This window comes from Typha latifolia, chromosome 13 (assembly GCF_019914945.1).
Source record: "Typha latifolia isolate L0001 chromosome 13, TyphaL0001v2, whole genome shotgun sequence".
NCBI classification, from domain to species: domain Eukaryota; kingdom Viridiplantae; phylum Streptophyta; class Magnoliopsida; order Poales; family Typhaceae; genus Typha; species Typha latifolia.
The window spans coordinates 3,172,522-3,291,556 of NC_133098.1; the positions used below are offsets into that span (position 1 = coordinate 3,172,522).

The 119,035-nt window shown below is 35.9% G+C and overlaps 15 protein-coding genes across 19 annotated transcripts; 10 read left to right on the forward strand and 5 right to left on the reverse strand.

Moving 5' to 3' along the window:
• The first annotated feature begins 652 nt into the window (after positions 1–652).
• Positions 653–13,209, forward strand: LOC140799795 (aldehyde dehydrogenase family 7 member A1). The gene is made up of 15 exons (XM_073154261.1): positions 653–984; positions 1,351–1,437; positions 1,875–2,006; positions 2,864–2,936; positions 4,151–4,173; positions 4,258–4,321; positions 4,925–4,970; positions 5,737–5,917; positions 7,679–7,855; positions 7,948–8,112; positions 10,203–10,343; positions 10,479–10,576; positions 11,787–11,936; positions 12,756–12,823; positions 12,983–13,209. The coding sequence occupies exons 1-14, from the start codon at positions 847–849 to the stop codon at positions 12,808–12,810; spliced, it is 1,530 nt and encodes a 509-aa protein (XP_073010362.1). The 5' UTR covers positions 653–846; the 3' UTR covers positions 12,811–12,823; positions 12,983–13,209.
• Positions 13,210–16,729: 3,520 nt separating this feature from the next.
• LOC140800153 (uncharacterized) lies at positions 16,730–17,128 on the forward strand. The gene has a single exon (XM_073154816.1). It carries the CDS (start codon positions 16,730–16,732, stop codon positions 17,126–17,128), a length of 399 nt encoding a protein of 132 aa, XP_073010917.1.
• A 3,612-nt stretch (positions 17,129–20,740) lies between these two features.
• Positions 20,741–28,817, forward strand: LOC140799707 (polyadenylate-binding protein-interacting protein 7-like). The gene is made up of 6 exons (XM_073154148.1): positions 20,741–21,144; positions 21,660–22,495; positions 23,075–23,480; positions 23,598–23,668; positions 27,079–27,203; positions 28,224–28,817. Exons 2-6 carry the CDS (start codon positions 21,743–21,745, stop codon positions 28,519–28,521), a joined length of 1,653 nt encoding a protein of 550 aa, XP_073010249.1. The 5' UTR covers positions 20,741–21,144; positions 21,660–21,742; the 3' UTR covers positions 28,522–28,817.
• A 1,580-nt stretch (positions 28,818–30,397) lies between these two features.
• On the forward strand, positions 30,398–39,914 carry LOC140799739 (uncharacterized). Of its 2 annotated transcripts, none has more exons than XM_073154198.1 (8): positions 30,398–30,699; positions 30,835–31,193; positions 32,210–32,407; positions 32,543–32,815; positions 33,193–33,295; positions 34,898–35,016; positions 38,405–38,581; positions 38,888–39,914. In XM_073154198.1, the coding sequence occupies exons 2-8, from the start codon at positions 30,888–30,890 to the stop codon at positions 39,695–39,697; spliced, it is 1,986 nt and encodes a 661-aa protein (XP_073010299.1). In that variant the 5' UTR covers positions 30,398–30,699; positions 30,835–30,887; the 3' UTR covers positions 39,698–39,914. The 2 variants fall into 2 exon arrangements, with proteins under 2 accessions (XP_073010299.1, XP_073010298.1); XM_073154197.1 differs by having other exon boundaries at positions 30,398–30,685.
• A 366-nt stretch (positions 39,915–40,280) lies between these two features.
• Positions 40,281–62,894, reverse strand: LOC140799741 (ATP-dependent DNA helicase Q-like 3). Its single transcript, XM_073154200.1, has 20 exons — positions 62,803–62,894; positions 61,576–61,731; positions 61,285–61,392; positions 61,154–61,161; positions 60,986–61,069; positions 59,574–59,714; positions 59,433–59,467; positions 59,215–59,298; positions 58,226–58,314; positions 57,528–57,680; positions 57,331–57,427; positions 47,845–47,848; positions 47,581–47,730; positions 47,415–47,507; positions 47,275–47,340; positions 47,032–47,162; positions 46,541–46,635; positions 44,962–45,089; positions 42,498–42,607; positions 40,281–41,075 (listed from the first exon to the last, which is right to left on the reverse strand). The coding sequence occupies exons 2-20, from the start codon at positions 61,724–61,726 to the stop codon at positions 40,574–40,576; spliced, it is 2,229 nt and encodes a 742-aa protein (XP_073010301.1). The 5' UTR covers positions 61,727–61,731; positions 62,803–62,894; the 3' UTR covers positions 40,281–40,573.
• On the forward strand, positions 49,910–51,491 carry LOC140799740 (uncharacterized). Its single transcript, XM_073154199.1, has 2 exons — positions 49,910–51,290; positions 51,395–51,491. The coding sequence occupies exons 1-2, from the start codon at positions 50,840–50,842 to the stop codon at positions 51,460–51,462; spliced, it is 519 nt and encodes a 172-aa protein (XP_073010300.1). The 5' UTR covers positions 49,910–50,839; the 3' UTR covers positions 51,463–51,491.
• Positions 62,895–70,797: 7,903 nt separating the features above from the next.
• LOC140800000 (protein DEEPER ROOTING 1-like) lies at positions 70,798–74,590 on the forward strand. Its single transcript, XM_073154613.1, has 6 exons — positions 70,798–71,135; positions 71,253–71,331; positions 72,962–73,488; positions 73,618–73,780; positions 73,867–73,928; positions 74,234–74,590. The coding sequence occupies exons 1-5, from the start codon at positions 71,130–71,132 to the stop codon at positions 73,884–73,886; spliced, it is 795 nt and encodes a 264-aa protein (XP_073010714.1). The 5' UTR covers positions 70,798–71,129; the 3' UTR covers positions 73,887–73,928; positions 74,234–74,590.
• Positions 74,591–75,013: 423 nt separating this feature from the next.
• LOC140800363 (uncharacterized) lies at positions 75,014–77,940 on the reverse strand. Of its 2 annotated transcripts, none has more exons than XM_073155105.1 (4): positions 77,768–77,940; positions 77,557–77,689; positions 75,603–75,724; positions 75,014–75,505 (listed from the first exon to the last, which is right to left on the reverse strand). In XM_073155105.1, exons 2-4 carry the CDS (start codon positions 77,687–77,689, stop codon positions 75,176–75,178), a joined length of 585 nt encoding a protein of 194 aa, XP_073011206.1. In that variant the 5' UTR covers positions 77,768–77,940; the 3' UTR covers positions 75,014–75,175. The 2 variants fall into 2 exon arrangements, with proteins under 2 accessions (XP_073011206.1, XP_073011205.1); XM_073155104.1 differs by having other exon boundaries at positions 77,758–77,854.
• Positions 77,941–79,587: 1,647 nt separating this feature from the next.
• On the forward strand, positions 79,588–86,892 carry LOC140800014 (pentatricopeptide repeat-containing protein At3g18110, chloroplastic). Of its 3 annotated transcripts, none has more exons than XM_073154637.1 (6): positions 79,588–83,257; positions 83,373–83,573; positions 84,218–84,308; positions 84,989–85,852; positions 85,943–86,101; positions 86,564–86,892. In XM_073154637.1, the coding sequence occupies exons 1-4, from the start codon at positions 79,659–79,661 to the stop codon at positions 85,523–85,525; spliced, it is 4,428 nt and encodes a 1,475-aa protein (XP_073010738.1). In that variant the 5' UTR covers positions 79,588–79,658; the 3' UTR covers positions 85,526–85,852; positions 85,943–86,101; positions 86,564–86,892. The 3 variants fall into 3 exon arrangements, with proteins under 3 accessions (XP_073010738.1, XP_073010739.1, XP_073010740.1); XM_073154638.1 differs by having other exon boundaries at positions 84,989–85,834; XM_073154639.1 differs by lacking the exons at positions 84,989–85,852; positions 85,943–86,101; positions 86,564–86,892 and having other exon boundaries at positions 84,226–84,308.
• Positions 86,893–87,625: 733 nt separating this feature from the next.
• Positions 87,626–89,389, forward strand: LOC140800154 (putative pentatricopeptide repeat-containing protein At3g15130). Its single transcript, XM_073154817.1, has one exon. The coding sequence runs from the start codon at positions 87,626–87,628 to the stop codon at positions 89,387–89,389; it is 1,764 nt and encodes a 587-aa protein (XP_073010918.1).
• A 967-nt stretch (positions 89,390–90,356) lies between these two features.
• Positions 90,357–96,131, reverse strand: LOC140799591 (probable nucleoredoxin 1). Its single transcript, XM_073153969.1, is given in 5 exon segments — positions 90,357–91,205; positions 91,774–91,959; positions 91,961–92,254; positions 92,332–92,814; positions 95,999–96,131. Coding segments are annotated over 5 exon segments (1,752 nt in total). The 5' UTR covers positions 96,104–96,131; the 3' UTR covers positions 90,357–90,521.
• A 1,287-nt stretch (positions 96,132–97,418) lies between these two features.
• On the reverse strand, positions 97,419–99,879 carry LOC140800061 (photosystem I chlorophyll a/b-binding protein 6, chloroplastic). Its single transcript, XM_073154701.1, has 5 exons — positions 99,762–99,879; positions 99,483–99,656; positions 99,363–99,400; positions 98,635–99,149; positions 97,419–97,747 (listed from the first exon to the last, which is right to left on the reverse strand). The coding sequence occupies exons 1-5, from the start codon at positions 99,806–99,808 to the stop codon at positions 97,730–97,732; spliced, it is 792 nt and encodes a 263-aa protein (XP_073010802.1). The 5' UTR covers positions 99,809–99,879; the 3' UTR covers positions 97,419–97,729.
• Positions 99,880–101,341: 1,462 nt separating this feature from the next.
• Positions 101,342–106,423, forward strand: LOC140800060 (probable polygalacturonase). The gene is made up of 5 exons (XM_073154700.1): positions 101,342–102,033; positions 102,627–102,747; positions 104,296–104,544; positions 104,950–105,103; positions 105,656–106,423. Exons 1-5 carry the CDS (start codon positions 101,602–101,604, stop codon positions 106,179–106,181), a joined length of 1,482 nt encoding a protein of 493 aa, XP_073010801.1. The 5' UTR covers positions 101,342–101,601; the 3' UTR covers positions 106,182–106,423.
• A 328-nt stretch (positions 106,424–106,751) lies between these two features.
• Positions 106,752–109,376, forward strand: LOC140800059 (pentatricopeptide repeat-containing protein At5g48910). The gene has a single exon (XM_073154699.1). The coding sequence runs from the start codon at positions 106,825–106,827 to the stop codon at positions 108,730–108,732; it is 1,908 nt and encodes a 635-aa protein (XP_073010800.1). The 5' UTR covers positions 106,752–106,824; the 3' UTR covers positions 108,733–109,376.
• Positions 109,377–110,791: 1,415 nt separating this feature from the next.
• On the reverse strand, positions 110,792–111,830 carry LOC140800010 (ethylene-responsive transcription factor ERF012-like). The gene is made up of 2 exons (XM_073154630.1): positions 111,122–111,830; positions 110,792–111,019 (listed from the first exon to the last, which is right to left on the reverse strand). The coding sequence occupies exons 1-2, from the start codon at positions 111,705–111,707 to the stop codon at positions 111,015–111,017; spliced, it is 591 nt and encodes a 196-aa protein (XP_073010731.1). The 5' UTR covers positions 111,708–111,830; the 3' UTR covers positions 110,792–111,014.
• Positions 111,831–119,035: the final 7,205 nt, after the last annotated feature.

Consider the following 119,035-nt stretch of genomic DNA (forward strand, 5'->3'; position numbering starts at 1 on the left):
GGGGAAAATTTAAATATAATAAAATAAAATTAACTCAGTGAAATTTAATTAAATATCTTATTTAAATAAAAATAACTATCTTCTTTTAAGAAAAAAAAAATTTGACTGAACTACTACTACTCTCCTGATAATATGAAGCAAATAATTTTTTATTTTTATTATTTAATAGTTAGAAAGTCGTGTTTAATAAAATAATTTTATCTTTGAAAATAAGTTAAAATAAATAAGTGGAGCTGCTTTAGACGAGAAAAGAATTTAGAAGAGTGGAGATTTGATATTTGGGACTCAGGTTAGACATAAAAATTATTTATGTAATTATTTTTTTATAAAATATGAGAAAAATTATTATATAATACTAATTAGATTATTACATTCTTACCTCATGCACAAAATCCTCCTAGCAATAAAAAGGCCGTGCGTGGCTTAAAATGCATGTGAGAAAAATCTCCTTTGACTTTGGGAACATCTTACTCCTCTTATTATATCTTGGCCAATATTTAGTATTTAAAAATATTTTTAAACAATTTTAACGTCGAATTCATTACTGCAACTTTGTAATATTTCTTATAAATTTCTGGACAAATATTAACTGGAAAAATATATGCCATTATATCTTAATCCGGTTAATAAGTCTCACTCGCCATTTCCACGTGGTGCGAGCCTGCGACTACGAAGTACACTAAACCAAGCGCTTTCTTTCTCCTCTTGCTTCGTCTCGCCACGTACGGCTATAAAAAGCCCCCACATCGTCGCTCTCGATCACTCCCCTTCCAATCGCTCCTCTTCTCCCATCTCCTCGCCAAATCGATATATACCGGAAGTCAATCGAGCCCTCAGTTTCGATCCATGGGGAGCTTCGCGAGGAAGGAGTACCAATTCCTCTCCGAGCTCGGCCTCCGCCCTCGGAACCCTGGGTGCTTCGTCAATGGCTCGTGGAGGGGAAGCGGCCCCGTCGTCTCCTCCCAAAACCCTGCCAACAACCAGGCTTGCTCTCCTCGATCCCTTCCTCTACCTCTCTGATCTTCCGATCTTTGTGATATCTTATGAATTCTCGCATCGTGTTGTTTGCTCCGATCCTAGTGGTTGTTCTTAGAGCGCGCTTGATCTGAGATAGCGTTTTCGAAGTCATTGATTTTATTTTACTTTTCCCGTTTGTTTGAAACGATCTTGTGATATTTATCTCGTCTTGCTGTGATCGGTGATATCTGATGATTCTCGTCTTCAAATGCTTGTTCTGTTAGATTTTCTGGATCTGTTGGATGATTGGAGTTGTTCTTATCTTACTGATCGTTCTTAATGTGACCTTGATCTGGAATAGCATACTGAAGGTGAGACTGGGTTCTTGATTAGGTTATTGCGGAGGTGGCGGAAGCGTCAATTCAGGACTATGAGGAGGGGATGCAAGCTTGCGTCGAGGCGTCAAAGATTTGGATGCAGGTTAGGGTTTAATTTCTGCTTGTAGTGTTTTTTTCGAAATGATTTGCCACCAAACTGCTTACGTTGAAGAACCTATGAGACATATGTTTATTTGAGAATTTAAATGGCGAATTTTGCACTAGAGATTTTGAAACTAACACAACACAAACTGAATTGAGTTGCTTTGGACTTTTTTGGGCCATACATATATGTACACTAGTAATAAAATATGCATCGTTAAAATTGTTGAATTTGGGTAATGCCCTTTGATTGAGGGTTGAGACTAGCTCACTCTTATATTTATAGCTTTGTAGGTTCTTCTATTCTAACATTAGATCTTTATTAATTTTTAATTTCATCCTTTCCATTAGCATTGAACTGAATCATATATGTTAAAGAGAACTAATCACATAGTGCATGTTGTCTATGATTATGTACCTTTCACCTTTTGTCCACAGGTTCCAGCACCAAAGAGGGGAGAAATCGTCAGGCAGATAGGAGAAGCACTGAGAGCCAAACTCCAACATCTTGGTAGGCTCGTTTCACTTGAGATGGGAAAGATACTTCCTGAGGGGATTGGGGAGGTTCAAGTAAGAATCTTACGATTCATGATTTGTACATTATCAGCATTTGGCATAGTACATAGTACCCATCTCTTTAGGATTACTTTATGTGCCTTTTCTTACAGTATAAATTTTCTATCTAGTGGTCCAGTTGAATTAAGTTTGAAATACTGAGAGCTACTACTGTGACAATCTCTAAAAAAAATTGGCATCTTTATTTGTTAGAGAAGTCATCACAGTTTATTAGTGTAAATATCTCGACATGCATCTAAAGTTTTTCACCATCCAGCTGAATACATGATTATAGAATAATGTTCTAAGCAAATATAAAGAACATTAAGAATTAGAGATACAAGAAGAAAATTGATGTTAAGCTAAGAATTATGATTAATTACATGCTTTTAGTATTGTTCCTGCATCTGATAGTTTTCGTTGACAAGTGTGTTTGCAAATTTCTTATGGATTCGATGATGAGGTTGATGAAAATTTGGGCGAGCAGTTGTACCAGGTTACTTGGGCTAACAAAAAGAGTAAATAAATAGTAGGCTTGTGAAGTACAAGGCAGTGCCTGCTGAAGAGACAATACTGTGTGCACACATAGGTTTACCAATTTTAAACTTATAAAGTGGTTGCTGGTTGATAGCTATGTGGAAGCATGCTTTATCATGATGAGGCTGCATAGACTATAGAGAGCGTGTACTGTATAACATTGTTTTCTGATAACCTCATATACTGAATGCAGCAGTATTGATTAGAAAATATCATGTTGATTTATTGCTGAATGCAAAGAAAATTTGAGTAGCCAACACAACTGGGGCACAGTTCTCTGTTATTTACAAGGTTGACCTTTTTTTTTAAATATCTGTTAAACTTATCTTGTGTAGGAAATTATCGACATGTGCGACTATGCTGTTGGGTTAAGCCGACAGCTAAATGGATCAATCATACCATCTGAACGTGAGATTATACTCCTCATTTTCTCTTTCTTTTTCAACTTTTCTATAAAGAAAAAATTTCTCCTTGCGCAGAAGAATGTATCAGCAATGATCACATTTTGTTCCGGTATTGATGAAACTAGATCAAACATATTTATAATTTGGAAAGCTGCAACTATTATTGTCATCGGCTAGTCACCAATCTTAACTTTCTGATCTACATATCTATCATGAGATTTCCAAGTAGGGTGCTATTATTTTGCACAAATTTCCTCTTCTTGGGAGCACTAGTCCAAAGGATTCACCATCAATCATTGATGTTCGCTATTTGATCCCTAACAATCTTGTATAATCATTATACCTTCACCTCTTCATTCACAACCATGAACAAAAGACAATATAAAAATTTTATACTCATTCTGAAGGCTGAAACTATTTATTTTCCACTCCTAATGAGTCATTTTAAAGAATCATCGTGAAATAATGAATCTTAAATTTCTATGTGAATATTCAATATTAATGATAGCTATCCCTGAATTTTTTTTTATTATGTTTGCCATCATGTGATGATGTTATTCAGATGTGGGCATAAAAAAAACTTTTGAAGCAACTTGTTGCCATTTTTTGGTGTTAATATTCTGAATGATGCTATAATCCTTATTCCTTGGTATTATAGAAGCAAATTTTGAGCTACTGCAGGAACACGTCAAACCAATGATGGGTGTTAGAGCTTCATTAGTAAGGGATTGAAGGGAAAAACTGTACTAGTATATAAGGGATGAGAATATTCAACTGTGATGACAATGATGAATTGATGATAGTTATATATAATTTATGTATATACATATTTGGTTGAGATAAGTACTCATAATACTTTCTTTGATTAACATAAAATTTTTACTCCTACTTGTAGCTATATGGTTGTACTAGCAATAATTCAGCCAGAAAAGGTTCTCCCAAACTATTTATGAAGTGAAAGTTCATTCTTTGTTGTCCTTTACTGGTTGTGGGATTAACTGAAGAGAATGTGGCACTGTCTATTTGGCAAGTTGCACTGGAATTGAGTTTATCCATTATCCTCACCTATTCTATTTTTCAAGAATGACATTGAAGCTAACCTGAATGAAAAGCATAAATATGGTATTATGGTTAGCTGAATTTTTTTTTTTCAATACTTTTACATCCTCCTTGGACATCTCTTTTACATAGTTTTCATTTTCTCTGTCATGTCTGCAGGTCCAAATCATATGATGATGGAGGTGGGAAACAACTTATCCTATTCTGATTTACATTATTAAATTTTCTGATCATCAGATGGCATCGTCTGACTATATACATCTCAGGTGTGGAATCCTCTTGGAGTTGTTGGTGTCATTACAGCGTTCAATTTTCCGTGTGCTGTACTTGGTAAGCCTGTTCACCTTGATTATGTATCATGTCCCCAATTAAAAACATTGTATTTATCATGTTTCCATTAGTAGAGGTTGCTTTGTCTAACTTTACTGTATAATATCGAGGCATTGAACTGATTAAAAAAAAATTCATGAATAAACCTCCACAAGATTGCATCTACCCAGTTGTGGTAGATTTCATTTTTTAATACTAAAATTCTAGTTTTTCAATACGACCGGTGCACCCTGGATTCTTGGCATAGCATGAAGAGTTGATCATTTCAACAATATTTAGAACTGATCTAGCTTTCTGATTAGTTTCTGATATGCTCATCCTTTCCTGTTTACCAGTTAGGAAATTACAGATCTTCCTTTTTCTAAACCCTTTATATAAACGTAAAAATTTGGTGACAGGAAAATTTTAATGTGTTTCATTCCTTATTGACTTAATCTATATCAAAAGTAGATCAATCAAGTTTTTGCCATTACTAATGGATCAAATTTTTGTGACTTAAGCGATCCTCATTGTAGGTGATATATTGAAATCAGAACTTTCAGCATGTAGGTGCTTTTGTAAATTTTAATCACTCTTAATCTCTTCTCTCTTTTTGTTGAGTAGGATGGAATGCCTGCATTGCATTGGCCTGTGGTAATTGTGTTGTTTGGTAAGTATTTGGAGCTTTAATCATATGTTCTTGAAATTATATTGCTTTCTACCTGGTTCTTTGGGCATAAATGAAGAGTTCCTTTCTACCTGGTTCTTTGGGCATAAATGAAGAGTTCCTTTCTACCTAGTTCTTTGGCTATAAGTGAAGAGTAATTTCTTCTGAATTTGAACACATACTATCTCTAGAGGATAACTGTATTTACACTAGTTCGTTTTCCCCCTTTTCCCCCTTCTCCCCCTTATTGTTGCTCTGTTCAATCATTAGATGGGTCAGACATCAAACTTACTCTACCGTTTCATTTCATTATTCAGTAATAACTATTCGTTCTGACATGAATGTTCAAAATAAGTGAGTCTCTAACTAGTTGTTTAATGAATAATTTATTTTCTGGCTGTCAGAACTTATTTATCCTAATCTAGCCTCAATGGACACATTGTAACTAAAGTTAACCTTAAGTGATATTTAAGTCTTACTTCACTGGCAGAAACTTTATTTTTGTCTAGCTTCTAACTAAAATCATCCAAGGAAAAATTGAAATGGACAATATACTCTTTTAACCAGGATCAATATCAGAGTGTTTATTAACTAATGTAGAGTTGAATGTTCTAAGATGTAGTATACCAGGCTATTTGAATAAGACAGTAATAAAACTGATGAACTTAATTTGTTTCACCAAATTTTGGGGGCACTGCTGTTTCTTAAGGTTTTCTAGAATAGCGTGTCCTGCATCTATCAGCTAAGGTTGCCTCCAAAACTCATCCAGGAAAGGTGCACCTACAACTCCATTAATCACAATTGCGATGACTGAGCTAATTGCTGGAGTTTTGGAAAAGAACAATCTACCGGGAGCAATTTTCACAGCATTTTGTGGGGGTGCTGAGGTTGGTCAAGCAATGGCTTGTGACACACGGATTCCATTAGTCTCATTCACTGGAAGTACCAAGGTAATGCAATGTCTAGCAATTCTCAATTTTCTTTTCTGCAGAAGGATACTTATAATACTTTCTTTTAAATACCATACTCTAATCAAGTACCTTTATGTACTTTAATGCTTTAATGTTCTTGTGAAGCTTCTTTAAGTACATGCATTTTTGTTAGACTAAAATTTCATCATTAACAGATGAATGATGGAGGGCAAAAATGAAAATGTAGTAGATTTTATATAGTTTTAGACTTAAGGTTATTAGTGTTATTTTATTAATTATCCAAAATACTGTAGCGAAAAGTATCGTAGCAAAAAATACGTCGCACATAGTATTGTGGTACTATAGCGTCATTACTGTAGTAGTGAATAGTGCTGCCGAATATCTTATTATTATTGTTGAATGAATCAAAATACTAAAACAAAGTAGGGATCCTATGATATGAATCATATGATGATGGACCTTCTAATAGAGATGAATAAAAAGATGAGAAAAGGTAGAAGATGGAGAGAACAAGAGAGAGTAATATTTTAAAGAGAAAGATAACATATATATATATATATATATAGAGAGAGAGAGAGAGAGAGAGAGAGAGAGAGAGAGAGAGAGAGAGAGGGCGGGTATAAACTATTATAGTGTTCAGTTTTATACTAATATAGTGTAATTATTACACTTGATGTGATGAAAAGTTGAAATGATAATTTGGCAAATGACTAAAGTACTCTATACAATTTTGATAGATGGGAAGGAGAGAAGAGGAAAAGGACAGAGAGAGTGAAAGTAATGGAATAATAATTGATTGAAGTGATGTATTCGCAATGGTGAAATAGTAATGAGTAAATATAAAAATATTAAATGGAAAATGAGAGAAGAGAAAAGTAAGTATTACGATACTAGTATAGACCTAACTCATAAGTTGTTTACTACTTTACTTGTTATACTAATATAAGGGGGCTTATACAGTTATACCAGAATAAACTTATTCTTATTTCATAAGAGAACGGAGGCTTAAAATTTATAATTCACAGTCTTGTATCATGAAATTTTTGTCTATTATGATTAGCATGATGTCTTGTTTATGATAAGACTATAAGATGGACCTTTTCTACATGGAATGTCTAAATAATCTGATATTCATGAAGTAGCACAAACCTTCCAAAGGGGAATTAGCCAATCCATGGGTGTACCATGAAGTTATTTTCAAATGCCACCTTTATTAGTAACCTTGATGTTGAAAGATCATTTCATGTCTGGTTCGAAGTTTTAATTTCAGTTTTGGTTGGTTTCGGTTTTGACCGCTAGAAAAAATGAGGCCGAAATAGAATGATTTTAGCCTATTAAGGTCCAAAATAAGTGTCACAACTAGAAATCTTGATAGTTTCAGCCCTAACCAATGAGTTTTTGCATTAGTTTTCATCAAGTTTTGGTTGTTACTGTTTCATCTCGGTTGAAACTTCAGACCATTTTTCATCTTCTTGCCTCAACTATTGAATAGGTATATAAGTATTATATAATAAATGTTCCCTACTAGTGATCTGATTCATTCTCGAAGCATACTAGATTAGTAGTCCCTGTATTTGACACAGGTATCAATGTAATACTTGGGTATGCATCTGCTATTAATCTGGGGGATTCAGATTAATGCAATGTGCCTAGATGAAGATGATCCATTTGAGTTCTTCCTTCTGATTCAACAAATATTCTTCTTTCCTTATGCATTATGTACCCGTCGTTATTGTGGAATCATTCCTTTTCGTAATATGTGATTCTTCTTATAAACAGGTTGGTCTCGCAGTTCAACAGAGAGTTACTGACAGATTTGGTAAATGTCTGCTTGAACTCAGCGGGAATAATGCAATAATTGTCATGGATGATGCTGACATCCAGCTTGCTGTCCGCTCTGTTCTGTTTGCTGCTGTCGGTACAGCTGGACAACGCTGCACCACATGCCGTAGACTGGTCAGACAATATTATGATTTTGTATTTTTTTCATTCAGAATCTGTATTTGTAAACTGTGACTAGATTGAGTCTTTTTTTAATCTGGATACAGCTTCTTCACGAAACTATATATCAAACTGTACTGGATCAACTAGTCGAAGTCTATAAGCAAGTTAAAATTGGGGATCCATTAGAAAAGGGCACCTTATTGGGCCCATTGCACACTCCATCTTCAAAGGAGAGCTTTGAGAAAGGCATCAAAATCATTAGATCGCAGGTTAGTCATCTCTCTTTCTACACTGATGGTTCTATCATTCTCTATCTCTAACTGTTATGTTCCTCCCTTCCTCTACCCAAATGTTGCATATGTGATATAGTTTCTAACATAATAACATTTCGCCACTCTTTATGTATTCTCTATAAAAGCTTACCACTATCAGTTTTTAGATGATACGGTGGCTCAAAATCACATCTGGCATCATTTTTGAGCCATCTGGCAGAGTATTGTGGAGCCATATGTGGCTGAATTTCACATCTGGTACCAGAACTTCCTTAAGTATTGTCATTTTTTGCTTCACCAAAGATTATTGGGTAGGTTAAATTTTAAGAGTATTACTCATAGTTCCCAGTTTCGGCCGATCCCCCGCCGAAACCAGCTAGTTGGCTGGTTTTGGCCCTACTGCAGCAGTTGCTGTTACTGCCTGCTGCAATTGCTGCTAACAGCAGCCAAGGGAAAGAGGAAGAGAGAGTCAGGGAGAGAGAGAGAGAGAGAGAGAGAGAGCGAGGGGGGGGGGGGGGAAGATAAAAAGAAAAAGAGAGAGGGAGATAGTGGGATAGCTCAGATTATCAGTTAAAGGGATATGAAAGAAGAGAGAGAGGAAGAGAGATTTTTACTTTTTAGGCTTTATATGTGAGTAATTATTATTTCTTATTTTCTTATAATTTTTTCTAAATGTTTAAAAATTTTTTAACATTTTTAAATAATATTTAGAATTTTATTTAATTAAAATAGTCCGATTCGATACAGGCGGCCGATACGTATCATTTTTCCGGACAACCGATCCCGATACTGAATTTTGGAACCTTGGTATTACTTATTAGCTGAATTTCACATATGGTACCAGAACTTCCTTAAGTATTGTCATTTTTGCTTCACCAAATACTATTGGGTAGGTTAAATTTTAAGAGTATTACATATTGGTTGTCACATACTCTCACACATGTTCCAGGTGTTTGAAATCATCATTTTAGCTTGAACGGCTGTTCCTTTAAGATAACAAGTTAAATATAGGGTTAGAAACATAGTAAGATAAGGCAAAGTTCTTAATGACAAAAATTAAAGAGCCTGTGGTTCTCATAAATCTAACCAGCCAAATAAATATAGCTCATTATGAATGCCCATATTCATGTAAATAACACACACACACACAATTTCCTAGTACCACATTTTATGATCAAGGGTGCAAATTCATCCAAGTTTGTCTCTACCGGATTCATATAGCGTGCACGTTTTATGATCAAGGGTGCACATTTTATGATCAAGGGTGCACATTTTATGTCCTATAGTGTACTCATGGATTCATGTTACATAGTATGTATCTAGATCATCTTTTCGAAGTTCCTGACACATCAGAAATACAGAGTTATGTAGTGCTTCTGTGAATTATGAATCTGAGCTTCACTTTCTGTATTACAAAATAGACTCATTCAATTGATGGAAGATGATAGTATGTTGCTTTCCTAACTTTCTATTTTTGGTGGTTGGAATACTTCTCCAGTAGTCATGACTAATGCAGTATATAAATGACGTCACAACCAAAGAAGGGTCCACAATTCAAACTATTAGCTTTATAAAACAAAGACAAAAAGGACATTAGCAGTAGCGAAATAGACCTTCTCTTATAGATATAATGATCTAACTTGTCAGGTCTGTGCTGCCTTTTAGGGTTGATTTGATCTATAATATCTTCGTGAGAATCAGGACACACTTAGTTCATGCCATTTACTTCTTCCATTTCTTAGCACCTAGGTCTGATGTACAGCTTGCTTTCCATATTTCTCTTTTAAAATTGTAGAGAACTATGCACCGCCTACTTTTCACTCACTTTCATCTGAGCATGAAATGGAATATCTTGTAATACTTTACTTGACTACTAAACCATGATGTTGGACTTTCAAACATACAAATAAGGTTGCTCCTCTGTTAATCTGAAACTATGTACGGTGAACTTCTGAAGGTGTGAACTTTCTTATCTTTCTATTTTCTATCAATCCAATAAACATCAGTGTTCAATGTCAAACAATTTCAGTATTCAGTTATATTGTTTTCCTTTCATATTCTGTCTTTTCACCCTCAGACCTGTGCAGGGAGGAAAGATTCTTACCGGAGGATCTGTCATAGAATCTGAGGGAAATTATGTGCAACCGACTATTGTTGAGATCTCTTCAAATGCACCAGTTGTTAAAGAAGAGTTGTTTGGTCCTGTCCTCTACGTGATGAAATTTCAGGTAACTAATTTTGTATTCTAACTCTCATTGCTGTCCTTTCCTTATATTTCTTCAACCTCTTACCACCATCAATGAGCTATTCACATGAAGATAGTTCTGGAGAATAAATCTGAGTTCCCTTTGCTCACTTTCCAGACTCTAAAAGAAGCAATTGAGATAAACAACTCTGTGCCTCAAGGGTTAAGCAGTTCTATATTCACTCGCAGACCAGAAGTAATTTTCAAGTGGATTGGGTAAGTTTTAGTATCAATTGCTGGGCTACTTTTTTGAGGCTGTATTTTTCTAGCTTTAGGATGATGGTCATACGTAGTAACTGCAATCCAACAATATGCATCCCTTTATAAAGTTTTGCTTCTAGTCATTTGTTATGACAATGGACATTCTTCAGATCTGGGGCTGAACTTAGAAATTTATAATAATTTATGTGCCTATACACTAGTGACTGTTTCAGTTTGCTAGTTCGTTCTTAGACGAATTCATGGTTAGTACTAGTACTACTGTGGCATATAAGAAAAGGCAAGAATATTATGAGAAAATGGTGTCATCTAATTGTACTTGCAAATCAAATAGATGAAATCTGGTTATTATTAGTTTATCTACAATAATATGCTTAACAACACTATCTACAACTTTTTTTCAGTCATTCTTCACCAGGCTGATATTTGTCAAGAATTTTAAATAGTCTGTCTTCAAATATGTCTATTTTTCTAGCCCCTCTACCCTTTTTCTCCATTTCTTCTATACTTGTTTCACATTGGCTAGATATCTCCACCTCACCTTTTCCTGAATGACTAATCTCTTCAGTCAATTTAAAGTCTATATTTTATCAGGCCCATGCTCCAAAATGAAACCTGTCTTTTGAGTGATCATTTGACATTCCCTCCCAAGACCCTACTTGTGCCAGAGCCTTGTGCATTGGATAATCATATTCGTAGTGATTCATAATTGAATTTATTTTGGTGTTTAAATTTCAGAACTTCAGTTTCCATGTGTCAGATGCTTTTAACATTAGAAGTGTCTTACCTGACATTCACAGTGGTGTTTTAGTTGGCCGTCAGAACTGTTAGCATGACACCAAGTCTGTCGTTTATATCACTACTGCTCACGTGGTATATTGTTACTTAATGTGCCGGTCTTGCTGACCAGCAGTAAAATCCTTCTTATCTGGTCATATTGTTGATATCCATTTGAAATGTCTTGGCTCATGCGTTCTAGTTACATGAAAGTCCATCACATAGATAGGGAAGGAATATATCTGGTGTTTCAACTCTTCTCACATTGGGGGATAAATGTAGAGTTTTCCTTTACTCTGAATGTCTAAAAAGTAATAACTGTTGCAGAAATTATGCCTTATCGTACATTTCCTTATTTGATTGGGTCTGTGTGGCACTAAGAACTTTGAGATAAATTTTGGACCGCGTCTTTAATTTGAAAATTATACAGGCCACATGGCAGTGACTGTGGCATAGTCAATGTAAATATACCTACCAATGGTGCTGAAATTGGTGGAGCTTTTGGTGGTGAGAAGGCTACTGGAGGTGGTAGGGAAGCTGGGAGTGACTCCTGGAAGCAGTACATGAGGCGTGCCACATGGTAAGAAAATTTATTAGAAAAAGAAATTGAGTTCCAGATCTTCATTTTGGTCTTACATAATATGAGTTTATCTTTTTATTTCAAATTGGATCGATGAACATTCTGCCATCTTGCATTTCACTTAGAATTTTGCTGTATAATTTAGAATTCGGACTGTTAAAGTGTAACCAATGGAGTTTTATGCTGTGGATAAAAGATATTTTATTTGGTCAATTAGCTTCATTTTGAGAATTAGTATACTATAGATCATTTCACCTAGTTGCTTTCTTATATTCTCTTCATTGGCCCGGATATGGTTGTTTCTATCTTCACAAAAATGATGCATAGGTGTGTAATATTTGAAGGGCTTTGAGTCCCTATGCATCTGCAAGGTAGCTTCACCCTTTCTTGGGTCAACCGAGATCCTGCAAAGTTAGTAGAAGTAAGGAAGTTTGAATATTAATCTCCTAGTAGTAATGAAAACCTGCACTATAAAATGGGTAAAAGAAGGCCCCTGAGACAATTTGACATGTAAGCTTGATTGGTCATTCCTTTTAGATACTAGATATTATTTCTTTCAAAAGTCAAACTGTCTTTGGGAATTGTATACCATAGTTCTTGTAGGTTTTCATAATAGAAGTGACTCATTGTGTTACTGGTGAGCAATATAGTAGGAACATCATCTATTACCAGAATGGTATTGTTCTATTTCTATTACCTGTAGACAGCCCTGCAATCTTGAAACTTCCAAGAAACAAGAAACAAAAAGAGGAAGAACAAAAATTATCTTATTTTGCTTGACTTGCATATTGATCGGCTAAACATTGTGCTATTTTGCAGTACAATCAACTATGGAAGTGAATTACCTCTGGCACAGGGAATAAATTTTTGTTAATAAAACGTGACTGGTAAGCATATCTCCTTTTTTATTTCCATATCTCCCTTTTCTATGTTTGTAGAAGATGCATTGAAGTAAATTTATTTATCTAGTTCATCTCCTCAAAACATTTGGCTAATAAACTAGAGTCAGATCCAAATATGAACAAGTATCTCCTATTTCTTTTCAGGCCAATAATCCTTATTTCCAAGTGGAACGTCCATGTCCGACTTTGAACAGGTACAACAACTCATTAGTTCTCTCCTTGTAGTAGGCTTAGCTCCATTTGAATGGTACCATTGTATTGGTACTACAACTGTTTGATAGGATAAGGGCCATTGCTCGTTGAGCATGTGCATATATTCTCAAGTTGTTTGCCTTTCTATTATTAATATTTCGCACTATTCTGATTGCCAACTGCCTAAGTGACACCCATCCTTTCTCGTCTGAGTCACTGTTGCCGTGGGATGACTCGGTCCACTGGGTCATCTGAGTTATGTAACACGTTTTTGCGTGCAACTTGGCCATATGATTAGAAAATGGAAAGGGAAAGGAAAAGAATAACGTGCCATTGGATGCCGTTGAGTGCCTTGTCCTTATAAGGTTTTCGTGACCAGTAGTTGTTTCTTATGGAGTTGTATCACAAGTGTGAGACATCATCCTCCAAAACCTACCATATTTAAATTTGGTCCGGGTATTCGTTGGCCAGCTAGGCTAACAGAAATGGAGGCAATCCATTCAATTATTGCCCTTATGATTCATGTGATCCATAGGCCAACTAGTTGGAAGTTTCTTGCATCCTTGAGAAGTCTGTTAACTTAATTGCGATTTTCTCTTGTTTAATTATGTGTTCAACCTAATATTAATGGTACAATTAGGACAAAACAAAACACGCATTTTAACAAACAACGTTGACGTGACAGAATGGATTAGAAACATCTCCATGCAAGTTTTGAAATTCGTTTTCATGATCTTTCACATCAAGTCTGGGCTTCGAAAGGATTAGCGTCTCAATTCTTATCAATTAGTTATAAAACCCGGTCGTTCTTTATGAGGCCTAGTCAAGTCTTTCACTGCCACTTCCAAATTAATCCGCCTCTTATTGGTCGATGGCTTGATTTCTTTATGATCCAATCCCATCCAGTGGCAACGTACATCTGTTAGAACTTCGTTTATCTGTTGGGCAAATGGATTGTGACGAGGGTCTGAAGGGTGTGCATGGCCCACAAAAATGTCATTTCTTGCATATAATTTGATCTTATTAGCACTTCTATCCAAAAAATCAAAGTGGCCAATAAGTCGTTAGGCTCTTAACAATCCACATTAGCTACGCAAGTTGATATGAGCTTTCGATTGAGGATAAAGGACAATCCCACTACGATGTAGCATATCAAGAACAATACACGCGTCCCATATTCTTATTAGAATTTCCCTGGAACTAAACATGCATGGCAGCCCCACTTATAAAGAAATGTGTTTTGTTTATATCTTGTGGCTATTAACTATTAAGTCAGTTCTTTAAAAGATATTGAGGAATTTAGATGAAAGAAAAAACATCATATCTATCAAGCTTACTGTTGGATATTTCCTGCCAGAAAGCTTGCTGAACTTTATGCATTTGCTTTTATTATTATTCACACGCTACTGATATTTATTATTTGATCCCTGCAATTTACTTAAAATGCCTCGAATCATGCAGAGGTATTAGAAACCAAATGTTTTTTGGGATAAGATAAAAATGAATTAAAAAAATAGGTTTTAGAAACCAAATGAGAGGTATTTTAAGTTTTTTATTTTAATTTCCAAAACTAAAGAACTATTATTTATTTTGTTAACTACTGTTAGGGTAAAATAAACACAAATGACTTATGAGGCATTAAAAATAAAATATAGGAGTCAAATGACAAATATTCTGATATCCATATGGTAGGATAATGATAGTAAAAATAAAATATAGGATGTTTTTCTATACATTTTCGTAAAGTTTTTAATACGCCTGTAGCTGTCCAATGGTTCCAACTTCCAATAAAACTCAAGAAATTAAACAGCAAGCAACTGCAAAGGAGATAGGAAACCTGAGGCTCTCTATGAGACAGCAAAGGATTACCAATACCTAACAAATAATCACGTTGGGATATAACATTTGCAAACAAAAATATCCTTAGTCACATAGAGGTCCCTAATGTCAGTATCATATTTTGTGATATGGACCATGATTTCCAACTGCAGAGTCTGCAAATCGAGTGTGAATTATATATCAAATTATCTGGCACGATGTCGAGCTGTTCCTGTCAGCATAGTAATTGGTCGGTGTTATTGAATGTTAGAATATAAGTTATCGTTCTCTAATAGCTTAAATTTTTAGAGCCATCGGTAAGTTAATATAATATCAAAACAGAGATTCTAAATATGAATCATACTACACCTATCTAACATGCACAGTGCAATAACGCATGTGCAATTAATAGACACGATAGAATTATAGAAGTGTTTTATCTTGATTTGGTATAAAGTCGACATCCATGCTTTAAATGACATAAGCCAACATAATGTTTATCTCTTTTATGTAATGATATGTTTTGATTGCTAGAAAGTATGCTTCAATAAGAATACCCGAATTCAGGAAGTAACTCTATTCTTTTGATGGTTAAACAATTCACTTATTTTATTATTTAACTTTTGTAGCTAAAGATTAGAAGAAAAAAAAAGTTTAGAAAATGAGTATTTTTTTCTTCTACTTTTTAGCAATTAAACACTAAAAAATCCGACGACCAACTATTTAAATGTTTAATATTACAGGAGTTAACTCAAAAGTCATATAAAACAGTATGTCCATATCAATTTTCTGCAATTTAGAGAGAGAGAGAGATGCTTGGCAGCTCCTAGTTTGGCTTCCAAATTATCAATCAGTTGAATTAGGAAATCTTTTGGTGGATTAGGAACTGTGAGGGTTCATATTCTCAAACATCAATTCACCAAATTGAACCCAAAACATACCAACAAAGTCCAACCCCATGGATTAGTGGCTGACAGCTGGCAGCCTAGCCAGCTGACGTGGACTTCGGGTCCTACCTGCGGGGCCTACAGATTAACATCAAATGTGGGCCCCGCCATTCCACTATTCTACACCCGAAGTTATCAATCTCCTCCTCCTCCTCGCTTTCTTTCTCCACCAATAAAAACCACGTACAAATTATAGGGAGCACCAGCGGGAGATAAACAAGTAAAAGAATCTTTTACGTGTATATCCTTACAATTTAGTCATTTAATGAAAAAATAAATTTAACTAGAAAAAATTTATGAGCACTAGAAAAATGATATTCTTATCCTTTCATATTAAGGTTTTTTAAATTATAATTTGTAAGAGATAATTACACTTAGACCACTTCAACTATTATTATTTTGCATCACAAAAACATTTTACCCCACCTCACATTAATCATTATAGACAGCAAAGCTAGGCGAAGTAGAATACTAAAAATCTCATCTCAGAAAAAGGTAAAAGATATTTTGGTAAACTAAAATTTATCTCTGTTCTTTATTCTAAAGAATATAATTATAAAAATATGTCATATAGTGTGATTTGCACGTGGTTATATATGGATGAAAAATATAATAAAAATAATAAAATGGAAAGAGTATTTGAGATATACATGCAAAACCAAAACTCTAAAAAATAAAGAAAGTAGAGAGAGCGATACGAGTAGTACTCACGAGATCGAGTCCGAGTGCGATGATACTCGCTGCCGGGGACGCGGATATCGAGAATCCACGCACGGCCGCGATCGACGGAGACGAGCACGAGGAGGCCTCCTACGCCGTATGGGAGAAGGAGAGGTAGAGTAGCGGTACCGTAGCTCCAATCGGCCACTACCTGCTGCTTCGGATCCCGATCCGATAAGCTTCCGAATAGGGTTTTCCTGCGCCTTGGGTGGCGATGTCGGCGAAGGTGCGGAGCTCCGAGGAGACTCCGGCGCCGGATTTGAGCGAGCTTGAGGTGGCAAAGTGCGAGTGCTGCGGCCTGATGGAGGAGTGCACGGCGGCGTACGCCGATGAGATTCGTGCGGAGTATCACGGCCATTGGATCTGCGGCCTCTGCGCCGAGGCCATCAAGGACGAGATCCGCCGCTCCGGGCGGGCGATCTCGACGGAAGATGCCATGGATCGCCACCGGCGCTTCTTCAAGAGCTTCAGATCGGTTTCGCCTCCGGCGAAGTCGGCGGAGCACCTCATCGCCGCCGTAAGCCGGCTCCTTCGTCGGAGCCTTAGCTCGCCGGCGATCCCTCTCCGGAATGTGTCGGCGGACCACGACTGCTTCGCCGCTCTCGATCGATGAGCTGTTGATGCATGGAATTCTACTTGTCTCGTCCTCAAATCAAATTGGTTACGGGAATGGAACAGTATATAGATGAAATAATACTTAAGAAAATTGAGGACTTGTATGAAAAAATTATATATAAAAAAGGAGTTCTCGTAATATATATTAAAATCTTTTTTATCTTTCGTCTCTTTATTTTCTCGTCTTTAGTTTTGTTTTGCTTCACTTGTATACATGCAAATACTTGATGAAAAATTCCCCTTTTTTGCAAGCTTAGTGATATATATTTTCAATAAATAATCTCCCTGATTTTAATTTAGAGTTGCAATTGATGAACAGCTATTTGTGGGTAAAATAGAGAAATTATATTTCAGATGCATGAAGGACGTACGACTTTGCTTGTGTTTATTTTTATATATTACGAGTAGTATATAATAAGAAACTAAGGTTATATAAACAATTATGAAGGGCTAACAGTTTGTGCTGAGGATGATTCCAAATGAAATAAAAATAAAATACGAATCTAAAAAATTTAATATTTTATGTAACATTAGTCTAACTTCTGGAATCTTTTCACATAAAGCCTCTCCTTGCAATGATACGTACTGTTAGTCTAACCTTGCATTAGTCCCTTACAAAGGAATGTTACTACTTACTACATCTCTCTCAATGAGAAAAAAAATAATAAAACTTTTTAGTGTCCTAAATAGTAACTAATTGATGAGGTTTCCTAATCTAACTTTCTTTTACTTTTATTTATCAATCTGATGACATAGAGCGTGGGCCGAGCCTCGAAAGTTTTATATTTTAAATAATAAGTATGTCGAGATTGAATTCAGAACTTCTTGCTCTAATACAACTCGTTAATTACTCTAAAAGTTTAAATTATAAAATAATAGTGACATTTTGAGGCAACTATCGTGGCTTACGTATTTTAAATTATAAATTATAATAATTATAATTTAGTTTAGATCATAGACTGGTTAAATATAAATTAAAATCGAACTAATGGTTGAGCAATTAAACTGTAGGAATAGGACGACTAGTGCTTCACATATCCTGGAGTATTCAACAATTACACTGCACAACTAAGTCTGCTGATGATTTAAATTTGTAGTGGAGGTACAGAAAATGAACTTTTATGTTTTGTTTCTTTCATAAGCAATTATTAGTTGTAAGTTTGTAATGTGTGATGAAGTTGGGAGAGGTACACAATTAGGCCATCATTGGTGATTGCTCTATGCCTATTGCTATCCTTTTAGTACAAGATAATAATGTTTAGAATGACCAAAGATATTGTTATATATCATCATCAATATTGAAGCTTCTTCACTTTCATGAGATTGCCACATATATATGAGCAGGAGTAAGCAATGCAATTTTGCTGTTAAAGTGTAGCATCACAGCCAAAGTCTTGTAATCCAAGGAATAGTTATAATCATCTTATTACGTGAACAAACTATGAGATAGACAATTCTAATTAAGAGAGAGAGAGAGATCTGGGAAAAATTTTAAATAGCACATTATAATTTTGTTATTTGGTGATTAACACCTTTTCTTTGAGCTATTTGTAATCCAATTCTTTCATTAGGTTGACTAATTATTCTTTACCATAGTATATGATTTATTTATTTCGACAAGTGGAGTTACAAAAATAGGTGTAAGAGACTTTCTATCCTAATTGATCCGTACTAACTAAACTAAGTATTAGAATACCTTTGATAAAAATATTCTCAAAGATGATTAAATTTTATAATTATATTTATTTAAGAATCTCTTTAGAAATAAAGAGACATATAATAGATAATAAATCATTCAACGCTTCTGCCTCACATTATGTGGAGCTCGAGGAAGTTTGAACTCATAATATCTAAGTAGAGTCAAATATCATATGTTTTGCCTTTCTTATTACTTACATTATTTCCTATGGATATTTATTATCTCAAAAATACCTTACTGCTAATTTTTTTAGTGACCATTTACTATATAAATGGTTAAGTTAAATATAGATGTAAATTCACCTTAATACTCTTGAATAATTTAAAAAAATATTAAATTGAAGATCTAACCAGCTTTTAGAATAAAATGAGGAGTATTTAGGTAACTTATAACTATTTACATAGTAGGATATAAATAGGGGTGTAAACGAGCCAAGCCTGAGCGAGCCGACTCTGGCATAATTTCGAGCCTCATAATGTTGCTTAGGCTCGGCTCAGCTCAACTCGAGCCGAGCTTGAGTTGAGCTTAATTGAGCCCGAGCAAAGCTCAGGCTTGATTAGAGGATGAGGCGGTGGCGGCGTGGGTGGTGGCAACATAGACGGTGGCTTGCCGAAGGAGTCGGAGACGGATGGAGAAGAAGGTGACGACGAGGAGATGATGAATGAAGGAGGAGGAGAAAGCTGACGGAGGAGGAGGAGGTTGATGGAGTGGAAGGCGTGGCGCCGTGGTGGCGGCTTGCCGTCGTTGCCTATTATGAGGGTGAGGGTGAGAGTGAGGGTGAGGGTGAGGATGGGGTGGGTGAGGGAATTGAGGATGGGGAAGGTGAAGTGATGGATGAGAGTGGGGTAGGTGAGGGTGATGAATATTAAATCTGTTATGGGTGAGGATGGGTTAGTGAGGGACACGTGACAATATTTCTTTATGCCACGTGTACTTAGTTATAGTTAGTTATGCTACCAGCTCGCTCAGGCTCGGCTCGATATTAATTTCGAGCCTATTATGATGGCTCGGGCTCAGCTCAGCTCTGATCGAGCTGAGCCAGACTCGAGCTTCACCCGAGCCGAGCCCGAGCTGCTCGTCAAGCCTGACAGCCCTAGATATAAATGATAATAAAAGTAAAATGTACTGTGTTTTTGATAAAATTCCCTAAAATTAACAACCATAATTATTTTGATTTGTGTGACATGGGCTTGAATTGGGCCATCCTAGGCCCAGACCCAACATATATAACCTATGCAACTTTATTACTGTGTATAGGATCAAAGAAAATAAAATAATAACTTGTACTTATGGATATATGGGCAATATTAGAAGCTTAAAGCAGTTTAATTTCAACCAAGTAAATTGGAACTCTAGCTTTCCTACAGTTCCAAATATTTGTTTAAATTTTTTTGAAAGGTTTCAGTATACAATTCATTCAGATTCTTTACACGAATTAAAACTATCTCAAAATCTTAATAATTTTTTTCCTACTTAATGAAAAGATACTGTTTAGTATGACTATAGTTTGCATAGAGGTTTGAGTTAATATTTAATAAATTTTTCTTTGAAGTGTTAAGTATCATAATTAGGCTGCATGCAGGCTCATAATTATAAAAAGAAATATATCATTAAGAAAAGTCAAGTGAAATATTTCATTTATAAAAACGAGCTAGGATTTGGTTGACGTATACGTGTAGAATAAGAGCTTAATTTATTAACTTAAAAAATAATTCATTTAACTTTGACTTTGAATTAAAATATGAATTATTTATTTTTATCTTTTTACGTGGGGAATATTCCTCTTATGATAATAGATTTCTTTAAATTTACTTCGGAACTTTCTAGAGAAAGGCGACCAATATTCTAAGGACATAGAGGTAATTTCCGTAAATCATACGGTCATTGCTCGTCCCACCGTATCCAAAACTCGTCCTAAATTCCCACTGGCTTTGGGGGTCAACAGATCACCCGAGAAGAGACAAACGGAGAGGGGGAGAGAGAGAGAGAGAGAGAGAGAGAGAGAGAGAGAGAGACCCAAGAAGCAAGTAGAAATCCAGAGGAAGGCGAAAGGTTGGGGTTTTATCTTCGTATGAGACCACTCCTTTTCTGTGGTGGTATTCGTGACAGCGAAGGTGAAGTTAGGGTTTCATCTCCCCTTGTTAGTGATAAGCAGCGAGTCGAAGAGGCGCAGCGAAATCGCTCACAATAGCAGTAGAAAAAGCAGAGACTGAGACGGAAGCGGCCCGAATTCGTCGAATTGTTTCTTTTACTCGGGGCCTTCTTGCCTATGGATCGGTTTCCTTCGATCTATGCTGTAATAGATCGGCAGAAAGGTTAGGAAGTCCTCAGACTTGATTTCGTTCTTTTATCGATTTGTGTGAGTTGTATTATGTAGATCTGTTTATGTTGTTGAAACCTTGAATTATTTCGTTGGGTATTTTGTTTAGATTCTCTAGCTCTGATGCTTCTTTTGTTCTGTAAGTATTCCAAAGGTTCCTTCTTCTTCTTTTTAGATGTGAATCCTTGAATCTTAAAGTGTGACTGTTTAAGGTTCTAATAGTTGGACGAGAGAAAAATCTTTTTTTTTTTGGGTTCCCTCGTGATTATCTTGTACTAAATCTCCCATCTTGTTAACTTGTATTCTTAAGTTATCTACATATATAAAGTTGGCCTACAGTTAAAGCTGTTCTTGGTTCTTCTAGGACTGTAGGGAATCCAGGAGGTTTCTGATGGTTATTCTTGCTCAACTAACTACAGTTTTCTGTCACTATCTATATTATATATTTTTAATATGCATGTTTTCACTTGGATTGTTTTGTTGATCATTGTTTTCCAATTTAATTTGCAGGGCTGGGATAGATCCTAAAAGGAAATTCCTTTCTCGTTGAGGGTTTTTATATATAACATCGCTTAACTGTATTTAAAATAAAGATGAGTTTGTACATTAAAGGTTCCCCAAACAACAATGATTCGAGTCTGCATTCAGAAAATAAGGTTACAAAGTTAAATCCAAATGCAGCAGCATTTGTTCCTTTAACTCAATCTACTGTTGGAAACCTCATGGATGCACATGCTACCAGTTCAAGTATCCTTGGGTCTTCAGCAAACAAAACCCTAGATAGGTCGGATTCATCAAAATCTGACAATTCAGATGATGAAGCACGCCAGTTTTGGCGTAACCAACTACCAGATGATATTACTCCTGACTTTACGATCATGGAGAAAGATGAGCAACCATCTAGACTACTATCACTTGCTGGTTTGTCATTGCATGATGGTGTGGAAGCTTCCCGGTTTTCTGAAACAGCTGTCAGCAGGTTGTCTAGCACATGTCAGGATGTATTTCCACAAGGTACTGATGGTCTAATCTCCAGTGAAAGAATGGGATATACTGGTTCAAGGTACTGTGGAAATAACTCACAAGCTGCTTTTCTGAATATGGTGGATCAACAATTATTTGACAATCTGCTTTCTGGAAATGAGGGAAACAATTATAACGGTCACTACAATGCTGGCTTTTTGGAGAACTCCTCTACCCCTAGTGAGTATTGTGATGATGTTGTTGACCCGCTGGACTATCTGGTATCACAGTTCCCTGGTTTTTCTTCCAAGAGTCTTGCAGATATATACTATGCGAATGGCTGTGACCTCACCTGGACCATCGAAATACTCACTCAACTTGAGGTAATTTGACTAATTTCCAAATCTGGTATATACAGCTAGACTGCAGGTCAACTATGCCGCAGTGGTTTTGTGAGAAAATGATCTCTATTAAAGAAAAGAAATTATCATATTTCTTTTGAGTGACCTTTAAAGTTTAAAGTTCGCACTTCCTCTAGTATGTTGAGAATTTGTAAATTTTCTATTATTTATTCTATTCAAGGAACTTATTCTTTTCAATTAAGTATTGTTTAATGCTTAAGGATTCGAATCATGTAGAGGCGCCCAATTAATTGCAACAAAAGACTGTTGTTTATAAATTGTAATTAGTTAAAGGTTGATGCCTGATTTGTAATGTCACAAGTATCTTCTCTAGTTTTCAGGATCTTTCTTGACTATGAGTTTTGTCTTGCAGCTGTTTTCGTCAATAATATTGGTGCTTGTTTTCATGATGATAGCATTGCCACTTCATGAATCATGATATTGCGAGTTTGCTATGCACTTCATATATTCACATAACTTTTTTTATCACTGTGCATTTTTTTCCTTACATTATGTGACAGTAGACACTTTCGCTTGACATGGTTGTATTTTCTATTGCAGATGCAAGTTGACGGTAGTTTCAATCAGAACTTGAACTCAAGCAATACTGCTCCGAGCTTTAGTGCGGGGGACTTCCCTGCACTTCCCATGGCAGAGGCTCAAAGTGGGTTCCCAAAATACAAGACACAAGATGTTCAAGGGTCTTATAATGGATACAAATCTTCCATCATTTCTACTGGAACTACTGATTATGTTTCAGCTGTCCGTAAGCTTGCTTCCCAGGACATTAGTAGTCGGAAAACCGAGAAGAGGGGTACCGAAGATGGTCGTGTTGGTTCAACTAAAGTTTCACACAATTTAACTAGACAATACAGTACTACTAGCAAAGTTGCTCTTGGAAATAAGTTGCAAAGTTCTGGCAATCTTCGGACAGCTCCCATTTGGCTTGAGACTGGTGAAACAGTGGGTAATACTCTTGTATAAATTTTTAATCTCTCTAGAAGCTTTTAAATTTTCTTTCTAATTTTTCGGTCTAGGAACTGCTTTTTTCTTTATAAAATGTTTTTTTTTTTGTATTTGACAGCAAATATTTATTCGGAATCAAGGGGAGAAGCTCGTGATTTGGCGCGCATTCGAAATGCATGCTTTGAACAAGTAAGCATTTAGCGAGGACATGTGCTTATATGCATACATATACAACATGCATGCACAAACACACACACACACACATACATATATAAATATTTATCCTGCGAACATGAGCTTACATGTGTACATATGAATTATGATCATATTGGACGTTCAAATGGGCGCATGTCGGTTTTTTTACATTAAGTGTTTTGAAAAAGGGAATTTGCTATCACCTTGGTGGGGGCAGCATGTCGGTTGCCTTGCAAATAGTGTATACGACTATAGTTTGTTAGTCCGACTGCCTTGGAGAGGTTAGCGGAGTGCAATGTTGCTTTGTGGACCATGGCAAGCGATGGTGGACTAGGCCTACCATTAGCTCTACCTAGTTTAGTTAAAAATAAAATCCTCACTTTCTCTATCGATTCTTAAATCCTCTCGAGCTCTCTCTTGACCTTTCTTCAATGGTGATTGGTGAGTGACGACGGATGACAGCATGGCAGATGGTGAAGGTAAGCTCCCTTTTTCAATCTCAGTTTTTCTCACTCGGTCACTCCCATTCTCTCTCATCTCGCCATCCCTACTAGCAGCTACTGTCTTTTCACCATATTCCATAGTCCTACTTCCTTTCTCACTCTCACCCTCTCATCGGCTCCCACCCTATCATCAGAGTTATTATTGGTTCTAATAGTTATTGCTATCTCTCACTGTTGAATGGTTCGTCGTGCCCATCCCCCCACCCCCTAATTCTATCCAAGAGTTATTTTCATCATCTAATAATCTGTCATCCACTTCTCTGATCTATGAAGTTAAGGAGTTTTTATAAAAAAATATGATTTAAATCAATCAGCTGATCATTTTTTACATTACTCTGAAATTTTTCTCCGTCCATTTCACACTATAATTGCAGAACACTAACTTCTCCAATCTCTCCATTAGTAATTGATTATGTGTTTTGGTGTGGATTAAAGTGAAAGTAGTTTAATTTCTTTCACATATTGATGAAGACAATTTGACTTAACATAAGTTTTAAAACTATTGCTTTCATACTCCCTTTCTCCATGCATGTGAATTAATCTGAATCGTTGAAAGCTACCACCATTGTTTCTTCTTATATCATACGCCTACTTGTATGTATTTATTGTCCTTATTTGCCTCTCCTTATTATTTTCTCCACTTTGTTCGTTGCTATCATTATTGACGTCTTCTCCTTCAGGGTTATTCATATTTCTTGATGAATTGTTGACTCTTTTTGTTGTGCAGATTGTTTTTTTTTTTTTTTCTATTAGATGAGCTAGTATTTGCTTTTAGACCTCCAAAGCCACTTGAGGGCAAAATGCTATATTTTCTTATCTTCCAATCGAAATTTCTTTCATATGGTTAACTCCGCTACACATTTGCAGTTGACACATTTTTTATTTTACCGAATAGTATTGCCTTGTTGTCATCCAATGTTGGTATTATATGGGTTCTCTTTTAGAGTCCTTTTAATTTAAACCAAATCTAAATAGAGATCAAATTTATAACATAATTAAGAAAATAAAAGATAAAATAATTAAAAAAATTTAAAAATGAAACCATCTCTCTTATCCTCAGCTCCTCCCTCTCTGTTATTGTCGCAGAATACTCTCTCTTTCTAGCCTTTACATCACTCTTAAATAAGTAAAAACATGAAACTCCCTCTCTCTAACAGCTCCCTCTCTTGCGCTCTCCCTTGCTTTGTTACTGCCTCAGAATTAAGAGAGGTGAGAACTTCCTCTCTCTCTCTCTATCTTTTCTTTTCTCCCACTATTACTGCAGAAAAATTGCTGCAGCCTTCTCTTTCTCTGCACTCTCTTCTCTCCCTCTCTCCATCTCTGTTACTGCAGCAACAAAAGAGAAAGAGAGAGAGTGAGAGAAAGAGAGCGAGGAAGAGAGTGGATGAAAGAAAGGCAGAGGAAAAGAGAGTAGGGAGCGGCTGAGAGAGAGAAAGAGAAGGTGGGGAGTTGGAGAGACAAGAAAGGAAAGAAAACAAAAAACACAAAAAATATTTACCCGAGGTCGCTGAAATTCGAGGTTACTAAATCTTGGTCGGAGGAGCTCACTGAATGTTGAATGGTCGGATCTTGCATCGGGTGGCCACCAGAGTTGATGGGTGAGAACGAGTGAGAGAGAGAATAGGCTTGGAGATATCAAATAAATGATGTTCGTAGGTCGGATTCTGGTTAGATCTGACCCATATCGGTCAGTATTGACCGAATTGACCCGATATGGATTGGTTGTCAGCCAATTCCACGCCGAAACCAATCACTATAGTGGTATATAACTGTATATGTTTTCAGCATTGGATGGTGAAAAGGAAAAGTTTCTTGTGGCCTCTTATGTTAGAATTTCATGTAGCTGTGAGTCTGATAAACCCAACTCTTGTCTGATTTTCTTTTCCTTTCTCACTCTCTGTAATTTGATACTAGCTTCTCTAAATGTAAACTGATAATATTAATGCTTGGAATCTTAATTCTTAAGTGGGTTATTGCCTTTTAAGAAAAGAAATGGTGATTTCTGATGACTTCAGAAATGCTATATACAATTGGTCTGGGAATGCATATTCTTGGCATAACATATTATGCTGCATGACTTGTTCTACTCTGTAGCATATGGTCATAGATGACGATTTGAACAATTGGAAAAAAAAAATTGTGTTATTATGGAAGTAGCTACTTACAGGGATCCCCTAATATAAGCAAATTGATACAACAGTAGTTTGTCATGTTTGATGCATAGCATGAAGATGCAGTATTTCCTACCAATTATTGGTAGCTTCTTTTGTTGTTGAAATTTGCCAATCTAGAGTAGGTTTGGAAATAAAGTTTCAAGATGTTTCTAAGATATACGGCACTATTGTAATGGTTAATCAGGGCAAATAGTGGCTATACCAACTACTCATAAATATGGAAATTTGTACTTCTACATTTTAATCAGATGATCAACCTATCCATACAAACTGTGGTGAACATTTTTAAGTTAGAACTCCTTCAATGAGGATTCAAATCATAATATATGTTTTATTGCAAAAGAGAACTATGATTGTCATTGAGGCCCTGACATGTCTTCTTTTTACCTTATTCTTGTGTACGATGAATTATACATTAGTCAAGCTTCTGCTGCGTATATACATGTGAGGAAATTTGGATTTGGTTAAGCATGATAGAAAGTGAGGCTGTTAAGTTTACATTACGAACATAATCTAGCGGCACCAGGCTCTACTGTTAGGGGTTCAAAGTAAATAAGCTCTTCATGACTGTTCCAAGTGGAAGAATTTATCTGGAGTTTCCACTTTGTGTTAATCAAGATAATTTTGCTAACAGCCTAACATAGTTGTTAGGCTGGTTAAATTTCCACCTAATTGAGGTCTTCTTATATTATGTTGGTAAAGAAACTCATAATATGATTCTTGGCAGGCAAGGCAGGCCTATCTTATTGGAAACAAAGCTCTAGCAAAGGAACTAAGTGTAAAAGGGCAGGTATACAACATGCAAATGAAAGCAGCTCATGGGAAAGCAAGGGAAACAATATATCGGCAGAGGTTCATTCTTAACTGTTAATTTGCAGCATCTGTCAGCTTTCTTTCTTGTCTTCTTATTTTGTGAAATCTTAATATCGAAGTTACACAGGCAACTGCCTCTCTTTTGTCAAAGAAGAACAGAGAAGTCTCAAGAAACTGCAGCCAGCTTGTTGCAATTTACATTTGCATTGCCATTTTGTGCTTAACAAGCGAGCTAGTAGAAATTAGGTTTATTCCTTTAGGCCCATGGCCATCACTGCCATAATTTTGATACATAACAAGCATACATGCATTATCAATAAGTTACTCCACTGAAAGGCTAGTGGCTTAAGAGAAATAAAGCATCGAAGTGCATGAGGTACTGTGTTCAGAAGTCCTGTAAGCCTGCCTGCAGCTCCAGTGCTGACAGATAATTTAGTAATCATGAGATAGTACTGAGTAAATGCTTGTTCGACTGCTAATTTGAGTCCTACATTGTAATCTAGGGTTCCTTGTAGTTTTTTGATTTACTATCATCACAATAATATAACTTCAGGACTATGGAGCCTACCTTGCTTATAATAAAGGACTTTGCCACTTCATGTTTGCATTAGACGAGTCCATGCTATCAAAATTGTGATTGGTATCTGTTTAGTTGTTTGAAATTTGAGATATTCTCATGCATATTCTACGCTCATGCATCTTTTAGAAGTATGTGCCTGGTGATATCTACTGACGTTTCAACCAGTGCATATCTTTTTGTTGACTTATCATTACTGATTATGATATTTGAAAACTTTAGCAGAAGTGTGCCTTAAGAATCACAAATGGACTACTCTACTGAAGCTTCAACCAGTGCATATCTTTTTGTTGACTTATCATTACTGATTATGATATTTGAAAACTTTAGCAGAAGTGTGCCTTAAGAATCACAAATGGACTGTTGTGTGTTGCCATGGTTCACTGGATCAATCCTATCGAGACTATTTCTCTTGAGAATATGCACGTAGTTCTTAAATTTCTCTTTATGTTTGGTTTCTTGCCTCGGTATTTGTTTTGCAGGAACCCTGTTGCTTCTGAATTCCAGGGATATGGCCAAGAGCAAGATCGTCTAATTGACTTGCACGGTCTTCATGTAACTGAAGCAATCCATATTCTAAAACATGAACTAGGCATTCTGAGGCGCACTGCAAGGTCTGCTGGCCAACGACTTCAGGTCATGATATGTGTCGGGACAGGGCACCATACTAAAGGTTCACGGACTCCTGCAAGGTTGCCAGTTGCTGTTGAGCAGTTCCTTTTGGAAGAGGGCCTTCGTTACACCCAGCCTCAACCCGGTCTTCTCCAGGTTGTCATATAATAACACTGTCAAAGTATAAGATATGAGAAAAGGGAGCAACATAAAAAAGAAGGTAGGATAAGCACAGCAATTCTTGTATGTGAATATTGAAGGAAGAGAAAAAGAAGCAAAGTCTGGCTAAAGAGCAATGTAATATTATATGTAGGATCCAATTTCACATTTTATTTTCTTCTGGCAGATTATGATGGAACTTTCTTTCCTAAGGTCATTTTAAGGTAAATTATTTTAGGCTCACTCTGTAATGGCAAACACAAACTCGTATGTTATACGTATCTTTTGGGGGAATACTTGTTAAATTTTTTTTTCTTATCATTTTCACCAAGATCTGTCGGGTTCTAACTTTCGCAATTTAGATCATTCTCTGGTAGCTGATCCAGTTGAATTTGTTATTTATCAGGATAGTTTTTGGCTTTCCGTGTCTGCTGCTGCTTAGCTCTTATTTCAACAGTTCAATGATAGGATGGAATTATTCCAGTTACATTGATGCTGCTAGGTTTCAAACTCTGGAAATACACTTTTATCTTGTTCTTTTTCGGTTTTTTTTATCAGAAGTGGGGCATTTGTATATAATATAAGCTCTATATGAAGCTATTCTTAACACAGTTTCCTCATCTTGTAAGCAATAACGTTGGTCCTGCGGCTGATAACTTGTCTGATGCGTTTTGACGGTAAGACTTACAGCGAAACTTCTATATTCTTTTCCTCGGGAATATCAGAAAACTGGACTCAAAAGATGTCAATTGCCTGTGATTTTTTTTAATGCTATGGCCACAATCACTCTATAAACATATATTTTAATGCGGTATTATCTTATTTATTAACAGTGATAGTTATGGCATTATTTTATTCGTTAATAGTGATGGTTATAAGATGAGGAGAGAAGCTATTAATTGACAACTTACGTCATATCATCGTGAAATCTTTGAGGGGGTAGCATGAAAGAAAGGGGGATATTGTCGTTACGGTTTATATCGTGCCATTTTAGATATTTCAATCATTCGATGTGGGCCCTATTATTAAGAAGGGTCGAAGTAAGGGAGTTTTGTTTATTTCAAGTCTGCTTCTAAATTTTTTCAAAACGTTTAATTTATTTTAAAACTTAATTACGGTATATTAGTTGCAGTTGCAGTTGCATTGCAAAGTGGCTTGAGAAGAAATCATCAAATTGGCTCCATATAACTCTCCTCTATATTCCTTGTATTCAAGCGCGCAAATTGAACTGAGGCGAGCTGAGCTCAAAGTAAATATATGATAAAAATTAAATTTCATTCACTTCTTTTTTTAAATTTAAATAAATAAATTTATGACAATAATATACTTTTTAAACTTCTTAATTTTACTATTAATTTATTATTAATAATGTGTGGATTCTACCTAAATTTTAACTCAAATTTAATAAATATTTATATTTCCAACAACGATAACGATAATAAGGTGTTGGTAGAAAGGCGATGCCTACAATTGTCCAAGAGGTGACACATATCCCTGAGATGGCTACTGTGCTGTATATCAAGCCGATATGAATCTTAGGTTAAGATCTTGGGAGATCTTATCCTATCCTCTCTTCTATATCTCTTGTAGATGTCTCTTATAGTTCTTCTATCTTCGCTTGGACTAAGGGGAGATGCATATCCTATCCCTAAGACTTTTGAGCCGCTCATCCCTCGTTAAAACTCTCTTTTGCATCTCGGACTACAAACATCAAAAGTAGCGTGGTGCTAAATATAAAAAAATAAAAAGAATTTTTTATTTTTATTTTTTAAAATCACCACCTACATTGCATATTAATTATCTTCTCCCTGGGCAGCCGACATTTGTTCCTATTTATTGATCTCATAGACAAAAGGGAAACCCACCTGACCAAAGTATCAATTAATAAACAGTAGGACACATCGGTACTGAATCCGGTTCTTTTCCTGGTTGACCGTCAGTTATGGTCGGGTCCACTTAAACGCCTAACCCCGTGTCGAAGGTCGCATCTCTTTTCTTTACTCGTGAAAAAACGCGAGGAGAAAGAAAACAAGACGAGGAACCGCTTCCCGTAAACGGCAAACAAAGTGGGGGAAAGAACCAAGGTTTCCTTATAATTTATTAGATCAGGGAAGGAACGAAGACGAAGATCGAATAGGGACTCCTCTCAGTAAATTCCTCAAACAGGAGATAGGTAAGCGATATCAGGTACCCATGAATCCTCTGCTTATTATTCCATTAGGGTTTGGTCCCAACGAATTCTTTGAAAAGTCGATTGATTCCTTTGGAATTTGGAGATTAGGGCTTCTTGTTAATCGTGGCGAATCGAATTTTTTTTCTCAGGAAAAGAGAAGTTGGAGATTCTCCTAGGTCACGAATTGGATCTTGAAGACAATATGGCGACGGCGACGATGGCGACGGCCGCTGGTGCGGCGGCGCTGCTTTACTACACGCTGAATCGGAAGTTGCAGGCCGCGAGGTCTCAGGATGGTGAGGAGTACGAAAATGGCGGTGGGGATGGGTCGAGAGATACGCGGTCGGGGAGGAGTCGTGTGTCGCAGAGGCTGGTGCGTGCCCCGGCGACGTGGTTGGAGACTATATCGACGTTGTCGGAGACGTTGAGGTTTACTTACTCGGAGACTTTGGGCAAATGGCCTATAGGGGATCTGGCATTTGGGATCAGTTTTCTCCTAAAGAGGCAGGTATTGGCAGTAGAAGATTTCTATTCGTTATGCATGTGAATTGTTTTATGATATTTGAACTTGTAGATTAAGGACCAGCATGATTTTTTATTGTTAGCGTAATACTTTTAAATATACTATGTGACTATGATGATATGAAGTTTGACTGTAAGAATAAACACATTAATATGTAGGACCTAATTTTTAGTTGCACATTTTAGAATTGATAACACATGGAGAATAGTACTTCTGTGAGCTGAAGCTTCATGGATGTAGGATCTTTTAATGGACAACATATTAATTTACCTGATTATTCCTTGTGAATCAAGTATTGCTTATACAGTTTCATGCATTGCACACATGTAACCGGCATTTTACACATAAATCCAGGAATTGCTTATGTAGTTCATGCATTGCACATGCAAGAATCTGATATCTTATAACAGCAGATTGGTGGAGGACATGGGTAATTAATAATTATTATTTTGTTCTTACTCTATCTATCCACCATCTAGAGTAGTATATCCATTCAATACAATACATCCTCAATTCACACTGGTTATTCCATATATAACAACCAACATATTTTCTACTTGTACTTATGCATGCCTACATGGCGGTAATTACAGTTTTACGTGAATAAGCTTATACATATACATAATTCAAATAAATGAATTGCAAATAGTGTTATTCTTGAATTCCCTATCACTAAAAAAATGAGGCCTTAGCAATTTGAATTCTATGTGAAAGAAAATGTTGATTTTCTTTATCATAACAATCATACCATGTAGAGAATTCTCAAAAATACTTTTTTACATTTTGTGCCTTTGCTCCAAAGGAGCAGAAGTATTTAATTCTTCTTAAGATCTGGTGCGAAAGCCAAGTGTGTTACTTATCAACTTTTTTGTTTATGTGTGTCTCTTACATACTACAAGCTTCATACTTGATATCCTTTTGAAATCCTAATGGATGCTTGATAATGAGGGTTCCAAATTATGGTCTTAACTCTTAACTTCCTTGTTCTTCTAACCTTGCAGGGAAACTTACATGTAGCCAGTATATATGCTGGCAAGGATAGCATACAGCTTAAAGGAGACCCAATAGTTGCAGAACTAAAGAATCTTTTGAATTTGTTGACTCTATGTTGGCATTTTTCGAAAAAGCCGTTCCCTTTATTTTTGGAAGCAACTGGCTACTCCAAAGAAGATGTTCTTATTCAGGAACCTAAAGCAGGAGTGAGTAATAAGCTGTCCTGATTGTCAAAGTTTAAACATACTTTCTTAAGAGTTTCTGGATTTTTTTTTCTTAAATTTGGCCAGTAACTTTTCTTCACATCATATTGACATCTTGGTTTTTCTAAAATTCTGCAGATCTTAAAGCCAGCTTTTACCATTCTAATTGACCAAAGCACAAGAAGTATCTTGCTATTAATTAGGGGAACTCATAGCATCAGAGATACCTTGACGGCTGCAACTGGTGCAGTAGTACCATTTCACCATACTGTTATATCTGAGGGTGGTGTTAGTGATTTAGTTCTAGGCTATGCACACTATGGTATGGTTGCAGCTGCTCGGTGGATTGCAAAGCTTGCAACTCCTTGTCTTACAAGAGCATTACATGAATATCCCGATTACAAGATAAAAGTGAGTCATAATGTCATACTTTATAATTTTGTCATAATTGCAATGGTTCTCTATTTTTCACTTCATCTTTCCTGTGGTTTAAAAAGACACCTTGCAGTTTGGTATTTCAGCACATGAGTCATCAATCAGGTTATTGGTGTTGTAGTTACATGGCAATGCGTTTTTAATTTTGGTGTATTTCATGCACCAACCATGTGAAGTGGCATTTCTGCTATCTATTAATCATTAGCTACTTCTGCTGTCACTTTCATGCAGTATTTTGTTGCTTGAATTTCACTTAAGAACTAATAGACTCAGAGACATTGATATATTAATGCTCAATATTTTGGAGTTTAAAACAACTGTTGATTTTCTCTTATCAAAATTTTGCTGTTTAGATTGTGGGACACTCACTTGGTGGAGGCACAGCAGCCCTTTTAACTTATATTTTGCGGGAGCAGCAGGAGTTTGCCACCACTAGTTGTGTAACATTTGCTCCAGGTTTGTTACTTTTTATATTCTTTTTGGTCAGCATGCTTTATATGAGTATTCTCTAGAACTCCATGATAATTATCAAATTATGTCATTCTTGTCCTGGCAGAATGAGATAGTCAAAACTCTAATATATGTGGCTACAAGATTCAGGTTATTAGTCATATTTCTTGAGCTCACACTGTAATGGTGGATACATCTAAGTTCACTTTATTCAACATTGAACAGTTTTTGGCAGGATATTGACACCTTAGCTCTGGAATAGACAATATTATGTTGCCTGAAAGATAATGGTAATTCCATTATGGCAGATTGTATGGATTTTCATCTTCACATGAATTATTTCATTATATTCTACTTCCTGTTGAATTGGAATAATTGTATGAGAAAATTCCTTGTTGTTTATCCCATAATATTGAAAAAGATGTCACTTTTATTGGCTTTGAAATATAATTCAGCATCTAACATCGGGATTGGCCGAAACGGGCTCTCCCTCTCTCTTATCTCTAATTTTTTTCATTTCTTCTCTCTCCATTGCCCCATCTCTTTCATTTCTATTTACTCTCTCTCTAGCCTCCCTCTCTTTTCTTCCTTTCTTTCCTCCGATCTCTTCCCTCTCTCTCTCTCTCTCTCTCTCTCTCTCTCTCTCTCTCTCTCTCTCTCTCTCTCTTAATCCATGTTACTGCAGCAGAAGAGATGAGAAGAGAGTGGAGAGTGAGAGAGAGGGAGGAAGAGAGAAAGAGAAGGGAGAGAGAAGAAATGAAAAAAAAAATCAGAAAAATAAAATTTGCCTTCTGGTAATAAAAGAGGAATAAAAAAGCAAGGGAAAAATAGATTTTTTTTTGCCTTGGCAGTAATAGAGAGGGAAGAAAGGTGAGAGACGGTAAGTTAATGCATTTTTTAGTTTTTAGGCTTTATATATGAGAATTATGACTTTCTTATCATTTTTCTAAAATTTTAGAAAATTTATGCATTTTAAAATAATTTTTTGAATTTTACGTAATTAAAAAATAGTCTGATTCAATATGGTGGTCGATACAGCCGATACGTATTATTTTTAAGGATGGCTAATCTCGATCTAGATACCGAATTTTGAAACCTTGCTAATATTTATGAGTTTAAGGAAAAGCAAGGGTTTAAATTTTCTATTATCGCATTTGTATCTTATTCTAGTAATATTATTATGGTTTATGCATATTTATCATTCATGATAATTCTATACATGTTTACTGAATTGTTGATCATAATAAAAGTGCATGAACCGATGGTTTTGCAACCTTGTACCCTCATATCTTTTCCCTTCTGTACAAAGGCTTGTAGTTTTTGAAATTTGAAAGAGTAAGGCATTCCTAGGAAATAATAGGAAATCTAAGCAATGCCAACCAACAAAGCTCCATTGTGAATTGTATTTACTTTCAATTTTAACAAGTTATGAAACTAATATATTCTATTAGGACCAACCAGTTCTGCCAGTTTAGGAGAAAAAGAATCTAGAGAGATTACAGAATTTTCATTAACATTAGTACTGTATGGTAGTCTGGCAGTAGTCCACTATCTGAATTTTACATTTCATAGGATAATGTTTATTGATGATCCTTATTGCACTTTCAGCTGCTTGTATGACATGGGAGTTGGCAGAATCAGGCATGCAGTTTATTACTTCAGTTATTAATGGAGCTGATTTGGTGCCTACATTTTCAGCTGCTTCCGTAGATGATCTGCGTTCTGAGGTTGTACTTGAATCATATGTTTGTCTTTTACATTTCATAGGAAGTTGTTCTTTTCTGTGAGACATTGGGTCTGAAATCTTTCATTGACAAGTCTTTGATCTCATCTTAATTTTACTTGTGAAATAAGTAGTAAGCAATGCTTAGTGTTTTTTGAATCAAGTGTTGCAGATTGTTATGCTAGTTTTATCATATGAATTACCTGTAATTCTATATTCCTTGCAGATTTTATTGTGCTTGAATATCTTTTTATTGCTTGGTACAACTTTTAAGAGGTTGTGACATAATATCCTATCCTGTCCTAGAAGACTTCTGATGATGCTTATCTAGCACCTTGTAATTTGTCATGCTCAAGATCATAATTATAAATAAGTTGTTTGTCATAGATTGAAATTATTTTGTTGTGTCCATGTATTGAGTACTTGCCACATATGAGCAACAATCTTTTGTGCATGCATTTCTTGGTTGGTCGAAGAACTTCAAGCTTGACACCTCTGGTAGAAGTTTTAACCTACTATATCTGTTGTTTCGGATAGACAAGCTAATATAAGTTACAAACTCATGTTATTAGTAGAAACCTGAGTAATTGTTACTAGGATTGGATCTTAAACATGTAAATGGTTCTATTATCTTATATAATAATGCCATTAGGGAAGGCGAGTCTTTCAGTTATGTGCATGATATGATTGTTAATTGTAAGAAAGTGAAAACATACTAGTGTAAGAATAAGGAAGCGAGGTAAATAAAATATTCTAATAACATCTGGCTGTGTCATAGCTAGAGTTCCATACGTTAATGATCATATCAAGGGACCATAGCTAAAGTCCCATACTATAATGGTTACATCAAGGGACCAATTACTAGAGGCACTTTGAGTTAAGATAAAAATTATTCTATACATTATGATGACTAGTGTGAGAATCTGCATAAAAAATCTCAGTTTTTTTCACATACTAATTAATCTTTGCGGCACATGGTTAAATAAAACTTGATGTTAGTGAACAATTCCTGGAAGTCCATGGCTTCTAGTTGTGCAAGTATATTAAGCATAAGAAACTAAAATTATTTGCTCGTGCTGCTAGTTTGTATTGTTCTTACAGAATTCAGCTAGATTCATAATTGACTGAATCGGATCCTTCCTACATGTAGAATGGAGTCTAGCCAAACATGATTTCAATAGAGAAGTAAGGGTGGATGGGCTCAGATTCCTGATTGATTAAATGTTAGTGGAAGTATCCTAGTTGAAGAAGGATTAGGGGAATGTTGAGATGTGGCCTCAAATACCATATAGATGCCAGGGACTAGAGTAGGTTATAATGCCGAAGTGCTATCGACACAATGGATCTAGTTCTTTCTGAAAAGATTTGTCATATATTTTGCATGCGGATAAGCATGACAATCTTTGATGAAGTGATTTAATGGTACTCTCCCGGATTAGTCATGGTAATGGTGGTTGGTGATGGCAGATAATGGTTTAGCCAAGTGTAAGACATTCATCCATTTATGAGAGGCACTTCTGATTCCAAGTTGAGTTGGAGGTGCAATCAAGGGCAAACTATAGGATGATGGCAATGTACTATCATAAAAGTCGGTGTTTTGAAAGGCGCTAGGCGGCCACCTTGATGGGGTGGAGCACCGGTCGCCTCTCATAGTGGCAATGTGGCGGTGTAATGGCGTTTGAGCTGACTTGGCGTCCTTGGCAGGTTGAGTAGCTCGCTTTGATAAAATAAATAGGTCTAATCAGGCTAGCGGGTCAAGCTAGGTAGGTCGGGTGTGGGTAATATGTTTGATAACTAACCTTTAAAAAAATTCTCAATCCTCCATTTGTTCCTCTTCCCATGATTTAAGCTCTAACCCAAGCTCCTCTCTTGATCGACGGCAAGTGGCGGCGAAGCAGCAATTGCATGAAGAAGATGGGCACGATTTTCTCTCACAATCTCACTCGCTCTCTTTTCACATCCCAACCGGTGGCCACCGGCCTTTGACTTTCTCTCTCTCTCATTATTTCACTCAATCTTCTCTCTCTTCATACTCCCACCAGTGAGGTTGAGAGAAGTGAAGTGGAAAATGGAAAATGAAGAAGAGGGGAAGGATACGAAAGCTCTCTTAGGTGGTTTTTCGTCAAGAGGAACCGAGGAAGAGTTGGACATGTAAGTTAAAAGAAAAATAGAGATGAGAGAGGGTGTTAGACTATCATTGGACTGAGTGGGTATGTCTCACTAGTGCAAGTATTATTTATTATTTTCTATATACTACATTACTATATATTAAAAATTTATATATTATATTGGTAATTTTTATATACTATATTAGTATACTATTGGTGTAGTCCACTGTTAAAATATTTATATATACTATATTAATAATTAGTATATATTCTATATTATATATGATTAATTTTTATTTTTATAAACTAAAAATACTAGATTGCCTTGTCACCCACCTTGTTGCCCGCCTTACGCCTTGGCGGCTAAGTGGTGGGTGGCCCGCCACCCGCAGCTGTCTTTCAAAATATTGATAAAAGTTGAAATAGATTGAAAGAAAGTTTTTATTTTGAAGAATATAATGTGCCAGTAGAATTTTATCATATTCATGATTTGTTAAACATGAGGAAGACAATGTAAATATACATAACCTCAAGTTTATCATGATCCTATGGAAAAATTGCTGCTCGTCTATTTATTTTTCATGATCCTATGAAAAATTGCTTCTTGTATATTTATTTTGAGCTGACAAAATGTTTGCATAATTTCATGGCAATATCTATTTGTTTCTGCATCATGTTCATCAATGTTTTCCATATATCTGCAATTAAAAGTGGGTCAATTTGTGTCCATGCACATTTTGAGCTAATTTGAGACTGAAGTTGATTCTCTTTGAGAGTAGTAGAAGAGGATTAGTCTCTCAACAAAGTAGTATAACAAATTTCTTTAGTCTTGATTTATCAAATGATTAGCCAGTCGAGATTCATTGCCTGCTATTATGTTATGTACAGAAACATGGACATGGTCTTCTTGACTCAAATTAGCATGGTGTAGTGATGCCAGCTTTTATATGTATCCTTTTTCTTTTTGACAACTTATGCACAAATTTGTTGTTATTTTGGAAAAACTATGAGTAGCAAGTTCTCAATGCTTCTTATGGGCTGAAACTATAATAGGATAATCATATTTAATTGGGGAGCTGCTAATAACCAATCAGGATTATTTGGTACAATGACATTTTGTGTCTTAATAATATATGTTAAGTTTGCAAATATTTTAGAGGATATTGATTAGACTCCTTTGAAGATCTTCTCACATAAACTTGATTTTTATCTTTCACTTGTATTCATTATTTCAATCAGTTGTGGATTTACACAATTTAAAACTTTTATTTTCACATTGAACAGGTGACAGCATCAGCCTGGCTAAATGATTTGCGAAATCAAATTGAGCACACAAGAATTTTAAGTACAGTTTATCGTTCTGCATCTGCCTTGGGTTCTCGACTTCCATCTATTGCCAATGCTAAAGCAAGAGTAGCTGGAGCTGGTGCAATCCTTCGTCCAGTCTCTACTGGAACACAGGTGTGCTCCATATACTTTGACCTATATATGTGTTTTCCTGCCGATATGTACAGTCATTTTGACATTTATGATGGATGAAAATCACTAGCTAAAAGATTTAGAAACAATATTGGTTATAGGTAAATGAAGTACCCGTGGCCATTTTTAACAAATTCTCAGGTTTGTTTATATTAGGACTTGGGGCATGGGAATACTCAAATAGTAGTCAAATTTGTGTTACCTTCTATAGTGGGGTGATATTATGAGCAAATTAGTTTTTCCCCTTCCATTACTGAGATTGATATCTTGTTTTTTTTTTCTCCTTAGGTTGTGATGAAAAGTGCGCGGAATGTGGCTCAAGCTGCATGGGCTAGGCCACCACTTAGGCTGTCATCATGGTCATGTATCGGGCCCCGCCAACGTAATAAGCCTTCTGTGTTGAGCATGACATTAGAAGAAGACAATAGAGAAGCATCTACCTCCACAACTGATACCGCTGACCCTCTTCTGACAATAAATGAAAATAGCATCATTGAAACCACCGATATCATTACTTCAGAAGGTGTAGGTTGGACTGCAGAGTGCTCTCGTTGTATAGAAGCATCTCATGCTGCTGAGATGGAGGATGATGAGGGTGGTAGTGATGGTGAGGATCTCATAGGTCATGGTAGAAGTGAGGACAGCATGACTGAGGTAGAGCTGTGGCAGCAACTTGAGAATGAATTATCCAGGCCAAGGGAAAGTGAAGATGCTGACACAGTGAAAGAAATAATTAAGGAGGAGAATGCTGCTATTGAGAAGGCTGAGAGCACATCAGCAGAAGTGATTACTGAAAATAAGGAAATGCATAGATTCTATCCCCCAGGAAAAGTCATGCACATTGTAACATTCCTCCCAGAGGAGATGAGAAATCAAGAAGATGCAATACCAGAACAGGATGATATGAAACAATCAGATCAAAAGATCGGAATCTTTTTGACACCAAGATCATTATATGGCAAGTTGAGGCTTTCTCAAATGATGATCAACGATCATTACATGCCAATTTACAGAAGAAATATTGAGCAGTTAATTAACGAGCTAGAGAAGAACATTTCTATGGACGGATGCCCCAGTGGCGAATCTCTTCATAGTTAATTATTTGTTTTAGTTGCCTAAGATTGACTCTGGCAATAGCTAAATCTATTGCAAGTTAATGGGATACAAGCAGTAGGTCCAAGTATTTGTACATCGTTGATGTATCCATGTCAGATCGGTGGCAGCTTTGATCCACTTCTTTCTTTAGGGTAAACTGTAAAATCTCAGTTCACACAGGGAATATTCAATTGATAATGAAGCAGGAATTGATTTTTCACTGCTTCCTACGGAGAACTGCATGCTGATACTGGAGTTAATTGCAAATACTCTTAGGTTATATACTGTTGTATTTGTACATTTCTGAATAACAGTGAATCTATTTAAAACTCAAGCTGGAGCAAGGGCCTTCAACCTGATCTCTGCTACAGCATGATTCTCTGCTGTTGCAGGAAAAACATTTTAGGGAAATTTTCACAAGCCTGCATTTTCATCATTATTCATTAACACATTCTGATGATTTTGTATTTTTTTTTAAAGAAATAATGGGCAAAGCCCAGCCACGAATTAAAGAGGGAGAATACGCAGAGTTAAAGGCCACAAAAGGAAGAGGAAAAGGAAATGCTACAAGTGGATAGATAGTATATCATGCAAAATTCCCAAATCTTAATTGCTTCCTGTATCAACAGATTCGCTGCGCACATATCTACTTCGATTGTATCCACGAAACTGGCAAGCAAATCTATCAACAGATAGAAGCTTAATTCTCCATTGCCCAACAGGAGAAGCTAATTGTGCTCAGGTCAAAAATCAAAGAGAAGGTGCAAACCTTAAAACAAAAGAAAAAGGAGAAAAAGAAAAGCTAAGTATATGGTGGTATTAAAAATCAGTAAAATTGTCAGCAAAGCTGTCCTAAATAAAAGCATGGCCAAAAGCTCACTACTTAATCTTCTTTTCTGCGTTTTTTCCATCCTCACTTTCAAAATCCATAGCCCTCTTCCTCACAATTGTGGAACGCTCGCTCTGCGCCTCAGAAGAGCTTGCTCGGCGCACCTTCCCTTTCTGATTAACAAACTCCAAAAAAGATGGAATTGGAGGAAGCACTGCCCTCTCACTTGGAGTTTTTGTCTCAGTGAACTCGCTAGAATGATCTAATTGCTCATTGTTCCAGTTTTGTTCACATCTAGAAGTTGTTGGCATTTCATCGACTAGATCAGAGTTAGGAGGTGAAGAATGAACAGAGGGGAGGGAATTTTGCGTACAAGGAACTGTATGTGGAGTAGAATTGGCATGAAGACGGTCATGTATCTGCTCGTAACTTGAAGACGATAGCCATCTAACTGTAGCAGCTATCTGTGAGTTATAGAATGTCTTGCCAACCTTTGAGTACTTATTGAAGCACTCCATTTCAAGGAAAGTTGCAGAAGCCTCCAAATCCGACCTGCAAAACAATAGAATGCATTTTTAGTATGGTGCAGGTGGTGCTCAGGTCTAAACAAGCCATGCCAATATGCATGCGAAACCAACAGTTAATTGTTTTACACTTTAAAATCTAATTTGAGGTTTACAAATAATAGATCAAGCTCCAATTTTATTAGATCTATTATTTTAAAGAGTCCTTCAACATAGATATAGTATTTAGTGCTAGATCTAAAAGATACTCTTTAATATATAGGAATAAAAGAGAATTTGATTTTTTTTTAAAATCTAAAAATAATATGTCAAATATATTTGAATTGGGTCAGAATTGATATATGAACATATCATATTAACTCTATATAAGTTGATTTGAAACTAAATTGTAAAAATTTTAGTTGAAATTTCAGCATGATTAGATTTTTCCTAAATTTTTTAGCTATATTTTAAAAAATCCAAAATTAATAGGACAAATTAATTCAAATTTGGTCAAAATTGATATAGGAACATGTTGATTAACTACGTTCAACTAAGTTTTAATTTTACTTGTTGAGCTATTGTCAATTAATTAATGTATTAAATCATATTACGTTTTGAATCATGTTTCTACTTGATTATTGTTATATTTTTAATAAAATATTTCATTTACAATATTACCTAAGGATAAGCTTTAATATATATATAAAACCAAAAACATGTATAAAGATTCTAAAAAATATATTAGAGGCATGTCAAAGGAGTGTTAGGCCGGCATGGCACGTGCCTTTGGCACAACCATGACCAAGGGTTATAGTTTGTATGCTTGAGGTAAGGCGCATAACTATGTAGTTGTTGGAGCACTTGGTAGTTCCCTCAAAAAGTCCAGAAATGTTAATGATCATGAATTATGCCTAGAAATGGAACTTAAGAGCAGAAATGAGAATTGTGCAGAAACTTAATTATCAAAATATGATGTTTCATTGAATGATCGAAGCACAGAAATGATAACAAGGCATTCTGAAAATAATTGAAAGATATGAGAATTGTGCAGAAACTTAATTATCAAAATATGATGTTTCATTGAATGATTGAAGCACAGAAATGATAACAAGGCATTCTGAAAATAATTGAAAGATCTTCAGTAACTCGGAAAAGTTAAACATATGGGGATTAGTGTATCAAATCATTAATGAAAGAGATCATTCTAGCATTATATACCAAAGAGTAGTTTCTATTCATCCGTCAGAATTAGCACTGAAAAAGTTTAACATTGATCAACTTTTGTCATTTTAATGTTACAATGGATTGATGAATTATATTTTGTTAAAACAACTTATCTGGCACAGTACTTTTATCAGCTACAGAAATTATGAAACAAGGTCTTATATTGTGATCAATCGTAATTTGTAAATTAATCACCAAAAGTGTTTATGCAATTTAGAAAAGGTAAGAACGGATTAATGCTTACAATGAATGACCCAGGCGCCGCAGGGCCTGTTTTAGAGTGTCAAGTAGCCTCTTTTTGCTTGAATCTCTCAACACATCAGATATAGCCTTCTTATCAACAAGACTGCAATCCTATTGATTCATCAATGAGTTCTATTAATTAAAAGTATGAAGAGCAGAAATAAGCAAACATGCATACATATAAAAGTAATAGTTAATTAAGGCTTTGTTTGCTTTGAGATTTAAGGAAAAATCTAGAGTAGCTATTCTAGGTTCTCTTAAATTGTACCTCTAATCTAGATTATGGTACTCTTTATTTGCTTATAATCTAAAATAGTGGTTGTAATAATTAACTTTCATGTGATATAAAATTACACTAAGGAAGGGAACTTTTGCTTTTGTCTTGAATTTACAAGAATTTCCTCTGGTCTAACATAAAGTGGATTGATGAGATAGATGAATTAAATCTATGTATGCAAGAGTACATGTACAAAATTCTCTATGTATGTAATGACAGCAAATAACATTCTATATATGCAATGATTACATATTACTATTGTCTATATATACAATGAGTACATATTACCATTCTCTATGTATGCAATGGGTACATATACGGAACTTTTTATATATGCAATTGGAACATATACGAAATTTTTTTATGCATGCAATGACTACATATTAACAGTCTATGTATGCAAGGACTACATATTAGCATTCTATGTATGTAATAGCTACATATACCTTCTCCAGGTATGAAATGGCTACATATTACTATTCTCTACGTATGAAATGGCTATATATTATTATTCTGTATCTATGCAATGAGTAGTAGGAGAGAAAATACGTGGGAAAATTGAGCAAGAAATTTTAGCCCCGTTCACTTTCTGAACATCTTTTTCTTAATTTCAGAATATGACTCCTTATTCTAGAATAACAGCTTAACATCATAATAGCTCTATTCTATAATGCAAACACTATTCACTAAAATTATATTTTATAACACACACTAACTTAGTTACTAATTTACCATTGATTTGACTATAAATTCTTTCGGATGTCTTATCATAATTCATCACTTCTCTCCCAAACACATATAATACATAATACCACCCCATATAATAATAAAAATAATAATGATGATATTATTATAATTATTATTCAATATTATTTTAATAGTAAAATTCTTAAAATTAAGTATACATTACGAAATTGCTTAATAATATAATATTTAGTTGGACATAATAACAATATATTTATAATCTAATATTAATAATATATTTTTATTTTACACTAAATAAATAAAATTTAACTTAAAAAGTATAAATATCAATAATTTGATATTGCATGAAAATAAGTACATTTTAAAAAATTATTACTATTATTATTAAATATTAAAAATCTTAATAATATAATATTTAATTTGATATAATAAAAATATAATTATAAATTATCTTATTATTAAAATAATTTTTATATGTACTAATAAATTAAAAGTGTAATATTAATAAACCAATATGTTATCCAGTTAAATATTTATTGAAAGATAAAATAATACATTCACTATTTAAACTACGTATTAATCTAACCAAATCTTTCATTCTTTAGATAATAAAATAATAAATTAGGGAAAAAATACATATATGAAAGTGTAAATATTTTATTTTCAATAATCTCATGTTTTAAGATAAAATAAAATACATTTTTCATGTAAAAGAAAAATTTAGTATTATTGACTAAAATATTTTTTTATATAGCCATTGCATATGTATTGATGAAATATAAAGCAATGCATACCTAGCGTCCACACCCTAGCATTGCATATATAGTGCCCGCGCCCTTGCATTTGCATACCTAATAACATTATATAGGTAATGCCACAGCATTGCATAGGTGCATTCATACCTAACACCCCATCCTTGCATTGCATACCTAGCTTCCTACCCTAGCATTACATACATAAAGTATAGTGATTTAATTTTCATCAATCTAATTTATATCAAATCAAAGGGTATTTTAGTCATTTTATATCGCATCAAAGATAATTATTATACCTAAAATAAATCTCCATTTTGATAATAATAAATAATAATTGTTATTCCTAGAATAAATCCCTCATTTTGGTAATAACAAATATAATATATATATCATGATAAAAAAAAAGATTAAAGCCTGTTTTTGTATTTTTTATGTGAATCTCAAATATAATTTTTCTTACATATTTTCTATATATGATACAAATAAGTTTACTATGGCTTTGCAAATCATTTATGGATATTTCTGATACATTAGTGAAGCGTATCAGTAACTGTATCAAACAAACAGTCACTAGATAAAATTTACTATCTGGTAATACAGAAATAGTTACTACCCTTATAAGTATTAATCATTAATAAAAAGTGGATATAAATTATGATTTTGTCACTATCAAATCCAATTTTCCCTAATATAAAGGGATCAATTGAAGGAAATATAGTACACTTTACCTGCTTTTTCTGGCCTTTATTTTGATAATAAGCCTCTTCTGCTCGTTGCAAAGCCTCAAATTTTTCACCTAGTCCTGCTTTCGATGATATCTTTGACATAGTGACACTGCTTAAGACATCTCTTCCATCTACCATTTCAAAAATTATAAATAAGAGAAATGAATCAATTCTGAGCCATAGCCTACACATATTACATATTAGTATATCGCTACCATCAGGCAGGTCAGGCATCAACAAACATTGTCGTATTGTTTGTTCAAGTTGGTATATAATACCAGTAACTTTTTGAAGGCCAGAATCACCAAAAGCAAAACAAAAGAAACTAAAGTTTATAGGGCATTCTTGCTTTGCTCATACAAAATCTCGTACAACTGTATAAAGAGCACCGTTTAGTAGTTCTTAATAATAGATAAGAGCACCGTGCACGAAATCTTAACACCTAATCTGTGACTCTTTTGCAGCCAACTTTTTACCAATAAATATCCCAAGGAACTCTTTCCTCACTCCTTAAATATGATTATCCATCTTATTCCACCTTATATCAGCACCATTTTATCCAAGATTTTATTCGCTTTTTCAACTATGTAGTTTTTAAGTTCTTTTTGTCTTCTGCCCTCTTAAATTTCATTGTCTAATTTTAGAACTACTCTTTCCGTCATCCTCTTCCATTTATGTAAGCATGAGCTAGCATTTTAACATATGTTGTGATTTAAGAAATATATGCCACCATAGTGGAAATTAAAGATCCCTTTGGTGCAGTTAACAATGTGCGTGCATGATGGCATTTCATTCTCAAATTCATCAAAGATCTTCATGGGTAAAATCTCATTATGAGGTTCCACTGATGTACTTGATGAAATGCCTCTTCAACTGAATAGTGATGCTGCACACAGCCAAAAAGTGAACCATCTGAATGTCTGGAAAGGTTGCCTGGGTAGAGAATTTACAGAAAGTACTCTTTTCTACCATCCAGATTAACATAAAGGTTGCTTAGATTGAGAGGTTATATAAATTACTTTTTCTTGGAAGGATCACGAAAATCATCCTTGAGCATTCACCTAGCCAATTAAGTCCTAAAATGGACAATACTAAGAATTTACAATGATGAAATAATATATAGACTAATAGGAGAATATTCCAACAAGAGATATGCATTAATGCATGCTGAAAACTAGCATAATCCAATCATAGAACATGTGAGCCACCAAATAATACCATGACTATGAACTTCAGTTTTATATATCTTTAAATATTCTATTGTCCTCAAAGCTGCAGCTTCTGCAGTTTAACTTCCTTTCTATTAGATCTTTTCCCTCTTTTTTGACCACAGAGTGCCGACAAGATCCACCAAGACTTACTCTAAAGCTTCATCAATTAAACAAAGCAATCTCCTCAAAAAGTTCAGGTTTTATATTCTCTGTTGCATCTTTATATTGTAACATTCTAAGACAGTAAAAAAAGTTGGAGCATCAGGAAATGTCGATAGAAAACATATAAACTCAACAAGCTCCATTATTTGTAGAAATGAAAATGTGGACAAAAAGTACCTATTGAAATAATCAAGAAAATGACCTCTTACCATCAGAATCTGATATTTCATCACCCGATAAACTTTTCTCATCTTCTCGATTCCAGAACTCAGTGTCCTTGGCCTCTGAAGGATTGGTAAGCGAGCTGCCCAACAATATCAGAAATATAAAAAATGAATAAGAAACAAAGATAATTTGAATAAGCTAATGAATGTTTACTTCATAATATTCCAGCGTACACTAGGCACAGCATAACAGTCTATGAACAAACACTAGGCAACAAGGAGAAACCAGGAAAGTTTGTGTAAGAGAAGGCCGATAAAATGGTGAGAGAAGTTTCCATTAACCTAATTCAACTTGTACTCGGATGAAAGGTAAAAGCTTAGCTTATTTAGTATTTCGATTAATTGAATTTTTCATAATGTCTAAAACATAAAGAAGTTATGAGCTATCTATCTTCATACAGACTGATGCACTTATCAGCAACAGCATGTTATAAAGCAAAAACAAGGAAAGGATTCTCTACATGGTCAAGAGGTACCTTGTAATAAAAATAGGAAAGAATCTGTTCTTGTGACTGTTGGGCACACGATGAAGTTCCTCCACACGCATAGATACAAGATTTGTATGTTTGCAGGCATCACACGACCGTTGACATAATGATGCAGGGACCTAGTTTAGTGGAAAATAATAGCTCATGCCATAAAGGTTAGGAAGGATATAGACTAACACTTATCTAGGGCATAGTAAGAAAAACAAATCAGATGGGACTTGCTGGTGGTACCTGTTCTCCAAAGGTTTCAAGGATCTTCTTCCGGCGGCAGCTAGAACCTTCACAGTACTCCACCACCTGCATGAAATGAGGAGTCAAATATAACCTGAATGGACAGCAAATTGTAACATCACATGTAAACAGAAGACTACCTGGTTGAAATCTGCTAGGGACTTCTCTGCATAGCCATCTGAAGAGGATGAAGGTTGTGATTTTTTGCTACCAGCATTTCTCAAAATAAATTCCTGTTAAAGCATAGAAAGATCACTTGACAAATTCAATTATTGTATCAATAAAATTAAATAATATTATAGCCACCATTCTCCTCTGGTCATCCAATCCATAGTACAAAACACTCCTGGCGGGCAACTGATCACGACCAGCTCTTCCGGACTCCTGATAGAAGGATTCCATTGACTTTGGCATGTTAAAGTGACAAACAATCCGAACATCTTTTCTATCTATACCCTGCAAACATTCCAAGGATTTTGGATGAGTACTTTGTAGATTGTAGCAATAAAAGAAAATTGTTGAATGAACAAGCAGTATGAATTAAGATATGTAAAGAAAGTTGTATTTTACCATTCTGTGAAAGCAGCAACAAATAACTCAATATCCATAGATTAATCCATGTAGATCCAGCAGTAGGCAACAATATTTAGACAAAAAATTATGAGTCAGAAATTTTGTATCTCAGCAGGAGTTAGAAGTAGGCGTTCAATTTTTGATGCTTCGTGGAAACAAAGGCAACAGATAATAATTTACATATCAATATAGTTTGGCATACGATCCATAGGATAAAGATCCAAACTGCATACTAGATAAATTACTGCATTCTCATCTGTTATCTAAGCATTCAGAATATTGTCTTGTACTATTCACATATTGTATTTTAAGCACAATACACTGCTCTCTATAGACCAGAAAGCAAATCAGACATATTAGAAACTTGGTCTGTACCCAATATCATGAGCTATTTTACATGGGCACTAGATCTTGAGGTTTTCAAAAGTTGGGCTCTTGGCACTTTATCAGTTTGGCATAACAACAAACTACACGACACTCCATCTTAAAGCGTCAAAGTTCAACACGCCGGGTGGTGTGTCATGTACATGAATTTTTGAGTATTGGAACTTCATTGAACAACTTCCTTGGATTTTCAAGAGATCTAATTTTAGGACACTTCAAGAATTTCCATTACCTTCTATGAAACAAAACAATAGTTTAATACTCAGTTGCAGTGTAATATGTAATGATTGAATCTTGTAAGACCATTCACTAGATAATGTATTGAGTCATTTAGCTAACATATATCTGGGGCATAGAACAACTTCCTACAAATAAGTGGAATGGAGCTTCATTCCATTTTGTATATAATAATGATGAAAAAATGGCCAACATCTCCAAGAAATTCAAGCATGCCTTTTCGAGCTTCCAATTCACCAGCAAAGTAACCATGATAACAAGTAAGCTACATTTAGTCAAAGATGAAACAGATTACTACAGTGAACAAGGCCCCACCAGTGCAGAGTGTAGGAGCAGTAAAATGCATGCACATATACACCGTTGTAGGAGAGGTTTTCTGATTTATCAATGTCTCAAACATGTGACCATTTGTGCAAAAAAGGAAAAGCCTTGCACTAGGAAACATGGATACTCCAAAATGAGTGGAGTATGCATCGGATACGGATATAAGTCAGACATGGCCCGTATACATATTTGATACATTTTTGGAGTATCTAGAGTTTAAATAAATTATCTTAAGGATACATTACAAATTGCCACCTGTAGTTATGACTAAAATCAAATTACTCTTTTAAACTTTCATTTGTATCATTTTGTTGCATGTGGTTTAGACCAAGGATGGCCGTGCCGGTAGAGGCACGACACTTGGCACGGGGTGTGCCACACACCCCCGTGACATGGCCTCGTGCTGGTCATGTGCTACTGTAGAGACTTTTTTTAAAAAAAAAATTTATTTTCATTAATCTTGATCACCTTTACTTATTTTCTTAATAAATATGATAACATGTGGAACCCATTTTTTTTACTTTTTCTTATTTCCATCAATCTTGATCACCTTTACTTATTTTCTTAATAAACATGATGACATGTGGAACCCATTTTTTTTATTTCCATCAATCTTGATCACCTTTACTTATTTTCTTAACAAACAAGATGACATGTGGAACCCATTTTTTGAACTTTTTTTTTCCATCAATCATCATCAATTAACTTTTGTCATTTGTCATTTTTGGAATGACAACTCATTTGTCATTTTTTGAATGACAACTCATTTGTCATTAGTTAAAATTGGAATGACAACTAATGACTAATTTTCGTTTGTCATTTTCTCTAATTTCAATCAAATCATGTTTTGTCATTTAATCTTATTTTTTTTGTCTTTTTCTTATCTTCATCCTTTAAATATTTCTAAAACCCTCATGTATGTTTAACACTTCTTTTTCTCAAGTCTCAACAACTTCAACTGTAGCCATTTTTATTCTGTCTTTCTCTCTTTTGATTTTCTTAACAACTTCTACTTCGGTGATCTTATTTGACGGTGACGAACGTAGTGTAGAGCTCCCGTGGTAATCTTCTTTAAGAATTTTTTTCATAGCTTGTGTGATTGTGAGGTAAGTTTCTCTTTTATTCTCTTAATTAAATTTGGTTAAAATTTGTATATGAATATGTTTAGATTTACTTCAAATGAGTTGATTTGAACTTAAATTTTATAATTTTATCTAAAATTTATGCATAATTAGATTTTATCTAAAATTTCTGCATAATTAGATTTCCTCAAAAATGTTGCCCAAATTTTAAAAATTCAAAATTAATATGTCAAATTAATTAAAATTAGATAACAATTGGTATAAGAGCATGTTAGATTTATTTCATATGAGTTGATTTGAACTCAAAATTTATAATTTTATCTAAAATTTCTGCATAATTAGATTTTCTCAAAAATGTTGCCCAAATTGATTGATCAAACAGAAATTCAGCAACTATTCGCAAGGGCCAACTTGATCCTCTTCCCCAGGGATCCCAGATGAGGTCTGCCCGAGCAGGCCTTTTATTTGGTGGATAACATCGATGACAAGAAGAAGGAAAAGGATTGAATAGAGGAAGTCCCGAGCATTTCTTGATCTCAGATGTGTCCATATCAATGGATTTAAAAATCTGAAATTAATATGTTAAATTAATTGAAATTAGATAACAATTGGTATAAGAGCATGTTAGATTTACTTCATATGAGTTGATTTGAACTCAAAATTTATAATTTTATCTAAAATTTCTGCATAATTAGATTTCCTCAAAAATGTTGCCTAAATTTTAAAAATTCGAAATTAATATGTCAAATTAATTAAAATTAGATAACAATTGGTATAAGAGCATGTTAGATTTATTTCATATGAGTTTATTTGAACTCAAAATTTATAATTTTACCTAAATTTCCTGCATAATTAGAAATGGAAAAATTAACAAAAAATTCTAAAATTCTCAAAAAGGGTGAAATTAGCATAAAGTATTGTCTACTCAAATTTTTTCATTTTAATTTTATTTTATATGTCTTTAGATGGCTGACCCAAAGCCTACTCAAGAACCTGATATTGGGTGGAGACATGGGAAGATGGTGGGAGGGAATAGATTTCATTGGCAGTGTGACTATTGTAAGATGATTGGAAAGGGTGGAGGGGTAAGTCGTTTGAAGAAGCATATAGCCGGTGACTTCCCCGAAGTGTCTAAGTGTAAGAAGGTGTCACAAAAAGTTCACAGGGCAATGAAAACTGATCTAGACAGTGTTTTGGCAGCAAAAAAAGCTGCAAAGCAGAAACAAACTGATATTGATAGACGAACAGCTGAGTACCACACAGTTGATGAGTACGAGGAGGGAGATGAAATGGATCCAAATCTTCAGGCTAGGATACGGGCCTCACGAGACTGTCTCGTCATTATCACCATCACCACCGGACTAAGTCTCATCTCCATCATCGTTGAGTACCACACAGTTTATGCTGCTCATTCTGGTAGGTCCCGTCCAACTATCACACATCAAAGTCACCCCAAATTGGTTCCATTGTTTTTTGAAAGAAGAAATCCATGATTTTATCTTTGCCACTTCCTCATCTAGGTACTTCCCTGCAATCTCTTTTCGTGTTGGGGGCTCACTGCCTGATCTGTGCTTCTGCACTGTACTGATCATACTTCTGAAATAAGTATTTGCTGCAAAGAAATGGTGGTATATGGCTAAAATGAAACCATTTGGATATAGATCGACCAATGTCCTTTTTTTTATCTGCCTTCCATATAGCATCAATCCTTTTTTGCTTAGATTATGGGCCAGGGTATGCTTTAGGGTTTATATCTCTAATGTTTGGTCCTCCTCTCCTTACTCCTATCCTCTTTGTTGAGCCGAACATACCCAAGATAGAGGCTTGTCTACTGTGAACAATATCATGCCTACTGCTACTGCCACTGCCACTGTCGACACCCTCCTTGAAATGAGAAGACCCAAATTGTCTCCTATGCCTATGCACATCCTCTTGCTGCCATTGTTCCTCTCGTGAGGCCCGTATCCTAGCCTGAAGATTTGGATCCATATCATCTCCCTCCTCGCACTCATCAACTATGTGGTACTCAGTTGTTCGTCTATCAATATCAGCTTGTTTTTGCTTTGCAGCTTTTTTGGCTGCCAAAACACTGTCTAGATTAGTTTTCATTGCCCTGTGAACTTTTTGTGACACCTTCTTACACTTAGACACTTCGGGGAAGCCACCGGCTATATGCTTCTTCAAACGACTTACCCCTCCACCCTTTCCAATCATCTTCTCTATTCCCTCCCACCATCTTCCCATGTCTCCACCCAATATCAGGTTCTTGAGTATGCTTTGGGTCAGCCATCTAGAGACATATAAAATAAAATTAAAATGAAAAAATTTGAGTAAACAATACTTTATGCTAATTTCCCCCTTTTTGAGAATTTTAGAATTTTTTTGTTAATTTTTCCATTTCTAATTATGCAGGAAATTAAGGTAAAATTATAAATTTTGAGTTTAAATAAACTCATATGAAATAAATCTAACATGCTCTTATACCAATTGTTATCTAATTTTAATTAATTTGACATTAATTTTGGATTTTTAAAATTTGGGCAATATTTTTGAGAAAATCTAATTATGCAGAAATTTTAGATAAAATTATAAATTTTGAGTTCAAATCAACTCATATGAAGTAAATCTAACATGCTCTTATACTAATTGTTATCTAATTTCAATTAATTTAACATATTAATTTCAGATTTTTAAAATTTGGACAACATTTTTGAGGAAATCTAATTATGCAGAAATTTTAGATAAAATTATAAATTTTGAGTTTAAATAAACTCATATGAAATAAATCTAACATGCTCTTATACCAATTGTTATCTAATTTTAATTAATTTGACATATTAATTTCGGATTTTTAAAATTTGGGCAATATTTTTAAGGAAATCTAATTATACAGAAATTTTAGATAAAATTATAAATTTTGAGTTTAAATCAATTCATATGAAGTAAATCTAGCATGCTCTTATACCAATTGTTATCTAATTTCAATTAATTTAACATATTAATTTCAGATTTTTAAATCCATTGATATGGACAAATTTTAATTAATTTGACATATTAATTTCGGATTTTTAAAAATTGGGCAACATTTTTGGGAAAATCTAATTATGCAGAAATTTTAGATAAAATTATAAAATTTAAGTTCAAATCAACTCATTTGAAGTAAATCTAAACATATTCATATATAAATTTTAACCAAATTTAATTAAGAGAATAAAAGAGAAACTTACCTCACAATCACACAAGCTATGAAAAAATTCTTGAAGAAGATTATTACGGGAGCTCTACACTACGTTCGTCACCGTCAAATAAGATCACCGAAGTAGAAGTTGTTAAGAAAATCAAAAGAGAGAAAGACAGAATAAAAATGGCTACGGTTGAAGTAGTTGAGAGTTGAGAGAAAGAAGTGTTAAACACACATGAGGGTTTTAGAAATATTTTTTAGAAATATTTAAAGGATGAAGATAAGAAAAAGACAAAAAAAAAGATTAAATGACAAAACATGATTTGATTGAAATTAGAGAAAATGACAAACGAAAATTAGTCATTAGTTGTTATTCCAATTTTAACTAATGACAAATGAGTTGTCATTCAAAAAATGACAAATGACAAATGACAAAAGTTAATTGATGATGATTTATGGAAAAAAAAATTAAAAAAATGGGTTCCACATGTCATCTTGTTTGTTAAGAAAATAAGTAAAGGTGATCAAAATTGATGGAAATAAGAAAAAGTTAAAAAATGGGTTCCACATGTCATCTTGTTTGTTAAGAAAATAAGTAAAGGTGATCAAAATTGATGGAAATAAGAAAAAGTTAAAAAATGGGTTCCACATGTCATCTTGTTTGTTAAGAAAATAAGTAAAGGTGATCAAAATTGATGGAAATAAGAAAAAGTTAAAAAATGGGTTCCACATGTCATCATGTTTATTAAGAAAATAAGTAAATGTGATCAAGATTGATGGAAATAAGAAAAAGTTAAAAAATGGGTTCCACATGTCATCATGTTTATTAAGAAAATAAGTAAATATGATCAAAATTGATGGAAATAAGAAAAAGTTAAAAAAATGGGTTCCACATGTTATCATATTTATTAAGAAAATAAGTAAAGGTGATCAAATTAATGAAAATAAAAAAAATTTAAAAAAATGTCTCTCCAGTGGCACATGACCGGCACGAGGCTGTGCCGGACGCACGCAGGCCGTGCCGGACCGGCACGGATCGGCATGGCATGCGTGCCGGTCGACACGGCTCGGCACAGGGGTGTGCCACTGGCATACCCCGTGCCAAGTATCGTGCCTCTACCGACACGGCCATCCTTGAATTGACCGGCACGAGGCGTGTCGACCGGCACGGCCATCCTTGGATTGACATACGAAAGACTCCAAAACATATTCAATCATATTATAGAATGTGCAATCATTAATATTAGTTTTAATAAATGTATTCAATCATATTATGTGTTGATATTTACATTTGACTATTGCTTTATCTTTAATAAAATAAGTCATTTACAAAAATAATTTATAGATAAAACACTATCATGTATGTTTTAATATATATAAACAAAAAATTGAAGATTGACATGCCTAAGACCCAAAAACCAAAGATTGATCAGCACGTGCCACTGGCACGACCATCGTTGTTCGTAACACCTTTATGGTATTAATAATCCTATTATTTAAATAAATATGAATCTTCTATCCATATTTTTAAGACGATTAAATTTTTCTCTTCCATGATCATATATTTAAAGGGAGGTATATTATGATAGTTATTAACTAAGATTTGAGGCTTGCAATCTCAGATTGGAGAAGATAGATAAAGTTGAAAGTACATTTTGTTTTAAATTTGAAGGATAAGATAAAGCAAGTAAATTTAATGGAAGGAGAAAAACAATTGACATTTTAATATTTATTATGGTGGGAAATTCCCTCTAATGATTTTTTTAGATTCTTTTTTGTACTTTATCTATTATTTTAGATGAAAAAATTTACAGTTTCGCATTATTTTGAAATATCAGCATCTTTCACTAAAGAGCGTGCCTCCCTAGTCTTCCCTCTCTCCCCCCTCTTTCTAGTCTCTTCCCCTCTTTGCCCTTTTCCTCCATTTTCTTAATACCTCCCTTGTCCTTTTCTGTTTCTACCCCACCCATCTTTCCCCCCTCCTAAAGATGAGTCCCTCCTAAGTCATCCTTGTATCCTCTTAACTTCTCCTACCAACCACCCTAACACTATGATCTTGTCTAATCATGAGCTCATTAAGCAGTTTGCTGCCTACTCAAGGACAATAATATGGAGGAGGTTATTCCTCTCGCTGAAGAAAACACCATTTTGACAAGTAACCCACACCTTTGTCTTGTTGGAAAATTGATCACTGACTGGGCTTTCCTTTAGGCCTTAAAAGCTCCCTTACTAGAGCCTAGCATCACGAAGGGACGATGGAGTTTCCTAAAGCCCGCAAGAACATATTCCTTGTGGTCTTTGGAAAGGAGAAAGACTGATGGAAGGCTGTGCTAGTCTCTCCATGGTCTTCCAGCCAGGATCTCTTTGTCCTCATCCACTTCCCTCCCAACACATTGGTGGAAAGCTGGTCCTTCAATGTCTGTGACTTCTAGACCAATTCCATGGGCTCCTACTAGAATATCTTTCATTGTCCTCATTTTACTCACTGCTATCATCATCAATGTTTTCACAATTATGCATCAATTTTTGATGAACTATTGACTACATTTATTGTGCATATTATTTATCCTTTTTTTGTCTTATTATATAGGTTGACATTTATCTTATGACTTTCAAACTAACTTAAGTGTAAGCCGCTATATTTCCTTAACTTCTAGTCAAATAATTTTTCAGACGACTGATACCACCACAAATTTTCTTTCCATACCAGTTGCATTTGACACATTTATTATCTTGGCTAATAACGATATAATGTTACCAATCTATATCAGTATATTGTGACTTCTCTTTTGAAGCCATTTTAATTTTAATGTAAACATCTAAACAAAGATCAAATTAAAAATATAATTAAAATTTTTAAACATAAAAATTTTTATATACAAAATATATTTATCTCTAATCTATTCTATTATAATTTTTAGCGAAGAGAAGAGAGTGGAAGTGAAGAACCGAAAAGGAAAAAAAATGTTGCTTATGCAGTGAGAAGGTGGGGGATAGAGAGAGAGAGAGAGAGAGAGAGAGAGGAAGAGATGAAAAGAAAAATAATCTGCTATATTGAAGAAAAAGAGAGTGTAGAAGAAACGAAAAGGAAAAAATCTGTTACAGTGAAGAAGAAAGTGTTGCAGTGAAGAAGAAAGTAGAGAGTGGAAGAAATGAAAAGAAAAAAAAATGCTACAGTGAAGAAGAAGAAAAGAGAGAGAGAGAAAGTGGGAGAAATGAAAAAAAAAAGTTGCTGCAGTGAAGAAGAAAAAAAGAGTAACCGAGAGTGTGGAAGAAACGAAGAGGAAAAAAAGCTGTTGCAATGAAGAAGAAAAGAGAGTGGAAAAAATGAAAAGAAAAAGAAAAGCTGCTGCAGTGAAGAGGAAGAAAAGAGAGTGGAAAAAACGAGAAGAAAGAAAACTGTTGCTGTGAAGAAGAAGAAGAAAAGAGTGTGTAAAAGGAACAAAAAATCTGCTGGATCCAAGAGAGAGAGTGAGTGAGAGAGGAGGAAGACGGGATTGGGGACATCAATTATTAATGTCCACTAGATCCGTTATAGATCTGACTCGGTTGACCTGAACCGGCCGATCCGTCGATCTATGGTTTATTCACTCGATAAAGAGAAACAAGATCACTTAATAATGGGCGAAAAATCTAGGTTTTGTCTATAAAATTTTTTGCCTTCTCTAGGAATCAGTTGAGTATATAAAAGGGGAGACCAAAATATGAAGGCAATAAGGATAATGACTTAGATGGAGATAATGATTAATGCCAATTATACTACTGACTACTCTCATTTTAGTGTTACATAAGTGGATGTAAACTTTAGCTATGAGCCTATGAATTGCTCGTGTAAATTCAATAATATCTACTACTCTCATTTTGGTGCATTAATTGTTAAATATTGATGTACTCTTTGATACCTAGTCATGAAATTTTTGTGCTATTAATTGCTCATGTAGATAATAGATATATTGAATGCAATATAATGTGTTTTTTTTTATTCTATGTGTCTATGTTATCTTTTACTTTTTGCACATATACACCTATAGATTATCATTAGAATATAAATACTTTTTTATTTAATTTATTTATTTCCGTATCTTAGATGTATCTCATCCCCTATTCTTTTAGGATTTGTCATATTCCCGTATCCGTATCCCATATTCATATCCATGCTTCATATTTTCATAGGCCTTACATGACACATCCACATTAAGTAACACCCTCTAGAAGATAACGGTATCTGTAAGCACAAAAATGCAGAATCTTGACACAGAGCAAAAGTGGTGCTACCCGAAAGCCACTGTTGCAACAACAACTTGAATTCTAGAAGAAAGCCAATCATCCAGTACAGCACTCCGCAGCTTGCTGTTTAGGCCAGCATGGTAAGCTAGAAGAGAAAACAAATACAATGAAAAGATCATCACTTTGGAGAAAAAGGAAGAAAGAAAAACTATTAGTGGTTACAATAATGAACTTCAGATTCATACCAGCTGAGGAGATACCCTGCTTTATCAGATGACTGGTTAGGTCATCACAAGAAGATCGTTCAAGACAATAAATAATTGAACAAACATTTCCACTGGACTTAAGAAGATTTGACAGATCAGAATAAGCATCATCAAGAAGATCCTTGTAACGAACTGTATCATTCATCACACAGGTTATATCAAGACTCAAGAGTAATCTCAAGATTTGGACTAATCAAAAGGAAATAGAGAAAATGAATCTTATCACAGACCACTCTGTTGCAAATTGGAATTTATCTATTTAAATAGAGATGAAACAATAAAGTGCTCAACCAAAAACTTATAACAAGGAACCAACATTAGTCAAAAATCATGAACTTTCAAGGGAAAACATGATCCATCAAATAGAAAGCATTAACCTTCTACAGTTTTCAATACTAAAAGATGATTAGTGTATTGACTATATTCTAGAAAAGTAGAAATCATGGAGCATCACAACGGAATCAACATAATCTCCCAGAGCTGCGATGGTGCAGAAAGCGAGACCACCTCAAACAAAATACTATAAATATAAAGAACACAGATTGTTCCTAATGGTACTAAACAAGAATTAATATATTCCAAAGAATAAGAATATATTCAACAAATCTTGAATGGTTTGCAATTTTGGATGATCCAGAAAGCAAGGCCATCGATAATCAACTATATATTGACTTTACCTTCATAGAATATGTTAGGACGATTAAAAGACGCCCTAAGAATAACTGGATTCTGCAGAGACAACGATTCTATAACATCCTTTTGGACTCTGCATCACAACAGAATTAGTTCCTTACTCTGTTAGCTATTCATGCAGAAAACACTAGCATTGGGACAAGGGATTTTTAACAGATGCATATCATTAGAACAAACTGCAGGCACTGTAATGAGGAAAAGTAAGAGAGACTATAAAAAAGGACAGATCCCTGGTTAGAGAGCAAGAAAGAAAGAAGAAGCAGATAAATTGAAGTAAGATCTATCTAGTATGCTGTACAATGTGCCTAGAGCTCTGAGCTTGTGCTAATCTCAGCTAGCTTAAGTTTGGTTCAAAGTAGTTCATGTATATAATGTTTAGATATGCAACATACACAGAACAGGTATAGATAATAAGTAAAAAGAACATCTATTTTGAATTATTAGAAGCTTTTTTATTAATTTTTGCTGGCACAGTTCATAAGGCACTCCTTTATTTCTGTGCAGCAAACTGTTCAATCCATATCAACTGCAATATTGTTATGTATGTTCTTCAAAGATATGTACTTCTTTAGCCTCAGATTAATAATGGTTATATATGATTATATTCTATGGCTTTATATAAGTTAGCATAAAAATACGCGCCGAGTTTGAGAATTCCTGATATACAAGTAAAATCTGATAGACTTAGGATTGTGGAAAACTTACAGCTGCTCAGAATTGCCATTTAATTTGGCTCTTTATAGAAGAAACTTAAGCTTGAGTTGGCACTACACAAGATCTTTAATTGAAGCTAATGGAGATAAATGGTTGATTTCTTGTCTTCATTAAAGTAAAGGTATAGTATAGAAGATGAAGAGTGATAGCAGTCTCTCTTGAAAACAACTGTGTTTATACTCTTAAAAAACTAAAACCAGTTGCAACATTTAATATGAACTTAAAATGAGCCTCGCTGCAAATAGAAATGTATACTTACTTTGGAACAGCAGTTGCTGTCAAAGCTAACAGAGGCACACCTGGCAGTTTCTTCCTTAAAGATGACAGTTTTCGATAGCTAGGTCTGCACTACAATAAAAAAGAATTGACATTTGAAGTAAATGGTGATTTATACATTGCACCCCATTTCTCAAAAATACTTTACAGTGGTCGAGCAAAATTGCTGAAAGAAACCTCACGATCATCTTCTTATCATACCTGAAGTCATGGCCCCACGATGAAATGCAGTGAGCCTGAAATGGAAGTAATAAGAAATACAATAAAAAAATGAGTAGATAGTTACAGGGTAAAGTTATATATTAACAGAAAATAATACTTGAAGGTTCAATCTAACAAGACCTCGTCAATGGCAACTAGACCTAGTAGCCCTCTATTATAAAGCTTTGACAGCTTTGTCATAAATCCAAAGGTTGCGACCAACTCAGGAGTCACATATAGCAACTTAAGAGATGGCTTACCAGAATCAAGGTCTTCATGTATCTGGCAAAGAAAGAAGAAACATCACAATGATCAACTAAATATGAAGCAGCAATTCAGTACACGAGGAAGATTTACAATCATATTGTGTAGACTCATTGTGTAACCAAACTAAGGTAATACTTACAAAAACATCAATAATGAAATACGTGGAACTAGCAAAACTAACTGCCAAATTGGCGACAGATTAAGTTTATGAGAATATGATACTGGATCAAAAGCTATAGTCTCATCTCACACAAATCCCCAATATCTAAGCTATCATAGTGATCATAAAAGTGAATTTTTGCATAGACCGCTCCCGTAAGTTTGAAAAATATAAAGGCACATGTTAAGAACAAATTGTATTTAAAGTTTTTCATAATCCCTAAAAGAGATAACACAACTAAAGCCTTCCAATAGATTTTGTGATGCCGATTCTTTTGATGAACTTTATGAATTATGATGGTTGCCCTCTGATATATTTTGCAATACTTCTCATTCGTTATTTGAGATAGCAAACACTGCTGTCCTGGGAGTAATCATGTTCAAGTTTTACTAACATCTCCATTCTCTTGGAAACAAACTTGATGATAGGTTTACGTACATCTTTCCTTCCCATACCCTGCATAGGCAGGAGCCTTATGCTCTAGGACAAGCATTTCCATTCTACTCTATCCTAGCATGTCTAGGAATCAATGATAGGAATCATAGGACTTATGATCTCAAACAAGTCTAGCAAATAAAGAGTGCCACTGAGAAGCCACTTCCCCACCATACCTTATATTTCTTTTCCCAGATTATGAAGATATGCATGTAACTCTGATATCCATGTCTGAATTTTAGACATTATTGTCTTAACATGTATACATGGTTTTAAAGCTAACGTAGGATTAGTACAAATATTTTAAAAGGAAATAATTGCAATATAAGGAGGTCTGGACATGTAATACAGTGCACAAATTCAAGCAACTAAAATTGATTCAAGCAAACCTTTCTGGTAAAAGAAGGGTGGTGGTTGTAAGGAGATGACTGGCCAGATGAAAGATGGAAGCTACTGTTAGTTTAGAAGTTCAAGTCTACTAGAAGTGCATGCAATAATTCACGATACTTAAGTATGGACTAAAGTGCTTCCAAACCAAGTGTTTCTGCAGTGAATGCTTATAACACCAAGTGCTGATGGTAGTATGTTCAATAACATCACAATTAACTCCAAAGATGACATACCTTAATCTAGCATACAACTGATAAGTAAATACCTTTACAGTCCTCCCATGTTGAATAAAGGTACTTACCTTCTCTTTAGTTTGCACAGTCTGTGTTGAAGAGAGAAACTCAGCAGAAATTCCTTTGCTCTTCAATGTTGCAACTTGATTTTCCTGCAGATGTACAATAAGCTCACATGACCTTCCATAAAGTATCAAAACAACAAATGTTAAAAATTCAGTAGCTTATGATCTTACCATCAGTGCTTCTCAGAAGATTTGGAGGTCAGAACAAAAAATCGTCAGGATAAATCCACATGTAATATATAGCTCCCTTTTCAGCTGCAACTTTTTCATCCTAAAATGTGAAGTATACAAAGAGTATTCACCTATCAATGGAGAGATTACAAGTACAATGCCTGGCTTTGCTAAAGCTGGAATCTGATAACACATAGACTTGCCACCTCCAGTTGGCATCAAACAGAAACAATCTCTTCCTGTCAATGAAGTAAATAATATATTCTTACTTCTTAGATGCCAACCACAAAGCTTATATAGAGAGATATTTCTCAATATTCAAATATCAACAATGGATATATGAGTGTTAAAAGAATGCCAATGATGGAAATAGCCTTATCGATTGTAAATATGTCAGCAAATATTTAGAGCCAGGACAAAACCTGCTAGAACAGCTTCAATGGCCTCCAATTGCTTTCCTCTGAATGCAGGATGCCCAAAAAATTGTTCCAAAATCTTCACTAAATCTTCCTTTTCAATTGCATTACTTCCATAACTGGTCTCATGTTTCATAGGAAGAAGAGGTTTCTTCATCTGGACTGAAAAAGCCAGAAAAGCCATAATGTTTATGAGGAGTGCAGGTATAAAAGTAGTGCAGGCTGATGACAGACATTGAATTTCAATGTCAATTGGAATATCACAATCATCACAAGTGTCAAAAGAAAATAAGAACTTCTAAGAAGTTGACAACCAACATCAAAATTTCATCTTTAAAAAGAAAACCCATCACATGCATGACAAGAGAAACAAAAAGAATGGTAATGCAGTAGAGGAAAAGGGTTTGCCCCAATAGTCTATAAGTTGGTACGAGTATCAAGTGGAGGAAACAAAAAATTATTCAAGTGAAAGAAGAATTTGCCAGAAAACTAAAGGATAACTGGTATAAGCTAAAAATTTTCTTTCAACATCACATAAAGAATAGGTTTTTAATGACCATAAAATCCAACCTTAAGCTTGTAAAAACAGTGATATTAATCGCATATCGCCAGATGGCCTTAGCATAACTCTCCACCACATAATCATTTGGATGCAATCCTTTTCATATGATGCTTATCATCCCATACTAGGAATATCTTTAAGTTAATCTAATTAAGAGAAATATTTCTCTTTTAACAAAAGAACCAAAATTTAGATCTATTTTTTTCCCGTGGCTTTCTTTACTTTAATTGGATGCAATCCTTTTCATATGATGCTTATCATCCACACACGAGCCGATTATTATTCTTCCTTCCTTTTCTACTTTGGGTAAATTTGGGGATTCTCAACCGGCAAGCCCTCTTCCGAGATCTTTAACCAAATTTCAAATTCCTTTTTCCGATTAACTTCAAAAGAATCACTTTTCAAAGTTCTGTCTAATATAAACCCCCTCAAGAAACTTCTATCCAAGACTAAAAATGGTGCACCAATTAATAAAGAAGCATATATATTGAACAGAACAGAGAGTCTTCCGCGCACATTGCAATCGATATTGCCGTGAAGGATCAAGACAAAACCCCAACAGGGAAAAGAAAGATCCAGGATAAAGATTCATACATTTGGAGAACAAATCCAACAAATGCAGATAGAGATAGAGATAGATATAGAGATAGAGATGGAGAAAAAAAGAAAACCTGCGGCCTCGAAGGCGGTGAGGCAAAAAGAGAGCGGGAATGGAGTCCCGATGAGAAGAAAGGAAGCGTCGCAACGACGGGTATTGTGGTCATTTGGGTTCGCTGGTATAAAGAAAAGCGGATCTTTGCATTTCACACCCTATATATGTATTTATTGTGGTTCACACTCTTATCTTTCTGTGTTTAATAGTAATACAGGGTGTAAACCGAAATTGTGGAAAAGTAGGGAGAAAACCCAATAGAAAAAAAATCTAGGGTGTGAAATAAAAAGAATCTCAATAATAGAGAAAAAGAAAATTTTATGTGTGCTTAGTATTGAATCATATATATCATTAGAGCATTGAGGATAATGGATCATGTAATTCATGAAACTTAGGCCTGTTTTTGTTAAAGACAGAGTTCATAGATGGAAGAGGTAGGCTACAACTGTCGAAGCAAGCCTAGCTATTCACTTGATACGGCATCATTACAAATACAAACTCACTATAGATGAGTGGCTACCTCCTTACTAGACATGATCATTAGGCTTGACCTGCCTAAACCCGGCCCGAACCCACCCAGTTTTAACCGGGCTAAGCCCGGCCCGAGCCTAATTTAGGCTCGGCCCGACCCGAGCCCGATATGGTAGTGGGCAGCATAGGCTAAGCCTTTGCCCGCCTGGCCCGGCCCGAAAGCCCAATACACTACTCTCATCTATAGACCAACCAATAATGTATACATATTTATATAATTATTTTAGTCCCACATTGAATATTTAGTAAACTATATATTAATATATATGAATGTTTCCATGCAAGATAACTAAAATATCTTCATATAAGCTCATTAAACTCGACCCATTAAAATATAATAATTTTTATATTTAACGCATTATGTTAAACTATTATACCCAACCCAAGCTCAATATATAATGGGCTAGTGGGCGGTAATGGGCTAGAATATTCTAGCCTGGCCCGAACCCAACCCGACCCGAGTGATTAATGAGTCGGATCGTGAACAAATATTTAAGCTCAAAAGAATAGACAACAAAATAGATCATGCATGGTGGAAAGAGGTGGACCCAATGTTTACACCAGCGTTCAAAGCACATACATGCACATACACATACACGTTGGTGCATACACAAATGAAACAATTCTAGAAATAAGTCCATAGTAATAGATACGGGTATAATAAACAAGTTCTACCTCGCTCAGGCTCGGCATGAAATTAATTTTGAGCTTAATTATTTTATTCATGCTCGGCTCAGCTCGAGCTGAGTCAAACCCGAGCCTAAAATAGATCCCATATTCAAGTTGAACTCAAGCCGAGCCAAACCAAGTCAAATCCAAGCCTAAAACTAAGTTATTTTCAAATCAATTATATCTTTAGATCAAAGATCTAATGGTTATGGATAATTTTAGATATAATATTAATAAAACAAATTGAGTCGAGTCTAGTGAGCTAGCTCTAGCTTAGGCTTCGCTCAAAATTCAATTTGAGCCCACAAATTTATTTAGGCTCATCTTAGTCCAAGTTGAGCCGAGTTGAGCCCGAGTGGCTTGTTTATTTTGAAACCCCTAGTAATGGAGAAGCCCTTGCGACCAAAGTGGATCATCGAGCAAGGTGAGGGTGGCTAGGCTCAAACGATTACAATAAAATGGAGCGAAGGATGATGACAACATCGCACTCGGCCCAAAGTGGAGAGTTGAGATGGATGAGGAGGAGAGACACCATGAATAGACTGTGAAGAGGAAGAGGATGGCGACAAGGTGGGCGGTAATGAAGTGGGATACCACTAAGAGAATAGCAATGGTTGAAAGAGTAATAGTGTGATTAAAGGAGGGAGGAGGAGATTAAAGGAGGGAGGAGGAGGAGAGGAAGAGAGAGAAAAAAAAGAAAAAATAATAAAGCTTTCTTAATTGTCGTTGACAGCTATGGTAAAGTCCATCCAGGCGAATGGAGAAGAAGTTTCAAATCCTAGTAGGATGCTCTTAGCCAACGAGAAAAAAAATGTTGTTTGTCGATGGAAAATCTAGGCTTATTAGGATTCCCTATCGACCAGGTAGATTGACTTCAAAGTGGAAGGTTTTTTCTTCTTTTTTATTTTCTTTTCCTTTTTCTTCGTGGAGACTAAAAAGTGGGACCAAATATTACCTTATATAGGCTAATTTAATTCCATGTCTTGCTTAATTTGTCTATATTTAGTCAATTTACAAATTGCTCAATAACAACGGGTGAGACAAATTTTGAACCATTACGACTTTAAATAAGATTGATTCAAGCTTCTCTTTGAGTTTGAAGTAATTTTAACCCAATTTTGATTTAAGTCAAGCTTGAGTTTACTAAGCTTAAATTGCACCAAATTTAAATAAGATCAAATTTAACTCTAGGTCTAATTCAAATGTGTGGATCCAAATCTCACCAAGTTTATGGTCATTTAAGTAATGCCAATTAAAATTTAGGCCTACTAAAAATTAGAGAATATTAAAATATAAGATATAAAAATATTATTCTCTACTAGTCTAAGTTTTTAGAATTGCTCATGAGTTATAATACTTTTCTAAGTAAGAAACTGAAAATACGCCGAGCTAGTTGATCAAATCCCCATGTGGCTTATTGTAACACTTGCCACCAAATACGCGCGTCTCTTACGTGAGCAAAACTAACGTGATTTCTACGTGATATGTTGATCAATTTTTTAACATAATAAACATGAGCAAAAAGAAGTTTATAACACCATAAGCCACAACAAGCCCTAAAATATATATTCCCATACAATTCGCCACGCAAGGGCTACGAGTCATCTAGCTTAACTTACAAGAATGAGTAATTAAAAGAATTAACTATAAACTAAATATTCACCAACTTCTTCACGAACTTGGGCTCATCTACAAATTTAAAAAATATTTTCACCAAAAGGTGGTGAGCATAAAGCCCAGTAAATATCCACTTCTATAGTCTAAAAGTAATGTAAATAAAAATACAATAACCGATTAATATGAATATGCACATTATGATCAAAATCAATGCATCAATATTACATATACATTAACGATCTATAACATGGCATATATCAATCCAAACTACTTGAGCTCTTTCCATAGGCCATGTCAACACTATACAACAGGATATACATCATTTCAAACTATTAAGTCTTCAACTCAGGCTCATGCAGAGTTATGTTTGTAGGCCACAGCAACACTCACACTCAATTATATAGACACCCTTAAGGGAGGATAGGCCATAGCAGTAGAATCACTTGCTCATTGCTCAATGAACAACATTACTGATTGTTCGCCACCATAGAGTAAAGATCTCAATCATCAGCCCATCACATGAGTCAGTATTGCACTCTTTATTACTCTCCGAGCACTCGGCTCCACATCATTGCACTATTGTGCAAAAAATCATGAATCATCGCTCATGAACATCCTTACCCGGAGTTATCGGGTACCACTTAGTCGACGTCATCTTACCCTTCTCTCTCACTTAAATACTCTAAAAAATATGACCTCTATTAACCGACAATAAATTGTCCATCGTCTAGCAAAACGACTGCCTAATTGCTTGTAATTAACAAACTGAGACCTCAAGAGTGACCCTCATATATAACCCGCCTCTAATCCTAACTAGAAGGTGTCAGGTACTGTCGAGATGTAGAAGTCACTCATTCATCGCAGTGCACATGTGCTAATGTCATGATATTATACCGTACAAATAAACATAATAAAATAAATATTATTATCATATATTATGCCCTATCATATATAATCATGCTAATAGATATGTATAGAAATCATGATATGCATAATCTTATCGAACAACAAATAAAATTAATATGCACCATATGTACTAATAATAGTAAGAAAATATATGCACATGTATGATATGAATACGATGATGCTGTAAGTTAAGAATTGCATTATCTATATTACTCATATATTATAGAAATTTCACTTGCCTCACAACGCTTCCCAGTTATCTAGCTGTAATTATACCACGGGATATCATTGCATGGTACGAAGTCCACCTTAATAATGAAGATAAATAAAATTATGAGCACAATATTCTTTATAATAACAAATTAAATAGTTCTACCGAGGACGCTACAAACTTGGATAGGTCTATCTAACAAATCTTTACATTTAATGAATAAGTAAAGCTGGCAAAGTTGTACCTAAGACTTGATATGTTATTAAAAATAGTTAATATAATTTATCTTAAATTATCACTCCACTAATTATTATCGATTTAAAGTAAGACAAATAAACCACATTTAATTAATCGGCTTTATTAACTAAAATAATTTACTTAATATTATTTTTCTACACTAATCTATATTAATTCTTCACTATACTAATTTGAACGACTCTAAGAAAACAGTTTTTTTATTTATTAAAAATGGCTCTAGTTGGTCCAAATCGTGCCATTTCGAATAAAATGTCTCATATTACGAAATATGTATATTTCATCTCTAAAAATCTTTAAATAAAGAGAAATATAGCACCTAAACATAAGAAAATTAATTATACTTTTGATCCTCCGTTTTTCAACAAAAAAAACCTAATTCTAATTTTATTTTCGTTCTTTAGGTTGGTGATTAATTTTTAAGTTCCTTATAAGTATAGTCCTTGAAAACTTGACTAAGAAGGCATTATACCTTGGAGATAGAATTTTTAAGAGTTCATACGTGCTTTAATAGGAAAATTACTATCTTAAAGAAAGCTTAGCATCTTGCCTTATGAACTCAAATATTTATTTTGGTTTCACTCTACTTTGCAAATTTTTCCAACAAATAAGCCCTTATTTATCAGCGAATAACTATTATAAATTTAAAATAGTTAGAGTGTTAACATAATTACGCTATTCTGACTCGGAAACTGGTATCAAAATCGACAAGCTAGCTGATCTCACTCTCATGTGGCTTGTAAGATGTGAATTTCAATAAATGTGGATAAGATACTTATCAAGTATCCTTATGCATGTTGGTGTGCAACTTGTAATCAAGATTTTGGCCATGCCAGCGTTATCCATGAAGATCGAAGCCCCTATTTATCAGTGAATAGCAACTATAGATATACTTCTCCTCTTTCTTCAATGATAGATCGATCACAATTTTCTCTTTTCCTCTCGTAGTATTGATTTTTGACACCGACAACTAAAAAGAGCCAACTTTTAATCAAAAACAAAACACAAAACAATGCATAGTATTGTTCGAGCTGGTTCGATCAGTTCAAGACATATATTATTCATTGTGCTTATTTAACGATCATGATCCGTCCTAAATGATATAGAGAAAGCCTACTAAGATTACGTCGCACGTGATCATAATCATACAAGCAGCTGATACATTATTATTTATTATTTTAATTAAGACACTATTAAGTTTTCACTTTTTTCTTATTCAGAATAAAAGCACTGCGTGAGCTAAAATTTAGGTTTCCATGAATCATTACATCAAATAGTACTCTAAGAGTAAACACATCTACATAAAATTATCCTGACATGAAGTCCAAAATCAAATGATTCAAAATCCCATTTAGCTTAACTATCCAAAAACAATTGAGCCCTCTACTGTGCACATCCATAATCATAATTTTCGCAAGTATTCATCAAACTATACTTCTTTTTTTCTTGGGTTAAAAAGTATATTTCCAAGAGTGAGTTAAAGTATCTACTACTTCAAAAAAAAAAATTCCCAATTTGGCACTGGCATGGCATTATGCCAATCCCAATCAAAAAGCCACAAAACTTCTTCTTCTTCTTCTTCTTCTTCTTCTTCTTCTTCTTCTTCTTTTTTATAGTGTTTTTAAAGACAATGAAAATTCTATTGTTATTCTTTTCAGAATATTTTCTTCAAAGTATATACAATTTTTTTAATGATTAAAATTAAATATTAAATAAAACCAGGCCATGGGGATGTTGTTGGGTGCCATGCATGATAGCAAAGAATACCATTACCATCACACCACTGCTGCTGCTTCCGTTTTCATGGATTATTGAATATTCTATGCAAGAAACTTGCCATTTTAGGAAGGCAGTCTCGAAGCCATCAAGGCTCCTTGGTCTCCTAAACTTAATACTAATCACTTTTCCTAGCACAGTTTTGTCGACAAAATCACATGACCTCCTCCCATAATACATCTCGTGCTTTGAGGCCTCCCAAGTCTCCCTCGTTCTTATTCCACAGTACTATCCCTTTCTTTGATGGTGGTGTAAATCTCGAGAATAAGTATATAATTATCCACGTTTTCCTGGGATTAAATATAGTTATCCCCAAGATGGAGAGAGCCCGAGCGAGCAAACCACATGGGAGAGCTGTTCATCTCCCTTGTTTTATCGAGGTGTTATTATATCTTTGTAGTAAATTTTATCTACTTTAGTTAGTAATTCTGATCTTCTTGTTACTTAAATGGGGAGTATCTTCCTCTTTTCCTAGCTGATCATGAGTATTAGAACAGTGTAATAAAAAAAAAATTTGAGATAATTACACATAGACTTGCTAAACTATATAACATCTTTCACTCCTAACGGTGTTAAGCGTCTTACTTTTAATTTTTCTTCAAAATAAAAATACACGATCTCGTGAGCATTTAGATGTGACGACGAAGAAAATAAGAAAATTTATATGAAAATATACACTAGTCTAAATTCTAAGCGTAATTATTATTATTATTATTAAATTGTAATAGTAGTTTGCCCGTGTTAGTTGGTTTCCTGGCGATTAATGCATTTGTTTGATGTTTTCTTTGGCTTTTTCTGGGATTTTGTTCCCCATTGTTGTAAGCATCCCATCTGAAAAGAGATCCGCAGTATGTGATTTGCCTTTCGTATTTTGAAAAATCTCTTTAATTTCTTACGTTCAAATGTTTGAGAATAGAAAACATTTTTAATCAAATCCAATTTTCATCTATTTCGGTCATCTTCTCTCATATTGATCTCCGTTTCTTAATATATTTTTTCTCGACTCCAATCTATTATTCTCAATCAATCTTAGATCTAAATTTCTCTTCCACGCACCATATCTATTTTCTTAGCTAAATCTTAGAATTGAAAATAAAGCGTACATTCCATCTTCATAATTAACTAGTTTAGAATCATTTAATCATGGTTGTAATGACTGATTGAATCTAAAAACTTAAGCTACTAAAAAAATATTTATATTAAATACTCTTTTTTATTCAAACTTAGAAGCTCATTAGCTTTAAGCTCTAATAATATCAGATGAGTCAAAAGCCTAAATTATTAGAGCATAGTAATTTTTATATTTTATATTTAATATACACTAGGGGTTAAATCTTGGTTAAATAAGCCTGCTTCGCATGTTCGGAAGTGTAATAATATCTAATTAGCATTGGTATTAGAGGACGCATTTAATTAAAGCATGCCTAAGTAGGAAGGCTAACGCTTAGCCTCGCTAATCAAGACAAATCCTTCTACTCAAACTTCTCTAATCATGTTGGTAGAATGATGGCTGCCGCCTAATGATTCTGTAGCGAGTCAAACCACTTCCGACGCACGTGTCAGCCCGACCAGATGCGATCTGCGGATTCCCATCAATGTCTTGACACTTGTACGGTGGGGCCCGCGGAGTGTTTTAGATCCCACGTGGCGCGGTTCGATCTATCCGATGCGGCAGACCAGCAGACACGTGGAAAAAGTAGGAGTGGAAAAAAAATAGTAGGAAAATGTTTATATACAAAAACAAAAACAAAAAAAGCTATTCATTTTATCCAATTTAGAGGGCTAACAATACATAGTTTTTACCAATAAATCATTTATTCTTGTAAGAATATTTATCCTGCCTTGAAATTATGTTTTAGAAAAAAAAAATTCTAATTATCTGAAATTCTTGAGCCTATAACCTAGGAACTTTTAAAACAACTCTTTTTTTCTTTTCTTTTCTTTTTTTCTTTTCTTTTCTTTTTTTCTTTGAAGATTTAGAGTTAGCACTAGTAGTATAGCTCGTTTGATAATATATATATATATATATATATATGGGTTTGTCCGCATATGACTAATGGTAGACAGCTGAGTAATGAATGAAAAGGCTTCAGAAAAAAAGAAGAAAGTTTTGAGAAGGCAGCCAGGAAAGAACTCAAGCGGCAGAAACCTCTTTGGAACTTGGACCTCCTGGATCACTCCTGGCCTACTACCCAATTAGTCGTAGCTTTTATCACTAATCTCCACCATTCTATATATAAACCTCCTCTACTTCACAACCTCTGATACCTGATAGATTTTTGTATTGGATTATTTCTTTCATTCATTCTTTCATCCCTCTTTCTCTGTCTCTAGAGAGAGAGACACACACACATTGGGAGCTTCCTAGCTTAGCAGGAGAAATGAGGGTAAGGAGTGAATCCAATGTTGTTTGATAGAAAAAGAAGGAAGTCTATCTTGGGATTGTTTCTAACATATTTTAGCATCATAAAGTTGATAGGTTTTTATGATCTGTTGGTTTGCAGATTTTTAGTTGGGTACTAAACAAGATTAGTGGGAGACAAGAGACACAGAAAATTGATGCAGATGGTGGTCCATCTTGTAGTAAGTATCTATTGCATATTTGGTTTGTTTGTGTTGTGGGTTTTCTTCTTTTGCTTTTTCATTTTGATTTTTTTTTTTTTTTTTTTTTTTGCTTGATATTTTTCTGCAAGAGGCTTAAAATGGTGGTATCATAGTTTATACTTCAGAGTTAATTTGTTACAAGGCTAGTCCAATAAAGTGTGCATGCATCTCATTTCCTTGGATTTCATTAGTAATAGAAGTTATTTAATATTGCAAGTTTTTATATGCATTTTACCCTCCTATCAAAATAGGAAGATGGTGAACCAAGGATTATAACCGTTTTGGTTTTTTGAGAAATTAACCATGGATGATAAGTTCTTAATGAAGGTCACAACTGTACCAGCCCATGGTAGGAGTTCATAGCTTTGATTCCCCTCTAGACACATTGTGGTTGATATTTGGTGGATTTGCCACTCCAATTGCAAGTGTGTATGATTTGAGCTCGTTCCTTGAGAGGGTTTATATAGTTATCCGGTTAGCATGGGCTCATGCTATCAACAGCAACAAAAAAGTGAATTTATTTATGAGCTTCGGATTCTGATAGCATTCATAAATAGAATGCAAAAGCTCAAACTAATTACTTATGCACACTTATTCTCTACCTTTTATCAAATTTTGCCCATCTTGTTTGCTTAGATTGTAAAACAGGTGATTCATTTTCTTTTTATTTGATACATCTGTAAAGTTCATCTATTCTTTCTACTTTTTATCTTGTAGATAAACGCTCTATATTCTAGTTCTCCTTCTTCTAAGCCACTGCAATAATGAATGGCCTCATGACTGAAAGTGGTAGTGGGCCATGTCACCTTAAAAGTTCATTCTCTGTATTTTATATGAACATTGGCAAGAGTGTCACTTAGTGTGACGATATCTTCTTACATCAGAGTGGTATTAAGTTTGAACCTTTACAAACAACATCTCTAATAATGAGGGTAATGCTACATTTTACTTCATGTCTTTATTTTGTTTGAATGAATATTTTTCTCTTGAGAAATTTCTGTTTGCAAGAATGTTAGCAGACACGAAAATTGAGAATTCATAAATTATCATAGTGGGAACATAAGATGGATATAAAGGTTAAAATATGTGTCTATATTTTAACAATTATACTGGTACATGAGAAAGGAAGATCTTTAAGTACATTTTAATTAAGCAGTCATAGGACATTTTCTCTATGCAGCTTGTTAGCCAGTGTAACTGATTACATCATACAAACAAATCCTTGAAAGAAGAACGAAAGAATTAGAACAATTATTGGTTTCCAGCAACTTTTATGTCCTTAGGGATGGCTCCATCTCTGCCGCTTCAGATTTATGCAGGCGTTTGAATGAAGTAAAAGAAATAGTTCATAAAGTGATTAACCCACTTTTGTCTAGCATATACTGGTCAGCTAGATTAAAGTATGGTTTTAGTAGATATACATTGTCAACATTCCTCAAAGGACATTATATATAGAATAAAAGAATGTTCATGTGGCCTAGAAACCAGCGCATGCCCAATTGTATATAATAATGAGAGGCTCGTGAGTGTAAATTAACAATATACTTATCCTTTTCATTTCTTTAGACTTCGATATGATTTGCATACTGACTGTATGTAATTCTAATAGATGCCACCATACCTGATGCCCCAAAGGATGAATTCAGTGATTGGCCTCAATCTTTTCTGGCAATTGGGACATTTGGTAATAGTGAGTTGAAGGAAGTTATACAAAAAGTTGATTCGCCAGGAAAAGCATTGTCATCACCGGACAGATCAAACTTCACGCTAGAGGAAGTAATCAAGTTACAGAAAGAACTCAATAAGCTGTTGACACCGAAGCACAAGTCTTCTAGCGATGGATCGCAGACCTTGGAGCAGGATAATGCACCACTGGATAGATTGCTGCAGTGCCAATCTAGCTCGAATGATAGCCGGAAAGTTGATAATGAATCGCGGAAAGAGAACAGTTGCGATCAGTCACCATCCCATAGCAAGATCATCTTAAACAAAGCTGGAGATTTTCTAGCAGATAATCACAACGCACTTAAGCAAAGATCGATCTCATTTCTCCTCAAGAAGATGTTTGTTTGCAAGGGTGGCTTCACACCAGTTTCTGAGTTTAGGGATCCACTACCTGAATCAAGAATGGAGAAGGTAAATTGTTTAACTCTTAATTATGGATATTAACAAGTTAATGCAATCTTTGACGGTAATGGTCTATTGTTCTTTTTCTGTTTTCTTTCTTTTATATTGCTCTTAACTTCCGTGTGGAACTTTCCATAGTTATTCAAGGCAATACTTCACAAGAAAATATACCCTCAAAGTTCTACATCAACAAGGGCAAAGAAGTACTTGGAGACGAAACCACAGGAGAAAGCACATTCGGAGGAAACAATGAAAGAAATAGGAGAGGATGGAGTCAAATGGGTCAAAACTGATTCAGAATGTAAGTTTTAGGGATTAGCTTTAGAATGTAACGATCTTATGTAGGTCTAGTTACACAACTAATCAATGCTTCTCCTTGACTTACAGATATTGTCCTTGAAATGTAGATGACATACAATGTTCCACGAGGTCTGGTGACCAAATAAAAGGTAAGCAGTCCTTTTTTGTTTGTTAAGCTAGCATTTTGATCTTTGAAGGTTCCGTCCATTTTCTTTTTTGCTTACTGGAGTTCATTTAAATAATTTTGAGGAAAGAGGTCTTTTGAGTGTTTCAGTTATGATGTAACTACTAACGGTAGACTAGGACCATTGGGATTGGCAGTATCATGTGTCATAAATGCCACAAAAGATATCTCGGATTTATTTTAATTAGGTTATGTTGTGAAGGATCCGAATTAGTTTTCTCCTTTTTTTTCTTGAATTCAGAAACTGACATCATTCTAATATTTCTTCAGGTAACATTATGTTCTTTGGTTCAAATGTTCTCAACTGGCGAAGAAACCATTCAGAAAGAGGACCGAAATAGTTTCATGGAATAAATAGTCATCAATTCATCTCTGGAACTTGAATATTGAAAGGAAGAGCTCCTCTGCTTTCAGGCAGATCTTATGCACAGACACTAGAGAATATCCTGAGCTGCCATAAGAACTTGTGGGGTCTTTGTTTTGGGATATCTTTGTATAGAATTTTGTTCTAGCAAATGACTATTTTATGCTGCATTTATGATGTATATAGTCCTCTCCATATTGAGGAACTTCCTGTGTGGCAATTGGTTCAGGTACTTTCATTAGTTAATAAGTTTTTTTTATTCATTCATCAGTCCGAAAGTTAGATATTGGCTGCTCTCTCTCTCTCTCTCCCTCTCAATAAAAATCATTATAATAACAGCTGCAATTAATGAAGCTTTATATCTTCGTTATGGTTCTCATAAAAAATTGGAATAACAAATTATGGGACATTAGCAAGAAAATAATTAAGAACAGTGAAAGACAACATTTAAGAGAGCAAGGAAAGAGTTCTTTTCCCCATCTGATGATAGAACTATCATTAGCACCTATTTCATTCAAATAAATTAACTTCACAAATTATGCATCGCTTTGTTTCATTATCTTGCATCAACATTGCATTACTGATGAGGGACTAAGATTATATCACTTTCTATGATCAAAATTCAAAATGCACGCAAACCGAAGAAATTCTATCTGTCTCAGAGGAGAAGAAATTGCTCAAGAAAATTTGTTCAAACCATCATTATCTCATAATTCTCCATCAATTCATCGCAAAAAATAAATCCAAATGTTTCTGGATGATATCGCACTAAAATTCAAAGCTAGTACAGAACACTGTGGCTGATGGGAAGAACAAGGCTCGTATAACTTATCCAGTCAAACAATTCGTTAGCTGGCATTGGCAAGGGTGAGATAGTTGATAAATGGTTCTGCACAAGGAGCAAGTGCCTTCAGCTCTTCACCTGTTGCCAAACGGAAGTCCTCGAACTGGAAGCCAGGAGCGCAGGTGCAGCCGACAAGAGAGTAATGCAGCTCCGGATCCCTCTTGCGAGCTTTGACAAGAACACTTCCATTAGATGCAAATGATTCAACGTCCAAGGTTGGGAAAGAACCGAACCACACGTCTGGTGGTACAGTGTACTGGGGCTGGTGGCCAGCTTCTAGATCCGAACCAAGGACAGTCAGCTCCATATGGCCATCATCATGTAACTCAAATACCTAGTAGTTTCGAAAGGACACAAGACCAGGAATCAGTATTATATGTTTATGTATTGGAATCTAAATCAGCTGTGCTCTGATAGTAAGGACTCCTTACTGTGAGTGGCTCTCCCATGTAAAAATGCCAGGTTTCAGCAGAAGGAATGCGATGGAGGTGTGAGACACTACCAGATGGCAGCAAGAAATAGATAGATGTGCTCACAGCACGATCAACCTTGTCTGCAGAAATTTCAGTTAGATGATGCAATGCACAAACACTGTATCAGAATTATAGCAACAAGTCTCTTTATGAAAATTCAATAAAATGTATGGGCCTATATATTTTGGGTACATCTGCATTTATTGCCAGCTTATATAGATCCTGAACTTGAAAAATTAAACTGAATGCTGTTTAAGAGTAGGTGTCAATAACGAATGTTCAAGTAAAAGATGTACTGCATTCACTATCAAGTACCTATGAGAACCAAAAATGAGATAATAAACCATAAATTCTGCATTTTTTGTTGCCAAATTATGCTGCTAAGTGGCAATGGAGTAGTCCATACCCTTGAGCACTAGAGGAAGGCTGTGCAAAAAGTGAACGTGGAATGATAATTTTCTTGCCGATGAGAAAAAAAAACACTAATTTGCTTGAGTATTCATTTCAGGCTTGGGCTTCTTAAAAAAATTTAACCTGACTGAATTGCTAATTTCACTAGTCAGAAGGAGGTCATGTCAAAACTCAAAGAATCAAAATACTAAGGAAAAAAAAAAGATATAAATGAGAATGCCATGTGGAAATCAACATAGAAAGGACAATTATGAGATGGAGACATTAATAGCAGAATTTCAATGAGACTGATTGATATATCTTAATTTAGAAAAGAAGAAAAATAATATTTATTATAAGTAATCTGAATGATATCTTGAAAATCTAAAAGCAGTCCGCAAACAAGACGAAATTGATATGCTGAAGTCAGAGGCTGCAAATGATTTGAGCAGCTCATGAACAGCTCTATCTCAGCTTGCTGAAAGATTGACTGAACTTGGCTTTGTTCTAAGCCAAGCTGAGAATAAATCCTATTAAGGAGCAAGATCGAGTATGCTCCATGTGTGACTTCTATAATTTCTTAGAAAGACATGTATGAGAGCTCAGATTCAAGATCGTTAAGGTCCTGTAGCAACTCTGTAGAGCCTGAGAAGTCAACCATCTGGCTCAACTAATTTGCTACTAATTGGAGCCCTTGAAGACGAAAATATACATATGTAGTATTAGGCATTTTTCATTTGATAAACTACTATATAAATCAAAATTATTGAACCACTGAGAGGTATTATAATTTTGCTGTCAAATGTCATCAAATCTAAAAAAGTATCAGTAGTTCTTCTTCAGTTATGCTCTTTCTCATTTATAAACTTATCATGGCTACCAATAGGCAACAATTTCATGATCTACAAATATCCAGATATCACTGTTAGCTTGAGTTGGTGCAACTTGTAGACAATTAGAATGACCTTTTTCCCACAGACTTTTTATCCAAGCATGCTCTACAAAATCTCAATTTAGTGGTTCCTAATCCTCTATTCTGAGACACCAGGATAAACAAAAAAGGGAACCTAGGAACTGGTTGGAAATACCGGAAATCTATTGGGCTACTTGTCTTAATCTTACATGGGTAGTAGGAGGATCTAAATTCTTTCATTATTATCGGAAGGCTATTAGAAAACATAAAACTGCATTCATCCCCAGGAAATTGAATTAGGCTATTTGGATACCACAACTGACCTTGGGAGAATTAAGAATACCAAGGATTTGCAAGGATTCAACTATACAAATAGTAAGATCTAAAATTTAGCAAATTCAATCTGTAAAAACAATAACTAAAATGCAAAAAACCTCCCTCATCTTTGATTCAATAAGTACTTCAAAGAAACCATCATGAAATGCTTAATTCAATACCAAGATGAGCAAATTAAAAAATTTCCTAGAGGCCCATGTCACAGATCTAGAGTACCACACTCTATAAATTGATAAAAAGTTGCATACGAGGGACGAACAAAGATTAGCTTACAATGAGGTGGGAGCTGGGATTTGGATAGGGTAATGGAGGAGTCCCTAAAAGTCTCCGCATAGAAGCCGCCTTCGGGGTGAGGCTTCAAATCCAGGAGAGATGCAATCTCTGATGCCTTCTTAGTCGAACCCATCTGATGATTAGAGATTTAGATGGATCTATCTACTATGATGTGGAAGAAGAGAGAATAACTACACGAACCAATATAAACCTTCGCGTACGAAATTTCTTTGATACTACCAGCAACAAAGTAAAAGTGGAAGAAGGTAGTCTTTGGACTTTCGTGCAGTCGCGGATGGACGGCGGAAACATATTCAGGTGGCGACTATAGTGTATTGGATTTGTACGTGGACCAGGGCCCACGGCCCATATTTTGTCCTTCTCGCTAAACAAGGTTATGCCACATAGTTGGGATAAATTATTATGATGATGATGATTATTATTATTATTATTATTATTGTCTAAAGCAACTATTTTAATCAGCTGCAGCAAGGTTAGAGAACTAGTCATGTAGTTTTTATTTTGTATTGGGCTCTTTAGAAAGATGCATGCCAATTTAAATATCCATCAGATTCCCTGCATTGTATTAAACAATGTCATCACATACTTATTTTTCTCTCGCCTCTGGAAAGTCAGCTACTGGTGGCAGAATTGGTGGAAAGGGTGCAATAGCGGACCCAGAGAGAGCCTTTGGTTTTGAATTGGCTTTTCGCTTAGGGGATGCCACTAGTTCTAATTATTAGATTTGATGGCCTCACCCAAAGAGAGTCTCGGCCAGCTCCATATACAACTTCCTTCTCCCGCAAGTTAAAGACCATTGGGTTGGCTGAAAATATCCGTGGCAAATCAAAGTGGCTCCAGGGTGCGTTTATTTTACTGGAAGGTGGCGTGGAATCGCATCTCGACATTGACATACCTTAATAACCTCAACCTAGGTGGTGAAAAATCGTCGCAGCCTCTGCGGATTGTTTAGAGACATAAATGACCATCTTCTCTTTACCTGTCAATATTGCAAAGACGTGTGAAAGAAAGTGGACGAGGAAACTAAGAATTGGTTGGAAGTCAGTTGGCACCAAGAGAGAAGGTTGGATCTATAGGATAAGACTGTGATTGCTACTACATTGTGCAGCATTTAGAAGCAGCGAAATGAGGAAGCCTTAAGCGGAGTGGCCACGCAACCACAAGGGTGGCGCGTTGGATGCTCGGGATGGCGGCTGAGTATAACAGTAGGGATGATAGGAGGTCGCGTCAACGAATTTCAATTTAGGTCAAGTGACGCAAGCCAAAGGATGGCTAGACTAAGCTTAACATAGATGGTGCTTGGTCTATGGTAGATTACCTGGGCCGAGCCAGAGTAGTTCAAGGAAGTCGAGCTCATGGGCTTTACCTGAGAACTTGCTCCAGGTAGCTCAACGCTCATGGCAAAGACGTGGGCATTAAGACTTGCGCTTCGTCATGCCTTATCACTTAGCTGTAGGAAGGTTAAGGTGGAACCAGGTGGCGAATTGGGTCGCAAACTAAGGTATGATAGTTTTTCGTTCTTTTTGGCTGGGGCTACTAAGGAGCTCTCCGAAGATCTTTGTAATATCCTCCAATTCGATGCTATGATGACTTTAGTTAGTCAAACGTCCCAATCTAAGCTTAAAAAAAAACTTCATAATTGTAGAGCTTTTAACAAAATAACGGTGCTATCACTTCAGGACTAGTTTACCTTATTATTGTTATTTTTTGAGACTACACAAAATTTAATGTCCTGATTAAAATGCGGACTTTAGAATTTCAAACTAAAAAAATACTCATATAATATAATAAATCACTCTAACTAATTTACTTTAAAATAGAGTTTTTTTTACAAAAGGGTGGTGCAACCGCTTTTGGAGTAGTTTACTTTATTATTGCTAGTTTATGAGTGAATTGAAAATTTAGGAGTTTTGTATCTGTAATATTTCTTTTTTTTTTTTTTTGTTGATAAAATAACATTACTATTTTTTCTATAGAAAAATGAGAAATATCTCTCGCATTACTCAGAGGTTCGCAGCTCCCCGCTATCCTTCGCCTGCTTCCCTTTTCTTCTCAGTCTCTAAAACCCCGTACTCGTTCCGATGCCTCTAATGGCGCTCGCAAGCCCACCTCTTCCCCTCTCCCCGTTCCCCTCCTCCTCCTCCTCCTCCTCCACTTCCACCTCCACCTCCTCTTATTACCTCTCCAATCTCCGGCGAGCCGCCGTCATCGTCACCGCCAGCTCCACCACCACCACTTCCTCCTCCACCTCGCCAGACAACCACCCACCAGCCACCGTCGAATTCCACTACCCCCTCGCCGACCCCTCCATTCGCTGGCCCAACCTCCACCTCCCTCTCTTCTCCCCTCCTCACTTCCCTTCCCCAACTCCATCTCCTTCTCCTCCCCAAGACCCCGGCCCCAACCAAACACTCGAAACCCCGGAAGAGGAAACCGTAGAAAAGGACTCCTTCGAGCCTCTCTCCAGCAAAGACACCCGCACCCGCGCCAAGAAGCTCTCCAAGCTAGCCCTTAAGCGCGCCCGCGACTGGCGTCGCCGCGTCCGCCTCCTATCCGATCGCGTCCTCTCCCTCCCTCCCTCCGCCCTCGTCGCCGACGTCCTCGACCACCGGGACAACTTCCAGATGACCCCCACCGACTTCGCACTCGTCGTCAAGTGCGTCGGCGAGTCCAGCTGGCGCCGTGCCCTCGAGGTGTTCGAGTGGTTGACTCTCCGCCGGCGCCACGCCCCCGGGCCACGCCTCCTTGCCACGATCCTTGGCGTCCTCGGCCGCTCTCACCAGGACGCACTCGCCGAGGAGGTCTTTGTCCGCGCCAATTCGGACACCGAGCCGTCCGTCCAGGTGTACAATGCGATGATGGGAGTCTATGCCCGGACCGGGCGGTTCACCGAGGTGCAGAAGCTGCTCGCTTCGATGCGTGACCGCAGTCTCGAACCAGACCTTGTAAGCTTTAACACTCTCATCAATGCGAGGGCCAAGTCAGGGAATTTTCCACCTGGCTTGGCCCAGGAACTCCTGCAAGAGGTCCGGCTGTCAGGGCTACGGCCCGACACGATCACTTACAATACTCTCATTAGTGCCTGCTCTCGCAGGTCCAATCTGGAGGACGCTGTGAGGATTTTCGATGACATGGTTGTGTCGCAATGCCAGCCAGATCTTTGGACCTACAATGCGATGGTTTCACTGTATGGGCGGTGCGGGATGGTGGGTGAGGCGGAGAGCCTCTTTGATGAGTTGGGTGAAAAGGGTTTTGCACCAGATGCCGTTACATATAACTCTCTCTTGTATGCCTTTGCGAGAGAAGGGAATGTAGAGAAGGTTGAGAGAGTGTGTGATGAAATGGCCAGGACTGGGTTTAAGAAGGATGAGATAACGTATAATACCATAATCCATATGTATGGGAAACAGGGACGGCTTGATTTGGCGCTCAGTTTGTATGATGATATGAAGTCGGAAGGGTGTACACCTGATGCAGTAACCTATACGGTGTTGGTTGATTCATTAGGGAAGGCAGGTAGGATTACTGAGGCAGGTAAAGTGATGACAGAAATGGTGGAGTCAGGGGTGAGGCCGACATTGAGGACTTTCAGCGCATTGATATGTGGGTATGCTAAAGCTGGGATGAGGGTTGAGGCGGAGGGGGCATTTGGTCATATGGTCAGATCGGGCATCAAGCCAGACCATTTGGCTTATTCAGTTATGTTGGATGTCTTGTTGAGATTTGATGAGACAAGGAAGGCAATGGTTCTGTATCGATCTATGATGCAAGATGGCTTCAAGCCGGACGAGGGCCTCTATGAGATAATGCTTGCAAGCCTTGCAAAAGGAAACATGGATGGTAAGATTGATGAGGTTATTAGGGACTTGCAGAATATTTGTCATATGAATCTGCAAGTTATATCTGCTCTCCTCATCAAAGGAGGATGCTTCTTCCATGGGGCTGAGGTGTTGAAAGAGGCCGTTGTTCAAGGCTATGAGCCTGATCGTGAGAACTTGTTATCCATTTTGGATGCTTATGAAGCATCAAACAAGCATGAAGAAGCTCTTTCTTTGCTGGAATATATTCGGAAGTATTCCCCCAATTCACATTGTTTGATATCTGAGTCTTCAATAATGATGCTCTGTAAAAATCAACAGGCAATGGCTGCCATTGAAGAGTATCATAAGATGGGGATGATCAGTTTTGGATCCTTTAGCAGAAACTTTGCCTTGTATGAGTACTTGATCACATGCTGTGAGGAGGGTGGATTCTTCTATGAAGCCTCTCAGTTGTTCTCTGATATGACATTTCTTTGCATCAAGCCCTCAAAAAAGATCTACCAGAGTATGATTAATATGTATTGTAAGATGGACTTCCCAGAAACAGCTCATCATTTGATAGATCGGGCTGTAAAAGATGGTATTGCATTTGATGATCTTTCAGTTTATGTCAGTCTAATTGAGAAGTACGGGAAGCTAAAGCTTTGGCAGAGGGCAGAAAACTTGGTAGGGAAACTAAGACAGCAGTCATCTGTTGACAGAAGAATTTGGAATGCTCTAATATATGCATATGGTGAGAGTGGTCGCTATGAACAGGCAAGAGCAATCTTTAACATGATGATGAAAAATGGGCCCTCGCCATCTGTTGATTCAGTTAATGGTCTTATGCAAGCATTGATTGTTGATGGGAGGCTTGATGAGCTGTATGTTGTTGTTCAAGAGTTGCAAGATATGGATTTCAAGATAAGCAAAAGCACAATTCTCATAATGCTCGATGCCTTTGCAAGATCAGGGAACATATTTGAGGTTAGGAAAATATACAATGGAATGAAGGCAGCTGGGTATTTGCCAAACATGCATCTCTATAGAAGTATGATTGCTTTGCTGTCCCGTGGAAAACGAGTCAGGGACGTCGAACTGATGATTTCTGAGATGGAAGAAGCTGGACTAAAGCCAGACATTAGCATATTTAATTCACTCCTTAAGATGTATACAGGAATTGGGAATTTTAAGAAGACACTAGAGGTATATCATAGTATCTTAGAAGCTGGTCTGAAAGCTGACCAGGATACCTACAACACCCTAATAGTCATGTACAGTAGAGACCTGAGGCCTGAGGAGGGCTTCACCCTTTTAAATGAGATGCAACAACTGGGCTTAGAGCCGAAGTTAGATTCTTACAAAAGCTTGTTGGTCGCTTGCGGTAAGGAACAATTATGGGAACAAGCCGAAGAGCTCTTCCAGAGTATGCGATCAAAGGGACATGGATTGGACCGGTTTGTCTACCATGTGATGATGAAAATATATAGAAATTCTGGTAACCATTCGAAAGCTGAAAATTTGCTTGTTCTAATGAAGCAGGATGGTGTTGAGCCAACCGTTGCTACTATGCACATGCTTATGGCATCTTATGGGACTGCTGGGCAGCCTCAAGAAGCAGAGAATGTTCTTAATAACCTGAAAGTTACTGGTATGGAACTCACTACATTACCGTACAGTTCTGTTATTGATGCTTACCTGAAGAATGGAGATTATGACCTTGGAATCGTTAAGCTACTTGAGATGAAAAGAGATGGTATAGAACCGGATCATAGAATATGGACATGCTTCATTAGAGCTGCAAGTTTATGTGAGCGAACTGATGAAGCAATTCATCTTCTTAATGCTCTACAAAATACTGGATTTGATCTTCCCGTCAGGTTGAATTTTCTCCATGTTAAGATCTTCAAAAGAATTTCAATATACTTCTTTTGCCATAAATGTGTGTTTGCATTAGTGTGGAAATCAATACTTATAGCCATTTTCATTTTGCAGACTTTTGACTGAAAAAACTGGGTCTCTGATTTTAGAGGTTGATCATTTGCTGGAAAATCTAGTGCCACTGGAAGATAATGCTTCCTTTAATTTTGTCAATGCACTAGAAGACCTCCTTTGGGCATTTGAACGTCGTGCAACTGCTTCATGGCTTTTCCAGCTAGCAATCAAGAGAAGCATATACCGCCATGATGTGTTTCGGTACATCGAATTACCTTTAGTTGCAAGTTTCCACTTTCCACTACTATAATCGATGGGATTTTATCAAGTCAGTTAATGTATTTAGCATTTATGTTGCATGGATCAGTTTCATCATGGTAGAGCTTGAGTCTGAAGTGAGAATTACTTGACTTGTAGTGCGAAACTGTGGTTATGGGTTTTTGAATAGAAAAGCATATTTTCTTATGTGGTCATTCTTCTACACAAAGATATGGAAAATTATGATTAAGATGTAAATAAATCTCATCATATCTCTGTTGTCTTGCCTCATTACTGTAACTTAACACCATCTGTTCTACAGCTGGATGAGTAAAAGATATGAGCTAGTCTTAAACTGTTATATGGGCAAGGAGAAGAATCCGTTCCCACTTTCTTGAAGACTTGAGTATAATTGTATTGGATTGACTTGTCACTTTTTAGAATTATAAGGAAGAATTAAGAGAAAGAACAATATAAAGAGATCAAATGGGTAGACTGTTTCCCACATTTTCATTAACTTGTCATTTAACAGTAGGAATTAGAATTGAATGTCTCATCTCATGATAGCCTAGATTTTATATTTTTATTGTTTCATAAAGTGGTCTAACATGTATAATGAATCTTTTGTTGTTCTCCTGATGATTTAGGGTAGCAGATAATGATTGGGGAGCTGATTTTCGCAAGTTGTCTGCTGGTGCTGCACTTGTTGGCCTTACATTGTGGCTTGACCACATGCAAGTAAGTACTTTTATTGTGCATCAGGGTTCATATTCACTATGTGACACTTCAGCATGAACTCCATTTTCACCATGTTTTTACGTACTTTACATGATCATATAAACCATTTGATGCCTCAAACACCTGATCCTTCATTAGGAAAATCTCTGCTGTAAGGTGAAAATATATATCAAAATGATATGACAACTGTTTCCTCCAAGTTGTAATATATAGAGCATGGAGTCCTATTTGATAGATTACTAAAATGTTAGGGGATTTATATTTAGCAGCCTCAATGTTAGTGGTAAGAATGGATGATTGCTTTTAAAGGATATCAGTTAGATAACATAAATACACATCCTCAAATTATTAAATTTTTTAGCATCTTCTTTGGAGGGAATGTTTTGTACATATTAGCATGCTAAATACTTTATATAGATCTGCTGCTAGCAAACTTGGTCAACATTTATATGAAGAGCCAATCGTTCTGCCACCATATAGCTGAATGGATGATATGCTCATTGATATGTTTAAATGCTCTTTTCTTTTTCTTTGTACAAGTTTGGTCTGACAAACTGGTCAAAGGGATTCTGGATTCTTCTTGTTTTATTCTTCCTTTTCCTGGAATACTATACATGCATGCTTCCTGAATTCCCTATTACATGATATTGAATTTAAACAAGCTAATTCTGTCGCAACAGGATGCTTCATTGCAGGGATCTCCTGAATCGCCAAAATCTGTTGTTCTGATAACAGGAACAGCAGAATATAATATGGTTTCATTGGACAAAACCCTAAAAGCATACCTTTGGGAGATGGGTTCACCATTTTTGCCATGCAAAACTCGCACAGGAGTCCTTGTGGCAAAAGCACACTCTCTTAGGATGTGGCTGAAGGATTCTACTTTCTGCATGGACCTTGAGTTGAAAGATGCATTAACTCTTCCAGAGACGAATTCAATGAAGCTCACCGAGGGATATTTCATGAGATCTGGTCTAGTTCCAGCGTTTAAGGATATACATGAACGACTGGGGCAGGTAAGACCAAAGAAGTTTGCTAGGTTGGTTTTATTATCCGAAGGGACCAGAGACAAGGTCATCAAAGCTGACATAGAAGGTAGGAAAGAAAAGCTAGAGAAAATGAAGAACAAGGGTCCTGTCAGGGCAAGGAAGCCAACAAGATTGCGCACAGGAAAATTTATGAGACGGCAGCATAAAGCACAGTCAACATCAAAGTAGTTCAACTTGTTTTGCTTGTATGTGTTTTCAGGAAAACTTCACTACCAATTACATCATGCTTCATCCATATGCCTTGTCAGCCTTGATAAATGAAACTGAGAAAGTGAGAAGTACTTCAGGGGATTGATGACATTTCATCCTTCATTGAGCAGTTATCCATTATTAATTGGAAGTGAAGCAAGAAATTCTCTCCTAACAGATGGAGATAGATTTATGCCAAGATCAGTTGAAAAAAAAGAAGAAACTTTACCAGGGCACCGTATTGATTTTTTTTCATCTTTTCTTCTGGCTGACTATTTTGAATGATAGGTGAGATAGTTTCAAATGGTAAGTGAACATAAATTAAAATGCAATAATTTGTTGCTACAATTTGATAATTGGTGTTTTACATGATGGTTAAAAAACTTTATATGACAGATGGCTATTTCTTCTCTTGGTGTGGATAAATTGGTTGTCAATACTTCTGTAAATTCATAAAGGCAATGAGGTACCGTGGATTGACAGATGAGCTGCTAGAAGCACAAATTTTCCTCAATTGAGTGGCGGGATTGCGTATAAAGCGATGAGGATAACAAGGTTAGAGCCATTTCTCCAACATGTTTCAAATCCTGTTTATCCAACAATGGGACTGTCATAATCATCCTAAATATAGTGATTTATTTGGTTCTTTAATTTAAGTTGGAAGACCAATTATAGAATGTTTTTAACAAAGTTTTGCTATTGACTTTTAAGAGCTGGAAGGAGTTTTTGAATTTTGTAATAGTATGATTTTTTCTTGTTCTCAAAGAGTATCTTTAGGTCTTAGTCTTTTTACTGATTATTATTTATGTTGCCATGGAAAGGATGGTCATGGGCCTCAGATATTCCATGTCAAAATATAATTGTAAAAGTTGCAGAGGACCAGAGTATGTGCTGAAAAACATTAGACATGCCAAAAATATTTAGTATTCTTAGCTATAGTCACTTGTAAATCTGTATATGCTGATCCCCAGCAGTATATTTGATACCTAGATATCTTCCATGTTTTTCCTTTTGCAGGTTCGATGATTAGGGTTGGTTGAAGCCTTCTAGTCATGCAGAAGAATCCAAATTGGAATCTGCTTAGCATACTAATTCTCTGGAGACAATATGCAACTATTTCTTTGGCCCTCTACTGAAGTACTACCTTCCAAACATGGACAAGACTGCCTATATCAGCTTAAGAAAAAGCTAAAGCTTGTCCGGATTAATGGCAAAAGAGTAATTGCACCTCGATATTCCCACTTTATAATGTGCTGTTATCACCATGTCTATAGATATATCTGTATGCTTTTGCAGAACTTCTGAACAATGATATTAATTCAATAAAAACTTCACATCCTGTGCAACTGCATTTGCTTCTTTTTTTCCCCCTTTCCGAGAGAAAGAAGTGAAACTCATGGCATCCCAGTTAAGCCGTGAATCTTTTACATGGAAGCGGTAACTCAGGCAACTACATTAATTGACGCAGTTATTAGGAAAATCATGGTCCTTATTATTCTGTAACGGTCGCTTTATTCAGAATGTTTGGAATTAGGTTTTAATACTTGCTGATTTGCTTGTACACTTATTATGAAGCATTAACAGGTACATGAAGCACTTCTGGGGTCATCACTATAGTCTCTTCTAATGGTTGGTTTATACTTGCCCACAATAGAAGTCACTGAGTTCGATTTTCTGATATTGGGCATGATTTAGTGATTTGTTCATGAGGTATGACCCATTGTGGTTTATTTCTTGGGAGGGATATTAAAAATTTGAGAAGGGGTTAGCTTTTTTATTTAGCATATGATTAATCCATGGGGGTTAAAAATAAAAAATAAAAACTTTTTTCCATATACATGTTTATAACTTCATATCCAGTAATCCAATCAATGGTCCACATTGCCCAAATGGTGCACAGTGACAATTCGTTGATCGAGAAGCATGTACTTAGAATCAGGTGAGAGTTCCAATCTTTCCGCTGGTTATTAATGCATGCTCTAGTTTTCGATTAACTTGATCCAAGGGACGTCATAGGACTAGAGGTGTAATAGAACTTCGAAGAACTGCTCCAATCCATTCGACCTATACGCTATCGATATGCATCCATCGTTCTACGTCTCCTTCCTCAAACCGCGCCACCTCAACCAACCTCTTAAATTTCTCTGCAGTAGCGCTATCCCATTCGACGACCTCCACCACTTGTCCGCCTTCTTGGATACGGCCACCGATAAGCACGATTCTCGAGGCGGTGGCGCCGCCCACGCTCGCCTCCTAAAGCTCCACTTTTTTAACGGTAACTCCTCTCTTTGGAACAAGCTCCTCAACCTCTACTCGCGTTGTGGTCTCCGTCCTATCGTCCTCAACATGTTCGACACAATGCCGAATAGAGACATTGTTTCTTATAACACAGTGATCTCGTCTCAGCCTCGCAGTGACAGTGGCGCTTTTGATGCTATGCATCTCTATGCTCGCTTGCTCCATGAAGATTTGCAGCCCAACCACATCACCTTCTCCGCTTTGCTCGCTGCTTCTCATGGCATTGTGTGTCCTCAATTCGTGGAGCAAATTCATGCCCAGTCACTAAAACTCGGGCTGAATTTAAATGGGTTTGTGGGTAGTGCGATTGTGAATGCATATGAGAAGTGTCGAGGGATGGAAGAGGCGATCCATGCATTCGAGGAGATTGTTGACTTGGACTCTGTTTGTTGGAATGTAATGATCGACGTCTGCGCTCGAAGAGGGAGCAAATCACACATAGCGGAGGTCTTTTCTCGAATGCGGAAGGAGGGTGGAAGTAGCTTCGATTGTTTCACTTTGACAAGTGTCTTGAAGACGTGCTTGGAGAAAGGAGAATTGTACCTGGGAATGCAGCTTCATGGATGTGCTTGGAAGGCTGGTTTGGAATCAGAAGCACCCACTGGGAATGCTCTTATCACCATGTATCTAAATTGTGGAGAAGGGATGAGTTCTGCAATTGAAGTCTTTAGGAGGATCTTGAAACCGAACATAATCTCTTGGACTGCGATGATTTCTGGGTTGATGCAAAATGGGCTAGCAGCAGAAGCTGCAGGATTCTATAAAGAAATGGTGAATGCAGGTGTAATGGAGAATGACTTTTGCTTCACTAGTTTGCTCCCTGTGTCTGGTATGCTTGCGAGCCTTGAGCATGGAAGAATGGTTCATTGTAGGATTCAGAAGTCAGCGTTTTGTTCTGATGTAATGGTGGGGAATGCTCTTATAGATATGTACTTCAAATGCGGTAGCCTGGAAGATGGCCAGCTAGCATTTGAGACAATGACAAAGCATGATACAGTGTCATGGACAATAATGATTCTTGGATTCGGCCAACATGGTGAGGGAGATAAGGCACTTGAAATCTTTAGAGCAATGACAACTGGAGGATTTATACCGGATAGTGTTACTTTCCTTGCAATTCTATCTGCTTGCAGTCATGGAGGTCTTGTCGATGAAGGTCTTAGGATTTTCCACTCCATGGTTGATCGGTACAAAATTAAGCCAAAGAGAGAACATTGTGCTTGTATAGTCGATTTGTTGGGTCGTGCTGGGAGGCTGAAAGAAGCTGAATCATTTATAGGAAAGATGGAGATAGGAATGGATCCATTAGCTTGGGAAGCTCTTCTTGGAGCTTGTGGGATGCATGGAGAGATGGAGTTGGGACAGAGATCAGCAGAGAAAATAATGGTATTGGAACCGCAAAAGGATGGACCATATGTGTTGTTATCTAATATGTATGCGGAACGAAGAAGGTGGCAAGAAAAGGAGAATTTAAGAGAGAGGCTTGATTCTAGTAGGTCGAGAAAGGATGCCGCTTGCAGCTGGTTTCCAGATCTAAGAGCATAAAAGAGGATGCCAAAACTTTTATTATTAGTTCAATCAATCAGAAATTGAGCAGTCAATACTAAGATCCTATCTGGAAAAAGTTACTCCAGATATTGACAGTTTAAATAACGAAGATTGGAATTTTCTTGATGAAGCTCGGAAGTACAATTTCCGTTATTACCTTCTTTCAGCCAATGTAACTGAAATTTGATGCGCTTGCCAAGTGCAAGATAGCTCTTAAAAAATGCAAGAGGAATTCTGAGCAAGATAGCTCATCACCATGGAAGGCATTAGTTTGCTTGATGGATGCAGTGAACACTTTTTGGTTCCAGCCAAGAAGGAAGATGTTGTCGGAGGAAAAATATTTGAAACGTTCTGTTCCTGTCAGCATAATCACTGAGGAAAAGGTCTTTGGAGTTGGGTGGAAGCAGCCATGCTCGAATATCTGGGAGGGAGTTGGAAAACTGGCCATGGATGTCATCTGAACACGAAAGAAAAATGCTACAACAAAACTTTTATTTTAGAGCATGATAAAATGCTACTGTAAATTGAGTTGAAGAAAAATTTCAGCTGTCATGATTTGTCTGAGTTCAAAGATCGAACGTGAATGTAAAGTTAGCTGACAAATTTTTTTTTTCTTCCATATCTTACAATTCAAATGGGAAATTGGGAATCTAAGACAGTGTACTGAGTAGCATTTTCAGAAAGAAAATAGTATGCAGGACATGCAATTTATTGAGCTCATAAGTTTGACATCAATTTGCTATACAGTTAGGTTTGCATACACCCAAATATGCATGTGCAAGATAATAGCATTAGTCAGCAGTGAACTCCATTTATTGATCAGACTCTGTTGGGTAAGCAAGATATTCACGACTATCCATAACTGTATTTTCGTAACTACTGAGTAAGCTCTATGAAATACTATAACTGGTAGAACAAGAATTAAACTCAAAACAACCTGAGCAAATTGACTGTCCTTACATCATTTTCCTTCAAGGTTGTATCACTATATAAATATTTCCAATGATTACCAGAGCAATATCTTCCATCACAGATTTCAAACTGGCAAGCAAATACCATTGTTTTGCACGATACAGAGGTTTATTTCATATTATCATGCAAGCATAATCTATAAACACAGAACAAGCCTTTAAGCTTTATAGCACACTTCCCCATCACAAACATAACCTTCCTTGCCACTCTCTGCCTGTTTTTCTCCATGATTCTTACCATCAACAGGATCATTCTTCTCTGTGTCTTCCTCTAGCGCGCACTTGGGATGCAGGCAAAAGTCGCATTCTTCACAATAGAAGGACCACATCTTCCCCTCCTGCTTGCATCCATCGCACTCGTACTCCATAAGGCGGGTTAACACCAGCTCATGTTCCGCATGCAGTGCATGTTTCACCTTCTCAGGCCACCCCTTTGCCATCTCGTTGATCTCTGCTTCCAGCTCCTTTATTCTATCCTCGGTGAAAGGATATGCATCAGCCCCATGCATCATGACCAGCTCTCTTGCTTCTGTGGTGACTGTCTTTCCAGTTGGAGCAATGGCCACAAGGGACGGGATGCCAGTGATCTTAAATCTGCGGCTCAGTGTCTTCTTTCTTTCGTCACCGAAGGGAAGCGCTAACCATGGCATTTCTGAAAAGAAGTCATTGAAAGAGCTCTGGTCACTATCACTAGAGACAAGAATCACCTCAAAGGCTCCATTCTTTTCCTTGATTTTGTGATATGCTTCAATAAACTTGGGCAGGAATGCTCGGCACGGAGGACACCATTGTGCTGAGAAGTAGATGAGAATATTCTTCCCAACAAGTTCTGAGACAGGCATCTAAGCAACGAGCAATTTGACTAGTTTGTCAGTTTATTACGTTGCAAGATTAACTTAAAGTAACTTTACATACTATACCCATGTAAAGGAGATCATGAGAGAGTTAAAGAATACCAGACCATGATCGACTAGCTCTAAGGATCCAATGCATTGATTTATACAACAAAGAGAAAAAGAATCTGAATCATAACTATGTAGTGTCATCTGAATCTATCTAAAGAGATGTCCTAGTCATAGGCTTCTCTTCCTTTACTGTCAAAATGGCAACACTAAATTAGGAGATAAGTTCAACAGAGAAAGAAGTGCAGAACCTAATTAGTATTATGCATCCCTCAGGATTGATACAAATAAAAAAGCATCACTTATAATAGAATTTTGCTTAATGCTCTAATCGCATCACAAATAGCTCATTCTGTTGAACGAAATTAAACTAATAGTATATTCTTCTGTCAATATTTAACTATATATCGATGGAAAATTTAAGTATTGCAAGTCATTGACAATTTAACCTTAAGGCAAAATAAATATAAGCGAAGAAATCAGCATTAAAGCGGTCCATATTTCATACCTTGACATCACCCTTCCCAATGACATAGTCCTTTTCCCTAGTAACAAGTAGTGACTCTAGCGTTTGGGCTTCCATTCTTGCCTTCTCTTTCTGCTCAAGCTCCTCCAACTTCTCTTGAGTGAACGGGTATGTTTCGGTTCCATGCTCCTCTACAAGTTCAGCTGCATTGCCATGAAGGGTCTTTCCCATCAGAGCCTAAGATGATGAGTGTTGGAACTCCCCTAAGCTCAAAATAGCGAACTAGCCTATCAACAGTCTCATCCTTGAAAGGGACGGAGAGCCATGGCATGACCTTAAATGCCTGATCATAAGATGACTGGTCATCATCTAAGGGGACCAGAACAACCTCAAAGCTCTCTCCTTTTTCCTTCAGCTTCTTATACATGTCAGAAAGTTGTGGTGTAAATTCACGGCATGATCTGAAAGAGCTTACATGGAAGTACAGTGCAACAATCTCTCCTTCCAATTCAGCTATAGGTACCTGTTGCAAAAAGAAGGTAAGCCAAAAGAGTAAAATTAAAGATCCAAAAGTGATAACGGAAGGTATAAGACAGGTACCTTTTTTCCAGCATTTGAGACTACAAATTCACGGGAAGGTGAAGTCAGCACACTACGAAGAGTTTGATTCTTCTTAGCTGCCTCTTCCTCCTCTTTCAATGATGCAATCTTCTCAGGTGTGAAAGGATACCCCTCTGATCCGTAGTTACTAACAAATTCTACAGCATCATCTGTAACAACCATGCCGCTCTCATCAAGAATCACAAGAGTTGGTATCCCATTCACCTCGAAAAGATCATTAAGGTGGTCTCGAGTTTTATTGTCTAAGAAGGGAATGGCAAGCCATGGCATACTGGAAAAGTATGTATCAAATAAATCTTCAGACTTATCAGCTGAGACAAACACAACCTCAAAGTTGCTACCCTTAGATGATAGCTCATTGTAAACCTTGACCAGCTTCGGGGTGAACCGGTGGCAAGGCCCACACCACGAGGCTGAAAAGTAGAGACCAACAATTTTACCATCGAGACTACTGACATTCACCTGCAAATTGTGTTCTTCAAGAGCTTATTCATATATCACTTCTCATTAATTCACTAACCAATCAAACAAAAAGCTAATGTGGATAGAACTATGGGAGAATCATCAAGGAAGTTCATGACATAAGCTGATAATCTCAAGCTATGCTCCAGAAATATATGATAGGTTACGAGAAAAGGAAAAGCGAGTTTGTATAATATCATGCTACTGATGCATACTCCACAAGTTACATCCACTGACCACAATTGATAGCTTGGGTTTGTTTCATATGACAAGTACTGAAACTTTGTAAATCTGTTTTACCACCTGTTTCAGTTACTGTGTGAAGCTTGAATGAGTTGTTAATAAATAATAATCCAAAGGCAAACAAATATTCCACTTGCTGACTCGTTAGATTCCTAACGGTTGTATATATGTTCATTTTATCTAGTCTAGAGGCAGGCACTACTACTACGAGTTTTGGTTATCAACTCTGCTACTGGAACCATTGAACTACAAATGTATATTTTTCTGTAGCTGTAACCTTGATGTATGGTTTGCATAGCATGAAACTCATTGTTGATCAGGATGTTTCATCAATCTTTTAACTGTGTCCATGTTTAAGTTAAAAAATTAAGCCTGCAAATCATGGACAATTTATCAAACATCAACATTCACATATGGCTGTTTAACATGTGAGTTGATCAATGAAGTGATAAACAATTCAACAGTAGCAGCTGATTAACATGACAAAACGAAAATTGAATATGATTCCAGGTTGGTCTATCAAATCTAATGTTAGTCTGCAACAGCAAAACAATTTATCATCAAACCATCACATTAAACTCACATCATAAACAAATCTGTTACCCTTTCATGTTTTGTCCTTTTCCTACACCCTCAACACCAACATGCAAACCCTCACACCACCCCACTCCTATTAAGGTTTGGGAATTTCCTTGTTTTTGCTTTTTAGTCACCTTCTATTCATCATAGATTCATATCCATCCTCTGCTGCTGGGTACATCACAACTATGGTGATCTTAGCATCTTTTCACTCTTTTTTTCTAAACTTTTTTAATGATTGGTTAATTCGCCAAAGCTTTTTTTTGCAAACATAGCATCCGCTACTGTGCTTAAGAAAAACTAAATTCATTTCCTGTATCCTTTCTGCACAAATATTAGCATACAAGTTTTTACTCACAACTCCTCTCACAACACTAGGATTGTAGCGTCATTTATGATTACATTCTCCACAAAGAAAAGAAAGGAATTACTATTAAAATTTCTTTATCCTTTCTGCACAAAATGACAGCATCAAATCCCAATTTGTAGCTTTCCGCTAATCATGCTCGGGAACTTCATTGAGTACATAGAAACAAATATTGAATTGCTATACTGAATCACTTTCTGATTGTTCAGGCTTTTGTTGGATATGGATTTAGATGTCTATTCGACTCGGATATTAATATGGACACATACTCTGATATTCTTATCTGAATCTGGATCTGTGTATCCATATAAATAACAATTATAATAGCATAATAAAATGCACTATTTTTCCTGCCTCATATGATTCCATTATGCTTATATTCAAAGAAATATTATATCTATGTAAGGCCATAAAAAGTTGCACAAACAAATTGTGGGCAATATCCATTGTTCATTCAGCATCCAATTCCAGATTAATGTTAGAAATCTGGATGCAAATTCGAATTCTCACTATTCTATCTGAATCTGATTCTGATTCGTTTGGTGTTTCAAATCTAAAGTTAATTGATAGCAGAACTATTGGTATCAAAGCCGGTAGTGCATATCCATTCCATGTCGTATGTTTCAAATCTAACAACTACAATAGCCAGTTTTTATATTCGGTACTGGTTCCAAAACCACATTATGTAAAAAAATAGGCATATTAGTTAAGAAGATTTGATTACATGTGCATAACTTCCGGATTACACATTCTTTTCTTCCGTTAAAATTTCTCCTCTTATAAATATGATTGTGAGAGATATGAAGAATATAGACTTCAATTTAAATAGGATTCTAAGTCAATCTTACACTAATGAAAGATATATGTAAATAATAAAAAATAATCTAAGAGATAAAATTTAATTAAACTTTTATTAAGTTAATTATAAAAAGACATCAATACCCTTATGATACATATACATTACTCTTAGTTAGGGATATATATTTTTACTATAAATTATTAAGATATGTCAAAAAATAATGTGCAAGGTAATATATTTAAAAAATAATAATTATCTATTGGAACGATAATATCTTTTAAATTTTTTATATTCCTATTGTACCCTTGAATCTTAGTCATTAGATTTTCATCAAATCGATTGATAAATAATTTACGAAAGAAGCGCTCAATAATGAAATAAAATAAAAAAGTGTTTTGCATATATATATACCCCCTTAAAATCCCCTTATCTATAAGTATCTTTTAAAACACACGGTTTTTTTTTTACACAGATCCCCTGCTTCCTTTATTAATGACTAAACGAGGAGAAAAGATGAGTAATTAATGCAAAAAAGAACAACTAAAATTTTATTTCTTTTTAATATTAATTGGATTGTTTATCCGCATTAGAGGGATATTTCATATTTATTCTCTTTCTATCACAAAAAATTTAAGAAAATATATAGGCATGGAAGACCAAAAAGAAATCAATTTGTATCGCAGTCACCGTATACAAGAGAGAACTAAGGGGCTTTTTGATTTCTTGGTTGATTATATTTTATAATACTGTATTTATTAAATACATGTTTAGTTTGTTATATTTTATAATAATATATTTAATAAATAAGTATTTAGTTATTGTATTTTATAATATTATTTTAATATTATAATTATAGGTATTTAATTATATTTTTTAAAATCAAAAGACTGCAACTATATTTTCAACTAAATAAAATCAAATTTCAATTAAAATAAAAAAAGAGAGATGAATTAAATTAGGCTAGATGTAGTCTTTTAGCATCCACTTAGATTAAATCGGTATAAAAAATTACGAATTTAACTAGTTTTTTAAAATAAGATTTTTTAAATTTAATACACCAAACTAAAAAATATATTTTGGATTCAACATGCATTTATAAAAACCTCCAACCAAGAGCTCCTAAATTAAAATTAAAATTAAAATAGAGAAAATGGCAAAAGAAAAGGACGGGGAACTAAAGCCAAGTATATCTGCACCTGATCGCCACTGGTACGGACGAGGAAATCTCTTGCTTCCGTGGAGAGCAACGCTTTCACCTCGTGCGTCGCCCTGCCGTTATCGGCTCCCTCAGCTTCCGCCATCTCTCTCTCTCTCTCTCTCTCTCTTGCTCTCTCTCGCGGCTTCTCGCGCTCTTTGTGAACACGAAAGGGAGTTGGTTTTATAGATAGCGGAGATAACGCCGTTCACATCGCGGTTAACTTTCTTTTTCCTCTCTCTTTTTTCTTTTCTATTCTTTTCTTTATATATTAGCTTTGCTCTTTAATAATTTGTGACATTTTAGATGAGGATAATAGATTGGCACCGACCGAATCTTCGAAGTATACTTTAATTATCTAGAGCTTGTTGACTATGACGAAGGGGCAAGCCTTTCTCTTTATATATATTAGAAAGAAAATTTTTTTTTGTGCATATATACCCTGTAAAAGCTTGTATTTATATTTATATATATATATATAAATCTTTCAAATTATATATTCTTTTCTTTTGTACTTAATCGGAATTTTTTTTATTGTTTTCTTTTATTTCTTAATAAGAACACGGCGCGCCCATTTGATTTTTCTATTAAAAGGGATTATATCGTTCTCTAATAAATAGATTAAATAATTAGACTAATCGATATCAACTTAAATATTTATAAAATAAATAAACCCATTACCTAGTGACGGTGGGAGCTGACACGCCACAAGTTTCAGCTTCTGACGTCAGAAGTGCGACGGTAATCAAAAGCAACGTCGTCTAGATCTTCCTTTAAAACGAATCCAACCAATTAAATATTTTATCCAGTTGGTGCTCTTTATTTTGTCCGTTAGTGACGGCTACCCCTGTGGTCTTTATTTATTTATTCGGCTTAACTATATTTTGTTCTTTTATATTCTCTTTTTTTATCGTTCATTTGTTTAATGAATATATATAAGCCGAACAAGAATTAAACACTAAGCCATTAAACTATTAATTAATTTTATCTATAATAATTGTTTAGAGTTAGAGTCAACTTTACAAAAATTAATTAATTGCTCCTCGGGACTTAACTACGTATTATAATCCACCAATAAGAAACTACGTATAAATAAGAAAGAGTAGGAAATAGTAAAGATGGCAATAAATCCAATTTAAAGGCAGGAGAAAACTCGATCAAACTGTTCTTCTAAAAGCTGTATCTTTGCTCTCATGTGAAACTAATGTTTAAAGAAACTTGAAGAGAATAATAATTGGAATGGAAGAGAAGAGGAGGGGAGAGAAAAGAGGAGGAAGACGAAAGGGATAGCTATATGAAAATAATGGCCCCTTAGTATCATGAAACTAGTAAATGTAGTATCGTGGAGACTGGAGTATAAACTGGTATGAAAGCTAGCAGTCATGAAACAAGTAACTATCTTGAAATATATGATAATGAACTCACACCATAAATAAATACATATAATTATCTTTTGAAATGATTTATAGCTTTAGTTTGTTACATAACACTTCAAGAAGGTACTAAAGCAAGCTATGGGGAGCTTCCAATTGCACTATACTTCAAAGTAAGAATGTTCAAAGGCGAGCTGAGATTCTTTTCCATTGAGTAGCTTGTGACATATAGAATGTACTCAGTCCAAGTCAGTGGAAAATGAAATCTCTGTCACTGATTTCAATTCAATTGGCTGAGTGCAAGACACTTTTCCTGCTCTTAATGTTTTCAGTGTCAGCATTACTGAGTCTGAATGTATTTAGTGAGACGAGAATGCCTGCATTACAAAGTTAGGATACAGGAGCCAGTTAATCTCAAATGTCTGAATACTCATTTCTAATGGAATCGAAATGATCTAAGATATCAATAGATAAAAGTTGCTTCTATTTTCTCAACAACCAAAAAGGTTGCTTCTAAATACGACCAACTACAAATTTAGCGAGAAGTTATATTCATATTGCAAACAAGAAAGCCTTTTGCTTTACCATCTTAACTTCTCTTCTTTTATTTGTAAGATGGACAAGGACAAGCTCAGAAAATGAGGCACAAAAGAAATAAGCTACTTCACAATATCTTGCAATATCTGCACTAATGATTTTGAGTTGAATCTTCATTTGGATATATCTTTATTGCAGAAGCTCGTTAGAAATTCTCTCTTCTCTAAACTATGTCGCATGTCTAGAGTACTTTATGAGGCGGCCACTACTATGGAGACTAAACTGCAATCAAGAATGTAGACCTAAATAATGAACAAATGAATGTATGAATGATTACTAGAATGAGAACCTCTAATTCAAGAAGTACTAATTTACTAAAATAGATCTTGCAGATTATAGCCTACAAGGAGTAGAAATTTCTTAGATCTAGTCACCAAAGTATTAACTAAACTCATGTCACATAACTCATCTGAGAGTTAATGTGGTCTGAATTTAAGCATTTGTCATTTGCAGAGGCTAGGAAAGATTTCTCTTGAGCTTCCTCCCCTATTTCTATTTGATTCTAACTTCTCTTTCTTGGTTCCAATATCACTTTCACAATATTTAATTGAAATTAACAGATGAAACTATAAGCACAGATGAAACTATAAGCACATTGTGTTCCAATATCACTTAGGTAACAGTACTTCATTCAGAAGGAATATATAACAGAGAATTCCAGACTTACCGAAAAAATATTGCAATGCCCTGGATCAGCCAAGTGAGCCATCAAGTTCTCAAGTGGACCTTCTCCAGTGTAAATAGCCTGAAAACAAAACCCCACAAATGCTAACATAGCTAATCTTCCATTCTTGATTTCCTTTGTTCTCAGCACCATTACCGGCTCCGGCGATCCGCGGCCCCACATCATGAAATCAAACCACAATCCTCCTGGATATCCTACATCTGGCTTCGGGTTTTTCCGGTTCGGGAATTTGGGCTCAATGTCGAGGCAACCCGGGTTCATGTAGTCTGCCCATCTCCTCCCCTCAGCCCATCCCATGAGAACCATTTGAACTACAAACAGTGTCACTGGGTCTGCAAAGTACTGCTGTGCCCCAGCTTCATACCATGAGAAGTTATCCATAAACCCTAGCTTTTCGAGGCATTCTGGGATGAGAATTCCAGCCACAGCAAGCATGGCCCATCTACTATGCATCAGTTCTGCCTGAGCAAACCATCGTAATGACTCTGGGTCGGATCCTATTAGATAACCAATTTATCCAAAAGATTAAACTTTAAAGTAATAGACCAACAATTACCACAGAAACATATTAGTTTGCGAATTCACTTAAAATTTTAAGCCATTAGTATGTATGTAACGTCTTGAAGAGATATGTAAAAATTCCAGATTATCTTGGCTATGGTTATTGCATGGAGCACAGTCACATAACACACACAGATTTAATTGCTTACCTAATCCAAGAGGATCGAAACCGAAATCTCCAGGAAGACTACAAGATGAAGCAGGAGTGAAGGCATTCACCATCTTAAGAGGTGAGATTAACCAACAAATTTAGTGTAGTCATATGTTACCTTCCATCAAGCCACGCAGGAGGAGAGCTCCCAGGGAACCAGAGAGGCCTATCTGGAGGCAGTGGCTGGCAAACACTGGACACACCTTTAGTTGCTCCTACTTGGGTCTTTAGCTTACAAGAGGTAGTAGCTACTTTTGATAGTGGATTTGAGGATTCCACCCTTGGTTTCAGACTTTCATATAATAACAAGGTTTGGACATGAAATAGACTAGATGAGTTCAAGCATGGACAGTTTAAACTAGTATAGAAAATTGAAGACAGAGGATGAACTCCATACCTGGATTTGGGACTACAAAGTGCAAAGGAACCAAGAGCCAGAGCCATGGCAAAGAGTGATGCAGCTGCTGAATCGAATGAAGTTAACAGGGCTTTATCTAGTAGCAGTTAGTGTGGAAGGCATGCCATTTGATGGATAGAAAGCTGATGAGAGGTTGCCATGTGGCAGTTTATCTGGGCTTCCATATGCCAAGGCTTGAGCAACTTCTTGTAGGCCTTTTGGCCTGCTTTCTTCGGCCTTTCTTGCGAATTTTACTGTGCTTTCCAAAAGAAGACGAGTTTATTTAACTTATAATTAGCTCTCTGGCAGTGTTAACTTTTTCTTGTCTAATTTTTTATTAGCCCTGTGATCTGTAAAAAGAAAACTATAATTTAGCTCTCATGAATCTAAATCAAGTGCAAAGACAGAGCCAAAGAGTAAAAATATAAAAATAATTTTTTTTAAAAGTGTTTAGAATAGCCAGTGAATTTATACGGTATCAAAAGCAATTCATAGATTTAAATCTTACGATGTTTATTTTTCTCTAAAAAATAAAAGAAAGTATTGGAATATAAAATATAAAAATACTAACGTTTAAGATTTTAGAGTAATTTAAAGTTTCAAAGTAAAAAATCTTTACTCATTAGTTTAACTTATATTATTTTTTTAAGCCCATCAAAATATTTGAGCCGAGAATTATATAGTTACAGTTGATTTAAATAATCGCTAATCATCATCATCTCCCTAGTGATAAATTATGGTTCGTAACTTAGATTATATCCAATATTACGTCTAATCTAGAAACTAGAATAGATCAGTGATTCACCTCATGAACGTATATTAAATCCTCCATAGGCGACTAATAGTCAGCGTTCTTACCTATTGTTAAAAATAAATTCATTTGCTAAGACCAATCACATTATACGAATATACTACGTGACCACATCTTACTCACGTTCTCTTGCACGCACATATAAATTAATTAAACTTTTTAAATTTAGTTATGCTCGGCAAGTATATCAAATACGCTTCCCTCAAACCATGGGAAGCTTCCGTGTGGATTAGAAATTCTAAAGATTTCTAAACTAATTCAGTAACTAAATATATATTAATTTTTTAATATATAAATTAAGATTAAAAAATAAGATTAATCTAATTAAGTCATGGCTTAGTTTTAAACCAAACAAGACATGATCATAAACTTGATGGATTGGCAGTGACGTGTATAAAAATTGTAGGAAATGGCAAAATTACAAGGATTCATAGATTTTTAATAGACCCAAGAAATAGGTTTTAATTGACATCGGAACTATGTGCCATTTTTTTTTATGAAAAAAAAAATTTAATTGCCTCAACATGAGAACATCATTGTCGTTGGTTCCACGTAAGTAATAGGTGATTAGGACATGCGGTCGTGATACGTAAGTCAATGAAACACGACGTCGTCCTTCCTCATCTCAGACCGTCCGATTACAATCGTAAGGCCACGAATTCGTGCAGACGATTTTTAACCCCTGTTGGTAGATATAACTACCAAATGAGGGTAGTTCGGTCATTATGCTATCGTCTTCTTCTACTTGCCATCTACGACGCTTATGGCCAGTCTCTCTCTCTCTCTCTCTCTCTCTCTCTCTCTCTCTCTCTCTCTGCATGTCCCGCCCCTTTTTAAAACCTTAACCAACTCCTCCCATGGCAGAAACCGTAATACATTCCTTATATCTCTCCCCTTCCCTTCTCTCAAGGCCGATCGAGTACTCCTCGCCGAGATCTATCGATCGAACTAAATCTCGCCTATTCTGCTAGATTGAATTGCGAGAACGATCGATTTCTCAGGTTCCTGTGCGATTCGCTTCGGTTTATTATGAGAATGGTGTCGTTCTTCTCCCCAGAGGCGGGATTCCACTTCCACCACAACCGGCGGTGGATTCCGACGTTCCTCTTCTCGTACAAGACCCTCTTCACCGTGCTTTGGGTGGCGGCGTTCGCGTCGGTGTTCATATGGCAGAGTAGCTCTATGTACGACATTCGGATCTTTGGGCGGGCGCCACCGCTAAGGCCGATCCCTAGGCTGAGAAGGGTGGCGTACAATTTGACGGATTTCGGAGGTGTTGGCGATGGGAGGACGTTGAATACCGAGGCGTTTGAACGAGCGGTTGCGGCGATCTCGAGACTCGCGAAGAAGGGCGGCGGACAGCTCAATGTGCTGCCAGGGCGCTGGCTCACGGCTCCGTTTAATCTCACGAGCCATATGACTCTCTTCCTTACCGAGGGTGCAGTGATTCTTGGGATTCAGGTGAAGCTAAGGATCTTGTATTGGAATTTATTTGACAATTTCCTTATTGGTAAATATATATGATAAGAATTTTGTGATAAGTCGGTACAAATCACATTTTTTTTCCAGGCTTATTGCTTGCCTAGATTTTTTTTTTCTTTTCCTCATTTGCTATTCTTTAGTAGAAATTCTTGTCCTGATGCATGTTACAAGGATTTTAATATGTAGGATAATGGCGTTCTCTATCAGGGATTTAATATCTTGTACTAGGTCAAAGAGTGGAGAAAATAATCGCCTTCTTTTCCTCTTTCCATGCTATCCTTGATTCCTTTCTCCATCTTTCTGAGTTAACTTCTTCTCTCTCTTGTGATATTCTTTATTACAGTTTCTCAGGCTAATTCTACTTGTCAATGAGGTTGAACCTATGAAAAAAAAGAGAGAATATCTTCGACCCTACAAGATGGTGCAAAAATCTAATTTCACACAGAAGTAATATTATCCTTATGTAGGCTAATTGATTCTGGGAACTATGCTCTCTCCTTTTGATGTTGTCATTTTCTGAACATTTGATTATGCAAAGCACATTAACTGAGTTTCTATGTGTTCTGTGGCAGGATGAGAAATATTGGCCATTGTTGCCCCCGTTGCCATCATATGGACATGGAAGAGAACACAATGGACCTCGATACGGAAGCCTTATTCATGGTCAAAATTTGAAGGATGTGGTTATAACAGGTTACATTACTGCCTTAATTTTGATTTTTTAATAAATCTATCTTTTCATCTTTTTCAACTATCTCTTCATTCATTTAGAGACAATTGCCAAAATCAGGTTGATGAGGAGAAGTCTTAAATATAAAACTGGAGATTGTTTAAGGTCAGACATCAATTAGACATTGTCAGTAATCAATTTGACTAAATCATAGGACAAATGGGATTGAAAAGGTCAAATTAATTTAAGGTTGAGAATAATTCCAGTCAGACCAGAATTGTCCCCGGCAAGTTTGATTAAGTGGAAGGGAACACAAATAGTTGAGATTAGCAGTTAAACACCATTTGCAGAATTCTGTAATGACCATTCTTTTAACTTGTTGAGTGAAAGGCAGAAAAGGAATAGAGGTAATATAAGACAGGAATGGGATATTATGATAGCAGTATTAATATGATTGTTGTGGTTGGAATGAAATAAAGAACCTTCCATATAAAACAGGAATTAAAAGCAGTAAGATATACACTGTTTATTTAGGGCAGGCCTCTGAAGTGTAGGAAGGATTGTTCTTTACTTTCCAGGTCATGTCTTAGATGGTCCAGCTCATATGAATGATAGTGATAATGCTGGAAACTAAAGGTACAAACATATTTGGTTATGTTTTGCTGTTCGCAGTACACAAATCTGACCTTTTGTACTTTAGTAGGATCATAGGATTAGTCATCAGCATATACGAAAGAAATAGAATGGAAGGCCAAGATGCTGTAAATACTATATAAAAGGGATAGTATATGTCAAGGTTTTAAAAGCTTGTAGGTGGTAGAGGGGCAGACAAGCCTAGGTGCTAGGCAAGCGTTTAGAATTCAAGATAGTTAAACAATAAACAAATAAAATAAATAATAGTTAGAAGAAGTTAAAATTAGTACATACAATTTAAAAAATATACTAATGTATTCTTGTTAAGAACTATAGTAAGCTATTAGATACCACTAATTCATCAATATGTACAATAATTTTGAATTTCAGAGTCAATTTACACACTAAAATATGATATGAGATACTAAGGCAGTCACCGAGGCTAGACCTAAGCAGAGCCTAGTTATATTCTATCAAATGTGGGAGGGTAGGCATTAAGATGGAAGTTTTAAAATAATGGTATATGTACAAGATGATAATAGGGAGATATCCGCTAGATTATAGTTTGAATCTCCTTGTTGTATACTTCCTTTCCATTGCAGGAACAGGGTCACTATGATCATCTTTTTTCTGAAAATAAAAATGATATCCTTAAATTAGATAAGAGAAAGTTAAACTTTATGCATCAAACTAGAATATGGTGGCATTTGATTTTAGAAAAAATGGTGCCTTGAATCTTGATTTTTGTGATTCTTGTCATTTTGGAAAATATGATCTTTCACTTAGATAGATATATTTGATTAGTTAAATCACCTAATATTGTAGGTTACATTGCCTTGCGTTTTTTCTACTGCAGTGGAATTTCAATTTTGAGTTTTCTTAATGAGCAGGATTGTGGTGATTTCTGCATTAAATGCTTCTTTTCTTTTGTCTAACAGGACATAATGGTACCATAAATGGTCAAGGTCAGGCTTGGTGGACCAAGTATCGCAAAAGACTTCTCAATTTCACGAGGGGTCCTCTTGTACAGCTTATGTGGTCGAAGGATATCATCATCTCCAACATAACTTTACGCGATTCTCCTTTCTGGACACTTCATCCCTATGATTGCAAGAATGTAACTGTTGCAAATGTTACAATCTTGGCTCCTATTTCTGGAGCTCCAAACACAGATGGAATAGATCCAGGTAATTATTTAATATCTACGTATTGCCTCTGCTTTCTTGTGCAAAGTATTATGCAGCTATTCAGTAACTTCAGTTTGATAATTAGTTTTGAGAAAATTGCATGCACTTTCATTGCATTAATAGTTTGTCGACCTTTCATTTGCTCTTTGTGAATATATAAGATTCTGCTCTAATAGTCTAATATTGTTGTTTTATGGGTCATACATTACCTCTTTTTTGCTCTATATTCCATGTTATTTGATATTCTTGTTGCATTCATCTACTAAATCATATTGACGACCTAAAGCCCATTGCTTCCATCAATATGCGGTACATTTTTGAAGCCTGAGGAAAGCTATTGTCCTTTCATCTTCCATTTTCAATTTTGGCCTTCCAGTTTCTGATTCCTGGGAATGGTGTATGTAGATTCTTGTGAGGATATGGTGATAGAGAATTGTTACATATGTGTTGGTGATGACGGAATAGCAATAAAGAGTGGTTGGGATCAGTATGGAATTGCATATGGACGCCCATCTACTAATATTTTGATCCGCCATGTCACAGTTCGCTCTATGGTGAGGTAAGATGCTTATCCAATATTTTTTTTCCATCTGCATTATCATGTAAACTTATTAACCATGGTCTAAGGCTACCATTCTAGGAAGGGCTGCCATTTTTGCAGCAAGATATGTAGGAAGCCTTTCCAGATGAAATTTCTTGAAATATTAAAGTATTATTTGACAAAAGAGTTGGTGCTTTTGATACAAAAGTCCGTATAATTGCTACCTACCTCAGAGAGTTGATTAGTCCAAGCAGTAGAGCTGATTGGAAAATGTAAGTTGCATTAGGCATCCACTACGTCATTCTGATTTGAAATTCATTAGACATTATGACTTCTATGCTAGAAAACATCGTTGTTCAGGAACTGCATAAGATTGTGGTTAAATGGAGGCATCAAATATAACTGGTTCCATCTCCAAGAGTGTATTAGAAAGGACGATTTTTGCATTTTCATCCATTTTTCCTTTTGACTATATACTTTATGCAATCTGTCTTCTTGGCAAATTAGTCAATTGCTTGAATGTGTGTATGGTCTAACGTTAAATCTAAACTCATTGCTATTGTTGATTAGTGCTGGGGTTTCAATAGGCAGTGAGATGTCAGGTGGGGTTTCAAATGTTTCAGTGGAGAACCTTCACGTTTGGGAGTCAAGGCGAGCCATTAGGATAAAGACTGCTGCTGGAAGAGGGGCCTACATTCACAACATCTCTTACCGCAATGTGACCTTCAGTAATGTCCGTGTCGGGATTGTGATTAAGACTGATTACAATGAGCATCCTGACAACGGCTTCGATCCTAAGGCCGTCCCAGTCCTCAACAATATATCCTTCAGTGGGATTCATGGGCATGGTGTTCGAGTTCCTGTTCGAATTCATGGCACTGATGCTATCCCCATTAAGGGTGTCAGCTTCCAAGATATGTCAGTAGGTATAACCTACAAGAAGAAGCATATCTTTCAGTGCTCCTATGTTGAAGGACGCGTAATCGGCAATGTGTTTCCTGCACCATGTGAGAACTTAGATCGTTATGATGAGCAAGGACAGCTAATTAGGCGTTCTGCATCACAGAATACCACTGATGTTGATTATGATATTTGAAAATGCACACTGCCATCAAGATTAGTTGTGGCCTTAAAAATATCCCCATCTTCATACCCTTCGATCCCCTTTTCTTTCGTTTGGGCTGTACATACTGCTAATTCTATTGTTCATTTGTTTGTATTGTTGGGATAGCAGGATACACGAGCTTTTTCTTTTTTTTCTTTGCTTCCTTGTTTAGCATTAGTCCAACTTTATATTGTAATCCATGAGATTTCGTTTGGCTCATTGTTGGATAAAAACTTGTCTCAGGCTGAGTACTATATATTAAGGGCAGGTAAAGGCTTTCAACGAAGCATAGTTGCTTATGCAACATATATTCACACTATGTACAGATAACTTTTCTCTTCAAACCGGAGAAAAGTTTTGATGATTCCTTTATGTTATATTGTATAATATAATGTCCACCATTACGGCATTACTCGATACTCATTATGGACGCACATAGGTCTCTGCTATCCCTGTTGATTGGTGGCAATTTGTAATTCGTATTAGCAATATTAAAGCTAATAGAAGAATTATATGTAGCTTTCCTTCAGAGGGGTATCTATGTAAAAAAAAATCCTCCGAGTACTTTTGTCATCAATCCATCGTGCCATATTTATACCCGCATGCTTCCTACCGCTAACATGCGCCACCAACCATGCTTTTAAATTCGAATCCATCAGTGCCCCTCAACTCCACTCGATGCCTTCCCCCTCCTCCTCCTCTTTCCTACTCCATTTTACCCTCTCTCAAGACCTCCAAAACCCTAGTAGATCTCAAGCAACTCCATGCGTTAGCAATCAAGACAGGCCAAGTGAGGGACCCCCTCGTGGCAGCTGAGATCCTTAGGTGTGGAGCCCTCTCTGATAATCGCGACCTTCGTGTTGCCCGCTTGTTGTTCGACCAAATGCCTGATCGAAATTGCTTCTCTTGGAACACCATCATTCGTGCCTTTGCCGAGAGTGATGATAACCCCTTGGAATCCCTTGTCCTTTTCTTAGAGATGCTGTGTTGTGAAGACATCCAGCCTAACCAGTACACTTTCCCATCTGTGCTAAAGGCATGCGCTAGGATAGAGGCGATTCTCACAGGGAAGCAGATCCATGGCCAGACCATTAAATTGGGATTGGTGCACGATGGATTTATCCTAACAAATTTGGTGCGATTGTATTCTTTATGTGGAAACATGGAAGATGCTCTAAGGATGGTCCAGACTAGTTCTTTATCACCAACTAGCGAAGCAAATGTGGTGCTGAATAATGTTTTGATTGATGCATATTTCAGGCTTGGAATGGTTGAGCGAGCCAGGCAACTGTTTGATGGAATGCCTCATAAAAGTATGATATCTTGGAATGGGATGATATCTAAATATGCACAATTTGGTTGCTTCAAGGAAGCCGTGGAAGTTTTCCGGACAATGCAATTGGAAGGTGTGAAGCCCAATTATGTTAGTTTGGTCAGCGTTCTTCCAGCAATATCACGTCTAGGTGCACTTGAATTGGGTAAGTGGGTGCATCTCTATATAAATAAGAATGGCATTTTGGTGGATGATGTCCTTGGGTCAGCCTTAGTTGACATGTACTCTAAGTGTGGTAACATTAATAAGGCTGTTCAGGTTTTTGAAGGGTTACCAAAGAAAAATCCAATTACTTGGAGTGCATTGATTGGTGCACTTGCTATGCATGGCCGTGCTAGTGATGCACTTGACCACTTCTCCAAGATGGAACAGGCTGGAGTAATTCCCACTGATGTTGCTTTTATAGGCGTTTTAAGTGCATGTAGTCATTCAGGATTGGTGAAGGAGGGCCGTCTATTCTTCGACCGTATGGTGAATGTATATAAGTTCGTACCTAGGGTTGAGCACTACACTTGCATTGTCGATATGCTAGGTCGAGCAGGTCTCCTTGATGAGGCTGAGAAGTTCATAATGGACATGCCCATAAAGCCTGATGATGTGATCTACAAGTCCTTGCTTGCAGCTTGTAAAATCCATGGTAATGCTGATATAGCAATGCATGCTGCTGAGCGCCTTATGGAGCTAGCCCCTACAGATGGAGGATGCTATGTGCTTCTATCGAATACCTATGCCTCTTCAGGTAACTGGAATGCCATGGCTAAGATGAGGCTCATGATGAAGGAATTAGACATAAGGAAAGATCCTGGATGCAGTTGGATCACAGTTGATGGGACAATTCATGAGTTTGTTGTGGAAGATGATGCCCATCCAAGAAGAAAAGAGATATACTCAATGTTGGAGGAGATGGCCAAAAAGCTACAGGCTGCAGGTTATGTTTCAGACACAACACAGGTACTACTTAACATAGATGAGGAAGAGAAAAAGAGCATGCTTTTCTACCACAGTGAAAAAATTGCAATTGCATTTGGCTTAATCAGCACTAGTGAGGGCACACCTTTGCAGGTAGTAAAGAACCTGCGAGTTTGTGGTGATTGTCACTCATCCATAAAGCTGATCTCAAAGTTATACAAACGTAGAATAGTACTAAGGGATAGGAACAGGTTCCACCATTTTGAAAATGGATTCTGCTCTTGTAATGACTACTGGTAACACAAGTAAAAGATGGCTGTTCTTTCCCATACTTTTCAGTTACAGGCTTTGCCTGAATTTGTTGAGATATGAAAGACTAATACAGAAAGAAAGAATATAAAGGGGACTGAGAAAGAGATGGAGCAGAGAAAAGAGAGAAGGGAGAGGGATGCAGAGTATTTATTGGGGTGTTGAAGGCGCTTGCTGATTGTTCTTGTTTGCTAAAAGTATCCTATCACTGCAATTTCTGTATCAGTGCAAGCTTTTTTGGTTGATATCCATATACACTGAAGGTCGGCAACAAGATAACTTGCAAGGAGATCTTTAAAGTGATTGATTGTCTTTCGTCATCAAAGGTGCCAGACAGTGTGCTTCTTGTTCGTTGGATGTTCGACAGTTTCAGAGATTCATTCATCAATTTGGAAACCCAAATATGAATGGTGTTTACTGGAACAGGAAAGGCAGCTTTCAGAGCCTACTATGGCTACCACATCAACAAAAAAATGATCTCAATCTTTACTCATTGTTGCTATAACCGAACCTTATTTTCATATTATTCAGCCAAAACGTATTTATCTGTATATGCTTTATCAAATTTTCAGATGATATTAAGGAATGTATAGATCTTTGAGACATTAGTATTCATAAGAAAGTGCTTGCTTTAATCTGACAGTTTCAGCTCATTTTCTAAATTTTAGTGAGTGCAATGTGAACCCATTTCTAGAGTTGAATGAAGGGCAGATAAATTGTTGGAAGGTGTCGATTGCTTAGAAATTTTAACAATTTCAGAATTTTTTTCTCAATTTCTACTCTGTCAAATTTTGGTCTAGGGAGCAACATATTCCTTTTTCCTCAAGAGCTAAATTAGTTGCAAGGAAACATCAGGTGTTAATTGATGGAGATACCGATGCATTTGAGCTTAACAGATTCCTTTATTTCTCTTGTAAATAAAGAGATAACAACAACATCATAATTCTTTGAAGTGCTTCAGAAAAAGTGAATAAGCTTATCCTATTTAATCAGAAAAATTGAATAAGCTTATCCTATTTAACAACAACATCATAATTCTTTCATGCGTTAGTATGCATGAAAGGTAGTCGTCTTCCATGTTTGCTTAACTTACTCAAATAGGTAAACCTCCTTCTCTAAGAAGTGAATAAGTCCCTATCATACAATATTATATCCGAAACTATGTTCAATGATGAGCTAATAAGCTTATCCTATTTAATCTACTCTTTTTAATGAAGTCCGCACGACGAGATTATTATGTATTTTTATTTTTGTCAACCGTCTGTAGACCAACAATTTCATTTAACTCCGTTGACTACGTACAAGCTTTGATATATAAAGAAAATGATAAATAATTTGGAGTAATCGCACTACTAGCAATGAAGAAGCAAGCATCAAGGCTATTGAGTGAACAAGATCTAAATGGGACACCCATAATTCCTCATACATAAAAAGTCAAGTAATTATAGCTTCATCAAGAACGAAGCGAAGATTTTGAAGCAGTATAGCTACCTCACAGAAACTTGCGAGAAAATAAAAAAATGAAGAAACAAAGTGATCATCAACCACTAAAAGGTCAATGCCAACGACGATTCTTGTCGCCGGAGTCGGAGGATGATGTGGCAAGGTGGCAAGGCCAATAGGTTTGAAGTAGGAGGGGCGATAGGCAAGTGTGGTGATGAAGATATTGTGTAGGCGACATAGTAGTGAAGAGATGGCGACCGGCACGAGGCCAGAATAAAGTGAGCTGAAGAAAGGGGAGAACAAATCTAATAGCAGGAAGGTCGTTAACGACAGATGCAGCAGAGACCGCTAGGAGAGAGTTAAAATGGATAGAAGGAGAAAAGGAACGAGAAAAGAGGGAAACTCCTACCGAAGGGAAAGAGAGTCTTCTCTCTTCACCTAGCCACTAGGTTGGCGAGAGGAGAGGAGAAATTCACCGGCGACAACAGAAAAAGCCCTCAGGATAAAGGGAAGAAAAAGCCTCAAAATCTAGTAGAGCTTGCACTACGTTCCAGTGATGACGAGCAACAACTACTATGAATTTGGACACACAAACACACATGTAGAGTGTTGAAAAGTTTTTAGTTCAACAAATGAAATCTTTATGCACCTCTGTGCAAGAACCAAAGAATAATACAAAGAATGCATGTATTTTTCTTAGTTGAGGAAATTGAAGGTATACTTCAACTCCAGAAACAATAAAGGGAGGACTGAGGAGAGGCATCGGCCACCGGATTTGAAACTCTTCGGCCAGCCGATTCTTTGGCAAACGAATATTTTGCCATGTTCCCTCACTCTGTAAAATTGAGTAAAAGTATTTTAAAAATAGTAATTAATGAAATAATGAAGTAATTAAGCATTTGCTACTCTTGGAAGTTCCAAAGGAATGAAGCCAGACCGCTCAGGCTGCTCTCGTCCGCCGCCTCAGCCTCCGCCGTCGGCCCCGGTACTGGCGACAAGAAGTCGCACGGAAAATCCTCGATGACTGGCTGGAACTCGGCGCCGCATCCCCTAGCCGGCGAAAGCAACGTGTCGAAGAGCGACCAATCGAACGCGTCGCCGCTCTCCTCCGTTCGCCCATCGGAGGCCACCTCCGAAGGCGACATCACTGCCGAGTCCTCTACGCTCGGCGTCGCGGCCGGCTCTCCCGGCCGGGTCCGGTTGGCGTGGTTGGCCGCTACCGCCTGGATCTGCTGCGGACAAAGCTCCGGGCCTCCGCCGCCGGGGATCCTCGGCGGCGGCGAGTCGGGGAAATTTAATTGGCCGGCTAGGTGGCCCCGGAGGCACACGAAGGCGGCGTCGAACGCCCGCGCCGCCTTCTCCGGTGTGTCGTACGACCCGAGCCATATCCTATCCCGGCTATTTGGCAGCCGGATCTCCGACACCCAGCGTCCCCACTTCCGCTGCCTGACTCCCTTGTACTTCTTCTCTTCGGCGGCTGCCGCCGCCGTGCAACTACTAGTAGCGCCGCCATCAGCCTTCATCCTCTCGAGCTAAGCTAGCCACCACGTGTTCACCGAGAGTTTTACTTGAAGGTTTAGGATTACGAGGATCCCGAGATGGATTTATATGGGATTCCGGGTAATACGCGTAAACGAGAGGACCGTGGGGGTAACTGATAGTCTCGCGTATCGTAGGAAAGAGGAGACGAGGGAGATCAACTAAATTAAACTAAAATTTTATTATTAAAAAAAAAAAAGGAGCGCGTGGAATATTAGGAATAATGAGCACGTTGGATTTAATCAACTGAAGCAGCACTGAAGCTTCGAATACTGTTCACAAATAATGGCGGCCTATGGTGTGATTCTAGCACACCGGAGAGAAAGAGACAGTGTTTGCGTCATAAGACTGCTTTCTTTTTTTGTTTATTTCTTAATTGTGAGAAAATTATAACTAATAACATCCTACATTTTTATTATAATACAAATAAAATTGATTTATTTTATTTTATTATTATTTTTAACTAAGCCAAATGATAAAGTAATTTTAGATTCACTCCTAAAATTAGAATATTAAATTTGCCTTCATATTCTTTTGAAGTTGGTTCTATCTGGTGGTCTTGTCACAGTTTTGAGCCCATCAAGAATGATTCGAGATTCATTTGTGACATGATAGTGAACCAAGAGAAAGAGGCTTTTCCTAATTTTTTTTTAAAAAAAGAAATTAAAAAGAAAGAAATAATCTGAAAGCAATATCTATATGTGGATACATGTAAAAACTTAAGAATCAAAATAAGAAAAACAACAAGAGAGAAGAAAATAATATAAGGGAATGAAAAAGACATTAAAGAAAGAAAAATAATAATAAAATCAAGGAGGACAATAAACACATGCTAACCACCTCACCTTCATAAGATTCTCAATTAATTGTCCATTTTGTAATGCTATCCTTTCTGTACTTTGATAATAAAAAAATATGGCATAAAAAAAATTGTGATAAAAATGAGTTGTCATGCTTTCTAATCATTTATTATCAAGTTTTAGGGTATGCCCCCCTTCCTTTTCTTCTAAAAGACTACAACTAAATGGACAATAGTTTTGTTGGAGCTTCATTGTGTAATAATGTAAAGTGCAAAATAAAAAGCTAACATATGGAAAGATATCTAATAGATTCACCAAGGGGATTTAAGGCGTATAAGATGAAATCAAGCCAATCTTGACCTAGTGGAATAGACTTTTATTTGAAAGAGATTGAATATGAAAGAATATCACCTAGATATATCAGTTCTAAATTATCCACCAATTATTTCTAATCTTAGATTAGAGCTTTCGATATCTTACCATCTATTGACCACGTGAGTGATTATTGGTAAACCGTTAGCGTATGCAAAAATATTAAACTTGTTCAAATATTTAATGCCATGTAATAGTTCAAATTAAATAGTATTCACCAAAGTATTGTCCTTTACATGAGTCCTAGGTGATAATGAAAATTTGCAAGAGGAAATGCAAAGTGTTATTCTGCTGTACTTTTTGGTGCAGCATCTTTTGATATCTAAAGATTTATTAGCAAACTGGGTCTTAGAAATTATTATCCTACAAAATTAACTTTGGTTGACTAGATGATGACCTTCTATATTGTTGAAGGGGCATCACAAAGAATGGTCAGTCACAGTAGTCAATTTGATGTGTTCTTTTTTTTTGCCTTGGAAGTCAGCAAATAAAGTCTTTGACTATCTATCCTTCTCTGCAAATTCCTTTTACTTCCAAAGTCAGCTATGCCAATTTTTTCTTTCCTTTAAACTTGTTGATTACTTACTTAGCGCTTGTGATAAGTATGGTGGTTGAAACTTGAAAGAGCAAAATTGGCGCAGTACTGTTGATTAAGACTTTTAATGCAAAATAGGCCTTTTTTTCTTGATAAAGATTTATGGGAGAAGTATGTGACTTTAGAGTTAAATAGTTAATTAAACTGCTTCTGGAGAAATTAAAGAAAGAAGTCCCTCTAACATGGAGACACGGCCAGGGCTAAATATTCATAGTTTTGGGTCCACGTTCACATCATTTAAAGTATATATTATGAGACTGGAATTTTGGTTACTTCATAAGAATATATATATATTGTTGTGCAAAATACTCAGGTGGGTGAGGGAAGCGAAAGCAAAAGCATTCACCCTTAAATAAATCCAAATAGAATAGCAATAATTTGGGGCAAACCAAATATTAGCGAAGCTAATATCAATATCAATGTGAGAACTCTAAATACAAGATGCTAGTTGTAGTCTTGTAGAGAACTTCAAATACCCAAGGTAATCACAAATATGGACACCAAATAGATGCAAACCATGAAGAGAAAAGAGGGAGAGACACGATTTACGTGGTTTGGCGATATGCCTACGTCCACGGGCGGAGCAATCTTTAATCCACTATGCAAATATTTAAATACAAAGAGTTTACAACTCTAATCTCTTCTCTAAACAATGGTGACTCTATCTTACAAGCTTTTCTCTCTTGCAAAATGCCCCCACAAAATTCTAAAACCAACATTTCTATTTATAGGGCCGGCTCAGATTAGATTTTTCCGCGTCGTGTTCGAACGGCCTCGGGGGCGCGTTCGAATGCGCCCATATCAAAGCAGCAAAACCAAAGGGGCGTTCGAACGCCCGTTGGGCGCGTTCGAACGCGCCTAGTGCAAATGCATACTGGCATTCGAACGCCAAAGCCTCGTTCGAACGCATGTAGAAACAGTTGCTCTTGAGTTGGCTCACGTTTGAACGCGGCTGGGGCCGTTTGAACGCCTGCATCACCGGCTGCTCTCTATCTGGAGCTTGCGTTCGAACGCCCCCAAGGCCCGTTCGAACGCGCGGCACAGAAATGCTGATACTTGCTGAATTTTTGCTGAAACTGAATTTGAACCAATTTTTAACATATATTTTTTTAAATATCATCCTATTTTTGAATGATTTTTATTTTTATTTTAGTAAAGATTAACTTAAAGTAACTAATATCTAACAAATTAGTATGTAAATAGAAATATTTCATTTGGGATACTAAGCTTGCTTTCTATAACATAGGGTTAGGTTACAAAGTGTATCATCGATATTTTTATGAACAATGGTAGGCTGTCATAGGAGTGTGATATGAATTTATAACTAAAAGGGGAAATTGTACTTTACTTACGTGTGGTTTGACTTAATTTTATAAAGCTACATAAAATTTTAATTTAAGCACTTAATCTTTATATGGTTTTAATTAAAGTGCAACTATTATTTTATATTTGAAGCTCATAATTAGAAATAAAACTATAGAGAGTTGGATCAGTTTTTCCATTCATCTAAAATATCATAGATGAAAAATACCAGAGGGTTTTATGAAAATTGCATATAGCACCTTATCTTTTAAATAAAATTATAGTTTTATAAAAATTGTATATATCATCGATGAAAAACATGTGAGGGTTTTATAAAAATTGAGCGAGACCACAAGAGGATAAGGTGCAATTAGCCCTAAATAAACAAAAAGATTACAAATACCCAATAAAAATTGGGTGTTATTTGAATATTTCCTTGCTTTATAAGGGCAAAACAATGGGCTTCTTTGGTATAACTGTTGCATTCCTTAAGTACTCTACTTATGTTTTTTTAATATCAAAGAGGTCCCCTTAGCCAATTTCTTATACAAATAATTGCCTCTATGTACGAGGTAGCCTTTTTTTAAAAAGAAAAAACCAAATAATCTCCATTTGTTTATTTCAGAACTAAACTAATCTACTCCAGTTTAGAGGTACATTCTCAAGAATTAAAAATTTAGAATAATTTCTCATTTAATTAAGAATATAACTGCTCTAAACCTGGGTTCAGATTGCATACAAAAAGACAAGATATACACAATCTAACTCTCTTTTGCGGCCGACAAGAAATGTCTCTTAAAATGCCAATGGCGTTATTTTAATCCCTTATGTTTGAAGAGAGAAGAAGGTCTGGGTATGAGAAATATATCACTAGATCTTCGTCCTACTAGATTTGGAGTCAAAACTGTCAACATGAACGCGTTAAGATATCGTCTCTGACCCTCTAATTTAATTTATGAGTCCACATGATAATATTCACTATTAGAAGACTAGTCCTTCACGTATTACTAATGATGATGAAATTTGAGATAATCGAGTTCTGAGTTATCAATGAGTTTAACATTTAAATGTATGATCTAAGGATTAACAAATAATTTAATATTTAGTTTTAGTTTCTTTCTCTTCAATCCAAAGGTTTACTCTCTTATTTGGTTAATAAAACAACTATTTTTTTTTGTTCACCAACTTTTTATCTCAAAATAAATTCTGTGATTTCTTTTAATCGCACTTAAGTAATATATGTTAGGTGACAATCTTATCTTTTGATAGGCCTTTGGGGTGAAAATCTTGTTTCAATAATATATTGATATGTGCCCAATCTAATTCTAGGGTTTAGTTTTTTTTTAACGAAATTTAAATATGAATCTAGATGAGTTTTGTCACGTCAAATTTAGCTCAACAAAATTCTCTTGATTCACATGAAAAGATTGTCAATGAGTCAGGGTGGAAGTCACCTAATAAATCTAAGCATGATCAGTCTCACATTCACATGAAAGATAGCACACAGTGATCAAATTTATTGGTAACTAGTAGTAGTTTTTCACACTGACAATAGAACATGACTATTTCTTGTAAGAAATGTGGAAATAAGAAGGAAGAGAGAAGTGTAAGAGTATTCAAATTCTCCACTAGGACCCAATAAGACAATTAACAATTATTCCAAAATTACAAGGCATGGAAGATTTTTTGTGAATACTACCAAACTTCACTTTTATCTACACCAGTGTAATTTGTAAAGGTACACCTTTTCACATTGTAACTTGATCTAATATTCGCTTGGAGTCGAATCTAGTACTACTAAGGTTTCAACGGTCAACTTTTTCTCCCAGTTGAAAAAGGTCATTTTTTTCATATCGGTTGGCGATTTCCTCCACACCCCACCCTTAACCACTCCCCCCTCTTTCTCACTCTTTTTTCTCCTCTTCTCCTCCTTCTCTACTCTCTTCTCTTTCACATATCTCATCGTCGCTCATTAGTTTTATATATTACTTTTATGTTACTTATTGTCCAGTATATGTAATAGTGTGTTTTAGAGATAATTCAGATCCACAGGCATCACAACAAGCTGCTTGAAGCCCCTTGTGCTAGTGTTGTAGCATGTGTATTTTTATTTTAACTTTCTACACTCTTTGGGCTTGATATAATTTGTTATCCTATCTTTATATTAATGCTCACTAAGTAGTAGGGCTTCTTCAAATTATCTTCTTTCTTTTTTATGCATTATATTTGTAATCTTTTGATTGAAAATTGAAAGAATTCTACCCTACAAGCTTTTCCGAAGAATAAAAAAAAGCTGATATTCACTCTTGTTGTCATTAATTTATTATTTAGCACTGATGATTTTCATAATAGAGGCCCAGAAAGATTAAACAGGCCTAAGATAAGCCCAATAGCCGTTATATTAACAACTCCAATCACTTAGACTAATTCTTGCATGAAAGTCTTAGATGCTAGGTATCAAAACCACAACTATTTTGGTCTCATTCCAAAATAGTCTACTAAGAACTCCACTAGATCCACTCCCCCCCCCCCCCATAATACTTTTCCTTCACATTATGTGTAACTACTAACTTTACCGGCATTTAAAAAAAATATTACAAATTATTTATCAACATAGTGTGGAAGTGTCGATATAACTTAGGTCGGCAATCATCAAATACCGATGAACGTGTAATAAATGTTACTATTTGGTGACGTTCATCAAATACATAGGAAAAGCTGCTAAATATATCACAAATGTCAGTGTTGACTAACACTGACATGATTTTAAGCAGTGTTTACATAAAATATAGTTGTTGATTGTACTTGAATTTTATCTTATTTTAGTGACGTTCATTAAATACATAGGAAAAGCTGGTAAATATATCACAAATGTCAGTGTTGACTAACAATGACATAATTTTAAGCGGTGTTTACATAAAATATAGTTGTTGATTGTACTTGAATTTTATCTTATTTTAGTGGTAATTTTTAATTGCAGATAAAGTCTAAATTTTTTGTTGTCATATGAATAGTAATGATTAAGGAAATAAATCTTATATTAAAAATTAATGAAAAAAAGAAAGGAGAAAGTAACAAAATTAATAATAATTTAAGGTTCCAAATGGACCATGAACTTATGAGCAATATGAAATGACTTTTTTTTCTTAAAAAAATTACATTCAAACAGAAATTGGGTTGCAAAACTAATTCTAACCGGTATAAAATCAATAGAATTATCCTTGTATTAAAGTTTTTAAAAATAAAGGCAACTTGATAGCTTTCTAAAGTAGAGAATGTTCTTCTCGGTTCCTTCTTCCATAACCCGAGCTAAGAGAAAGAAGAGATATAAGATGGCTCTATGGAGAATATGGTCAGAATTCGAACTTACGACCAGTCAGTTAACAGCCAACCGCTCTACCACTGAGTTACTGAGGAACAGCGGAAGATTCAATCTCATAGATTGATAAATGGATATAATTTAACTAAACTATCATATAAACTTAATTATCCTCTTTAACCAACCGAGCTAAGAAAATTGTACTCTTTTTAATGACAATTTATAATTTAATTAGAATATCATAAATTTGCACTATCTCTTAATTTATTTTTATTTTCAATAAATTATGAGAATGTAAGCTAATTATGTGCAAGCCCTCCTCACTACATAAGCATTTGGGGCAACACTTATAAAAAATGAATCACAATAAGTTTAAATTTTATATACGTAGCACTACGATGAAAATCTATCAAATGTCAACTCTAACACTAATGAGAGAATTAAACCCATGATTTTATTATAGGCTGATATATAACTCAACCACTGAGCTATAATAGTGATCTTCTTATTTAAATAGTGTTATATTATAGTTATAAAAAAAAATTTATTTTACATATTCCTCTCTACTCAAGAGAGACAAATTTATGAGATTAGATTAGTACAAGTTGGATTGAATAAATTCATATTATCACCAAACACAACTTATTTTAGGTATTATATTAGTTCAAAAATTTTAGTTTTTGAATTTATTTGCTTTGAATTTAAGAATCCTTTGTGAACTGATTTAGTAACTAAATTTTTTTTATATTTTCAATATTTAACTAAATTTACTCTTAAAAAAAAGGTAAGACTAAATAGTGAGACTAACTAATCGAGTTCGGAGATTAGCCTTAAACTAAAAAAAGCCTTAAAGAATAAAAGAAGAAACAAAACTTCTACAAAAGTGAATATTGGCATACACATATACCCTATGACATTCTAATA

Excerpts from the sequence above, each read along its gene's own strand:
- LOC140799795 (XM_073154261.1), top strand. The coding sequence starts at position 847 with ATGGGGAGCTTCGCGAGGAAGGAGTACCAATTCCTCTCCGAGCTCGGC. Across the intron at positions 2,007-2,863 it reads AGGGGATTGGGGAGGTTCAA|GAAATTATCGACATGTGCGA; the intron begins GTAAGAATCTTA and ends TATCTTGTGTAG. Across the intron at positions 10,344-10,478 it reads TCTACGTGATGAAATTTCAG|ACTCTAAAAGAAGCAATTGA; the intron begins GTAACTAATTTT and ends CTCACTTTCCAG.
- LOC140800153 (XM_073154816.1), top strand. The coding sequence starts at position 16,730 with ATGTCGGCGAAGGTGCGGAGCTCCGAGGAGACTCCGGCGCCGGATTTG.
- LOC140799707 (XM_073154148.1), top strand. The coding sequence starts at position 21,743 with ATGAGTTTGTACATTAAAGGTTCCCCAAACAACAATGATTCGAGTCTG. Across the intron at positions 23,481-23,597 it reads TGAGACTGGTGAAACAGTGG|CAAATATTTATTCGGAATCA; the intron begins GTAATACTCTTG and ends TGTATTTGACAG. Across the intron at positions 23,669-27,078 it reads GAAATGCATGCTTTGAACAA|GCAAGGCAGGCCTATCTTAT; the intron begins GTAAGCATTTAG and ends GATTCTTGGCAG.
- LOC140799739 (XM_073154198.1), top strand. The coding sequence starts at position 30,888 with ATGGCGACGGCGACGATGGCGACGGCCGCTGGTGCGGCGGCGCTGCTT. Across the intron at positions 32,408-32,542 it reads TTCAGGAACCTAAAGCAGGA|ATCTTAAAGCCAGCTTTTAC; the intron begins GTGAGTAATAAG and ends AAAATTCTGCAG. Across the intron at positions 38,582-38,887 it reads CAGTCTCTACTGGAACACAG|GTTGTGATGAAAAGTGCGCG; the intron begins GTGTGCTCCATA and ends TTTTCTCCTTAG.
- LOC140799740 (XM_073154199.1), top strand. The coding sequence starts at position 50,840 with ATGGCTGACCCAAAGCCTACTCAAGAACCTGATATTGGGTGGAGACAT. Across the intron at positions 51,291-51,394 it reads AGTTTATGCTGCTCATTCTG|GTACTTCCCTGCAATCTCTT; the intron begins GTAGGTCCCGTC and ends TTCCTCATCTAG.
- LOC140799741 (XM_073154200.1), bottom strand. The coding sequence starts at position 61,726 with ATGAAGAAACCTCTTCTTCCTATGAAACATGAGACCAGTTATGGAAGT. Across the intron at positions 45,090-46,540 it reads TGAAATATCAGATTCTGATG|ATGGAAGAGATGTCTTAAGC; the intron begins GTAAGAGGTCAT and ends TTGAAATGGTAG. Across the intron at positions 41,076-42,497 it reads CGGCGCCTGGGTCATTCATT|GTCGGATTTGGAGGCTTCTG; the intron begins GTAAGCATTAAT and ends ATTGTTTTGCAG.
- LOC140800000 (XM_073154613.1), top strand. Across the intron at positions 71,332-72,961 it reads AGATGGTGGTCCATCTTGTA|ATGCCACCATACCTGATGCC; the intron begins GTAAGTATCTAT and ends TAATTCTAATAG. Across the intron at positions 73,489-73,617 it reads CTGAATCAAGAATGGAGAAG|TTATTCAAGGCAATACTTCA; the intron begins GTAAATTGTTTA and ends AACTTTCCATAG.
- LOC140800363 (XM_073155105.1), bottom strand. The coding sequence starts at position 77,689 with ATGGGTTCGACTAAGAAGGCATCAGAGATTGCATCTCTCCTGGATTTG. Across the intron at positions 75,725-77,556 it reads ATCCCAGCTCCCACCTCATT|ACAAGGTTGATCGTGCTGTG; the intron begins GTAAGCTAATCT and ends AAATTTCTGCAG. Across the intron at positions 75,506-75,602 it reads ACATGGGAGAGCCACTCACA|GTATTTGAGTTACATGATGA; the intron begins GTAAGGAGTCCT and ends CGAAACTACTAG.
- LOC140800014 (XM_073154637.1), top strand. The coding sequence starts at position 79,659 with ATGCCTCTAATGGCGCTCGCAAGCCCACCTCTTCCCCTCTCCCCGTTC. Across the intron at positions 83,258-83,372 it reads GGATTTGATCTTCCCGTCAG|ACTTTTGACTGAAAAAACTG; the intron begins GTTGAATTTTCT and ends TTCATTTTGCAG. Across the intron at positions 83,574-84,217 it reads TACCGCCATGATGTGTTTCG|GGTAGCAGATAATGATTGGG; the intron begins GTACATCGAATT and ends CTGATGATTTAG.
- LOC140800154 (XM_073154817.1), top strand. The coding sequence starts at position 87,626 with ATGCATCCATCGTTCTACGTCTCCTTCCTCAAACCGCGCCACCTCAAC.
- LOC140800061 (XM_073154701.1), bottom strand. The coding sequence starts at position 99,808 with ATGGCTCTGGCTCTTGGTTCCTTTGCACTTTGTAGTCCCAAATCCAG. Across the intron at positions 99,401-99,482 it reads CCTGCGTGGCTTGATGGAAG|TCTTCCTGGAGATTTCGGTT; the intron begins GTAACATATGAC and ends TTCATCTTGTAG. Across the intron at positions 99,150-99,362 it reads TTTCGATCCTCTTGGATTAG|GATCCGACCCAGAGTCATTA; the intron begins GTAAGCAATTAA and ends GTTATCTAATAG.
- LOC140800060 (XM_073154700.1), top strand. The coding sequence starts at position 101,602 with ATGAGAATGGTGTCGTTCTTCTCCCCAGAGGCGGGATTCCACTTCCAC. Across the intron at positions 102,034-102,626 it reads CAGTGATTCTTGGGATTCAG|GATGAGAAATATTGGCCATT; the intron begins GTGAAGCTAAGG and ends GTTCTGTGGCAG. Across the intron at positions 102,748-104,295 it reads GAAGGATGTGGTTATAACAG|GACATAATGGTACCATAAAT; the intron begins GTTACATTACTG and ends TTTGTCTAACAG.
- LOC140800059 (XM_073154699.1), top strand. The coding sequence starts at position 106,825 with ATGCTTTTAAATTCGAATCCATCAGTGCCCCTCAACTCCACTCGATGC.
- LOC140800010 (XM_073154630.1), bottom strand. The coding sequence starts at position 111,707 with ATGAAGGCTGATGGCGGCGCTACTAGTAGTTGCACGGCGGCGGCAGCC.